Source organism: Vicugna pacos, chromosome 35 (genome assembly GCF_048564905.1).
Source record: "Vicugna pacos chromosome 35, VicPac4, whole genome shotgun sequence".
Taxonomy (NCBI): domain Eukaryota; kingdom Metazoa; phylum Chordata; class Mammalia; order Artiodactyla; family Camelidae; genus Vicugna; species Vicugna pacos.
Genome location: NC_133021.1, coordinates 3669435 through 3813613, shown reverse-complemented (window position 1 = coordinate 3813613; position 144179 = coordinate 3669435). Strand labels below are relative to the sequence as shown.

The 144179-nt window shown below is 36.7% G+C and overlaps 1 protein-coding gene and 1 pseudogene across 1 annotated transcript; both read left to right on the top strand.

Annotated features, from left to right (window-relative positions):
• The first annotated feature begins 24692 nt into the window (after positions 1–24692).
• On the top strand, positions 24693–26944 carry LOC102543619 (kinesin-like protein KIF2B). The gene has a single exon (XM_072955067.1). The coding sequence runs from the start codon at positions 24777–24779 to the stop codon at positions 26013–26015; it is 1239 nt and encodes a 412-aa protein (XP_072811168.1). The 5' UTR covers positions 24693–24776; the 3' UTR covers positions 26016–26944.
• Positions 26945–88508: 61564 nt separating this feature from the next.
• Positions 88509–121974, top strand: LOC140691393 (ATP synthase subunit ATP5MJ, mitochondrial pseudogene; annotated as a pseudogene).
• Positions 121975–144179: the final 22205 nt, after the last annotated feature.

Here is a 144179-nt window from a genome sequence, read left to right as displayed (position 1 = left end):
TAATCAAGCACATTAATATTACATTCCAGGAACTTAACATGCATTAACTCATTTAACCCTCATAGCAACTTAACAAGATATTGACTAAGCTCATTTTATGTATGAAGAAATAGAAGCCCATAAATGTAAAGAAACAGCTGAAGCCCAGACAAGCAAAACAGAGGAACTCAGATCCATCTTATTCCAGCTTCTATGATCCTCTCAGTCTCTTCAAAGGCCTAATTCTGAAAAATAGCTTTGAAAAACCCTTTCTTTCTCCCTAGATTAAGCTTCTTCAGAAGAAAGAAAGTGTCATGTTCATATTTGGCATCTTAGAGCCAGGCACATATATCCATGCTCCTGAAATACTAAAGACTTGCTATGTGAAACTTCCAAGCATTCAAAGAAAAAAATGTTTCCACTAAATGGAACCAACGAGACATTTCCCCACTACCCAGGTTGCAGGAATAGGAGGACAATTTTCCAATTTTTTCCTTTATTCATCCTCTCATCTAAGCTAGTAAGAGCACACGTGGAAACTGCCATAGAGTATTGTTATATCCTGAAATCTGATGAACAGGCACCCCTTTATCTGGACACACATACACACACACTCAACAGAAAGACCTATTCCTCTACACATTCTGATATTTACTGGGGGACCCTACCCTGAGAGGCAAAACCTGCAGACCCTAAACAAAGGGATAATTCAAAAATACACAGCTCCTGAGAGGAATCCCCAACCCAGCAAAGCAAAATGAACTCAGGTAAGAAATACTCCAAAGGCAGTGTCTCATTTCAGCCAAGTGATAAATGCATGGTGAGACTTTAAGTCTTATCTACCTACCTCTTTTCTAGGTAGAATTGAGTGGTGAGGTAGTTGTCAAAAGGATATGCATAGAGATAAATTTATCTGCTTTGAAAAATTAACTCAGATATGGTCAGTCAGAAAATAACTCTGATTTGGCTGACTGGTTGGCCAAGGAGGTTTGGCTTTTTTTTTTTCCCTCCCTTTGGATTAATACAGTAAATATTTTCCATAAATGGAATGAGGGAATTCTACAGCTCAAAGTTTTAAGAAAGTTGTAATTAACCAATATAAACAGCATGCTGGGAATTAAACACCACAATTTATAATACAGAGAGCTAGGAAGCTATGCCATGGTTTTGTTGCCTCCGCAACCACTTGCTTGGCCAAGTGGCCTTTGAGGGCCTTGAACTGACATTAGCCCCTCATGCAAGCACATGCCTTAGATGACAGCCTGCAGTAAATGCAAGTTCTCAATATGACTTCCCCAGTGACTCTTGTGATAAACAGTGCCTCCAATTCCCAGGGTCTTCCCTTTGTGTACTCCTTAGGTAAGACCCCCAAGGAGCTTACAAAAACCCCACTCCTTTTGGTGTGAATTGGCCAATCCAGTGTTAGCCTGGAAACTCTAATGTACTGTATCCATAGACATTAATAAAGTCATGTGCCCCAGCTTTTGCCCCTCTCTCTGCCTATACGCTGCTTTGATCTCCCTGTGAGGTCCCTAGAGGCATGTCATGTGCTTCCTCTAGGACCTGTGAGTAATACACTTCTCTATTTCAATTCTCTGTGGGCCTTGGTTGAACTCTGACTCACCATCAGACACCCTGGGATGCTACTTAAGAATGTTAATTTAGTAGTCACAATGACCAAGATAAAATTAGGTGTCAACTTAAATGTGTGAAGGGACAAACAGTTATTGTAAATAACATTTTATGAGGCATATAAACAAAAAGATGTGTGGACAACTTGCCTGGACCAACTCTGACACTGCATTTAGATCTGAGAGCCGCAATTTTAAAATGATGCTCATAGATGCATTTTTTTATTGAGTTATATTCAGTTTATAATGTGTCAATTTCTGGTGTACAGCAGAATTTTTCAGTCGTACATGAATATACCTATATTCATTTTCATATTCTTTTTTACTGTGAGCTACTAAAAGATCTTGTATATATTTCCCTGTGCTATAAAGTATAAACTTGTTTATCTATTCCATAATACCTGCCAGTATCTACAAATCTCTAACTCCTAGTCTGTCCCTTCCAATCCCCCTCTCCCCTGGCAACCACACATTTGTATTCTGTCTGTGAGTCTGTTTCTGTTTTATATTTAAGCTCATTTGTCTTCTTCCCTTTTCTTTAGATTCCACATATGAGTGATATCATATGATATTTTTCTTTCTCTTTCTGGCTTACTTCATGTAGAATGACATTCTCCAGGGACATCCATGTTGCTGCAAATGGCGTTATGTTGTCATTTTTACAGCTGAATAGTATTCCATTGTGTAAATATGCTACAACTTCTTCCAGTCATCTGTTGATGGACATTTAGGCTGTTTCCATGTCTTCGCTATTGTAAATAGTGCTGCTATGAATATTGGGGTGCAGGGATATTTTTGGAGTAGGTTTCCTTCTGAATATATGCCCAGGAGTGGGATTGCTGGGTCATATGGTAAATCTATTTTTAGTCTTTTAAAGAATCTCCATACTGTTTCCCATAATGGCTGCACCAAACTGCATTCCCACCAGCAGTGTAGGAGGCTTCCCTTTTCTCCACAGCCTCTCCAGCATTTAATAGATGCCTTTTCTTCAGAATAGAGCAGTTCTTACTATTCTTGGAATGGTTGAAGCAACTGAAGAATATTAAGCTATTTAGCCTAAAAAAGAACTGACCCTGATTACTTTAAAGACTATTTTTGGAAATGGAATAAATTTTCTAGAAGACAGAATTAGAATTAGGAAGTTAACTGCTTTCAACAAAGCAGATTTCTACCTATTATTAGGTAACCCCTCCTCAACCCACTGAGCTGTCCAAAGCTGCAGTTAATTTCCAACTTTGAGCAGGTCTGAGCACTGGCTAGAGAAATGCTTGGAGGGAGTGGTGTGGTAAGCTATCTCCAGCTCCCAGGCATGAGAAGACTTAGTAGGTACAATGACTAGCTAGTTATTGAACTTGTTCTAAACCCTAAAGAAGAAAAGTTAATCAAACTCTTTCTTAGTAATGGTCCATTTTCTGTTCTTTCTGATGATCTGGTAGTGAGAATCAGTGGCATCAGTTTTGTTAACTGTATGGCAATGGCTGCAGGCAAATTAATCCGGCATTTATGAGGTCTTTGTAGATGCACCAAAGTGGAGGACCTTGGGATTCAATTACTTTCCCACTGCAAAGAAACCTCACGACAGCAAAGTGCCAGGCAGCATAATTTCACAGCTCCTTCTTTTCTTTCATCAAAGAGATTTTCTAAGTTCTGTTCTCTCCTGTTTAGGGTATGTATTATTTATTTCATCTGCTTAAAACAAAAATTCACAGCCAGCATCTTCACATGGGGCCTTTTCCTCACACTGCTTTAACTGTAAATTCTTTGCTGGCTGCTACCCGTTGGCTACCACCCCTGGAAATGTTACCACAACCGGTCCTCACTCTCCCCTTCAGTTTCAGAGTCTCTGTCTCTGATTCCTTTGCTGTTTTATTCTCTCAGAAGTTATTTCCACTGCATTTTTCATAAATGTGATAAAGGGAGTAAGAGAAAAGATGAGAGAGCAGAGAAAGACAGAAAGAAACTGAGAGTTTACCTCCTATTTTTAAAAGTGTTCCTTACATAGGAAAAAACCTAAGTCATAAGTGTGTGACCTTGGATGATGCTACAACTCCACAATTTTCTGAAAATGGAGAAACTCCTGAGTTATTTTCTATGTTTGTACAAATAAATACCATATTTCACATCTATTGCTAACTGATTGGCTTAATCAACTGCATATGAGTTAATATTTCAGCTCCACAGAACTGTGAACACTGATAAGTGCACTTATTCAATCAGCAAATATTTTTTTGAGCTGCCTGGATTCAGACTTCAGGTGCTGGGGATTGGGAAGTGACTGACGTCCCTGTCATCATGGGGTCTATTTGGTAGTGGGTGGATGTACTACATATGTTTTATAACACACAAAATCAGGGGGAAAAGACATGATGTAAGTTAACTCCTGGTTCTTTAAAGTTAATTTATGCACATCTGGTTGCAGGTAAGGGAAGATGCTCACGTGTTCTACTCCTACATTTAGGCTCTTTTTCTCCCATCTTATGGAGAGAATGTGTGTTATGGCTGGAAGAATAATGAACTGAAATTAGATGAACATACAAGTGTTTTATTTGTAATACCTATGAACTGTCAATCCATAGTATGGTTGTCCTTTTCCTTCAAGTAGTGATAACAATAAATCCTTCACAACATAGGAGACACATGATACCTAGAGTGCCTTAGACATAGTAGGTGGGCAACAAACACTGTTTCTCATTTTCTTCCCTGTACCATCTTTTTCTTCCATTCTTCTTTGCCACCGTGAAAAGCAGATGTGGAGGTATATTCAGCATGGAAAGTAGGGCAATTTGATTAGATTTCTTTCTTTTTCCTCCATCATAAGCCCAAAGAGTACACTGTGAAGTCCCCAAGGAAACAGAAGAGCATGGCATTCATTACAAAACAGTTGTTTAATTTTATCTATTTCTTTCAATAGTTTTTTTCTTAGCTTAATTTAAAGTTTTTATTTGTTTGTTTGTTACATAAGTCAGAAGAGCTCTAATATTTCCTAAATCTTCTATCTTCATATTTATTTGCATTACCAAAGTCCTGACACTAGGGAGGACATGAAGGGCTCTTGGTTAGAACTATTTCTTTGACAAGGACTATAGAGGGCACCGTGCTGCAGTGGCCGCTTGGCCCAAGGCCTAGGCCATGAGCATCTAAGTTCTAGTAGATGTGGGGCCACAAAGGCCTCTTGAGAGCAATCAAGGCCACTCTACAGGGCCATCCTAGGTGGGGCTGGCTGAGGTCTCTTGCTGCTTCCTTCCTCTCTCACATGGGTGTTGCTTGAGAGAACACACTCCAGCAAGCTTCCTAAACACTAATCACCTCTGAGGCCATTTTCCTGGAAAGCTGACCTGCAGCGAAGTGTGGTATATTTTCGGTCCCATTTACTTTCATCAGTGTCCTGCTCAGATTCATAATCTAGTGTCAATTTCATTATTTGAAATCATGTGATAGTATATTTATACAATGAAATACTATATTGTGATCAGAATAAACAAATGATGTCTACATGAAATGACTAGTGTGAGTCTCATGAATCTATTATTGAGAGACAGAGGCCAGACACAAAAGAGTATACCTAAATGGTGCAAAGTAAAAAGTGCATCCTTATATGAAGTTAAAAAACAGGAAAAATGAATTTAAAAGTGTGAAGAACACAGAAGGAGGGAGGAGCAATCACAATGTTCTGTTTCTTGATCTGGGTGCTTGGCTACACAAGAGTGTTCACTTTGCAAATATTGATCAGACTCATGGTTATGAAATTTTTATCAAGCAAATTTTATCATGTAAAATGTATTGAAAACAGAATAAAACTTGATAACATAGACTTTAGGAAAATAAAGTGTCTCCAGAATGTAAGGCTGTAGAAAAATTTAAGATGTACAGAAATAGAATACCCTTGCTGAATAGAACAGGATTTTGTAAGCCAAGTGGTCATCACACCAAATGTGAACAAAAGGCAAGTATTGTGTGGTGGGTGGTACACTTCTGTGGATCTGCACAAGGCAGGGTCATTTAAATCATTTAAAAATATGTCTTCCTTCTTCATGATGACAAACTGCCATGGCCTGACAGCTGATCACCACTGGAATGCTTAGAAAGCTCTAAAGATGGGGGAAAATCCAACCAACAACATTTGGAATCCATTCAAAGAAATTTTCTCTCTGAAGAGCTCAAAAGCAAAGAGGGCAATTGATGGCAATTTATGACAGCACAAAATCAATTCGCTTATTATTGGATTAGCTTGCTTTTAGAACAAATGGGTTGAAGACAATAATACACTCAGTTAACTCCTTGTTGTCTTCCCAGTGTGACAAGTAGCAGTCACGTGAGGCTGTTGCTCTGCAAGAATGAAAGCTGTAGCTGAGAGCTGTCTTCATAAAGATGCTTACTTGGGTTGGGAAAATAACCCACTATAAGCTAGCTTAAGCAAAACTGTAAAGTTACTAAATTAGACTGGTATTCCCAAAATGTAAAAAATATATATATGGATGAACAACCAGAAACATAACATGGAAACGTGGGAACCAGGAGCTGGAACCAAGTTCCCCCCCGCCTCATCTATAGAAGTCATTTCTATTTTGTACAACACTATAAATTAGCACAGTGAATATTCATTAGTGAGTAAATAAATAAATACATACATACATAAATGAGATCCGTGACATTCTAAAGTACAGTTAAAATGTAGAACCTTAATCTCGCATATTCCCAAGAAATTAATAAATAAGTATATAAAACCCATTATGGCTTCTATACATACCCCAAATTATTTAGATCAAGACTTCTAATAATATTTTTGTTTCTTTGAATTTATTCCTGTTAGGTAGTTAGATAGGGGCACTGGGGAAAGGGAGTAGGAAAAGGAGGGAATAATTCAGAAGATAATGATATACCGGCACTCAGAATAAGGGGCTTCAAAGAGCTTTACTCTCTCTAAATATGTGGCAACAAATAAGATGCTTAGAATCCAGAAGGCTGGGACTGTGCGGTAAAGAGAAAGACCCAACCTGACATGACCCAACATTAAGTAGAATGTAATTAGCATTGTGGTTTAGGCCCCCGGGGGTTTTTCTGTACACCTTGTGGGGAAGGGCACGTGCAACAAGGAAAGGTAATATAACCTACACATGCCACTTAGATGATGTCAACCATCAAATTAGCTTAAGACAGTCCCTGGGCAACCACACACAAGACAGGGACTGGGGGAGGCAGGTCACTGCTAGCCTCTCTTGGACCAGTTGTCACCTTCAACTCTCAAAAGTGTACTTTCACTTTGCTGATAAACGCTGGTTACACAACACCTTCACCTCCCATCTGAATTCTTCTCTTCCCGGTAAGGCAAGAACCAAGGCTCTTTCCCTCCGTGGGGGAACGTTCCCATGCACAGAACCGCAGTCAGTGAAATTGTCTTTAACATTGTGAGATGGATTCAGGACTTAGGTGAGGCAAACCAGATGTCTTTGCACTTAGTAGGGAGTATTAAACTACATGACAAGAGATTTGGGAAATGTTTCTACCCCAGCAAACATCCACTTTGAACTTAAACGTACATCAGAGAAGATCACTCCTCTCTCCATATAACTCACAGTAAAATTCAAGACCTCATCGTGGCCTAGAAACCCAACATTTCTCAACTAGAATTCCCTGAACAAACTGAGCTATTGTAAGGCATCCACTGTATATAGTAAATTTTACTAATTTTTTTAATGTATCTGGAGATATATTAACTCTGTGCCATCCTAGAAGTAACTGATCAAAAAGGTCACTCAAATCACTTTTACGTGGTATAAGTCTTGTACAGAAAAGAAAGGCTGCCAGACTTTCTACCCTCCAACCATGCTCTTCTTTACCTCTCCTAATTCTTCATGCTCAAATTTCTCCTCTTTGCTGATCCTAGCCCAGCCTTAAGAGCTGTCTCATGATTCCAAAAACAAGCTGGATGTGCTCTGCCTTACGGTCTTTGCATGTGTTGTTCCCCCGACCTGCAATGCTCTCCCCTTGGATATCTGCACAGTTTGCTTCCCTCCCTCGTGCACATTCTCAGCAAGGCACCGTCTGCTGACCCCACTGTTACTCTCCCACACACATACACTGTAACTTTTTTCCTCCTTTATTTCTCTTAATATCACACACACTACATATATTTAGTTTTTGTATCATCTATCTCCTTTGTTACATTAGAATAAAAATCTGATGAAAATAGGACTTTGGTGAACTGTTTGCACTGCTGTGTCTCCTAAAATAGTGCCTAAGTTCTACATGGATGTTTGTTGAATGAGTAAATGAATTTTGAGAAAACACATTCTTAATGGTTCCATTTTTCAGCATATTGAAGTAGCAAAAAATTATGTTGTCTGAAATTTGTGATTAACCTTATAGATCAAGTTAAAGAACAAGTTAAATTTGAGAGCAATTGTGTGTCTAGAGAGAGACAGAACACATGGTTTTCATGGGCATTCATAATCTATGAGTTTTCTACAAAGATGTAAGGAACCCTTTATAAATCTTTATTTTTCAGATGCAGCATCCAGCATCCCTTCACCAGGGTTGTAAGCCTCTTCTAGTTCACTGACTCCCTTGAGGTTCCTCATTTCCCTCCCTTTTAGGGCCATCTGTCCAGTAAGCCCATAATTCTATGTCATACATTCCCATTCTGTGAAATTGCTGGGAGGAATGTGGGGACTGCCACATCCAAGGGCAGTCAGGAAAAAGCATGCAGCATCATTTTGATTCTCAGAGTCATACATTTAAAGGTGGATTCCATTCTCATGATAGTTGCTCTTCAAAGCTGACTGTCAGTGCATTGCACTGCATTCACACCCTTGTAAAAATCACCTTCAATGTTGAATCCGCATATGGACACAGAAGTGTCACTGTGAAAGTTCTGGGCCTCGGCTTTAAGAAGGACTAGAAATTTCTAGTTTTCACCTCTTGGCAGCCTTCTACCATTGTAGAAGCCCAGCTAAGTTGCTGGGAAAAAAACAGGCATCAAGAAAGCATGAAGAGGAAGAGGCCCTGGGAAACTACCTGGAGAGAGAGAAAGGGAGAGATAGAGATAGATAGATGGACAGACAGACAGACAGACAGATAGACAGACAGATAGGTAGACAGACCGACCTAGCCATCCTACTGTCCTAGTCCCGCTCAGCTTTGTCTTTTGGCTGTCCATCAGCACACCAGTGATGTGAATAAATCACCTTGGGTATTTCAGCCAAGTTGAAACCCCAGATAATGTCAGCCCCAATCAATACCATGTGGAACATAAAAACTATCCAGTTGAACCCACTCATTGTGCAGAATAATGAGACATTGTAATAGATGATAAATTGATCATTGTGGTAGACCGCTCATTTTGGGGGTGGTCTGCTATGCAGCAATAGGGAATTAAAACTATTACAACTACTAAAACCTCATACACTTAGCTGGGTGAAGAAGGTGAGGTGGAGGGCTCTCTTTAAGGAACGCATAGGATTTTAGGACTTCTGTCCCTATCTCATGTCCTGCCTCTCAACATAGAAGTGGTGAAGGTCGCAGAGGAAAGATTGGGATGCTATCTCAATTATTTTTTCCAAGTAGTTCTGTCTTTCATGAGGATGAAGGTTTCGGAAAATTTTAACACATTATTTCTTCTCCAAATATGTGGTTGCCACTTTGGCTGGCCATGGAGAAGTGCAGGCTTCTTATATCATATCTCAGATGGGGGTGGAAGGCAGTACGAGCTCTTAAGTCTGGTGTGGCAGGACAGCATCACTGACACTGCACCTGCTACCCTGCCACATCTCTTCAGACCAGACACATGGCAAAGCAAATCCTCATGGGCTGACATCTATCCTGGCACATAAAGCCACCCTCAACTCCAACTTACACAGTGGAGTTGACCCAGTACTTAGATTATTATGTCATATAGCCATCAGATGTTATTACCAGCACAGACAGTGTGTATCCTGAAGGCATAAAATAAAACATAAAGAATAACCTAAAAACTAGCATCTGTCTTGATTTTCAATCAAAGAACTGAAAGACTTCAGGATTAGAGGCTTCACTCAGTAAGATCCTTAAGCCAGCTTCATTAAAGTTGAGCCCAAGTAAGCAATCAGGGAGTCAGAAGTGGAATTCTTACTCTTCTCCTCAAATGTGTATTTATTTTCCTTTATATCATATTTATTCTATAGGTTCTGAAATAGCTCTTCCATTTGACTTTGTCTTCAAGTAAATAAATGTAACAATCTAATCTGCTCACATTCAGACTGGAATGCAAAAAGGTGTGTTAAATAATTCAATGAGCAGATTGTTATTACAGAGAATTAAATAAATGGACGTGGTATATCTCTAACATCCTTGTGTAAAGCTCATTTTCATTCTATAATCCCAACTGGATGTAACATACTTGAATGAGCACGATTAACTTGCATTTTTTCTATTCTGTTTAGAAACATAATAACAGTTGAGAGATATTTATTAAGAAAACATCAACTCTATTTGCACATTCTTAAAGAGAATATTAGAAAAACAGAATTTCAATTTTCATGTGTATAATTTGTTAATATAACTAGAACGGAATACAATTAAGTACTTTCAGATCTTTCAGTGTTAATTAAAAAGCTAATAACTTGAATGGCTATAAATACTGAATTAGTGGGACTAATGCTCCAGGCAGTTAATCCTTTATTTGTCATTTACTGAAGATCACTTAACTGAGATGCCATCTTTATGTCAGGGATCCTCCACCAATAGAACTTCATGAATTGTAGTAAGATTCCCAAATTTTAGGCAATGTGTCTCTGAACTATTTGCCAATACCTTGCACCCCACCCTGGCAGTTTCTTAACCATCAGCATCCGCTGCCTTTGACTCAGTCCTTTAAGGAATTTTACTGTCAGCAATTTTCCTGCTTCCCTCAACCCTAGGAATGACTTCTAGGTTTTTGAGAAGGGAAAGTAAGTCCACCAGAAAAATAAAAGGGAAAGGTTCCAGTTCTATGGTTTAAGAAATTTACCAACATTAGATTTAAATAGAAATGATATTTTGAGAGTAGACAATATGAACAACAAGGAGATTTGTATCAGCAATTGGTGGAAACCCATCAAAGAGTTTAATGATTTCATTAGGGCTGAAATTCATGAGTACATAATACTTAAAACAAAATAAAACCTCATTAGTCACCTTTGGAAGATACTAGGGAACCAGTCCATTATTCTTTAAACTAGCAAATAAAGTGAAGAATTAAAAAAAATTATTCTAACTTTCCTTTATAAGCTATCTCAGAGTACCTCCCAGGAACTCTTCTGGGAGTAATACATGAATAACACATGATAGACTTAGAACATTGCCTCTTTGCAAACTGCACTACAATAAAAGATCTAAGCAATAACCATCAATGGTTGCCAAAGCTGTTAAATTAAAAGATGATGTAACAATCTGGCAACAGCTCAATCCACAGTTCAATATTATGTCTGTGTCTTTAAGCTTTGCTGCAATAATGTTTTAAACATCATCACAAAACTCAGTAGCATACAACAACAATTTCTTTCTTGGTTATGAAACAATTGGGTCTGTAAATCAGCTGATGTTAGGCTGAGGTTCATACTCCAAAATGTGAGTAGGTTTCAGGTCTACTACTTCTGTCTTCACCATCTGTAACCCAAGATTACAGAAGCAGCCACAATTTGGAACACACGATGCACTGGGCAGAAGGCGGGGACTCTGGAAGGCTAAGCCAGAAGTTGCAAATACATCTGAAGCCTTGGCACAGATGTGGTGAATGTCATATCCACTCACATTTCTGTATGCTAAAGCAAGTCAAGTGGAGTGGAGAGGCATGCTCTTCTTATGGAAGTTGGGGAGAAGGAAGCCTGAGGAGAGAGACTGTCTGTTGAACAATAATAGGATCCACTACAACAGCACAAAAAAAGAGACAACCAGATATGTGACTACTGATGGGATTGAATAAAAAGTACATAATACATCCTCTGAAATAGTCTAACCAAGCCTCTATATCAAGCTATCATTCTACAGTAAAGGGGCAAAGGAAAATATTAAATGATATCACAAGGAAGCAATCAGCAAAATCTAGAATGTGGAAAGCAAGCACTTCAGAGCAATGAAATGTTTGGTGCTACAAACAAATTGAAAAAATAAAAGATTAGAGGAGCAACATCTAAACAAGAAAATACTAACTAAAATCTCAGAGAAATGCTGAGTATTTGAACAAAGCAAATGGAAAGAAGCCATTGGGGAGTCTGAACAATAATGATCTGGTGATATCAAGGAGAGTTAATTTTGTTAGATGTGAAAATGTTATGGTTATGGTTTTCAACATATCATTATTAGTTTGTTTAAATATACACTGAAATATCTGAGGCAAATGAGACACACTTCAAAATAATCTAAGGATGGTCAAGGGGAGTTAGGAAGAATAAAGAAAGGAAGAAAGGGAGGAGGGAATAAAGAGAAGGAAGGAGGGAGAGAGGGAAAGAAGGAAGGAGAAAGGAAAGAAGGAGAAAGAGGTATGGGGAGGGAGGGGAAATTCTTCTCACTAAACAGAAGTTAATGTGGTTAAGAGTCGTGTAGTTTTGAGATGATGTCCTATTGTAGTCCTTTGCTTGAATCTCCCTAATTACGCCCTGTACACAGGTCTTTTTTGCTTTTTAATCTCACTGTGATAAGAGTGGCAAAAATTAAGTTCTCTCAGCGCATTTCACAGATAAAAATGTGTCAATCATAAAGCCTTTTCTTCTAAGAAATAAACAATAGATCCTAAGAACTTCTTCCCCTCTAAACCAAGGAGAGAAGACTTTAAAAGCAGTTGTGTGTCTCTTTTTTTTAAATTGAAATATAGTCAGTTAGAGTGTGCCAATTACAATGTTACAGTGTGTCACTTTCTGGTGTACAGCATGTTTCAGTCATACATATATCTACACATATTGGTTTTCATATTCTTTTTTATTATAGGGGTGGGAAGGGATAAATGGGTTCTTTGAGATTTGCAAATATTAACTACTGTATATAAAACAGATAAACAACAAGTTGAGGACCTCTTAATGAGCTTAAAACAAGTCTGTGTGAGCAGGGTACTTAGGTGAGATGTTCCTTGGTAAAGGAAACCTCAAATCCTTTGGCAGCTACACACTGTTCTGTTTGATACCCAAGGAAACAGAGCCATGAGCAGTTACAGTTCATGTTTTCATAAGTGAATGAGAATGTGCTTATTTTTTATAGAAATTACCAATTTTACTTGAAATTATAATCAAATGGCAGCATAGTTTTAGGAGTCAAAAAGAAAATGGAATTTCAAGAGAACTAGCATTAAAAAAAAAAAAGCTTGTGTAGAAGAAACCCACAGTATATCTTCCCCAAGAAAATGTGCGATGCTTACTCCTGTGTGTCATTTCAGTCCTCTGTGATTTACCTGAAGGAAATCATTAAATCTTCCCAGTATTTTAGAATAATAGCATGATGATGAGACACCTAAAAAGCACTCAGAGGAAACATTGGTTGCAAGTGCCTGCCCAAATTGTTTAATGTTTGTCAAACTTGAATTGCATTTGAAAGATGCGTTTCTGGTAATGGATTTCCAGTTCTACTTCCACATGGGCAAGGCTTTGTAGCCATTACAAGCTGTAGTTTATTATGCTGCATTATGCATGAGATGATTTTTGTGAGCAGCTACACAAACACAAAGGGGAAAAGTACAGGAAAGAAATTTATTTTATTGCTCAAAACACAGCAGTTAGAAATAATTTGGAAATTTTTCAAATAGCTCATTTGGGGAAATTCTTAGTTCTGCTTAGGAGTGATTATATTTTGCAGTGTTACTAAATAATTTAGCTCTAGCTAAGCTAATCTTAGCTTGGCATAAATTCATAAGAGAGCCATGTCTAGTTGTAGAATAGAGGTAAAATGTCACCAAACAGTATCAAATCTTGAATAAAGGTATCTTCAAGCCTTGTTTGCAACAAAGATTAGCTGTATGTGACTTTGGTTGTGGAAATGAGCTTCTCTGGACTCCATTTCCTCTTCACAGAACAAGAAATAATACATCCTGTGTCACATAACTGTAGTGATTACATGAGCCCATTTCAGTAATTACTAAAAAGTAGATGCTCAAAATAGTTGACCTAATCCAAATTGTTAAACTACAGCTGATAAAGGTAACTGGATTTTGTAAGTTGAAAGAACTATACAAGTGAAACACACACACACAGAAAACAACAGGGCTATTTTGTTTGTTTTGTAAAATTTGTTTGCAGATGTCTTGATAGTGGTTTGCTATCTCGGGGTTGTTCTTTAATAGTGAAAAGATCATGCATCCAAACTGAAATCATTCTGTCTTTTTTACCTTGATGTGTGATCAACCAGTTCATGGAATCTTATTAAATAAGAGCTTGAACTTCTGATGTAAGAAACCAAGAACTATTATTAGTGGTGATATGCAATGGCTTCAAAATGATGGTGTACTTTGATGTGTAAAATGCTGCAGATCAGTTGCAAGACGTGAAGAGAAATTCTTATGTATAGAATCCAGCCACTGTAAAGCGAGCAACTATCCTCTCACACAAAGTGCCAGAGAAGCTGTGCCTTGTTTCTGTTTATACAACAGATCCACAGCCACACAATCTGTAATTTCTGTACAAATGAATATACGCATGGGAGACGTGTTTGTTCTTTATGATTCTTGCATGCAGCTGCCACTTTTAATCCAAAATACTCTCAAACCTGGCCAATTTTTTCCACACTTTGGAAGAATTTTTTTTTTTTTGGCCCTAAACTCACTGTAAGAATTTTTCAGGCATAGAGACAAGGTTTTGTTTACAAATTCAGAAAGATCAAAATGTGGGCAAGAACAGAGGAGGTCTTGCAAACTTCGCTCCATATGGAGTCACACTTCAAATTTCAGGATGAGAGCTGGCTGCCCTGAGCAAAAAGATGAATTTTTCTTTCACGTGAGTGAAACAGTTCCCCAGTTACAGAACATACTTCCAGCACCAGTGTAACTCATTTTGCTCAGAGACGCCAGTACACTCTGTGTTCCTCAGCTACAAGCAAGGGAGGGACAGCCAAAATCCATGGGGTCCACAGGGGTACGTGAAGAGGATGGTCAAGCAGGGATGGCCACCCTGCCAGATCCCACCTCGGAACCACAAGACCCAAAGCAAAGCATCACAAGTCCCACCTATTTATTATTTTTAATTTCTATGAATTAAAAATACCAGTTGCTGACAGTTTTGGACAATATTGAGACCGTAGTAAATATCATTCTGTGGTCTTCTCTTAAACTTGTCAGGGTACACTATATTTTCTTCCATTCCTTTCCATAACAGAGGTGACTTTGACTACAACACTTAGGCCATAAACTGGAGACAGTGTGGGGTGGCAAAAGCACATTGATTTCAGAGCTTTATGTAAGCTGAAACCCAGCCACTACTAGCAGTGAAGAATTATTGTCTTTGAGCCTTAAATTTCTCATCAGTTAAATTAAGATAACAATGCCTCAGGGAGTTATAAAGTCATTTTAAGAATTAAATATACATAATATATGGTATATATGCAATTTTCTACAAAATACATATATATTTTACACAATATATTTGTGTATATATGTAAATAATAATTTACATAGATATGTAAATATATATATGCTAATAGATGTGTATATGTATGTGTGTGACTGTATACATACATTATATGTGTATGTGTGTGTATATATATAGAGAGAGAGAGAGTGAGAGAAAGAGAGAGTCCTAGAGAGACGAAGAAAATGAGAAAGATACTGAAGAACTTAGCCCAGGATCTGGCACACAATAAAATCTCAATTAATAGTATTTATCACTATTAGTTCTAGCATGCATTTATTTACTCATTGTCCATTCACAAATATTTTTGAGTGGCACCTATATGATACACTGCAGATAATATTATAAACAATGTCACTGTACACGAGAAGCTTATTGTGTATTTTAGAAAACAGGCACATGGCAAATTTAGAATAGTGCTTCAAAGAGAAGAACAATGGTGCATATATGAGAATTATCTAATGCAATCTTAAAAGCTAGGGGAAACCTTATATGAGATGACATGCAAGTTATGAAACACCCCCTGAAGCACACAAAGGGGGTAAATGGGAGGAATAGGGAAAATGAAGAGACAAGGTACAGAATTCTGTGTGGGAGGGACATTGAGGCAAAGAAAATGACAATCAGCTTTTTTATAGAGCTTTTAGTGGGTCACACACCATGCTAAGCAATTGACATATCTCATTTAAACCTGAGCCAATCATTGAATTGATACTCTGTCTACTTGACTCTAGCACGTAGGCTGCCCACCATGATGCCATCGTGTATTTGGTGCAGCACATCATGGGGTGGTAGCATAGAGTTGGACAAGGGGTAAGAATGCTGTGACGGGAAGGATGGAGGCAACAGTGTCTTGAATGGCACTGCCAATGGGACTTCATGGAAGGGGGAAAAGTGCCTTAGATGTGTGGTTTGGAAAAGACATAAGGTGGCCTTGATGCATGGAATTAGCTAGACTGAAGACAAACCTGGAAGAAGAGAGAACAATTAGATGGCTGTTGCTGTAAATTATGTGAGACAATGCTGGCCGAAACTAAGACAGTGACAGAAATAAGAGTAATCTGTGAATCAAGAGGTTTCAACAGAAGCAGAATTGACAGAACATAAATAATGATTAAATGAGTGGAACAAGAAGTAAAAGAGGTTGGTGCAGAGCCCGAGCAACTGGGTAGAGTTACTGAGACAGGGAAAACAGGAGAAGCATCTTCAAAAGGCAAAACTGTGTAACATGTAAAGTGCTTAGTTCATTAGAGTCATCCAATACATAATAGATTAATTTTTTCTCTCACTCTATGTTTCTGATTCTTTTTGCCTATCATGTATATCCTGGCTCCAGTTTCACCATTCAACATTTTATCAAATACAGATGTGAATTACCTTCTCCCAGCCAAGAAAAATCTTGTAGGAATCTTTTAAACAAAATCACTAAAGTAACAGATCTCTAATCATTTTTATATGCAGTAATTTTTATAAGCACTTTTTATATGCACTAATGGTCCTTACACAAAAGAAAATGTCCCTCATGTTTAAAATATAGCTATATTAGTTTTAATGTTTCATATAAACACTTTTTCCAGCCACATGCAAGATTATAACATTAATGGTATATATACTTTGTGTGTTCCTGGTACATAATCTGTGCTCAATGAATGCACGTTGAATAAATGATAGCTCTCAGTTCTGTTGACCAGGCAAGCTCCCCAAATCTATCTGTTTCCAACCAGAAAAGTTTACTTTTGGCTACTTGTCTGCAGAGTATTGAAAAACAAGACAAAGCGAAAGACAATATGAATTATTAAGTGCTCTCACATCTAAAATTCTGTGATTCTACTATGAGAAACATCAAGAATCATGTTTTCCTCTGGACATACAACACCACAGAATCATTTTTTTACACAAGTGAGCCTAGGAAAAAGAAACTAAAAGACAGTCTGTAAATAAAGCCTTCAGATGGCTATAGATAAATCACAAGTCTTGGGTCATAAAAGGCAGAAAGATTCAATATCCTCTTCAGCTATTTCAAATTTTCTCAGTCCTGAGCATCTTCAATGACTGTTTTTTCTTGAAAATATGGCTTATTGAATTCTTGCTATTAGAGAGGTCGTATATATGAGTGTGACATACATTATCACACACTGTCCACACGGCACCCTACTGACATCAGTTACCCACATTTTACATACCGAAAAAGCAAAACAAAACATCCGAAAGTTAGGGATCATAATTTTGCCAGTATTCACATTTGAGAACTATGATTCTTGTAGGTTTATTTTTTTTGATGGGCTCTGTGATATGCTGCAAAAACCCCTAAACTTACTGTAAAATATCTGTGTCCTTGTTCCCATTCAAGTCTTTTTTTTTAATAAAAGTCAATTTGTAGAGGTTTTATGTGAGTTCCAACTTTCTTACCAGTAGGACGTGACAAATAACATCTACTCTGTTTACTTTAAAAGCTTACTAGGGAATCAAAAGTGATATGGTATTTGTAAGTACTTTGTTAATAGTAAAGAAATACACATGCATTGAACAGTGACAGTGTTATTAGCTCACAGATTGAAGTTAACACTAAACTGTAATCTGAATTAATGGGATCTCTGCATGATTAAGAATTAGAAATGTTAAGTACAAGTTTTCTCCTAGTAATATTTTAAAACTTTCCTTACATATAAAATTAATAAAAATTGATTGTGCCTCATTAAAGCATCAAGCAGATAATATAGTCCTTTCAGTCTATGGTAAATCATTGTAATGGCAAATTTTTATTGGTTTGATAACAGTTATCTATTTAATTAATGAGACTAGTAATTATAATGCAAAATAAAACCTGATAAAATTGAGAATGTTTTCTCCTATCTTATTTGAGACAGCTCTTTCATATAATATTATGTTCCAATGAAGTAGGAAAAAAAGCATAGCTCAAAGATTCTATTTACAATTTAGAAATATTCTAGGACAACTTCTTGCCATTCAATGTACTTTTTTTTACTTTCAAATATTCTCTTTCTCAGAGGTAAATTTTCAGGGAAATGAAATCAGAATTTGCTGGAAATATTTAATGAACCGTTTATTATGTTTCTCTAACAGTTGGGACCATATATCATGCTACTTACAGTTAAAAACAGAAAGCTATGAGAATAATTCTATTACCCACAGTCACATACATTTATACTCAATATATAAGCCTCTTATTCTGATTGAAAACATAATCCCTTTTAGAAAAGTCCAACACATTCACCTTGGTGAAATAAAAATGGACAAATGGGCCCAAATCCAGATTGAGACCAAACCCTTTAATCTGTTTTTGTTTGTTTGTTTGTTTGTTTGTTTGTTTTCTTTTAACAAGGTTTTTCTTACCACACCATAAATTCTTTCTCGGGTACCCTTTAAAAGCATGGGTGGGCATCTGTACGTATCCATTAAACCCACACACTTTCTCAAGTAAACTTTAGTCATTGTTTCTGTATCATAATTAAGCAAAGACTTTTCATTATTTACCAGATAAAGCAAAATGCATTTTCAAGAATATTTTACAGAGTAGAAATTATTTTATCACCTTTGGAATGAGGCTTAACTGTAAATTAGAAACATTTTTACTTAAGTACCAGAGAAGGATTAAGAGACTGGGTCTGACCTCTTTCTTTCTTTCTTTTTTTGCAGATGAGGAGTTGGAACTTCAGAGAAGTGATGTTTCTTGCACAAGATCGAATAAGTGTCAATACCTGAGCTGACAAATGAAGGTCTTTACTCCAGGTCTGGGGCTCTTCCTGTTAAAGCTCTGTAGCTTGTTGGTCGTCTCCTCCCACACAGTGACTGTCTAATAGGAGAAACAGAAAATAAACAATAAAGTAAGCAAATGAATAGAGTAATCACAAAATACGGTAATAAAAAGCACCATTTACCAAGTTCTTAGTGTGTGCCAGCCATTGCTCTAAGCACTTTTTTCATTAATTTGTATGTATTCCTCATATACTCCTATGAGGTGGAGACTACTGGTAACTTTTATAGATGGAAAAACCTGAGGCAGAGAGAAGTGGAGTAACTTGTTCAAGGTCACAGACTAGGAAGCAAAGGAGTCAGGATTCAAACCCAAGAAGAGACAAAGGCACACAGCTACTACGTGGAAGACCAGATTAAGAAGGAGCCAGACCCCAGTAAAGCAGGGTATGCAAAGTTCTTGAGTTACAAAAAAGCTGGATGCCTCAGAAAACTGAGAGAAGGCAGATGTGCCTGGAATATCATTTCTAAAAGGAAGGAAAGGTGACAGTAGATAACAAGGGCAAAGGGCAATTTATGCAGGACCTTGAATGTCATGCATAGAATGTTGAGTTTTTAAGCTGTGAAATGGAAAGCCATTGAATAATTTTTAAAAGCATATTTATCTCATGATCTGAACTTTGCTTGTAAATTTCACTCTGGCTAAAAAATCCATATCAAGATTTGACAATCATTTCTTTCTTCATTTATCCATAAATTCATTTACTTAACAAAAAATTACTAAATGCTGATTTTAGCTCAGGATCTCACCCAAAATTTGCTATACCAGCACTATTCCTTCTTTACCAAACTAAATATATATTCACAAAAAACAGATGGTTATATTTGGAGATTTCCCAATAATTCCTGAATCTTAGCAGCTTGCACAACACTAGATACACATACTTGAAATACAAACTTATCAACTGGTTATCTCTGTTAAGTCAACCAATTGTTTAAAAAAAATATTTTTTTTTCCGCAGAATCAGCTGGTTATTTTGACATCATGTCCTCTTCCCTTAGAATTTTAGTCTTACAACTTTGTAGTTCCAGGTAAGTATATATATAAATCTGCAAAAAGGTAAATATACATTACTCTGACAAGCAGATACTAGGCTCCAGCATAAGTAGTGCTTATAATGTCATCTACAGAGATCACACTGAGACTTAGCATAAAATCATTTTCACCTTGTATACTTAGCAAATAGGCAAAAGCAATCAAAAAGCATGAGTACTCTGAAATATCATATATTTACCTTGTGATATCCAACAGTTCAATTTAACAAACATTTATTAAATATCTACTCCATGTAAGGTGCTATTTTAAAGCTCTGTGGGAGTTACAAAAGTAAATGGTGTGCCGTCATGCTTATAAATTTCCTTTAATGATGGAGGTCTTGATATCATGCAATTTGACTTCACGTTGTTAGACAGTAGTATCAAAGATTCGATTTTGCAGCAAACCTTTTGCAGAAAGCTAACAGCAGCTTTCAGGGTAAAACTGCATTGTGTTCCATTTGTGGAAGCAGGAGCATCTTCAAACATTCAAAAGACTGAAAAAGAAATTTCAATGGCTGCAGAGGTATCAAAGGATCATTCATCTTTTTTAGTCACAGAACCATAGGTTCATAAAATCTCTGAAGAGAAAGGGACCTGCAGGGCATTCAGTCTGATGCTTTCTGAATTTACAGTAACATAAGAATTACCTGGGGTGCTTTTTCGTACTATAGATTCCCTGGCTCTGGCCACTAGAGATTGATTCAGTAGGTCTGGGTGGGGCTAGGCAATCTTACTTTGTGTAAGATTCCCAGATGATTCTGATACACAGCCAGGCTTGAGAACACAAATCTAGCCCAATGCCTGAATCTGTTACATAAATATGGTCTGTGCTATCTTTCCTCATAAGCTGTCATTTACCATTTAGTCTCTGCTTTAATATGTGTTAGAATAGGACCGTGACTCTTACATGGCTGTAGTTATTACAATGTCATCCATAGACTTGGTAATAATATATCTATTATTATATTATATATATATTGTACACATGCATAGCTGTTCATTAATATATCTCTAAAAACCATGCCACAAGCTGTATGAGGGCAGAGCCTAGGGCTGTTTTCCTTGTTATTTCTTATCTAGCATTTAGCTCAGACCATGATGTTTAGGAGACAGCCATTAAGGTTTTTTGAATGCATATCTGATTGAATGAGGTCCTTCATTAGTTTGACCTGAAGTCTCTCTGTGAAAAATCCTTCTACGGTGCTACTTTTCACAGTTCCAGGAAACTTGATAAATTCATACTCCAGAACCATGTATATAAATGTGAATAAAGTGCACTCTTCCCTTCTCTCAAGGCCCTTAATTATTTACCTAGAAAAACAAATGCAGATGCTTTTAATCAAAAGTGGTAAGTGCAGTGTCAAAAATAAGTGTGAAATAAAGGTGGGAATTAAGAGGAAGACAGTCAATTTAGTTGTGATCGAGGTAGTGGAAAGGCAGCATAGATGTGAAGGAATGTTTTTCAAGAGAAGAGATGCTGAGTTGAGTTCTGATTGCCCAGCACTGGAGTTACTACACATTCACATATCTTAAATCGAGTAGAATAAATTATGCTCCTCTTCTATAGGGTAGCCCTCTATAGAAAGATCTGTCTTGCAAATCTTTTCTAGGACAAATATCCAAGTTCCTACAATTATTTCTTATAAAACTATAACATTTTGTTGTCTTTTATTCCATAGCAAATGAATTTAAATATACCCTGAATCGGAGAATCTAAGGAAGACTCTGAGGGCAAGGAACATGGCTTTCAAGTTAGAGGACTACAGCTGAACTCCAAAGGCACCTGCTTTATTCACGAGTTAACATGATTTCTGTAGTTTCAGTGTGAGTTACAACCAGCATTGATATGTAGATCATCAGCAGAGCCCAATCCTCCTCCTCCGGTATCCTAAATAAAACTGAAAGCTGCAAGATGATCAACACAAATAGGTTTAAAGTTAGACAATGACAATTATTAGTCTTACCATCTTGGCTAACTTCATAGATTAACTTCCAAAATCAACAGATATATAGGAATCATATAAATATCTCCAGGTATGCAGTACTGCTTAATAAGCTGGGGAAAGATAGCCCAGAGGTGATGTTGTTGTCATAGAAACAATTCTTGCCTATTAAATCAGTGAGAGGGCTAGAGAAATGTGGACTTATCAGTTCTGGTTAAGCGCAGTGCATGGGGAAAATGTTGAAATGTCAGAAGGCAGAGATAATAGGTGCCATAGTAAAATGCTATCCTCATCTTAAGTTAATTTTCCCTTGCTTTCTAAAGGCATACACTTGGTAAGGTATCGCTCTGCTCTTCAAAGGAAAAACAAAACAAAACAAAAACTTTTAAATTGAAAATGATGAATTCCATTTCTTCAGAGATATTTGGGAAAATCTACCGAGCTCCTCTGAAGAACTAAATCAACCTCAGATTGCATCCATGTAGTGAAAAAGTGCAGACCCCCAAGGTGATCAAACGAACAGAACAGCTGCTAGATGTCCATTAAAACCATGCAAGGAAGGTACTTATTTGATGCATTTCTCCCAGGAGATTTGCATCCAAAATGAGGCTAGAAATCACATTCTCTCCTATAAAGTAACTCTGGCAGGCCACAACCTGGGGATATACTTGTAATTAATAAATGAAAATACTAAACTAATTTCCTGTGCTTACTTCCTCCCACACTACCTGATACTTATGACTTTAGATTAAATGAGATTTGAAATGAAGCCATGATACGTCAGTTGTTTGCTAAGGCAGAGGCTTCATAGTAGGTACATAGAACAAAATGTGAAAACGCTAAGTTCCTTGAGGATAGGCTCCCTTTGGCACAGGACATAGCACACGGCAAGCATTTCCTATATATATACTGCTTGGTTATAGTCAGTCAAAAAACATCATAGTGGCTTCTGACTCCAGTGTGGAGGGACTGCTCATCCACCAGATAAAGGATCATCCAGGCCATGGCCAAGAATGATACCATCACTTGTACCTAGGTTTTCACACTGTGATAAATGCTGGATTTGTCTTATTACTAAAGATTCACCATGTTTTCTTAGGTGGACTGTTCTGTTAGAATAAACCCCATAAAATGAGTGGGTTACATACATGGTATCTGAATTCTGAATTTTTACTTGTAGATAAACAAAAGATATTGCTGCAAGTGAAGTTCCAGACTATCAAAACTGTAAAAGTACTGGATGACTCTCTACAGATTATTGTTATGTTAACCTATGAGGACTTTTTTTTTATATATAGTTGCTGCTGAAAATGAATCTTCTCAGTTCCCTTGATCAAACAAACCCAACAAGTAATAGATACTGTCTCTTGGGATGATGTCTCAGTTTAATGCTATTTTGCCTGATTATTATCATCAGGGTCTGAAAAACTTTTCCAGATACTCAGATTCAAGATGGGTACTGAAGCATTTTTTCAAGGGGATGAGGAAGTAGAGAGAAGCCATTCTATTCAGAGGGCTGAAAAAGTAATTCTCCAAGTGTGATCCCAGAACGGTTAACATCAACTTCACTTGGGAATTTGTCAGACATGCACATTCTCAGCCCCACACCTCACACTCACTGAACCAGAATCTCTGGGGTAGGGCCCAGCAATCTGTGTTCTAACAAGCTCTGTAGGTGAATTTCACATACTGTAACATTGAAAACCACTGGGCTAGGCAGTAATAATTTGAAAGAAAATGCTTTGTTTCCAGAACCTCAAAAACTTATTTCCACATGTTACTTCATCCTAGAAGAGTCGTGAGGACACCATGATACTTCATGCTACTATGGCTCTGAGCAGTTACCCCTAGACTCATAGCCCAAAAGATAATGTGGTCCTTGGGGGAAAAGAAAGTTCAACACAAAGTGTCACCTTAATCCTCATGCAGCCAATGTAATTGTTGATTTTTGCAGATAATCCTACAGAAAAAAAAAGTGCAATCTTACCAGAATATATTGCCTCTGACCATCTTAGTTGCCTTCCCATCTCCCATCCCCTATGCCCACAACAACTTCTGAAGGACATGTACACACATTTTAGGGTATAAGATGAATTATCTCTCTGCATCAAACGTCTTTCCTCTCCAAATTATGGATAATGAGGCCAGAAGTGTAATTACTGAAGGAGTTTGGAACCGTAATTACTGAAATAATCTCAAAAATAGTGAGGACTGCAGTGAGTACAACAACTCACTTTATAGCTGTCAGAGCCACTTGGAATGTGATAAACATCTTACGTTTGCAAACCCAGATGCCGCACCAAAGGAATTCCATATTAGCAAATTACCACAAGAACCTGTTAGAGTTAACTCATTTTGATTTTATAATGAGAAATCCCATTAAACAGGAAAAACTTTAAGTTGTGACTTAAAGTTTAAGGGAACATTCACTGGTTCTCAAACTAAAGCACTTAGCTTTGAGATTGCAGGTCAAAACTGCAAGGGAGAACAGATGATTCTAAAACGTAAGCACAAATGTCATGGAACATACACCCCACTGCCAACTCTGCTCCCTAAACTCTCAGTGGCTGAGAGCAATCGCTCTATTCCAGCTTCCTTTGCACCTAAGACCACAAACAAAGTGATTTTTCCCCGCCGCCTCTCACCTAGGCCCCGCCCTAGGCTCTGCGCCCCTCCTCCCCATCCCTTTGTGACGCGAGCGGCCCCAGGCCAACCCCTACTGCTTACAAAGGTAGATGCAAACCGGGAGCGCACTCAGTGCTCTGAGCGCTTCAGGCTGGCTTGGGCTCAGGTCCTTCTGCTCCAACCCCAAGGGACCCCGGAGGCGAGCCCTGACACCTCCATCAATCACCATGGCCGGCCAGTTAAGCTTCCCAGTCTCCCCGCGCCTCTCGTCCACGAAGCCATTGAAATCACACTTCGGAAACGTCCGAGTAGGTATCTGTGTGGCGATCCAGCGCCGCGACAGGCGGATATACCTCACCGTGGTCACCGAGATCAAAAGAGAACACAAGTGGGTCACGGTAGAGTGGGTCGGAAAAGGAGTCAAAAAAGGCAAGAAGATTGATCTAGAGACCATATTCCTGCTGAATCCAGCCCTGGCCTCTGCCGAGCACCCTACTACGGGAAGGTCATTGTCACCCTTGTCTCTAGCGCGCTCTTCGGCCATCGGGGACCAGAGCAGGGCTACACGGTGGATTGCCATGACTCCCCAGAAAAATGAAACACCCTCAGGGGACAGCCTGGCCTTGAGGGTTCCCAGCAATCCTTGCCTGATGAAGCTGAAAAAGTCTCCCTGCCTGTGGGAAATAGAGAAACTGCAAAAGCAGCGGGAGAAGCGCAGATGGCTGCAGCTGGAAATCAGAGCCCAGCGCGCCCTGAACGTCAACGCGGGGAACCCCAACCACGAGATCCGGCGCATGATCGAGGAGTACCGCAGGCGCCTGTACAGCAGCCGGATGTCGGGCCCGGAGCCGCGGGAGGACCACCGGATCTGTGTCTGCGTGAGGAAGCGCCCTCTCAACCAGCGGGAGACCACCATGAAGGACCTGGACATCATCACCATCCCCTCGGACAACGTGGTCATGGTGCACGAGTCCAAGCAAAAGGTGGACCTCACTCACTACTTGGACAACCAGACCTTCTGCTTTGACCACGCCTTCGATGACACAGCCTCCAGCGAGCTGGTGTACCAGTTCACCGCCCAGCCGCTGGTCGAGTCCATCTTTCGTAAGGGTATGGCCACCTGCTTTGCCTATGGGCAGACAGGCAGCGGGAAGATGCACACCATGGGCGGGGCCTTTTCCAGAGAGGGCCAAGACTGTTCTAAAGGCATTTATGCAATGGTGGCCCTGGATGTCTTCCTCCTGCTCAAAACCTCCGCTTACGAGAAGCTGGACCTCAAAGTCTATGGGACATTTTTTGAGATTTACGGAGGCAAGGTGTACGATCTGTTGAACTGGAAGAGGAAGCTGCAAGTGCTTGAGGATAGCAATCAGCAAATCCAGGTGGTCGGGCTTCAGGAGCAGGAAGTGTGCTGTGTGGAGGACATGCTGACCCTCGTGGAACAAGGCAACAGCTGCCGGACTTAAGGACAGACATCAGTCAACACCCACTCTTCCAGGAGCCACGCGGTGTTCCAGATCATCCTAAGGTCTAGAGGAAAGCTGAATGGCAAGTTTTCCCTGGTTGACTTAGCTGGGAACAAAAGGGGAGCGGATACTGCCAAGGCCAACCGGAGACGGCAGCTGCAAGGAGCAGAGATTAATAAGAGCCTCCTGGCACTCAAAGAATGCATCCGCGCTTTGGGTCAGAACAAGTCTCACACCCCGTTCAGAGGCAGCAAACTCACACAGGTGCTCCGCGACTCCTTTATAGGCCGGAACTCGTCCACTTGCATGATTGCCACTATCTCTCCAGGGATGGCCTCTTGTGAAAACACCCTCAACACTTTAAGATATGCAAATAGAGTAAAAGAATTAACTCTAAATTTAAAGCCCCACCATCGTTGTCTTTATCCTGCAGAACGTGAGATGCCAAGGATGCTGGAAAATCACATTAGAAATTCAGAAATGTCCCTTCAGAGGGATGCATTTATTTAGATACCTTGTACACAGAGTGAGGAGGAGGAGGAGCCTAAAAAAATGGAAGCATTTTCCTCTCCATTAATGGAGGATGTAATAATTTCCTGGAAGGAATCAAGCCAAATGCCGGGCAGTAGCATCCAGGAGACAGTTGACAGGGTAAACTGCAATGTCGAGTTTTGCATTGCCCAGTTATTGTCCATTTTGGAGCAGAAAATAGGTATTCTGACTGGGATTCAAAAGCAACTAAAATTATTACAAGCTAATCTTCAAAAGAAGAGTAAGTATAGTGAAGCCAATGGCAGATCAGATCTGAAATGATGGATGCAGTGCTGCAATTCCCACCTCTCTTATAAAGGAAAATTGTCTGAATTGTCTAGATGGAAAGGTCCTCCTGGAAAGCTTAAAACCTGTTAAAATATACTTGTCAAAAATGTCCTCTTTCTTCCTCCATGTTTCTGTGGTTTGTTTTTATTCTGAAGGACAGTAGTTTTCAACTTGTAACCATTTTGCTTCCGGGGCATTTGGTAATGACTGGAAACATTTTCGTTTCTCAAAGCTGGGTGCAAGGGGAGTGGTGATTCTGGTTTATAGTGGGTAGAGGGCTGGAGAATGCTGCTGCTAAGCGTCCTACAGTACACAAGACAGCTTCCCACAACAAATAATCATCTGATTGAAAATGTCAATAGCATAGTTGAGAAACCCTGTTGTAGAAGAACCTAGCTGTGATGAAACCCTTTCCCTAAATGTGTGGCTAGAAAGGAAAAGCTCTGCAGATTAAAATGACCAGATTTGGTACACATCAAGGGGTGCACAGCTGAGTAAATCTAATGGTAGCCACTCATTAGTCTTTTTCTGCTGCATTGATGTGTAGATTCAAATGGTTTCTAAGCCCTTAGACCTACTGGGGGTTGGGGGTGGGGGTGCTGGGAGAAGTTTTCTGTGTGAGAGCTTAGAGTTGAGAAGGATTTTATTTTTAATTTTTGGGTTGAAATTGTCAAATACTGTGAGTCCTGAGAGTGATAAAATAAAGTGTGTATGTGTTGCATAAGCATTGGCTTTGTTAACTATGGTGTGTTTAAGCTTTTTTCTTCTCACTCTCTTTCCCAAATTTTGTGCTAACATGATGCACATAAAAAGCCTTCCTGCAGACAAATTAGGAAATTAGAGTGAGGAATAAGTCAGCAAAGTAGTAGAAAAGTTCTGTCCTGAGGAGAGGGCATATCCCATAAAGACCTCATAGGTAATGTGGTGAATATCATTGCCTGAGATAAATTGTGTAAGAAGAAAATTTCCCTGACTCAGGGGTCACCAAGCCTATTCCTCCATAAGAAGCAGCAGATAATCTAAATATAATCTAATACACGTCTACTTTCAGCAAAACTATTTATGAAATGCTGTAACAAAATCATTAAGGATTTTTTGGTTCCAAGTCTAGCAGCTCGAAACTCTTTACTGAAGAATAAAGCAGACTGATTTGCAAAGAAAGTAAATGGAAGATTGACAACCTTTGAGGACACAAAAAAATTGTGCCCAAACTCTGTTATTACTTATTTTTTCAATTTTTTTTTCCTCTTAAATTGCAAAGGTCTCACTGGCAGAAAGAAAAACTAACAGATAACTAACCAGAGAGCAGAACAGTAAAGTCCTAGCAAAAACTTTCAGATTTCCTTCTGGTTTCATCAGGATCATCAGAAACATATTGTCTTTAGTAATTAGCCAATATTGTGGCCTTTAAACATACTTTTCCTCTACTGCTTTATCTATGCAGGTGAAGCTATATATTATTATTAAACAAAGCAGAACTTTGGAATTCTGCCCTCCTTTAGTGTCTGATGATCTTCCCTTCAAATTGAGGTGTTTTTAATCATTAATGTGTAAGCAACAAAAAAGTATGGAGTTAAGACTCTTATCCCAGTTAAGAATAAGAGTTTAAGACTTGTCTGAAGAATCCAGTCCCAGTTTTATTATATAGATTTCTTTAATTTCAGGCCAGTAATTTAGCCCCACTGTGCTACTTCCTTCTATGGGAATCAGGGTAATTACAGCTCCTTCAAAAGATTGGAGGATGGTTTTGTTTTCTTCCTTTTCTCTCATCTTTTATGTCAAGGACTAGTGCTTAGCTATTATTCTTAGACTGTCCTTGTCCTGGTTCTCCTGCCACCCTCACACTCTGTCTGCCCTTCTGTCACATACAAAAGTTTAAGGAACCTACTAGGAGTTTCAACATTCTGAGTATCAATAATATCATTTTGTTTTACATTTTATTTTTAAAGAGGTACAACATTCATTGAAGTGCCCAAATCTTAATTCTACAGTTCCATGAGTGTTTACAAAGTGAATATTTCTATATAACCACCACACATATGCACACATAGAACTTGGCCAGGGTCCCAGAAGCCTCACCCCTTCCCTGCATCAAAGGTAAGAACTATGCTGACTAAAATTTTCATAGGTGTTTGGCTCTTTAGGTAGAAGGTGTTCCTTTTTCATATGAATGGGATCATATACTAGATACTCTTGCATCTTTATTCTGTTTCTTTTAATCAGAATCATCTGTGACCAGTCAAAGGGCAGGTGCATTGTTCTACAGTGTTTCACTGCACAAATACTTCATAATTTATAAAATTTACCCAGGATGGAAAATTGAGTTATTTCTGTTTTAAACAATTACTAATGATGCTATGAACATTTTTACACATGTCCTTTGATTCACATTTATATGTTAAGCATACTTAGGAATGGAATTCTTGGATCCATAATATGTGTATATTCAGCATAATAGGTCATGCGAAGGAGTTTTCCAAAGGATTTATACCCATTTTACACAACCACCAGCTTTTTACAAGAAATACAGGTCCTCCATAGGTTTGCCTATACTTAGCATTGTTATTTTTAGAACACTAATTGTAAACCTTCTGAAGTGTATGCAAAGGTATCTCATCATTCTTTTAATTTTTTTTTTCTCCTGGTGACTAATGCTGAACATCTTTACATACACTTACTAGTCATTTAGCCATTGTCTTCTATGCAGTATATGTATTCTGCATGTGAATTCTTCTTTAGATATATGTGTTGCAAATATTTTCTGCCAATCTGTGGAATGCACTCTCTCAATGGTGTCTTTTGATGATCAGAAGCTTATAGATTTAGTAAGTTCAACTTACCAATTTTTTTATTTAATAGTTAAACCCTAGTTAATACATTTCTATTAACAACAAATCACAAAGTTATTCTCTGTTGATATCCTCTAAAAAGCATTGTTTGGGATCTGATTGGATCCAGGGGCTCCTCACCTGCAGTTCTCCAGGGTCAGAGGCAGAAGGGGCTAATTGTAAGACCAGGGGGCGTGGGGCTAAGGCCATAGGGATATGGGACTTCTATCAGTCTGCAACTGGGGCCATGTTTGGCAAACCTGCCTCTAGCTCATTGTCCTGACTTCTCAAAGTGGCTCTCTTTAGTTTTGGGCTTCACTGGAGTTTTACAGTCTCCTATCTGAATCTCAAAGCTCCTATAAAAAAAGACATTTTTGTCTGTAGATGGCTGTCGTATCATTTTTTATTGGGAGGGACATCTTTCTTACCCCATGAGTCCTTCTTACCCAGAGTTGTTCTTATGGGGAAATTTTACAGATTCAGTGTATTTAATGGACACAGGATTATTCAGATTTAGATTTAGTATATTTTGTTATACCAGCTTTAATAAGTGGTATTAATTCATTGTTATAAATTAAGTGTACTTATATTTAATGCCCATATTATTGGTTTCAAATTTTTCATTCCTGATACTAAGTTGCACCTTTCCTTTTTTTCCTTAATCAGATTTGTAGTATGTTTATAAATTATAATGGTCTCTCTTGGCCACTTTATTTTCTCTATTGTATATTTACTTTTTATTTTATTAATTTCATTTTTCCTTCTTTATTTTAATTTCTACTTTCTCCAGCTTTTTGAACTCAATACTTAGATCATCAATTTTTCAGCTTTTCCCAATGCTTTTAAAATTATAAATTCTCTTCTAAACACTGATTCATCTACATTCTAATGTCACATTTTATTGATCAAAAAATTGAATACTCAAATATTCAAAACGTTCTTTTTTCTTATTTTTATTTATTTTACCAGTGGGTTTTTAACTTTTTTTATTTTATATTTTTTTTAACCAATGTGTTATTTTAAAGATTGCTATATGCCTGTGATTTTTAGGTCAAGTTTGTAAATCTTGTAGTTCAAATCTTCTTTAACACTTAGTGAGTTTTATTACTAAGAAAGATATGAAATTTTTCAACTTTGATTGTAGTCTTATTTATTTTTCCTTGTAGTTCTGATGACAGTCTTCAGTTTATATATTTTGAGACTATGTTATTAGTTGCATTTAAATTTAAGATTGCTGTATACTCTTGTTGAATTCAGAGTTTTAAAATTATGAACTTTCCATCTCTTTACAAATTTTCTTCACCTCAAATTCTTCATTATCTAATATTAGCATAAGTATAATAGTTTTTTTTAAGTTTATATTTCCATGGTATGTATTTTACCATTTTTTTTCTTTTGAATCTTTTTGTTCTTAATAATTAATGTTTATTTTTCATAAGTAATATAAAGTTGGTTCTAATTCATTTTGTTTTCCTTTATCCTGATTATAATATGTGTCTTCTAATTAGAGCATCTCCACCATTCACAATTAACGTGATGCCTGATATCTTCAGGTTTATGGCTATGAGAGTATTATTTGTTTCCTGTTTATCCACTCTATATTTAATTATTTTTCCCATTTATTTCCTTTCCTTTGTATTAATCAAGTTATTTTTATATTACTATTTATTATTTTCCCTCTAATTGCTTGCCATTTATCTATTCTGAGGCTCTTTATTTATGATCACTTTGGAAATTGTAGTATACATTCTTCCTATTAAGTTGTATTTTTATTTCCTTCTAGAAATGAAACTTTTAAAATGTGTTAACTCATTATTTTTTCTCAGTTTTAATTTCTGTCATTTGATTGTACATATATTTCTATGTTTTTAATACATCATTATAGACAGTGAATATTCATTTCAATTACTCATTTGTTTGTTTTTCTGGTGTTTTTAATTCTTTCTTACTTTATCATCCATCCATTTGAGATCATTTTTCTTCTAAAATAATTCAAATATATGAACATAAGAGCAGATTTATTGGTGAAACATGCTCTTAGCATAAACATTTAGTCACTATTTCATCTTCATTTCTGAAATGTATTTTTGTTGTTTGTAGAATTTTTAATTGGCTATTATTCTATTTTTTTAATTGAAAAGACTTCATTATTTTGTTTTATTCATTCTACCATTTTTATTAAAAATTAACTGTCCTTTGAAGGAACCCGTAAGTTTTTCTACTTGCCTTGATTATCAGCACTGTTTTTTCTATGAAGTGATAAGATGTGGCTTCCTTTTTTATTTATCTTTCTTGTGTTTAGTGGAAATTTTTAATCTTGTCACTTAGGTTTTTCATTTTTGTCCAGTCTTGGAAAATCATCAGCCTTTATCCCTCCAAATACTATTTCTGGTTCTTTCTATTTCTTTCCTCTTAGGGCTCTAATTACAAATATGTTAGTAGTTTTCATTGTGCTCTACATATCTCATATGTTTTTATTTAGTTTTGATTCATTTGTCTCCAAATCCTTCAATCTGAATATTATTTAATTGACCTATCTTTCATTTTACTAAACCTCTATTTTCAATTATTAAACATATGCATTAAATTTTAAAATTTCAGCTTTATTCACAGTTCTAGGATTTCCATTTGACTCTTTAAAAATTAGATCTCTGTTCTTTGGTGACATCTGGCTTACTTGTGGCCTTTTAATTGTCTTTTTTACTTGTTAACTTCAGTTATTTGGTCCTTTTTCGTAGCACCTCTAGGAAGTTTTGATTAAATGCTAAACATTATTTATGTGATAATGTAGACTCTCTGGATGATATTATGTTCCTTCAAAGAGGAATTATTTTTCTTTCTGAAGACTCATAAAGTAAAGGCATATCAGATTGATCCATAGTTCTGGTTTACCCTTAATTTTAGAGTGTAGCATGTCTGACATCTTAACTGAAATTCTCTACCTTTCTGAAAACTGTCTTCTCATAACAGTGACTTTACAAAATTATCTGCTAAGTTTTTGTCTCTTTTTAATTCCTTTATTTTTTTTCTCTTTTGAATATTGTTCTGTACACACACAACTTTAGCATTAGCAAATATCTGAAGGAAAATTTGCACACAGAATGCATATCACTTCTCTATGGTCCCATTTTCTCCAGAATCAGTCCTGGCATATTAAGTAGGCCTGAACTTCAATCCTGGACTATGATCCCATGTCCTTGTGAGGCTGTACCAATGTTTATGTGGCTATTGCTTTCTTTGAGCTTACTTATCACATTCAGAATTAAATGCCCCAAGGGGGAAAAACAGCAATGAATGTAATTACCATCTAGATGTAGTTCCCTTTTCCCTGTGATCTTATTTTTTTTTAATAGCTTAGGTTTTTAATATATTCAAAGTTCTGCATCCATCACCACAATTAATTTTAAGACATTTCACTACCCCTCAAAAAACTCTGTACCCCTTAGTCATCATCTCCTAATCTCCCTAACCCTCAGCCCTAGGTAATCACTAATTTACCACTATCTCTACAGCTCTCTGCAGTTTTGACCCTTTATGCCCTGACTTCTTTTTTGTTCTTTGACCCTCTTCCTAAACTGTTGTATTTTGGTATTTTATTCAAATTTTTGTCCCCTTAGTAAGACAGTTTGTTACTCTAATTTGATGATTTGTTGATATAAATAACATAACTAAGATTGATGTATTTTATATATGACTTTGTAGATAAACTGCATATCAATAGCATTTCTTATAATAAGTTCTAATCAAGCTCAACCAAATGAATGAGATTTTTGTTCTTTGTTGAAACTTAGGAAGTAAAGGAGAACAGCACATCAGCATCGGTACCTAAGGGTACTTGTTGGAAAGTGGATAAGAACTACAGGATAATGTTCACTGTATCATTTGCCATATATATAGTCACTAGTGGGGTTTTATCTAGTTTTTGCTTATCTTTTGCAGGGCACAAATGATGCAAAGTCCTGAGAGCAATTCACCTATGGATTTTCTTAACTCTTCTGCTAGAAAGGCTGTGTAAGCAAACTTATTTATGTTTGTGTGTATGTGTACACTTATACACACACAGTTTTACATGTATAGTTACATATTTTTCCTATGGATTCTGAAGAACACAACTTAATACGTCTCTTTCAGTCAAAAAGTCACTTGCTTGCTAACTAGTCTTAGTATGATTTTTTGGTTGAGTCACCATTCTTCCTTAACAAGTATATATTTATATTTCCACTGATGATACCTTTTTTTTTTGAGATTATGCGTGGTACTTGAATTGAATTCAAAACACACAGCATAAAATTTAATATGAGCACTAGAAAATAAGATATGATGTAAATGAAAAAACTCAGAAAATAAATCAATTTGCTCCATGAAAAGAGAATATCTGACAGTTCACACAGATGCCCTGAAGTTAAAAGGGAGGATTGTAAAGTAAATTAATGCTTTAACAAGATTGTTCAGAAAATGTCAGCACTCTTAAAGTGAGAAAAATAATTTCAGTACTCGGAAACATTCATTTGCACACAAAAAGTTGACATAATAATTACAAGCTATGCTTATCTATTAATTAAAGTAGCTTTTCTCCATTTTTGTAGTGGAAAAAATTGCTGCATGAACTTGCAATTGATAAAACTGCTTTTAAAATATTGAACTTAAGGTTTCATAATTTCAAATTCTCCTTCCCACATTTAATCTGTGATAGTAAGCTTTTACACTATTATTCTGTTGTTTTATCAGTAGTTATTTTTAACAATCTACATAAGAAAACAGTATGAGAGCCATAGAAAAATATTTATGTACTGGTTAACTGAATGAATGAATGAATTTTTTTCTTTACAATTTGATTATTGATTTAAAATGTCATTTTAATAGCAGAAACACATTTTCTAGCATGTGTTCTAGCTTAACAAACAAGTCAAAATTGTTATTCCAAGTGTAAAATATTATCTTCAAAGCAAACATATCATTTATGAAGTTTTTGTGCAATCCTTTCTGTTCTCCAAAAGAGCAACGGCTGATAGAAAATCTTAACATGACTTTTTTTTTAAATGTGATTTTCCCCCTATTTAAGACATATCCTTTCTAGTCTTAAATAAGAATAACCTCAGAAATTAAAAGGAAAAGAAAAACACAAAGGATTTTAGTGGCTTACAGAAGATATTGAACCAAACCAATAACTGAAGGTAAAAATTGGACAGACTCAGGCGACCTTCCTTGCCTGTGTGTTTGAGGTGGTCCTGAACATGAATGCAGCAGCCACCCAATCAGAGCTAGAATACAAGGGCTTAGATGGTAACAGAGGAAATTAATGGAATGATTAGGAGGGGAAAAATGGGAGAAATCATCGAAGCAGCAAGTACAGAGGGTTTTACCCTGAAATAACTGAAAATAAAAGTCACAACACGGTACCATTTAATACACCACGTTGAGGCTTAAGTTTGTTGTGAGGTCTCTGAGGACAGGAAATGGAAGGCTGCTCTGGGCCACAAAAGCAAATCTAAGTTGTTTATCTTACGCTGACTATCTGGACACGGTTCTAAGTGCTGACACTGGAACTAACTGGGCTCAGTGATCAACAGTGCAGATTCAGAGTCAGCTCTTTCGTGTTCGTTTAAAGCTTTGTCACCTCGTAGCTTTGTGCCTTTAAACAGGTAATTTGACCATCTGCATTTTTCACTCTTTCCAAATCTGTTAAAAAAAAAAGCCTAAAAAATACAATACTAATCATACAAAGTGGTTTTGTAAAATCAGCATAAAACATTGTAATAAAATACAATTTTACTGATAATCTTCTATGTACTAGACGCTGAAGACAGAAACATGGCTGTATAATTGTCCCTGCCTTTAAAGGGTTTATCATTTAAGCAGGAAGACAAAGCCTTGTATAACTGAGAAATATATTTTAAAATGTGCTATCCTATATTAAAAAAATGCAATGGGAACATAAAAGTTGATGGTTAATTTAGCCAAAAGGGCAGGGGAAAACTTCACAAAATGATTCATCCCTAAGTGTGGAATAAGGAGGGAGAAATGTGGTAGACCTAAAATAAAAGGATGGATATTCAAAGCAGTAAATACACCGAACACTTTGGTGTTAAGTAAATAAAAATCAGCCAGAACATGGTTCAACACTGTCTTTCTTCCTTTCTTCCTTTCTTTCTTCCTTCCCTTCTTTCTTTCTTTCCTTCGTTCTTTCTTTCTTTCTTTCTCTTTTATTTAAATTGAAGTATAGTTGATGTCTAATATTATATAAGTTACAGGTATACAGTATAGTGATTCATAATTTTTGAAGGTTATACTCCATCTATAGTTATATTTACTGTTCTCTCCATGCTGTAAAATATATCCTTTTAGCTTATTTTATGCCTAATGATTTATACATCTTATCTCCTACCCCTATATTGCCCTTTCCCCTTGCCTTTCATAATAAAATTGGGCTCCTTGAGGGCAAGGACCGTTTCTTATTCAGTTTGTATCATTAGCATCTCCCAGGATCCCCGACACTTTATATGCACTTTATATGTATTCAACACTCATGTGGGGGAAATATTTCTATTTTTCCATCAATTTAACCTAACTAGAATAGGATAGAAAGTATAGCTGTCTTTGTTTTTTTTTTTTTAAATCTAATCTGATAATTCATTCTGCCCAATGGCAAAAGGTAAAAATTTTGTGTGTACGGTTGTCACAAGTGAATGCCTAGGCTTCAGCATTTGCTTCTGCTAGCAAACAGGTGATCTAGGGAAAGGGACATCTCTTCACTCTGGCACCTACCTGGCCTCAGCTTTCCAACCTGACATCTCACAAGAAACTCCATGGCGCACCTGCTAGTACCATTCATTTGTCTTAGCCTCAGGGCTCCTCCACGTCCTTTGGCATCTGCGGTCACATCTCTGCCACAGTCAGCCCTAAAGGAAAACACTTGGCTGTTAGCTGCCACCTACCAGAGACCTGCCCTGAGGCTCTGTAGGTTTGAATTTGGCCACTACTCAGCCACAAGCAGTTCTCTCCACACTTGTAGAGGAGTTGTCAGAAACTAGGAACACAGCCAGGATTCTGAACATAGGTTACCTTGCTCCTTGGGTCCTTAAATCATTGTAGGATTTTACCACCACCCTTTAGGATATGGCTCAAAGGGAAGAGGACAAGGATCACACCTGCCCCTCTCTTGTTTCCTCCCATTCAATAGCCCTTGGGATCTTATTCCAGCAGGCAGGCAGGAAAAACTCTGTTATTAGAGAATTTACTTTATGCCATGAATCCCAAAGGTATATATTTTAAAAAACCAAAAACTTGCCTTCTTTCACTTGTAAAAGTCTTTTCTTGCAAGATCATAGTCATTATTGCCAGTTCCAAAAGTCTACATAATACTCAAAAATGAATATTGCCCCATTTCTTTTTCCTTGATTTTCTGTGTTAATAAACCTCTCCTAAAAAAGTATAATTCCATAATTTCCTAGCTGCTAAGATAGGGACTGGGGGCACCAGAAAATGTGTTTGAAAGGTGAGGACAATGAAGGAGAAGGTGTCGATACAGCAGCCAGTAACTCAGTATATTCCTGCATGTTCCCTTGTTCTCATAAGAACTCAAGGACTGAGGGAAGAGATGCTATGACTCCCAATGATTCCTGTGTTCTGAGTACCCGAAACAGAACGTAGTACACAGGGGGAAATTAGTATTTGTCAGTTAATGAATTGTACATAAGGAGGCTCCAGTGTTTCCATACATTTGCATACAACATTACCATTCAGAAAAGCATTCAGAGGCAGAAAAGGGTCAGAGGCAGAAATCTGAGCACATAAATATTTATGGACAGGATAGTGGAAAATTCTCAGTGAAGGAAAATAAGAAGAAGAGGTCAGAAAAATAAAAGGAAAACCAGAATAGGAGGGGGAACAAGTAGTACAGAAAACATGGGAAGAGAGAAATTAAAGAGGAAAGAGTAATTTACTATTTTTTTAATCAGTGATTGAATAGAATAAGGACTTAAGAGCAGGTTGGTGGTTTTTGACAATTTGAAGGTCATAAATAACATTTGAGAGATCAGCTTGAGTAAAATGGTTGGTCCAGAGTCATTTTGCAACAGGTTAAGGAGTCACAGAGCAGCCTAGATAATTAGTGTGAAAGCACTTCATAAATCCTGAACCACTTTACAAACACAATCAGGATATACAGCTGGTTAGATTCAGGGCCTGGGCTGTTGCTCATTCACCAAACTTTCTAAATTCTCTGTTGTTTCTGTTGTTTTTTCATCAGGCACGCACTTCCTAGTATTTTTGCAGGGTATGTTATAAACAGCGGAGAACTCAGGGAAACAGATGTTAAGTTTTAATAGCCTTTTTGTACCTTTACCTAATTTTCTTCCATGATATGCCCCAGATATTATAAAAAAATAACACTATCGTTAAACAATCTCCAAACACTCTCTACTCTTTCTCCCATAGCTTCTTTCTGTCGCTGACAGTTTAGCAACTTCACCTGAACTTCTTGAAAACTTCTGACTTGTTTAGGCAAAACTGAAAAATTTGAATATGACCATATTCCATCCATGAAACTTGGAACACAGGCCATCACTTCACTTTCCTCAGAACTGGATCCAATTGCATTACTTCCAATACCTCTTTTTTCTTGGCTTCTCTATCCCTAATTTCCATTTGTATAGGTCCCGTGTCAATCAAACCAGCTTACTAGCCATTATATGGATTTAAAGTATAATTAATCCTACTCTGAGAGGTTTCTTTCTCTGACCTGAGCCCACAATCCTCAAAAACCTTATTGTGACTCTCCTTGTAATGACACCTAATTGTCAAAACATTAATATAAAGGCATAAAATAAGCAGCTTTAAATGAGTTATATTTAAAATGATTCAGAAAGAAGTGGATAGAGTATATTAATGTTTTTTAGAGAAAAACATTACTAGATATTAATATTTTAAAAATGCTGCTACCGTTTGAGATTTTTCTACCAGAACCTTGCAACTTATCTGTCCAGCAGAGATTATTTATGAAAAAAAAAAATCAAACGAAATGTTATAGTTATTTTTCCTGGAGAAACAGTGACATCTATTGTTCAATATATAAAATGAAGTTTAAAATTCGAAAGTACTGCCAGCCTTTTTTTATGGTGAGTTTTAGAACAGTGATAACTTTCCTAAATTTACTGTTTTAAAAAAACTAAGAAGTGATATCTAGAAATTCATTTTTCGTATAAAATCAAGTCCAGCAGATTATTTAGGATTGTGAGCACTTGGTAACTATTCAAAAGGCCTAGGATCTGTCTAGTTGCTAAAAATAGGGAGAGAGAAAAATAAGCCAATAGAAATATGGAATACAGTTCTTAAATTTGGCTGCACATTACAATACATGCATTTTTCTCTTCACAAATCATTCAGATACTATTGAAATCTGTAAAAGCTCAAACTGAATTCTGAATTTAAGGCAAGTTTCTGTTCTCATTTTGCCTCTGTTGTTAACTAAATCTACGTATTTGTAAAGTTGTTTACCATCTTAGCTACAGTTTATTCTTTATAAAGGTGTGAGGCTTGAACTGAAGATGATCAATTTCCTTCTGGCTCTTACTTTCCATTAAGATGTTATTCACAACCATTCGATGAAGCAAAAATTTTAACAGTGAGTCTCTATCTAAAGAGTCTCTTTCTAAAGAGAGTAAAAAAAAAAGAAAAATACTTGAGATGGTTTAGGGGAAAGGGAGTTTAACTTTGTAAGATAACATTTATTAGATATAATTTTAAAAAAATGATTGGCCAATTCAATGAAAATGATAATACTTCTGGTCATGTGTGAATACATTAATATTAATATCAACTATCATCAATCAGCAATAAAAGAAAAATCCAAAATATGACCCTTTAAAGGAAACCAAACATGACACTATAAGCATTTTCCAGTATATGACATGGTCAATAATGTTCCAAAGGACTAGAAACCAAAATCCTATTGTGACCTCAAAATGCTTCTGAGCAGTGGTTTAATCTGGATTGTGAGATGCTCAATTTTCTGGAAGCTCTAGGGATTGCTAAATCCTGGTCCCTGAAGCAGTATTTTCTTCTACCATCAAAATATTGTACTTTTAATAAACTTCTAAAATAATGAAAAATGATCAAACTGATAAACATTTTGGGGAAAAAAATTAGCCTTTGAAAATATAAGGCTTAAAAAGTGTAATACTGGAGAATAACCAAAAACAAAAAATCAAAAAAAGAAAAAAAGAAAGAAAATTAACAACTTTTGTTTAGTTTCCTTGCCCTCTTAAAGTTCTCTTCTTTAAGTTAAAATACATGCACCCTACACATTCATTTTTTTTCAGTAAACATTTTTGAGCTTGTATTACATGATAGCTCTCAGTTGAGTGTTTACTGGCCTCTCAAAGCCTTTTTCAAAAAACATCATAGAAGTCTTTGATGTTTATTTATGTGCAGGGAGGTGGAAGGTGTCAAGAGAGAGCATGCAATCTGAGACAGGCCCAGATAGAACAAGGGTGCAGACCCAGATAGGACAAGGGGTGCAGACCCAGAGTTCTACTCCCAGCTCACCTTTCCCCTCATGTCAACTCCTTGACTGTCGTGTCCCTCTCTCTGGCCCTGTACTCAGGTTGAAAGGCTCGCTGTTGCTTTCTACTCACAGACAAATGTGAAAGCACCCACCAAGGCTACCATTTCCTGGTCTGGGAGCGTGTGGAGACATCTAATGATCTCATGACATCTCCTCAACCTCTGCTGAGGCAGAAAGTCAGTAAGATAAATACCTGCAAAACAGGAGTGGGTGGCTCAGCGGTCACCTGGTCAAGTCCTCAAGGACATGCACATGCGGGCAAAGAGCATCTGAGGTCAGAAGCTGGGCAACTCAGCTCTATCTGAAGCACAGGGTGTATGGAGTCTGGTTTCTTATCCTGCTGTCTCCAAATATCTCCTTGTCCCTTATTTAACTAATTTACTATTCACTTCTATTTATATGAAACTTGTTAATTGTATCAATATTAGCCAAAATAATATAGACAAAATTTCTATTGCTGTCATACAGAGTTACTATAAACTTAGTGGCTTAAAAAATGCACACATTTATTATCTCCAGATTCTGTAGTTTGCAAGTCCACTGTCACTGGACTAAAATCAAAGTGTTGGCAGTTTTACGTTTCTTTCTGAAGGCTCTAAGGGAAAAAATCTATTCCACTGTCTTTTTCAACTTCTAGAGTCCATCTGCATTCCTTGGCTTATGGCCCCCTTCCTCCATCTTCAAACATCGCATCTCATCTCTCTGAAGTTTCTTTATCATCACATCTTTCTCTCTCTCTCTGTCTCTCTCTGGAAAGGTCTCTTGATTTAAAGAATTTATGTGGTTACATTAGATCCACCCAGATAATCCAGGGTAATTTTCCCATTTCAGAGTCCCTAGCCTTAATCACATCTGCAAAGTCCCTTGCACTATATAATGTAGGGCAACCACAGGTCTGAGGGATCAAGTTGTGGAAATCTTTGGGGAGTATTTAAAACGGTAAAAACATCAACATAGAGTAGGAGTAATCCTTACTTGCTTACTTCTCTGGGACTCTACATACATTATCTTACTGAATTTTCAAAAAACTCAGCAAGTTAGATGATATTATTCAAAGCAAACTTTTTTTTTAAAAAATGGGATCTCAGGGAAGTTAAGTAATTTACCCCAAGTCATATAGTTTATATATGTTCATTCCATGATTTGAACACAGTCTACATTCTCTTACAAAGGCAATAAACCAATCTAAATTAAGAGCTATATTTTACAGGAAGACATGTCACTAACAGGAAAAAGTTAAAAATCACAACTTTTCAGATTTAATAATTTGCTTAAAGTCTGAATATTAATCTATACCTGGCATGTTCATGTCTGCTTCTCCTAGAATCACTCTCTCAGTAAAAGGCACTGTGGTGTCATATTCTGATCGCCCAACCAGGAAACTCACTGCATTTGTGGTGCTCCCTCCCTTTTTCATGACTGTCATTTATAGTCACGATGTCACCAGATCCTCCTGTCTCTTCATCTTACCTGTCTTTCAAACTCATCCATTTCCACTGCCATTGCTTTGGTACATGTGGAATCATCTCTCTCATGGCTGTCTTCTAACTGGCTCTTCTTTCTCCAATCTTGCCTGCCTCACACTCATGATCCATTCTCCCTCTGTGTTTTAAGGAGCTCCCTCACTAAAGAGTGGGCTCTTTAATATGTACAGCTTAGCCTGAAAGTCACTTGCTTAAAGATTTTAAAGGGCTCTCCATTTCCCTCACCTCTTTTAAGACAAAGGACAAACTTTTGACCTAAGAGGCCTGCCTCAATAGATGTTCCCACTTCCCTCTTCAGTCTGATTTCTCAGAATTGCCCCATATTTCCTTCCCTTTTTTACACAATTTTTATGTTCTACTATTTTTTTCCATTCCTAAAGCATTCCCTTTTTCTTTCATTGTCTCTCTACCTCCCTCTCTCCCCATCCCCACTTCTCTCCAGCATGCAACCACACACACCTCACTTGGACTTGCCCACATTCTGTCCTCGGAAAACTCTCACATCAGATCTTCTTGTAGATGACTTTTGCATGTCCTCTGAAAAGCCTTCTCTGAGTTTCCTACTCTTGAGTTACTTACCCTTATGTGTTCTTACAACTGAACACACATCAAAATGCTTATTATTCTCTAATTTTCTTCTCTGCTTCTGATTGTACCTCACTTCAGAACTAGATCTTACAACAGGAGAAAGGAACCATATCTTTAAATATCTGCACCTTATTATATATTTGTCTTTTTTTCAATGGTATGAATACTTATATATGTAACTTATATAATTAGAATTTCTCTATATAGTCTAATTTAAAGCTACTAAGATATAAATATCATTTAAAGTTGCCATGGCTGTTGGCAATAACAGAAATTATTCTGTTTTTGTAAGAAAGTTATGTTTCAGGTTATGGTAAATTTTAGATTGAACATAAATGTTATAGATTATGCCACAAATTTTCAAGTTTTATCCATGTCCATTTCATCACCTAGATGACTCCCAAATCATTGTATACACTATCATTTCCATAAATAATTGTGAAGATATGTATATTTGTCTTCCAAAATGGTAGATAATTAGCAGTGCTTTTTATACATAAGTACATTATGTTTGAGGCTAAAATCATTAAAAAAATAAGCATTTAAGTTTAAGTCATTCACTTTCTGGAACTAATGTAAAAAAGATGCTCAACTTGATGACCATATTTTTTTCTTTCCAGGCTGTTTATTATTGTGTATAAGACAGACGAAGGGAAACTTAATCAAATCATTCTTCTATGCTAAAATTATGTTTCTAAAACAAGTAGTTATTTAATAGATTTTTAAAAATCATTTAGTGTGAAAACAAATGATTTTCAACTGAGTGCTTTGTATTTTGTTTTTTTTGAGTCATTAAATACATGCTGATTGACCATCATAACAAATTAGCAGAACAGTTGCGACATTAGTTTAGGCTTAATGTGTCTTTTTTTAGTCCACTTAAATTCACACCTACCGGAGAACTGAAAGTTTGGTTCTCAGATTTTGTCAATGAAACTAGATTCTAACTTTGAGGACAGTTAAATATTGCAATGAAACACAATGATTGCCATAGGATAGTAGCAAGGTTATCATAAGAAGACAATATTGGGTATGTAGAATACATGATCCAAATTATAGAATTCATCTATTTGGCAGACCTAATTCAGTTATGCGTGCTGCCTAGTTTTCCACTATAGATCTAAAGACAAAATGTCCTCACATTTTCTGTCTGTCTGATTGTGGCAGCCAAGATTGGATGGGAGAAAACAGAGAAAAATGTGGTAATACAGGGGAAAATATGGAGAGATAATTTTTGCACCTCAGAAATAAACTTGTAAACAGTGAAGAGCATGTTTTACTCCAAAAAAGAATCTAAAATTTGAGTTAAAAATTAGGGCAGGGAGAACATTATAATGCCATGTTACTCCTCATTGTCAACAGAACTGGTTACAGAAGCAATGTAGCTGTCATCAAAACACTACTTCTTGACTTAGCTACCGTGTTTCTGACTTCCTCATTGTGTAAAATGTATGGTTAGATTGTTCTCATATTTTCTATTAAGTGAATTATTTCACCAAGTTTTGGACATGGGAAGCAATTGTGATTTTTAAGAAAAGTACTTTATAACATTGTTTTTTAAATTTCATTTTGGTAGAGGTGATTAGACAGGCTTTCCTACCCTGGTTGATTGCTAACAATCAAAAGAAAGTGCCAAACTGTTGAACAACAGGATGTTTCTCCCGCAGCTGGCTCTTTGATTCCAAGGACGTAGCCATGACTGTTGACACCTTGATTCCAAGGATGCAACCCAACATCTCTTCTGTTATTCTCTTTCCTGTTGAAGTTTCTCTTCTAGGGCTGGGTTCCACGGGAGGAAAGAGATCATAATAAGAAGCAAGTAATTGGCTTTTGCACCACTGGAAGGAAGCTAATGATGACAGAGCCCTCCAGTAAAAGACCCTGCAGCCTGGTCAGGAGGTGGAGCTCCCTCTTCAGGACATCTGGGCTGACAGCTCCCCACTTCAGTGCTCCCCTCTCCTTTCTTCCTCCTGCTGGAGTGCTTTCTTTCCCTTCTCTCTTTTGAGAAATAATGCCTTGTCTTCCTGCCTCTGCTGAGAATTCCTTCTCAAGCAGCAGGTAAGACCCCACATTTCTGGTGGGCTTTTTGATTTGGGAACCTCTCTACCCACTAACAATTTCATGCATCACTTTATAACTCACACAAGTACTATGAAGCTGTTTAGGAGGTGTTTTAGCTGGGATTCCCCAGAATCAGAGCCTGAGATGAGATTTTTTATACAAAAGGTAAGGTAAGGAAAAGATCCCAAGAAAGTCAAAGAAACTGAGCAAGCAAGGGTGCAATATCAGGAAAAACGGATAGAATGTAGCTTTAACCTCATCTGCACAGACCTTTTAGAGTATAAATTATGCCTCAGAATTCTACTGAATTGAGATAAGGGATCCTAAATTCCATTTGCCCACTAACTCCAGACAATGGCTTGGCATCTTCAAGGGGAGTGTAGTTTTCCAGGTAACTGTCTCCTCACCATCCATAGGCAAATTAGGTTTCAGTAGCCAAGGACAGTCCTTTACTTGCCACTGCAAGCAAAAGCACACAGACCTGGGAGTAGGGAGGGGACCATTCAAACAGTATTGAAAAAAGTGATCCATGCACTTGGTACACTACAGCCAGGTTTTACTAGCTCATACTCAAAGATGTGAAAACTGACGTTCAGAAAGAAAATATGATTTATACACAAATATCCACAGGTAAAAGTGTAAAACATTATACAAGACACTTGATATAAATCCTATGTTTTTCTTGCTGTTTTTCCCCCATTCCATCATACTAGATAATAGTGTTACTTATTTTCATTATTAACATATAACCTCATAATAAAGTATGACCTGAAATTTTATAGCATTCTACACATTTCTGATTACTTTGAATATTTTATTTTTTTTGTTCATGTAGTTTTACATCCAATTAAACTAGAGGGCACAAAATATAGGGTTCTGGAACAGATAATATGAATCAGAGCAGATGAGAGAGACAATAAAGAACTGAACCCCCCTGGAGAGTTGCTGCCTGTCTGAAGGAGGAAGCCACTTTTAAGACCCAGGTGCTTCCGTGAGCTGTAAATGTTATTCAGCTCAATCACAAGAAAGTTTCTTTTCAAAGCTAATTTTGTAATTTTGTTTGGTTTGGTTTGGTTTTGGTTTTGTTTTCTTCTTGCTTTTGAGTCTTGGCATGAACTACAAATGAAAGTGAGAGGAGATCTCGAAATCCTCTAACATTGTTCTAAATTCTGTCAAAGTGAGTCCATTCAGACAAAAGCAGTGCTACTCAGCCTCATGATGTGCAATGTCCCCTTTAACAACAGGTGTCTCTAACATGGCCTCTGCTATCCTAGAATGAAATTTATAGGAAACTATTGCATGTAAATTCTAATATAATCAATGTAAATCCTTAACCCCAATGTAAAGGAGAGAGAAGGAGGGAAAACTAACTTACAACTAAATAATATTTATTTCTTTTTTATTGGACTATAGTTTGATTTAGAATATTATGTTAGTTTCTGGTCTACAGCATAGTGATTCAGTGTTTTTGCAGATTATACTTCGTTATAAGTTATTACAAGATAATGGGTATAATTCCCTGTGCTATATAGTATATACTTGTTGCTTATCTATTTTACATATGGTAGTCTGTATCTGTTATTCCCACACTGCTAATTTGTCCTTTATCCTTCCTTCTTCCCTTCAGTAACCATAAGTTTGTTTTCTCTACCCATGAGTCTGTTTCTGTTTTGCATATACATTTATTTGTATTATTTTTTAGATTTCACATATAAGTAATATTATACAATATTTGTCTTTGACTTATTTCACCAAGCATGATATTCTCTAAGTCCATCCACGTTGCTGCAAATGGTAGCATTTTGTTTTTTTTTATAGCTGAGTAAAATTCCATTTATACATATCGCTCATCTTTTTAAGTCAATCATGTCTTGATGGGCACTTGGGTTGTTGCCATGGCTTGGCTATAATAAATAGTGCTGCTGTGAATGTTGCCGTTCATCTATCTTTTCAAATCAGTGCTTTTGTTTTCTTCAGATATATGTCCTGGAGTGGAATTGCTGCATTACATGGTAGTTTTATTTTTAGTGTTTTGAGGAACCTCCCTACTGTTCTCTGTAGCGACTACAGCAACTAACATTCCCATCAATGGTGTACCAGTGTTCCCTTTTCTCCACATACTCTCCAACATTTGTTATTTGTAGACTTTTTGATGATAGCCATTCTGACAGGTGTGAGGTAATATTTCATTTAACTTTCTCTAATAATGAGCAATGTTGAGCATCTTTTCATGAGCCTGTTAGCCATCTGTATGTCTTCTTTGGAGAAAGGCCTGTTCAGGTCTTCTGCCCACCCAATTTTGATTGGGTTGTTTTCTTTTTGTTATTGAATTGTATGAATCGTTTATATATTTTGGATATTAAACCCTTGTGAGTAGCATCATTTGAATTATTTTCTCCCATTCTATAGGTTATCTTTTCATTTTATCAATGATTTCCTATGCTGTGCCAAAGTTTTACATTTAATCAGTTTCAATTTTTTTTCTTTCTTTTGCCTTAGGAGACTGATCCAATGCTAAGATTTATGTCAAAGAGCATTCCACCTATGTCCTCTTTTAGGGATTTTTATGGTTTCAGGTCCTACATTTGGGTCTTTAAACCATTTTCAGTTTATTGTTGTATACAGTATAAGGGAACGTTCTGATTCCATTGTCCTACGTGTGGCAGTCCAGTCTTCCTGAAGCCACTTGCTGGAGAAATTGTCTCTTCTCCATCATATATTCTTACCTCCTTTGTCACAGACTAATGGACCATAAGTGTGTGGGTTTACTTCTGGGCTCTCTATTTTGTTCCAGTGATCTGTGTGTCTGTTTTTGTGCCAAAGCCATGCTGTTTTGATGCAGTACCTTGTAGATTTGCAGTATAATCTGAAGTCTGGAAGGGTTATACTTTCTTTTTTCACAAGATTACTTTCACAGTTTGGGATCTTTTGTGATTCCACATGAATTTTAGGATTATTGGATTAGTTCTGTGAAAATTGTCATGGGTATTTTGATAGAAATTGCATTGAATCCATAGATTACTTTAGGTAGTACAGCCATTTAAAAATTATTAATTCTTCCAAGCAAAAAGCACAGCTTATCTTTCCGATTCTTCATATTATCTTCAGTTTCCTTCATCAATGCCTTATAGTTTTCAGAGTATAGTTTTCACCTCCTTGCTTAAGTTTATTTCTAAGCATTTTTATACCATTTAAAATAAGATTAAAAGAGTTTTCTCTTTCTGATATTTCATTATTAGTGTATAGAAATGTAACAGATTTTTGTATGTTAATTTTGTATCCTGCAACCTTGATGAATTCATTTATTAGTTCTAATAGTTTTGGGGTGGAGACTTTAGAGTTTCCTATAATAATACCTTATAATCTGCAAAGAGGTTACCGCTTCCCTTCCAGTTTAGATAACTTTCATTTCTTTTACTTATCTGATTGCTATGGCTAAGATTTTCACTACTATATTAAATAGATGCATCGAGAGTGATCATCCTTTTATTGTTGCTGAATTTAGCAGGAAGTTATTTTAAAGTCTTCACCATTGAATATTATGTTGGTTGTGGGTTTGTCATAAATTGTCTTTATTAGTCAAGATATGTTTCCTCTATACCCACCCTGGTGATAGTTTTCATGATGAATAAGTGTTAAAATGTATGAAATGCTTTTTCTGTGTCTATTCATATGATCATATGACTTTTGTTTCTTTTTGTTAATGTGTTGTATCACATTGATTGATTTGCATGTATTGAAACATCCTTGTGACTCTGAAATAAATCCAACTTGATTATGGTGTATGATTCTTTTTATGTGTTGTTACAGTCAGTTTGCTAATATTTTACAGAGAATCTTCGCATTTGTATTTATCAAAGATTTTAGTCTGTAATTTTCTTTTTTGTAGTGTCTTTGTTTTTGGTATCAAAGTGATAGTGACCTCATAAAATGAATTTGGGAGTGTTCCCTTCTTTTCAAGTTTTTGGAATAGTTTAAGAAGGATAGGTATTAATTCCTCTTTATATGTTTGCTAGAATTACCCTATGAAGTCATTGGCCCTGGACTTCTGTTTGCTGGGATTTTTTTTTAATTATTATTAAAAATTCAATTTCATTTCTAGAGGTTGGTGTGTTCAAATTTTCTCTTTCTCCTTAACTCGGTCTTAGCAGGCTGTATGTTTTTAATTCTTTTTTAGATTGTTTGAGATTTTTCTCACTTTTGAGAAAAGCCTGTATTGCTATGATCTCCCTCTTAGAATTTCTTTTGCTGCCTCCCATATATTTTGGAAACATATTTCCATTTTTATTTGTCTCAAGTTATTTGCTGATTTCCTTTTTGATTTTATCACTGATTTTTTTTGATAGGATATTGTCTAGTCTCCATATGTCTTTTTTTCTTTTCACATTCTTCTTTTTTAAAATTTTTATTGAAGTATAGTTATTTTACAATGTTATGTCAGGTTCTGGTGTACAGCAAAATACTACAGTCATATGGGAACATACATATATTTGTTTTCATATTCTTTTGTTTTTGAACTTTTTTTATTGAGTAATAGTCATTTTACAATGTTGTGTCAAATTCCAGTGTAGAGCACAATTTTTCAGTTATATATGAACATACATATATTCATTGTCACATTTTTTTTTGTCTGTGAGCTACCACAAGATCTTGTATATATTTCCCTGTGCTACACAGTATAATCTTCTTTATCTAGTCTACATTTTAGAATCTCAGTCTATCCCTTCCCATGCCCCCACCTCCTTGGCAACCCCAAGTCTGTATTCTATGTATATGAGTCTATTTCTGTTCTGTATTTATGCTTTGTTTTTTTTTTGGTTTTTTTGGGTTTTTTTTAGGTTCCACACAGGTGATATCATATGATATTTTTCTTTCTCTTTCTGGCTTACTTCACTTAGAATGACATTCTCCATGAGCATCCATGTTGCTGCAAATGGCATTATTGTATTAGTTTTTATGTCTGAGTAGTATTTCATTGTATAACTATATACCACAATGTCTTTATCCAGTCATCTGTCAATGGATATTTAGGTTATTTCCATGTCTTCGTTATTGTAAATAGTGCTGCTATGAACATTGAGGTGCATGTGTCTTTTTGAATTAAGGTTCTTTCTGGATATATGCCCAGGAGTTGGACTGCTGGATCATATGGTAAGTCTATTTCTAATTTTTTGAGAAATCTCCATACTGTTTTCCATAATGGCTGCACAAAACTACATTCCCACCCACAGTGTAGGAGGATTCCCTTTTCACCACAACCTCTCCAGCATTTGTTTGTGGACTTTTGAATGATGTCCATTTTGAATGGTGTGAAGTGATATCTCATTGTAGTTTTGATTTGCATTTCTCTGATGATTAACGATATTGAGCATTTTTGGATGTGCCTACTTGTCATTCGTATGTCTTCATTGGAGAATTGCTTCTTTAGGTCTTCTGCCCATTTTTGGATTGGGTTGATTACTTTTTTCTTATTAAGTCTTATTATCACATTCTTCTTTCTGTAGTTGATTTCTTGTTTCATACTGTTGTGGTCAGAAAAAAAATGCTTGATATAATGTCTTTCCTCTTAAATTTGTAGAGGCTTATTCTGTGATCTTGTATGATAAATCCTAGAAGACATTCCATGTGACTTGGAAAGAATATATATTCTTTTTTTTTTAGATGTAATTTCCTGTAGATACTCATTCAGTCTAACCAGTCTATTGTGTCATTTAAGATCACTTTTGCCTTAGCAGCATGGACAGACTGATTTGGAATCCAATGTTAGTGTGGCCAGAAAAAATGTATAAGAGCACCTTGTATCTATTTCAAGTGTGATTTAAACTGTTAAGTGACTTTCTGTGTGCTATTGTGGGAAGTGAGTAGCTATTCATGGATCTTGGATAATACTAACAGAATTTTACTTGTATTTATTTTAACATTTTTAACTCGTATGTATATGTCACATTTTTATTGTTCAAGCTTGCCACCAAATTTGTGCTTATCTATTTCTTATCAAGATAAAAATATTACCATGTACACAGTAGATAAAAAAACATGTTAAATGGATTAAGAAGACAGTAGATGCAAGTGTCCAGTTGGTGGTAAGATATTAAGTTGTAAAAAATTAAAGTCTTTTAACACCACAAAAATTTTTTAAAAAGACCACTGTTGCCTTACTGATTTTTTCTCTGGATGACCTGTTCATTGATGTCAATGGGGTGTTAAATTGTCCTAATATCATGTGTTACTGTCAATATCTCCCTTTATGTCTGTTAGTATTTGCCTACATATTTATTTGCTCCCATATCTGTTAATGAGTGTAATATCTTCCTCTTGTGTTGATCCCTTTATCATTATATAACACCCTTCCTTATTCTTTGTTATAGCCTTTGTTTTAAAGTCTATTTTGTCTAACATGAGTATTGCCACTCCTGCTTTCTTGTCCTTTCCATTTGCATGAAATGTCTTTTTCATCCCCTCACTTCCAGTCCCTGTGTGCCTTTAATCCTGAAGTGGGTCTCTAGTAGGCAGCATATGAAAGGGTCTTGGTTTTTGGCCAATTAGCCACCATATGTCTTTTGATTGAAGGATTTAGCTCAATGACATTTAAAGTAACTATTGACAGGTATGTACTTATTGTCATTCAATTGCTTGTTTTTCAGCTATTTTTGTAGTTCTTCTCTGTTTATTTTTCTTCTTTTCATTTCTCCCATTGTGGTTTGATGATTTTCATTTATGTATGCTTGAGTTCCTCTCTTTGTTTTTGGTATATCTGTTGCAGGTTTTTGATTTGTGGTCACAATAGAGTTCATATATGTTGACAATTTTATCTGCTTGATTTAAACTATTAGTCATGTAAGTTCAAACATATTCTAAAAGATCTACATTTTTACTCCCCTCCTCCACATCTTATGTTTTTTTTTATGTCATATTTATTCATGCCTATCCCTTCACTGTTTATTGCAGTTATAGTTGCTTTTACAATTTATTTCTTGGTCTTTTAATCTATGTACTGGTGTGTTTTAAGTGATCTTCAATTCTTACTTTATATTTGTCTTTCCTATTTGAATTTTCCCTTCCCTATAGATTCCTGATTCCTTTCCATCTAGACAAGACCCTTTAATATTTCTTTTAGGATAGGTTTAGTGTTGCTGAATTCTTTTAGTTTTTGCTTGTCTGAGAGATTCTGTATCTCTCCCTCAATTCTAAGTGATAGTCTTTCTGAACAGAGAATCCTAGTTTGCAAATTTTTCCCCTTCAGCACTTTAAATAATTATACCACTCCCTTCTTGCCTGTAAAATTTTTGCAGAGAAATCAGCTAGTAGCCATATGGGGATTCCCTTGTATATGACTCTTTGTTTTTCTCTTGCTGCCTTTAGAGTTCTCTATCTTTAATTTTGAAATTTTAATTATGCTATGTCTTGGTGGGGTTCTGTTTGTGTTCATATTTGGGATCTTCTGTGCTTCCTGTATTGTAGTATCTGTTTCTTTCTTTAGGTTTAGGAAGTTTTGAGCCATAATTTCTTCAAATGCATTTTTGATACCCTTCTTGCTTTCTTCTTCTAGGACCTCTATAATGCAAATGTTGGCACATTTAATGCTGTCCCAGAGATCCTGTATGTTGTACTGGTCTTTCTTCTTTTTTTTTTTCAATTTGTCTTTCTGTCTGCTATTCTGACTGAGTGATTTCCATTACTCAATCTTCCAGATCAGTTATGCATTCTAACAGGACAGAGTACAATTTTGAAATCAGCCAAAGCTGGCCAGTCTTAAGCAAAGGGCAAAATAGTAATTTATTATTGAGGAAGTGCTCTGTCAATCACCTCAGGCTGACAAAGCAGTAAGCTAAAACAATCTTTGTGGCCATGGCTACTACACATATTGTATGTAAGAAAAGGCCCATATGAATTAGGTCAAAGTTTTTCTCCTATTCAAACATTTTAATTCATAGCTTTGATATGTGCCCCTTTCTTCAATCCAGAGGTCACCAAATATCCTTGTTAGTTGAGAATGGAATGATTTATGGTATAAATAAATTTTAAAGACAAGAATCTTTGCTTTTAAAAAAGTTTTGAAGATATTAGACAATGATAAGGACATTATCAATTTTTGTGTGAACATAGGACTAGAAATCAAAACAGAGCTCAGATTTTTCAATTTCAAAATCACAGGCTCTGATACATTGTCTTTTAGGTTAAATGTTAACTAAATATTTATTTTTAGTCATTTTTCTATCAAAGAATTTTGGACAAACAGCAAAAATTATCTTTCTAAAATACAATAACTCCATGGTAGGTTCTGGAAAATCTGAAGCAGAAACAGGAATCTGGTTTTAAAATATTGATAGAATTATTTCCATTAAAAGTCAATAGAAGTACAAGAAAATATTGAAAAACAAAATAAAAAACTATCTTCTTACAGTTTACTAAATGTCATAGGGAAAGACTTGAATGTATTTTTATATTGCTAACAAAAACAAACATTGTTGAACCAAAAAAAACATAAGAAAATTATTAATAGCTAAGGGAGGGGGAAAGATCTGACCTTATTGTTGAACTAATAAAGCTCAATACTCATAGAATATAAAAAAGATGAATTTACTGAAAGAGTTGTGTAGCCATTTGAAATGAAGTTGGAATGTTCACATTATGAGTTTACTGAAATACAATGAGTGAAGTGTTTGTTGTCAAAATGTAAATTTTAGTTCATGAACAAATGTTTTCCCATATATCCAACATATAGATACTCTATTTTATTTCTCATCTCTCAGATTAGCAATCAAAATATATTTCTTTGATGAGATAGTTGGCTGACAGTTGATACAAATTAAATGAGAAGCTAACAGGTCATGGTTCTAATCCTTGCTCTGATCCTGATACAGTCTTGGGCAAGTTATTTAAAAATTCTAGTCAGCAAAATGGATTTAATTATTTTAACCAAACATAACATTTTACATTATTTCACTAGAAATTCAATAAGCAATAACCTTATTTCCTTTTATTCATCAGCAGAGTATTATTTTTATTTATATGTATTATTTAAAGAAGATTTCTTGAATAAAATTTATGTAAAATGTTAAAGAACTAACTCTTAGATATATAAAATTCTTACTGCTTTTCTCGAAAGCTTCCTTCTAACATAGGTAGAGATGCCCTTAATCATTGAACTAAACACATCTAATGTGACATAATTTGCTAACCACTGAGGAAACATCCTCCAGCCCTTAAAAAAGCTTTTAAGAAAATACTTTTTAGATAAATACTGTATAGGTTGTATATGCATAAAAGTTTATAAATCAGTGTAATGTAAGTTACATACCATGAGAAATCTATGTATGGGGTAAAAGGGAACACCTCTGACTGAAGGGATTATATAAACATTTCTTGAAGACCTAGACCCTGAAGAATGGATACTATTTTACCAGACAGGGAGATGTTTATGGAGGGAGGAAAATAGAGAAAAATTATTATGTGATAGAAGTAATTTCTGTCAGAGGGAATAGCCTTAGGAAAGGGAATAAGTTTGTGAATAGCAGGAATTCACATATTTTCTTAAAGACAGAATATGTAAAGGGAGATAGTATGGAATAAGACTGGAAAAGTGAGGTATGATAAAATCATTCATTGGCAATAGAAGACCTCTGAGTACTTGAATGCATGAGAGTGATATATACAGAGCTTTATGTTTTCAACCCTACTCTGAGAATTGGATATTGTTAAGAGATCATGCAGTCATAATGGTGAAGAAGATAGGCATTTCTGTAGTGTCGTGAAAAATGGCAAAGGATTTAGTGACATGTACCTTTTATAGTCCCTTGATGGAGGGTAACATCTTGGAAATATGAAATAATGTGATTTAAATTTCAACACCAACTCTGAACTTTAAAGTTTACAAATCCTAAAGGCTAGGTGCTCTCCTGCACATACAAAACAGGAAAGTACTTCCCATAACACTGTCTGTCTCCAATCTCTAGAAATCTGCTTGGCTTCCTTCAGCAGCAGAAAGTCTCAATATTTGTGCTTCATGCAGAAGATAGATGGTTTTTTTCATTTGTTTATCCAATTATCCATGAGCTTAATATGAATAACTATCTAATTTATTCTCTGAGGATAGAGTAAAACAGCTTGTCTCTTTTCAGAAATATGTGGACTGAATTATTTATTTCTAGCTTCTTAAGAAACTTAGAAAATGCAGGATGAAAGGTCAGGATTAATTAAGAAAAATGGTATGAATTCCAACAGGAGAAATGCATATTAATTGGCAAAAAAACTGCTATAGCCATTACCCTATTGATATTCAGCAAAACTTGACTGGACTGAAAAAAGAATGTCTTAGTTTTAACAAGTTGTGTGTTGTCATAATGTTGATTTCAGTGTGGAAGTGCATACCCTCTGCGAATAATAATATTTCTCAGGAATGACTCTACTGACAGTTGTGTTTCCCTTCATTAGCAAAGGCAATGGAAAGCTACTTTAGATGTTGACAATAAACCACTAAGGCCAGTAGACTGGGTTTTAAGGACAGAAGCAGCATTAGGGGTGGTGTAGCCACTACCTTGTAATTCCCATGTTCTCTGAATAATGCAACAGTAATGATTCTACCTTTCAGGCTAATGAGAATTTAGGTCAGCTTCCCATATCTAAGACTCTCCCATCCTTTAACCCTGTGATAATTAATAACGGGAAACCTCACCAAAGTGGAGTCAGGAAGCCAGAAAAGGGGAGCTCTCAGGCAGTATCAGGGGAGGTCAATGACAGGGAACATTGTCAATTACAAACTCCAACAGATGAATCATCAGTCACAAGCCCTAACGGGAAAAGATGTACATTGCATCTCTCACAAGAGACTGGCTACCCCAGCAACTCAGCCACTGAGAAACCATCACCACCCTGAACTCTCCCTTTTCTCCAATGGGTTTTCACCCAAAACAACTGCTTCCAATTTCCTCCTTTTTCTCTATAAAATAACACTCCTCTCCTTTGTTTGTTGGACTTGCCTGTGATTTTTTTAACTTGGGTTGCTTGTCCAGAATTGCAATTCTTGGCCATGACCAAATAAACCCATTTTTTGCTAGTAAAATGACTGACTTTTTAAAATTAACAGCCCCTACACCCCAATCAGTCACCAAATTTAGGTAATTTTCCCTTCAAGTATCAGTTCTCCTTCACTTAATGAACATAACCTCTAAGAGAGCAGATGTACTATTTGAACAACTAAGTCAATAAACATTATTGGATAAACTTGTTGAATGCTGAGAATAGTAATATAAGGATTGTAGCTACTGAATAAATCTGTCAAATAAATAAAAATACATTCCTTTTTATTTAGCTCCAATGGAAGTAAGTTATTATTACCTTTCACTTGGACTATTGTACACAATTCTTAGTTTCAGTTTTTACCTTTCCTAGCATCCACAAATTAAACTACCAAATGTATTGCTCCTAAGCAATTATCATCTAATACAAGGGTGGACAAACTTTTTCTATAGTGAGCCACATAGTAAACATTTTCAGCTTTGTGCTCCACAGCACCTCTTTTGCTGCTAATCAACTCTGCGACTGTAAAGCAAAAGCAGCCATCAACAATACGTAAATGGACAAGCAAGTTAGTCTGAGTTCTCATAAAACTGTTTGCAAAAGCAGGCACTGGGTCTGATTCGGCTTTAGCCTGTAGGTATCTGATGTTCACAAAGCATTTCTACCAACGTTTTTTAGTAGATTTCTATGACAATGTTATAGTGGTTTTTCCCACTTTCTCACCAAATAGTCATTGATTTCCCATGTGTAAGGCATTGAGTTATGGACTAGAAATAGGAGAGGAATGAGGAGAAATTTCTGTCCTACTAGAAGAACTCATAGTCAAAACTAAAGAGAGAAGCCTGTAATAGGTAGAAACTACACACTGAGATGAGTGTTGTATTAACAGCACACATAGAATGCTAAGAGAACAGAGTATGTCTTTATTACATTCTCCTTGTTTTGTGCTACAGTACTACTTAGGTATTCAACAAACAGTTTGCAGAACTTATTAGAACTGTTTCAGAGAAAATACATCCAACCTCCAATTTCACTTCTCCCAAGATGCGAGGTGCTGATTTATAATCTCAATTACAGTTTTCAACTTTATTTATTTATGTATTTATTTTATAATATCATATTTTTAAATTGAAGTAGAGGAGTTGATGTACAATGTTATGTTACAGGCATACAGTATAGTGATTCACAACTTTAAGGTTATACTCTATTTGTAGTTATTATAAAATATTGGCTATATTCCCCATGTTGTACAATACATCCTCGTGGCTTATTTTATACTTGATAGTTTGTACTCTTAATCCTCCACCTTCATTTTACCCCTCCCCCTTCCCTCTCCCCACTGGTAGCCACTAGTTCCTTCTTTACATCTGTGAATCTATTTCTTTTCTGTCATATTCACTAGTTTGTTGTGACCAGATGTAAGTGATATCTTACAGTATTTGTCTCTCTCTGCCTGACTTATTTCACTCAGCATGCCCTCCAAGTCCATCCATAATTTATGCCAGAAATTAATACATTTTAAATCAATTGCACTTCAATTAAAAAGCAAACAAACAAACAACCCATTTAAAATATGGCCAGAAGAACTAAACAGACATTTTTCCAAAAGAGGAAATGCAGATGGCCAACAGAGACATGAAAAGCTGCTCAACATCACCAATATCAAGGAAATGCACATCAAAATCACAATGGACACCATCTCACCGCTGTCAGAATGGCCATTAATGAAAAGAACAGAAATAACAAATGTTGGCAAGCATGTAGAGAAAAGGGGACCTACCATGGGTGGGAATGCAAATTGGTGCAGCCACCATGGAAAACAATATGGAGGATTCTCAAAAACCCCAAAACAGAACCATCACATGGCCTAGTAATGCCAATCCCAGGCACACACCCAAGAAAAACAAAAACATTAATTCAAAAAGACACATATATCCTGCTGTTAACAGCAGCACCATTTGAAGTCACCAATACATGGAAGCCTCCCAAGCACACATCAGTGGCTGAATGGATAAAGAAGACGAAGCACATTTATGCAATGGAACACAACTCACCCATAAAAGAGGCTATTTTGCCATTTGTGGCCCTTCATTCACATTTTTTTTTTTTGCACTTCGAGAACCAGAATTTTATAATGGACATAAACATTTTCATTGCATCAACAACAACAAAATATCTAGAAATAAACCTAACCAAGGAGATTACCTATACTCTGAAAACTGTAAAATGTTGATGAAGGAAATTGAAGATAATACAAAGAAATGGAAAGATACTCTTTGACTGAAAGAATCAACATTATCATAATGACTGTACTATTGAAATCAATCTACAGATTCAATACAACCCCTGTCAAAATACCCACAATATTTTTCACAGAACTAGAAAAAACAATTCCAAAATTTATATGGAATCATAAAAGACCCCTAATTGCCAAAGCAATTCTTCATAGGTATTTTAAAAAATTTTTAATATATATTTTTATTGAATTATATTCAATTTACAAGGTTGTGTCAATTTCTAGTGTACAGCACAATACTTCAGTCATAGAGGAACATACATATATTCATTTTCATATTCATTTTCACCATAAGTTACTACAAGATATTGAATAGGGTTCCCTATTCTATACAGTATATACTTATTATTTATCTATTTTTTATATGTTAGCTAGTATCTGCAATTCTCAAACTACCAATTTATCCTTTCCCATGCCCTTTCCCCTCTGGTAACCATAAGTTTGTTTTCTATGTCTGTGAGTCTGTTTCTGTTTTGTAAAAAAGTTCATTTGTCTTTTTTCTTTCTTTTTAGATTTAACATAGAAGTGATATCATATGGTATTTTTCTTTCTCTTTCTGGCTTATTTCATTTAGAGTGACATTCTACAGGTCCATCCATGTTCCTACAAATGGCATTATTTTATTATTTTTTGTGGTTAAGTAATATTCCATTATATAAATATATCACAAATTCTTTATCTAGTCATTTGTTGATGGATATTTAGTTTGTTTCCATGTCTTGGCTATTGTAAATAGTGCTGCTGTTAACATTGGAGTGCATGTGTCTTTTTGAATTAAGATTCCCTCTGGATATATACCTAGGAGTGGGATTGCTGGATTATATAGTAAAGCTATTTGTTATCTTTTGAGGAATCTCCATACTGTTTTCCACAATGGTTGCACCAACCTACATTTCCACTAGCAGTGTAGGAAGGTTTCTTTTTCTCAACAGCCTCTCCAGCATTTATTGTTTGTGCACTTCTGAGTTACAGCCATTCTGACTTGTGTGAGGTGATAACTTAACGTAGTTTTGATTTGCAATTTTCTGGTAATTAGTGATATTGAACATTTTTTCATATGCCTATTGGCCGTTTGTATGTCTTCACTGGAGAATTGCTTGTTTAGGTCTTCTGCCCATTTTTGGATTATTTTTTCTCATTAAGTGGTATGAGCTGTTTATACATTCTAGAGATTAAGCTGTTGTCAGTTTCATCTTCTGCAAATATTTTCTCCCATTCTTAGGTTGCCCTTTTGTTTTGTTTATGATTTCCTTCACTGTGCAAAAGCTTGTAAGTTTAATTAGGTCCTATTTGTTTATTTTTGCTTTTCTTGCTATTGCTTGGGTGGACTGCCCTAGGAGAGTATTGTGAAGATTTATGTCAGATAATGTTTTGCTTATGTTTTCTTCTAAGAGGTTTATAGTGTTTTGTCATATGTTTAAGTCTTTAAGCCATTTTGAGATTATTTTTGTATATGGTGTAACGGAGTGTTCTAACTTCATTGATGTACATGCAGCTGTCCAGTTTTCCCAACACCATTTGCTGAAGAGACTGTCTTTACTCCATTGTATGTTCTTGCCTCCTTTGTCAAAACTGATTGACTGAAAGTTTGTGGATTTATTTCTGAGCTCTCTATTCTGTTCCATTGATCCATATGTCAATCTTTACTTTAGCTGTGTCTTTTTTTATCTGTTACTCAATGTAAATTGCTTACTTTCTTCATCTCAGTTTTTCCTATGATCTTTTCAAGACTTCATACCATTTAACTTCTCTCTGCTTCAGACACATCCCTGTATATTTAGCATTGATACTGAGTCTAGGACTCTGTGCACTGTCTTTCTCCTTTGGCAGCTGATTCCGTACTTGGCTCTTTCAAAAAGAGACACTAGAAGGAGACTCTAAAATTGGACAAACTGAAGGGACCACTCCATCCTCTTTTTCTCCCTTTCTTGGCAGCAGTAACTCATCTCCTCTTCTTCACTCCCCAGTGACAGTTCTCTGCAGAAGCAATAATTGAAACAATGTTACAATGTTTCTAAATCTCACAGAACCAGACCTCATGGTGCCCCCTTCACATGCACCAGCTGCATTCTAGGTCCCTCTCTCCCAAAGATATGTATCCCAAGTCCACAGGACCCTTCTTCAGCTCAAAGATTTCAACACCAGCTCTGCCAGACCCTGTTCTCAAAGATCTGAGTCTGAATTGTGGGACCCCCTCTCCTCCATGCTTTTAAGTTTTAACAATTTCAGCCTCTTTCTTTTGCTTCTGCAGCCTTAGGAATGGTAGCTGCTTCCTGGCAATGCTGTCACTGTGATACATTCCTATTCTCTTTTTATCTTTTCCAATACCTGGTTAACAATTTTATACATGTTCAAATAATCAGTGTGGTTTCTGTCTCCCAACAGGACTCTGATTAATACAATGTGCAATCTAGAAAACATTTGTGATCCAATTTTCTCTTTGGATTCTTCCCCCAAAACATATATTTTTTCCAAAAAGAAAATATTTATGCTATTCATGTTGACAGCTTATTTATTCTACACCCATTTGGTACCTATAATGTGTCAGGAATTATGTTAAAGCTGGAGATGACAAAGAAGAGTAAGACCCAGTTTCTCTCCCAAGGAACTCACAATGCCATGGAGAGATAGAAATGTAAGCATAAAATTGTCATTACAGGGTTGCAAATGTTATGATAAAAGATACAGAAATAACACCATGTAGGCAGTGGTAAATATTCAAGGGGCTGAAGAGAAGTTGTCCTGTCTGAGTATAAAGAATACACAGATGGTTAGCAGACAACTGGAAGGGATAAGGGTTACTCGAGGAAACACAAAACTGCCGGGAACTGTCTGGCATCAACCAATGACACTGGTCAACTGAAGAGTAAGGCGTGAGAATGACACTGAAAAAGGAACTTTGAATAGTTCTACCAGATCATAGAGGTCCTCCTTAACATGCTGGAGAGCTTTAATTTCATCTTTTAGGCCAGACACACTTAAAAAATTAAATCACTCTAATCATTTAAAATTTGGGATACTTCATACAGATTTCTGGTTTTTCTTGGTATATCAGACCATCTGGCTATACTGAGTCCACAATTGCTAGATATGAGTAATTATTCCCCTCTTTAGGTGGAACCCTCCTTTCCAGGTGGCCAAAGTCTACTTGCTGCTTTTTTTCATTAAATTATTAACCTGGTTGACCTATGTAGGTACTTGCCATCCTGTTTTACTAAATGAGAAATGCTTAAGCAAGGAGATCTCATGACTAAATGTATGGTTTGAAAAAAATCAATAGAGGTAATATAATAGATGATGAATAATAGGATAGAGTAGGTCAGAAGGCTTCATGGTAATGCAATCAAAGAAATGATGCCTAAAACCTTTCAGGAGACAATGGTAATTGGGAGGTGAAAATAGATGGGCAAGGTACTTTTTTCTTTAGATGAAAAAGTAGGATTGATACAATTTAGAAAAGGGCCAGATAAGAGGTGTAGGGGGAGTAAAGATAAGTGTATCCATTATTTCTAGAGTTTCTGGCTTAAGATACTCCACACAAATCTTTCTTGCTTGTAAACTGTAACTTTGTGGGTTATATATCAGCCAAATTACACAAACTACCCATTTTTGAGAAGGGAAATAATACTAAGTTACTTGAGAAATTTAATCAGGTTACATTTTTGAAGATACTAGTAAACTCAGCATGTTTAAACATTGGATTTACAGTACAAGGCCAGAAAAATGCCAAAATGAATTGGAACACATAAATACCATGTTTTTGTGCATTAAATGAAGAGATTTCAAGTTTTAAATCCTCAATAAAAGTCTGGCCAAGTCTCAATTATGAATTTAACTGATGAAATCTGACACGTCTAGATAAGTATTGTTACTAGATATTATAAAATTTGTTTCAGAATATGAGATTAGTCAAAACCAGAGTTATCCTAAACTAAGATAGGTGGTTTTGAAGAATTTAAAAAATAATCCATTTACTGAACCATCCTGCCCCTTTCAGGGCTTGGGAAGGAATTTGTGGATGTCCTCACCAAGTGGGACTGGCTAGAATTTGGGACCCAGGTGTGAAAGCTAAGTCAGTAGCTAATCCTATTTTGGGTGGCTGGAGCAGAAACAGCAAAGGAGTTTTAGAGATAATCTCAGAAATCAAGATAAGTAGATAAATCAATTGACTCAATAATTCTGCATAACAACCAACATCAAAACTTGGTGAATTAAATTGATTAGCATTTATTTAGCACCAAAGGTTGTGGGTTGGCTGTGTGATTCTGCTGATTTGGGCGTGAATGATCTCTGCTGAACTCTCTTATGACTTTGCAGTCAGCAGGCAGTCAGCTCAAGGCAGTATGGTCTCAGATGCCCTCTGCTTGGATGGCATGTTCCTGCTGCCTGTGGGCTCTCGCATTCCTTCGGCATGGAAGTCCAGATGTGTTCACATGGCAGGCTCAAGGGTTCAAGTGAAAGCAGGACAGGTAGAGAAGAAGTAATGCAAGGAGGCATCTTGAGGCCTAGACTCAGAATCAACACACTATTCATTCTGCCACGTTCCATAGGCAAAACAAGTCAACAATCTTATGTTTAAGTCTTTGATCTACTTTGAGTTGATTTTTGTGTATGGTATAGGGGAGTGTTCTAGCTTCATTGCTTTACATGCTGCTGTCCCATTTTCCCAACACCATTTGCTGAAGAGACTGTCTTTATTCCATTGTATATTCTTGCCTCCCTTGTGAAAGATTAGTTGACCAAAAGTTTGTGGGTTCTTTTCTGGGCTCTTTATTCTGTTTCATTGTTCTATATGTCTGTTTTTGTACCAATACCATGCTGTCTTGATGACTGTAGCTCTATAGTATTGTCTGAAGTCTGGGAGGGTTACTCCTCCAGCCTCTTTCTTTCTCTTCAATAATGCTTTGGCAATTCTCGGTCTTTTATGGTTCCATATAAATTTTATTATGATTTGTTCTAGTTCTGTGAAAAATGTCCTGGGTAATTGGATAGGGATTGCATTAAATCTGTAGATTGCCTTGGGCAGTTGTGACCATTTTAACAATATTGATTCTTCCAATCCAGGAGCATAGGATATCTTTCAATTTTTTTAAGTCTTCTTTAATTTTCTTCATCAATGTTGTATAGTTCTCCATGTATAATTCTTTCACCTCCTTGGTTAGATTTATTCCTAGGTATTTTATTACTTTGGGTGCTATTTTAAAGGGGATTGTTTCTTTACTTTCTTTTCCTGTTGATTCATCATTAGTGTAAAGAAATGCAACAGATTTTTGTACATTAATCTTGCAACCTGCTACCTTTCTGAAAGCTTCGATCGGCTCTAGCAGTTTTTATGTGGACCTTTTATGGTTTTCTATACATAGTATCATGTCATCTGCATATAGTGGCACTTTTACCAATCCAGATTCAAGTGAAGAGAATATAGCCACTGTGTCTTGTTAAGGGAAGCTGTAAACTCAGATTGCAAACAGCATGGATTTTAAGGAGGTCATCAATTGATGCCATCAATAGAATAAATCAATACATACTCTTAGAGAATCTTGGCAAACATTTGGTTAGAAGGATTGAAAATAGTAAACAAAGCCAAATGCCAAGAGCTGGGTTGAAATGTAATGAACACAGCAACTTTAATGATAAGGAGAGTTCTGGATAATTAATAACAGTTTACATGACTATGACTCGCATGTATTGATGTTTGATTCACAAAAGTGAACGTAGCTCACTTTTAAAGGTACAAGGCTCAGGCAATCAACTAATCATAAAATGTTTGTTTGTTCCAGGATTTTCAGTGGTTCTCAACTGAGGGTGATTTTCCTGCCAAGGCATATTCAGCCGTATTGAAGACAGTTTTATTTGCCACAGTTAGGGAGCGATTGCTACTGGGATCTAGCGAGTAGAAGTGAAGGGTGCTGTGGTTCCACAATGCTCAGGATCGCACCTTACCACAGTGGGAAAAGCCTCCAAGTGTCGACCACACCAAGGTTGGAAGACCTGGTATGGACTGATCCTCTGGCACCATGGGGGAGCATGGGTAGCGCAGAGTGATCCAGATTTCTTGTGAAGATTTAGAGATAAAGTGTATTAAAGGTGTATTCATATTCACATTGAGAGTTTATGTGTAAGTCTGAACTTAACCAACACAAACATTTAATAACATGGCTGTAAACTTAGGTGAACAGGAACGGTTACTGAGGAGCAAATGGTCGTCCAATCCATGAATTTTGCTGTGCAGAACTTCTATGGAAACATACCCAGTTCTTCACTTAAGCAAATGAGAAAATCATAATAGAATGGATGAATTTGGATCATCCAATGGCTGCAAAGGAATTGATGGTTGAGGAAATGCCCTAAAAGTACAAAACCCTTGGATATTTTGGTTGAAAGACAAATACAATACTTAATCTTTCAATAGGCCCTGCAGACATTATTATATTACAGGACAGTGGAAGTAACATCACATAAACCACATGAGGTTTTCAAATAGATGATTTCTCTCTCTTTGAGGGCTATTTTAAAAATGTAACCATTTTGCTTGAGGCCATTCTGAAAGTTTTTAAGCTCTTCTGTGTTTTCCTAAATGAAATGTAGAGAATTTAATTTAACTTACTTCTTTTTATACAAAAACTATAACACACACATATACTGACACACATACATATGACACATACATAAATGACAGGGTTGTTTCTTTTATAATTGTGTTAACTCTCAGTAGAGTCTTATATACTTACTGGCTAAAATTTTACAAGACATGCATTTACTATTCTAACAGTTTAATCCATTTACTAATTTACCATGAATGTGCTACTACTTAATCAACTAGTTGTAATGCCTTCTGACAGCCCAGGAAAGGAGTATGAGGAGTTTTCCAAGATTGAATTACACAGCCATTTCCGCTGGTCCCTGACAGGTGATAATTCTTGACTTTAGCCCTTAAATATTGGCATTTGCTTTTCTCTGGTAACTTCTAGGTACCATATAAAAGAAAAACATTCATCATAAATTTACACAATGCCAATTAATCTTTGGGGGTAGACAATAGTACAGTTCAATCTTCTTTGCTTATTAATTTATTAACACAATTACTAGTTTTTCTCAAATTACTAAAGTTTGTTCCTAGAGATTTCTTCCAATTGTCTTGAAGAAAACTTTATAAATGATAGTTTGGTTATTCCCTCCTATAACCTGTACCCTTTTTCTAAAGTGATTTAAAAAAGAGGTTTAGTGAGGAGGGGGTAAATGAATATGAATTATTTAGCAAATACAGATGACCGTTATATTCTTGAAAGACTCATAAAATATTACAACATATTATTTTGAAAGTTATTTATAAAATATGCAGAAGAATGAAAAAAGAATGAAACGCCCTGAAGTTCTCATGCGAGCCCTTAAACTCATCCTCAGGTAGGTAGGCAGACACGTGTGTGCACACACGCAGTTCCCACCAAGCAGGACTTCGGGAGGTTTCCTACAATCAGGAGACTCCTCGTTCTGCTGCCTGCCAAGAACTCAAGCTAAGCCCATCAGGCTGTAATGACGAAGCTGTTCATTAGCCAGCAGGTGGCTGTGCTAATTGATTTGGGAGGCAGTGTGGTGTAGTCAGAGGAGATCAAGTTTTGGAGCCAGACAGCCCTTCATCTGTAAGCAGCCTAAATATGAAACTCACTGTGGCTTATATCTTGGAACCTCAGTTTCACCTTCAGACACGCGTTTAAAAGCACCCCTTCTCAATGTTATCATCAGTTTCTTCAAGAGTCATTTTTAAGTTTCCATTTTCCATCCTTGTGGATAGTGTTAGAAGGTTTGCTTGAGGTGCTGCAGCTTCCCTCAGCATCCCTGAAAGTCTCCCTTGGCCATGGCTTATCAGCAATGGAGAGGGGCTGAGAAGAGTGCCCAGACGTGCTGGCCCTGTGGGCTCTGGTGACACGCATGAGTGTCCATGCAGGATTACTGGAGGACCTGTCTCAGGGGACCACAGGCATCTTCTTCCTGGGAGTCCTCTTCTCGGCCATCTCCATCGCCACCTTCTGCACCTTCCTTGTGCTGGCCACCACTGGACACCACAGCCTCACACACCTCAACAGCCACAGCTGCCCCTCCTGTGCCTGGAGCTTCATTTCCTTCAAATGGGCCTTCCTGTGGGGCCTCTATGCCCAGCCGCTACTGGGATGACTTTGCTGACATCAGTATCCTCTGCTGTTTCTGACCAAGGGATGAGGTCTTTGCACCCTGCTGGTCCTCAGGACCTGGACTCAGCCTCTGAGATATTGTCCAGGCCTGCCCCACCCCCTGGGAGCCCCAGAACTGCAGAAAAGATACAGTGGGAGGATGGCAGCCTTCTAGGGATTTGTCCCTTCCCCTTTGCGGGTGCCCTGTGTGCTGTGGAAAGGGGTCCTGCCATGTTGCTTACCAGCCTGGCTAGAGGGCAGCTTTAGACCTTTACGAATGGATCTATCTTCTTAGCACTCTGGGCAATCTTTGTAAGCAGGACCAGGGCAGCAGGCAAGAACCGTGAGTCCTTGACCTGCTCCTGGGGGGAGGGGGCAGGGAGCAGGTGGTTTGGTACCTGCTGCCCCAGGCATTCTCCCTCAGGCCCGGGTGAGATCCCAGGGAGGTCAAGTCAAGTTAGGATCTCAAGCAGAAACTTCTCAACCCCTACGCCAGCCCCACTAACCTGTTGTCCCCCACAGGTCAGGCAGCTGAACTTCTTGGTGCCAGGGACGGTGATATTGGCTCTCTTTTCCCAAGGCCTGGGGACTTGAGGGGGGAGTTCAGTGACCCTCTTCCCACACTGTTCCACTCAGAACCAGTCTCCGTGTCACCACACAACCCAGAGCAGGATGCCCCAAATGAGGCCAAATTAAGGGTCTTGGGGAAGGTGCTTCTGCCCCCAGAAGGGCTTTGGGAAGAGGCAGCAAGAGGTGGGCTGGAAGGAACCCTCAAACCTGCACCTGGTGTCTCCAACCCTACTTTTCCACTCAGCCTTCTCATGTCCATCCCTCCTCATACCCAGATCACCTCTGACCAGGAGAAACCCCCTCCTCCTGCCTCCGTCCTTCAGCTAGAGCATTTACCTTTTTAAATCTCTTTTCCCAAGGACAAAACCTGCTTTACTCCCTATGCACTGGCCCAAGGGCTTACTTAACTCGAGAGAGAAGGGGCTACATATGTCTTTTTTTTGTAGGTTACCATTATGCTTGGTGTACCTCCTTCCCACCAGATGTGTCCTGCCCCTCAGCTCTTTGCCTAATCTGTGTCACTGTCACTGTAGCAGAAATACAGTGGCCATTTGTATCAAACACACACAAACACACACATAGCTCTCTCCTTGTAACTGTTTAGTAAAGTCACTCACCAGAAAAGAAACAAGAAGCTTCTTATTAGCCTAAGCAAGTCTGGTAAGAAAGACTGAATAACCATTGGCCTCAACCCAGAAAGAATTGCATTTGAGTGAAGACCCAGGGTGGGTCTCCTGACAGGAAGAAGTGTTTCTCAGGCTTTCACAACACAGCTGGAAAAATCTTGGATGATAACATTGGGCATCTTCAGGATCTGGGAAGCTGCCATTGAGATCAACATTGTTTTTTCAAGGACGGTGCTCTGGAGTTAGTAGTTAGCTCTGCCCTAAAAAAAAAAAAAAGCTGATAGGTGTACCGGAAAACAGATACTGACAAACTCAGTACAACACAGATGAAACTGCAGCACCAAGAAGGGCAAAGACTAGCCTGTGGTGTCAGGGAAAGCTTCCTGTAGGACAACATAGTTGGAAGATGATAAAAAAGATCAGACAGACAGCACAGGAAAGCATCTCAGCCAAGCATATAACAAAAGCAAAGTTCTTTCCAATGTATATATTCAAACTGTAAAATATTCAGAAGAAAATCACATAATAAATTTGGTTCTGTTAACAGATTTCTCAGCACTGACTAGGAAGGAAAGTTTTGTATTTCTCACTCTCTCCCTGGAAATCTCACCCATCACTCTTATCTTTCCCTAGTTTTTCCCTTTCTCATCTTTAGATCTCAGGTTAAAAGGCCAAATAGTCAAACAACCTTCATCTGAAAAGATTTCCTGACCACTCGGATCTGAAGTCTGAGCCATGCATTTCCATGGCAACCTCTCTTGTCTTCATCAGTGTTTATTATAGTATACATTTGCCTCTTTCCTTTTCCTGCCATTCTCCAGAAGTTTAAATTACATGTGGGCAGGGCCTGTCTCTGTCTTGTTTATTTTCACATTTTTTACTTTTATGATACATATCATGTAGTCCATAAATATATCAAATGAACTAGTGAATAGATGTATGGGTATAAAATTGCATGAATATGAGTGTACACTTCTGTCCCTCATTACACACACACACATATCTACAGTGAATTTATTATTCTTTTTATTTTTAGCATCCCTTGTGTTTCTGGCATTTTCCTAATGTTCCAAGTAGGAAATTAAGTTACACAAAGTGGGAGCAGCAAACCAAAGTCAATTATTGGAACGTCTTATTAGACAGGTTCTTCATTATAGGGAACAATTATTGAAATGGTCTAAGAGCACTGTACTAGTTTAAGGATTAAACTGGTGCAAAATTGGGGCTTTAAAAATGTGCTAATTGAGCTCTACATTGACTGTGTAGCTGAAATCATGGGTTTTAAATGGCCCTGACTGCATCAATTAGAGTGATGAATTCAGACTTAGGGACTTGAGTACAGGAGATGTCTTCTTTCCCTCTCTCCCAGCGTCATAGCATCAATGAACTAAAGCTCTGTTCACTGGAAAGTTCATTATATTCTTATATTCTATTTTCCATTTCACTGCTTTGGTCTTGTCTGAAGATATGGGTCTAGTTTCAAGAAGCCCCACTACCTGAAACATCTAAGAAAGAAGTAGCCACTTTGATGTAACACTTTAAAAAAAAAAAAAGAGTGCCTTGCTTAATAAGCTTTTCTTTCCCAGGAAGCAGACAGACACCCTGGTTACCAGACAACAGACCATTTCTCATAACCAATGATTACCATGTCACACATCGTAAACTGCAGAAGTATCAATATACTGCTCTTCCTGAGGATGAATGAAGACTTAGAAGTGACAGTGATAAAAGCTTGTCAGCAAGAGTGGGTGAGGGCACTCAGATGAAGGATAATAAATAGACCATCTGGCATATGAGTGGAAGGAACGGTTGGGAATCTTTCCTCACTCTAGCTGAGGATCTGTAAACAGCATTTTGTCAGCACGCCCTGGAGCTTGGCTCTTCACTTGTTGGCAAGGACCGTTGCCAGCGAGCAAACCACCAGACATCTGAACAGCTGTGAGGAGTTGTCCTGTTAGTCTTGAATATGTGATGGGCATTGGATGACAAGATTGCGAAGTATTAAGACCCACTTTGCATCTCCCCTGGGTACTATGGTCTGACAATTAAGCAAAGTGGGGTGCAGGTCTTGTAACCTGGCTAATTTGTCTAGGTGCTATGCTCTGTGCACTGTGTTAATAGATAGTGGAAAGGAAGCACATTCCCCTCCCCCAATACTCAACACCCCTTCAGCTCAGAAATAATTTGTTTTCTCACCCTGATGCTTTGCAGAGAGTGTGTGAAACTGTGTTCTGTGTACTTTTGAGCAGGACTTGGTGAGCGTCTGGAAATAGGTCTCTGGAAGTGATGGGGGAGGTCCATCCAAGCAGTATTTATGTGGAATACATTTTTCCCTGCTATTTACAAAGGATGGAAATTTACTAGAAAAGAGGCAGCACGACCATAGCAATAGTTCTGAAACTTGAAGTCAGAGTAACTAGTTTGGGGTCTTTTCCCTGCTGTGTTCTGACATAAGCTGATGTTTGTGGGCAACAAACATAAATTCTCTCAGTCCCAGTTGCCCTGTTTGTCAAGTTCTGATAATGATGCCAAATTTTAATAGTGTTTTCAGCCAGATTAGGAGAAATATAAAGGTCCCCCCACATAAGATGTAGGGATCTAGTGAAAATGTAGGATAATAAAATGGCATTATTAATAATAAAAATAGTGGATTTATTGCATTCATTATTATCAGCACTATGGTATGCTTTAAATACATGATTTTATTTAGTCTTATAACAGCTGTGAAGGGAAAAGTCCTGTTTTTTCTCTCCCTACACACAACACACACACACACACACACACACTTCATTTCTGGCCACTAAATGGGTGGGTATTTTCCACCCATATCAAGCAATTCTCTGATACCAGCTGAATGTCCTCCAATTTTACTCATTTCTGAAACTATTTACATGGAGTTAGTGTTAGATCCCATGATTAAGGTCTCAGTTCACAACACTTTCCCCACTTTAGACACCAATCACAAGTCCAGAATGTTATTTGCAATTCTCACTGACCATCTGTAAATAGGAGGTCCGCACGATTCCCTCCTTGTGTTTAATCACTTGCTAGAAAAGTTTACAGAACTCAAGAAAGTGGTTCATTGGCTAGATTAACAGTTTGTCACAAAGAATATAATTCAGGAATATCCAGAGGGGGAAGAAAGGCACAGAGCAAGGGAAGAGGGAAGATTTCTCTAGCCATACCACCCTCCCAGTCCTGCCAAGAGTTTAGCAACTGGATGATCTCCAGAACTTGTGGTTTTTGGATTATTATGGAGACTTCATTCTGCAAGCATCTGATTGATTAAGTCTTAGTGATATTTGCAGATATCAACTACTATATATAGAATAGATAGACAAGAAGTTTCTCCTGTCAGCACAGAGAATTATATTCAATATCTTGTAGTCACCTACACTGAAAAATAATATGAAAAGGAATATATGTATGTGTAGGTATGACTGAAACATTGTGCTGTGCACCAGAAATTGACAAAGCTTTGTAAACTAATTATACTTCAATTAGAAAATAAAAAAGTTTTAGCAATTAACTCAGCATCTATATCTGGCTCCTCTACTCACGTCTGCAGAGGTTGGGGGTTGAGGTGAAGAGTCCAACACTCTAATGATGTGGTTAGTTTTCCTGGCAACCAGCTTCAATCAGGAGGCTACCCAGGAACCCCAAGTCACCAGTCATCTCATTAGCATAAAAAAGAAATACCACTTCATAGATTCCAGTGGTTTTAGGAGCTGTGTGTCAGAAAATGGGGACAAAGACCAAATATATTTATATATTTCTAATTACAAATCGCACAATACTTAAGAAGTATGTACTAATAGTATTGCCAGTTTATAGATGAGGAACAGAGGCATAGTAACTTTCCCATAAAGCCCCATTAAGTAACGTTCCCAAGGTCTACATATCAGTGGATAGCAGATATTTGAACCCAAGCAGTCTGACTCCAGGACCTACACATTCTACCACCTTTTTTGGGAGGGGCATTATTTTTGCTTTCCTAATATTTTATAATACTTTTTGAAGCTACATTTCTTTATAAGCAGGCAGAAGAATTAGTTACATTTTTTTTTTGCCAGAGTGTTTCACATACAATATCTGTAGACACACCTCACTTTATTGCACTTTGCTTTGTGTCCTTTCAGATAATGCATATTCTATATGTTGAAGTTTCTGGCAACCCAGCATCAAGCAAGTCTATTCGCACCATGCTTCCAAAGGCATTTGCTCACTTCAAGACTTTGTGTCCCATTTTGGTAATTCCCACAAGATTGCAAAACTTTACACTGTTATTGCATTTCTCACAGAGATCTGTGACCAGTGATCTTTAATGTTGTGATTGTAATTGTCTGGGGTCACCATAAGCTACATCCAAATAAGGCAGTAAACTTAATAGACAGAGATTGCGTGTTCTGACTACTCCACGGACCACTGTTCCCCACCTCTCCCCTTCTCCTCTGGCCCCCCTAATCCCCAAGACACAATAATATTGAAATTAGGCCAATTCATAACTCTGCAATGTCTTCTAAGTGTTCAAGTAAAAGGCAGACTAACACATTTCTCACTTTAAATCAATCACTAGAAGTGATTGAACTTGGTGAAGAAGGCATTTTGAAAGCTGAGACAGACCAAAAACTAGGACTCTTGTGCCAGACAGCCAAGTCATGAATACAAAGGAAACACTGTTGAAGGAAATTAAAAGTTCTGCTCCAGTGGACACACAAATGATAAGAAAATGAAACAGCCTTATTGCTGGTATGGAGAATGTTTGAATGGTCTGGATAAAAGATCAAACCAGCCACAACATTCTTTCAAGTCAAAGCCTAATGCAGAGCAAAGCCCTAACTCTCTTCAATTTTAAAAGGTTGAGAGAGGTGAGGAAGCCGCAGAAGGAAAGTTTGAAGCTAGCAGGGGTTGGTTCATGAGGTTGAAGGAAAGAAGACATCTCCATAACATAAAAGTGCAAGGTAAAGCAGTAGGTGCTAATATAGAAGCTGCAGCAAGTTATCCAGAAGATCTAGCTAAGATAATACATGAAGGTGGCTACACTAAACAACAGAATTTTCAATGCAGACAAAACAACCTTCTATTGGAAGAAGATGCCATCTAGGACTCTCATAGCTACAGAGGAGAAGTCAATGCCCAGCTTTAAAGCTTCAAAGAACAGGCTCACTCTCTTGTTAGGGGCTAAAGCAGCTGTTGACTAGACATTGAAGCCAATGTTCATCTATTATTTTGAAAATCCAAATCCTAGGGCCTTTAAATATGCTAAATCTACTCTACTTGTGTTCTATAAATGAACAACAGAGCCTGGATGGCAGCACATCTGTTTACAACATGACTTACTGAATATTTTAAGCCTACTGTTGTGACCTGCTGCTCAGAAAAAAGATTTATCTCAAAATATTCCTGCTCATTGTCAGTGTACCCGGTCACTCAAGAGGTCTTAGGGAGACATACAATGAGATTTATGTTATTTTTTATGCCTGGTAGTACAACATCCATTCTGCAGCCACAGACCAAGGAGGAATTTCAACTTTCAAGTCTTATTATTTAAGAAATACATTTTGTAAGGTTACAGCTGCCATAGACAGAGATTCCTCTGATGAATCTGGGCAAAGTAAGTTGAAAACCTTCAGGCAAGGATTCATCATTCTGGATACCATTAAGACCATCATGATTCATTGGAAGAGGCCAAAATTTCAACAGAAACAAGAATTTGAAAGACATTGATTCCAAAGCTCATGGATGTCTTTGAGGAGTTCAAGACTTCAGGGGAGAATGGAGACTTGCCTTATTGTGACATTCTCTTTAATGAATTGGTCTGGAACCGAGTCTTCAATATCTTCGAGGTGTGCTTGTATAGAATTTTTAAAATTTTACCTTGAAATAATTTTAACTTTACAGAAAAGTACAAAGATACTACAATGTTTCCATATTTTATTCACCAATAGTTTCCTTAATAATGTATTATATAACCATGCACATTTGTCAAAACCAATAAATTAACAGTTGTACAACAATGTTAACTATGTATACACACACACACACACATCACACACACACACATACTTTTTATGATTTTTCATCTATTGACAGAGAAGAACTCAAGCAACTCCACTGGTGCAAAAATATGAACTTAGACAAATCTATCTGGAAATTTCTCTCTGAGAAACAAATGGAGTGCACTTGAGGAGCTTGGCTTCTCCCATCTCATCTAATACAATCACTGCTGATTGTCTTTAAATGTGGGCTATTAATTATGGTGAGAGAAAGTTGGGTGTAGCCCTGTGGCTCCTGTAAGACTTATTCTAGTTGTACTCCCTTGGTCTGGGAATGTGTTCCTTCAAGCTTTGCTCTCAGGGCAGAGTGAGCAGCTCTTCCATTAAACAAGTTGGAGAACCAGGGCAAGGCCTGGGTGCTGTGTGTTATCTGTATGGCCCCATCACCATAAAGGAATGTAGCCCCTAGAAAGGAGACCTTGCACCTGTGGCAAGACCCCCCCCCCTATTTTATAGGATTGTTACATGGATCACATGTGATGATTTATGCAAATGCACATTTTACTGCACCTGATTTTTGGTAATTGCTCAGAAAATTACTGAAATCTATGTTTAAAATGACTAGGAGGAAAGTATGTTGATAATATTATGTTTTTACTTCTTAAAATGTAGTCCATGGACTAGCAACCTGGGAAATTATTCAACTTGCTGAATCTCAGGCCTGCTGCAGATTTACTGAATCAGAATCTGCACATGAACAAAATTCTCAGATGATTTCTATGTACATTAAGGTTTAAACAGCATTGATATAAGTGTACTTTCTTACTTTTCTACATGTGCTGTTATTTTTATTAGTACTCACCCCTACCCCCTGACATACACCACCACTACCCACTCTTTTTTGATTCTTCTTTGCCCCAATCCAGGATGAAGGCTGCTCAGAGAGAATATCAATTACACTCCAGTATTTGGATGGATTCCACCAGTATAAGAGACCATCAAGAAATAGGAGGGCAAGAGAAAGACATCAAGATATACTCCCATATCTTCTTTCCAATCCCATCTGTTGAGCTGCAGTTTTAACGTAAGCAGCATCCTTAGACATCAGTTTCTCTCTAGCAGCCACCACTCTGAGTTGGGTTCACATAATATAACTTCTTTCCCATGAATCTTCCCGTCCTGAGTTACAATGTGTCCCATTCTTGCTAGCACTTGAGAGCCTTCTGAGCCCTTGTTGGTTCTCTTACCTCTGCGCAAGCACTGGAAATAGTTACTTCACTGAACTTTACTTTGATAATTTCTTCCAAATGTGTCATATGTTTATTGTCATAATCAAGATTAATGCACTATGTATTCAGAATTGATAACTTTGAACTCTCTTAACTTTGCTGTAAAAATTTTATGCACTTTTTGCTTATTTGTACATCCAGACAATAAACATAAATTTTCTATTGCCTTGAAGTGTCAATTAGAAACATATACCTGTTTAGGAAGCAGGGCTTCTGGACTGCAGCACGTTCAAGATTACAGTTATCTTAAAAGGAAGGGAAGCATGTAAAAATCCTCTCTTCCATTCTTACAGGACCAAATGTTGCTCCCAATGTTGATAAGGTCCTTCCTGCCTGACCCTACTTGTCTTAACCAAACTAAATTGTTGCCTTTTCCCATGATGCCACCTGCTTCTATCCTTTCTTTGTACTATATGATAATTTGTATAGAAAACAAAAGGCTGTTGTATCAAGAGCCTTAAAAGAGTTCATCTCAAAATACACACTTCCAGGAAATTTAGGTTAGGGAGCTAAAACTCTGTTTCCATGTAAAAGGATATTTTTCCAACACTTTAAAAATAATTAACACAGGAAAGAATGCCTGACAGAAGGAAATGATTGATTAAAGTTTGGTAGATCTACATAATAAAATATTAAGCAGCCACTAAAAATTAACTTTTCAGACCATACTAAGTAGGTTACATATATATCTCAACATATATACGTCAATATAGATCACAGTCCCTCTATTTACATGCATGTATGTATATATAGATATCTCATATACACATTAAGAAGACTAGAAAAACAGATCCAGAAATAAACATACAAACACAAATGTTGATGATAATCATCCCCATACTCTTGGCAGTGTTTTCTCTTTACCTCCAAGTGTATTTTTTATATTTCATAGTTTGATATTTAATGTATTTAAACCTAAGCTGTGATGCACTAAGTAAAAATACGTATACCTGCTTTAAATCCATAACTCTTAACAGCCCACGTGCTACCAGCACTTCTGAAGATGAGTTCACTTAGTTGGACCATGTGAAATTGGATTGTGAAAAATTTCTTATTGTAGAAATTGCAAAAATGAAAAACTTGCAAGTGGGAACATTAATAATCTGTTCCCAATTTACATTTCTCCTTTTCATGTGCTGGCTGGACCATTTGTGAAGCAGTTGTCTGCTTTGTGATACAGCTGTTTCGTTCCAGGTTGGTGCAGTATTCAGGTCAGATATGCATCAAACACTCTATTTGTAGATTTCATGTTTTATTTATGGTTATTGTTTTAGACATCATTTCTCCTATCTTTCGGCAGAATCCCTGTCAGAATGGCTCTTTAAAATAACAAAATAGTGTGAACGATAACAACTGTAGTTGGAATATTTTCCTCTGGGTAGCTGACACTGCTGACAGGCAGTGAGAATTTTAGTTTGGCCTGAAGGCTAAATGTAAATAAAAATCTAAATGACTCGGTTTATTATTATTATTATTATTATTATTATTATTATTATTATTATTATTATGCTCTGCCTGTGATAGAATTCTTTGTCACTTTAGCTTCTATAGGAAGAAGCTGACATAGGTGCCAGCCTGTGCTAGAATATTCAATTAACTAAGTATAAAGGTGACCCCTTTTTTGTCCAGTGGGTGCTAAAGCTGAAAAAAAAAGAATCCATTATTCTTTTTCAGGTGAATGTATTAGATAACCTTGTCTGCCAACAAGTCCTTCCTGATTTATAACTGTTGATTTGTGATTTTGCAAGCCCCTCAGCCCATGGAATAAAGCTGTGAAATGCAGTAACACTGCATTTGTCGAGGGCTTTAGAGTTTACAGAAGTAATTTTATGTATCTTGTTTCTCCTGACACTTTAGGAGAATAAGCAAAATTATTGTCTCCATTCTACAGATTAAAGAAACTGAGATTTAATTTAGTTGAAGGGCTTGCCTAAGCTTACCAGGCAATTGATGGAGCTGGTATTCAAACTAGTCAGTCAGCTCTTTAGTTATAGATTTTTTACAACTGTGTGTTGCTACATAGCTTCCCATTTGTAAAGTCCTGCAGCTCAGATCATTTTATAGTTGCTAATTACTGAAAATCAATAAATCACAGTTTTCTCCCATAGCTGGAAATTTGAGAGCCCTATCCATTCAGAGAGGAATAGAGAAAAATAAGCTAAGTGAAGGGTCATAGTCACTAAACCACTCAAATTTTATAATCCTAAACTGTTTTGGAACTCTAAAAAATTCAGATTGTGCCATATTTTTATGCTCATCTCTGCAGAAGTGTTTCTGTTACAATAATTTTTTTTTAAACCTTAAAGATACTCATTCACATGACATTCTATCAGGAAGCTTAAGTTTGCTAAGAAAATACTGTGTGGTTGTTTGTTATTGTTGTTGGTATTTTTTTGTGTGTGAGATATGGATATGGGTAACAGTATCCTGATTTATATGTTTTGTAAGTTTTAATGTTCTTACAGCAAGTGTTCTTCAAATCTGGATGTTTCCTTTTTCTAAAGCTGAGAAGAGAACTTTGGATCGTGAGTGGCTGACACTGAAAGACACATTTTTGCTTACTGGCATCCTGCTTCATCTGAGCCAGACTGAAAGATCATCAAAGAGACAGTGATTAGTTTGTGCCAAAGCTGAGGGCTGTGCTGGCTTAATGTCAGTTTGAAGAGCTATGATGCCTTATATGGGAGAGAATGTTTTCTTTCTTTTCTGTGTGTGCTTTTCTCATTCTCAGACTTAATGTAAAACTTTTGGTTTTTATATTCCCCCAGTACCATAGTCCATTTTCTGTCCAGTTTAGATCATAAGACAAGATGATGCAGGATGTGAGGCATGAGAAGGGCCGTGTCCCAGGTCTCAGTTGAGCCGCTGGGATGTGCCCCACCAAGTGTGGATCCTTGGCTTTCTGCAGGAAAGAATTCAAGTGCAAGCCACAGTTGAGTAAAGGTATATTTATTTAGAGAGATACATAACACATATAAGGCAAGAGAAAGGCAAGGAAAGAGGTGTGGGAGTTGAGTGCTCAGATTAAAGTAAAAGTAGGTACACACCCCACAGACAGAGTGTGGACCATCTTCTAGGCGGAGGGAGCCATAAAGGGCTCTAGGCGTGGTGTTGTCAGTTTTTACAGGCTCAGTAGCTTCACACACCTACAAGTGGAACCATTTCATCTACTCTGGGGAAGGGGCTGGGATTCCCAAGAATTGGGCAACGGCCCATTCTTGGCCTTTTGCAGTTAGACTTGGGGCTGTCATAGCGCCTGCAGGCATGTTATTTGATCACACTGTTACAATGAGCATATAGTGAAGCTCAAGGTCTATTAGAAGTCAAACCTCTTAATCCTCAAGGCCAGCTAGGAGTTGAATCTTCCACCATTTTGGTGAATCTTCCACCATTATGATATTAAATTGCTGTCATTCCTTGAGTGGCTGTGCCCTGCCCCCTTACATCCTGTCTCAATATGCCCTTCAAAATTTTAAATCATCACTACTCTTTTCCAGTTGCTTGTCTATTATCACCACCATCCCTACCATACCCCGTCCTTTCTCTTCACTGCCTGCATAACTGAGAAAAGTGACAAACTTCCTCAGTTTACTTTACTTCATCTCCCACCCCTGCTCCCTTAACTCAACAGCACTTCCATATCTCCTTCCTTTCTAGCTCCACAAAATAGTATTGACTGGAAAGAAATATGCAACCTAAAAGTTTACAGGTATGTTTTATTTGCAAATGATATATCTGATAAGGGGTTAAAATCCAAAATATGCAAAGAACACGTACAACTCAACATCAAAAAAACAAACAACCCAATTAAAAATGGGCAGATGACCTGAATAGACATTTTTTTCAAAGAAGACATAGAGGTGGCCAAAAGGCACATGAAAAGATGTTCTCCGTCACTAATCATAAGAGAAATGCCAATCAAAACTGCAATGAGGTAGCACCTCACATCTGTCAGAAACGTTATCAACAAAAAGACAATAAAAATTATTGGCATAGTTGTAGAAAAAAGGGGATCCTCATTCATCTTTGGTGGGATAGTAAATTGATACAGCTACTTTGGAAAACAGTATTGAGGTTTCTCAAAAAATTAAAAATAGAACTGCCATAGGATCCAGCAATTTTACTTCTAGGTATTTATCTGAAGCAAAAACACTAATTCCAAAAGATTCATTCTCTCATACGTTCATTGCAGTGTCATTCACAACAGTAAGACAGGGAAGCATCCAAAGTGCTCATTGATAAATGATCAGGTAGAGAAGGTGCGGTAAATATATACAATGGAACAAAGAAAAATGGAATGAAAAATGGAATCTTGTCATTCATGAAAATGTGGATGGCTCTAGAAGATATTATACTAAGTGAAATAAGTCAGACAGAGAAATACAAATACTGCATGATCACCTATATGTGGAATCTGAAAAACAAAAGAAACAAACAAAACAAAATGAAAACAAACTCACAGATACAGAGAACAAATGGGGTAGCTGCCAGAAGGTGGTGGAGGAGGTGGTTAAAATAGATGTAGAGGATTAAGAGATAGAAACTTCCAGTCATAGAATAAATAAGTCATGGAGATATAAATATATGGCATAAGGTATATGATAAATAATATGAAAACTTTGCACGAGGAGAGACGGTTGCTGAACTATTGTGGTGATCATTTTTTAATGCATCTAAATATCAAATAATCATGTAGTAACACCTGAAATGAACATATTGTATATGTCAGGAATGAGGAAAAGTAGTTAATAAAAAGGTATATATTTCTTTTTTAGGAGACAATATTTAATACCTAACTTTTGTTTCATCTTTACTCATTATATTATTCAAATACTTTAACGGTCTTTTAAAATTTTTATTCACGTGTCATGGAACAGTAGTGGTATGTTCAATACTCCTGAAACAATTGTGTTCCTGTCAAAATTTTGAGAAGGGCTCAATACGTATATTGATGGCACACCATTAGAAGCCTAACTATACTTCGATTACTTGAATTGCAGTTGACTTTATCTGATGTCAGTTTCACTCACCTGTTGCTTCTTTTAATCATTTAAACATTATATTATTTTTAGTTCTCTGAATCTTATTTTATTGATGTCCATACTCCTTAGCCTATGGTTGTGGCCTTTGGGGATTCAGTGATAACTTTGACAAGGTTCTGTGTTGTTCTGACCAACCGTTGGACATGTTATTGATTTTTTTTATTATTCATCTGATCTATATATTACTTGGTCAGTGGCTATTTCCATCCTAATTGCAAGTAATATCTGAATCACTCTAATACACAGGCAAATTGAATTATTTCCCAACATAACTGTGGACAGCTTTATAATAAAAATACAGATTTTTGGCTTTGTTTGAAAAAACAAAAGGCCTGAGAAATCGGACCTGTTTGGCAGTTACATAGGAATGGGCACCAGGCAAGGTGAGTGGAAAAGGGAGGGAATAATCCAGAAGATAACGGTATACTTGTGCTCAGGATAAGGGGCTTCAAAGAGTTCCACTTTCTCTAAATGAGTGCCAGCAAGAAACCAGATAGAACCAGACAGCTGTAACTGCCCGGTAGAGAGGACTCAACCTGACATGACCCAGGGCTCATTATAATGTAATTAGCATCGCAGTTTAGGCCCCCTGTGGGTTTTCAGTGTGCATCATGCGGAAGGGCATTCACAATAAGGAAAAGGTTATAAAACCGACACATGCCACTCAAATGATGTCAACTATCAAATTCACTTAAGACAGCCCCTAGGCAACCGTAAAAAAGAAACAGGAACTAGGTGAGTGTCTGCTTTTCACTCTCTTAGATCAGCCTGCCTTTAGTTCTCAAATGCCTACTTTTGCTTTGCAAAGAAATCCTTAATTACACAGTTCTCTCATCTCCCATTTGAAGTCATCTTTCGGCTAAGACAAGAATTGAAGCTGTTCCCTTCCCCTTTCTGTGGTAACAGACTCACCTTCCTTTCAGCATTAAGATGAGGAAATGTGTTCAGAGGTACTCCCTTTAAGATGATCTCTTTGCTTTCTTGAACTTGTATCATCACCTTTTCTTAATTCACACTGACAACCTGGGTTTTGGTCTCTATTCAGAAATCTATCTCTTCTCCCTCCACCTATCAACAAAAACTTTATAAACTTTAAACTTGACTTATGACTGACCTGGACCCACTGCTTTTCATTAAGGTTTATTTTGCCTGAAGTCTCTTTTAAAACTTGGCTCTCTTCTGGTTCTGCTTCTGACCTGGTGAGACACCGACTCATAAAGGGGGAATATTTATTTCATCTTGTGCATGAAGAAGAAAGCATTACTGTCATTCAGTAAATGTGTTCTACTTTCTACTGAAGTCCCCAAATGGAAAGCAAGCCACCCAAAAGAAAGCCTATAACAAAACAATTACCTGGAAAGTGAGTACCTTCTTTCTCATGCATTTAGAGGGAGTTCTCAATAAAGAATCATTTGTAAAACCAAGACTCCTGAAAATTTCAGGCCCAGGGTGCTTAAATGATGTAAAGGGAATTCAAGGAGAGCTGCTGGATGCAGTGTTAGTCCTTGTAACACTGTCATAGATGCTCATGTTTTTGTGGCTTGTTTTTATAAGGCTGTCATGTCTGAATTTATTTTGCCAAGCAGACATTCTCTTTTCCACTCTACTGCTGTTCTAAATGCCCAACTACATATCCGTATCTTCATCTCTCTTCTTTCCTTGTCATCCTTGAACTATTTCTTTATCTTTCCCAAGTGACATACATTTTTCTTGCTCTCTTTATATTTCTATTGTTAGTTTGAGTTAGACTTGGGTCTGACACATTCTTTTCAAAGCCTTGAGGTGTCATTAGAAAGAGCACCAGTTACATCTCCTGATCATCACCTCCTTCTTCTTATTCAAGCTCTTTTCATTTTGACATTGTAAATTATAATGAAGTTAAAAAGCACATTTCTCTCTAACGACAGCAAACTATAGGCTTCAGAGGGATTTACAAAAAGATGGATGTGCTTGAAAATAAACGGGTAGATAATAAATTGGCAATTATTTTTACCTATACATGTTATAAATATAGTGGCACATGCATTGTGTATGAATAGGCATTTTTGTATCTGTTGTTAATTAAACAATTTAGAGGTTTTTTTTTTTTCAGTAGTGCACTGTGCATTTTGAATAATTCATTGGATCCTTTTCTTGGCCTTCATTCACCCTGTCCCTGTCTGTCTCTCAGAAGCTGCTTCTGCTGCTACTGCCTGTGAACCATGTGGAGGCTGTCACTTCTTATCAGATCAATCATTGCTAAACAGTGTTAAGCTGAAATAGTAATAGGATATTAGCCCCTATTGGTATTTTATCCAGAAAACTAAAAGATTATAGAAAAAAGCAGAGCATTGTTGAGAAATGTGAAAGCCTCTGAGACCAAATACTTGCTGATGTAGACTACAGATTTCTTTGCTTCTTTGCCTGTTAAACCTCATGGCATGTTTGTTACTCGGTGAACTACATTTTGCTTAGTCAGCTAATATTTCAAAAGAGTAATTTGATTTGAATTTAAGAGCATGAACTGTCTTGGTAGATAGGAAATGTTTATGTTAGGCATTTTACAGCTGATGCAGAGCTTATAGGCAGTAGAAGACCAGGGTACAATATTTGATGGTTTTTAACCACCTAGCATCCATGTTCCTTTTCTAATAATACTCTGGTTTACTTTTGAAAAATTACCTCACCAAGTGTGTATATATATGGCCTATACAGGGCCTTAGTGGGTGAAAACTGAGGTACTTGACTCTGTCAATGGAAGATCCTTCTTCTCTCTGCCTTTCAAGAGCAGGCATCTGATCCAAACTTGGCCAAATGCTGCTTTTTGCTAGGACACTGCATCCTGAGCAAATGAAGAGGAAAGGAAGAGATTAGGAATTACCACTGGAATAAATGGACACTTTTATACTAGTAGGTAACCCCTAAACTGGAGAGTCTATTTAAAGGACTATTGTTGTTGCTTCTGCATTCAAACTCTTTGAACTGAATTTCTAGTCTGCAGTCTTTCTGCTGTAAAACACAGCCTCTTAGAAATCAGCTCAGTGTGGAGCTGAACATCCTAACACAGAGCTTAAGGGTGTCAGCACTAAAATCAGGCTGTCTCAGTTCAGCCCTGGCTTTACAGCTCATCAGATGACTTTGGTCCCTTTAGTCCTTCACCTCTTCCCCTGTGAAGCAAGTTTAAGATTAATGGTACAAGATAGGATGTTCTTACTCTGTCTATCCCATGCAGCCCTATGTTTGTAAAGCACTTAGAATAGAGCCGGAGATAGTGCACATTCTCAAGATTTAATTATGATATCTATTGTCCCAAAACTATCTCCAAATTTTTAGTTTAGTCTCTTGTCATCACACACACACGTACACACAAACACACATACACACCATTATCTCAGCTAATCCCTTCACAAAGTCCTTCATCATCCAGCATGCAAACATTTAACAAAAGAAAACAGAACAACAACAACAAATAACCTAAGTCAGTTGCCATTAAACTAAAAGAAACTCAAAATTACCAAGTTCCAGTTTCAGTGCGCAAGATAGCTCCATTAGCCTCCAAAGCACATGGAATATCATTCTGCCAAAAAAATTGTGTTGTGGCGAATTTGAATGTAAGTTATGTTCGTTCCAGGCAGCATTTCAAAGAAGTTTCTGTTGGCAAAACTGCAGTGTCACTTTATCAGGAATGTATTCCTTTTAGAGTCTCATAGAACTCACCATGATGAATTGAGAAACATTGGGCTAAGAGTTAGGCCATAGACACAGAGAACAATGGAAATATTCTGAGGCTTTTGACATATTGGATCTCCCAATGTTCAATTAAGATTGACTTTTATTGCTCAAAAGCAGGGTAAAGGGAGAAAAATTGCAAAGATCTGGGAACCTGTATCAACTTTTTACCAGTCACAATACTTAAAAGGGGTATCTGGTCATCCCCACTGTTTTTATCTTATTTCTCACCTGACTTTCAGTAAAAATAAGTTGTGTATTCTGAAACACTCTGGGAGAGCAAAGAGAAATGCCTGAGAATGATAACTAGCTGGAAGCAATTTAGGTAGCTGGCCAGCTCTGATAACTGTCAGCAAATAACACTAATAGCATGCTATTCACTCAGAGCCTATTTGTAAGATTAACGGTGCAAGATAGGATATTTCATATCCTTACTCTGTTTACCAGCATGAGATAAAATGTAAATGGCTTTTAAAATATGGAAATTCCATTGTGTGTTTTACTGAGAACATACATTTCTCAAGGTATTTTTGCAACATTAGCACAGATCTGACACATTTTACTATTTTAAAAAGATTTCAATGCTGCAAAATATGTAAGTGGTCCCAAGGATAAAATGCACGGTTTAGAGAGGGAGGGGGTTTGAAGTGTTTAGCTGTAAGTTCTTTTGATCCAGAGGGAAGATGGAAATGCCCTTTTTTTGTGTGAAATGTAGACCATGGATTTCATAGGCATTTTTTTCTTTTTACTTAGAACACATTTTCATTTAGCATAGGCAATTTAGGGGAATAAAAATATTCAAAAATAAAAATACGATGTTTTTAATGACTAAAACCAAAATAAATCAGATTTAAAATAGTTTTCATGATTCCTTTTAAAAATACACTTTAAGTTATTGTATTTTGATGCCAGAAATAGATTCTTTTCATTCAATATTCTCATTTTCCATTTCTTGGGAAAAAAATGAAGAACCAAATTTTCTAAATTATTAGGTGATTTAGAGCTAGGCCCACTTTAGCATTAATATAACAGCAAAGACATTTTTTCTAAAAATTAATATCTAATACAAATGGCATTTCTAATAGGTCCTTTAATTACATTGTTTTAGTAAAAAATAAATTTAAAAAATCCTGAATTAATACCAGAGTTTGACAAATACTTTTTTGAGAAAGTTATTATAAATACAGGACTAGGAAATACAGGGCAAGGGGCATGCTATTAAATTGACATCTTAGCAAATCTTCAATTACTTTCAGAGAGATCTTGAACTAAAGTGGACATACTGGGAAGCTGTTCTGTAATACAGAGAAATTTCTTAATGAAGATTTTGCAAGAATGTAAAGATGTTCTAGGTGAAAGCTCAAAATATGTGCATTTATTACCTTTTTAATTAAGTCAGTGCATACTTAATACTACTGTATTCTGCAAGTTCTCCTTTTGTGGACCTTTTTACATTTAATTACTTTCCTCTTCAATTCATCTGCAGGTCTGTTACCAAAATCTTATCTTCTGAATTTTCTTAAGTTCATTCCACTCCATCCTCACTTCAAACCCTGTTACATTGGTCTTTATCACATCACTATTGTGGACAGGGAATGTGTGTTAGGGGTTGGAATCTCTTAGAATACCCACATATTTGGTTGGTAAAGTGTTTGAAAAGCTATTACTCCATCAGCAGCTGACCAAGGAGAAGCAAGGGGCAAGAAGAAGAAAAGCATTGTCCAGGCCAGTGTGACAAGTCCCAGCTGTACAGGGCGTGTGGCATGTATATGTGTATGTGTATACATGTTGCAGAAAATGAGAGTTCAAATAGGTAAGTAGGCAATGAGTAATTTTGAAAGTTTTTTTTTCTACTTTGTATACTCTATAGATATTTATTGGATATTTATGATGTACTAGGCTATGAGGAAATATAAGGTGTATAGTATGGTGTCCACAGAAGACAATAGAAGAATGCAATCTCATAGTTTGGAAGTATAATTGTTGCTGGTGGTGCTAGGTTCTTTTCCCATCACAGAAAGAATTCAGAGGTGGGATTCAGAGGTTAAGGAAGTAAAGTGAGGATTCATTAAGGGATGGACAGCACACTCCCAAGGGGAGAGAGGGCAGGCTCAGGTGAACAGCTGCCCTTTCTTTGGCAAGTTGGTTACATAGTGTGTAAAAGTGAATGGGCAGAATATTGATTGGGGAGGGAAGGGTTTATGGCTGTAATCCTGACTTTCATCCCAACTCCACCTTCCTGAAGGTAAGGAAAATTTTTTGTCCTTATTTAGTCTGGATCAGAAGTGTCATGGCGTCAGTGCAAGGCTTCTCATCTGCAAGGCTAATTTTATTGAAATGAGAGCATAATGAGCAAAAGGTTACATTAGGACACTGGGGATTCCTTTCTTTTCCCATCTTTCTTTGTCGGCCTTCAGGCCACTTGCCACACCAAAATGTGTGAACACTTATCCACCCAGAGGTTCCTGCTTTTCTTTCTCTGCCCAGGGATCCCTATTGTTTACACAATGCAGGGTTTCCCGCATCTGGCCCATGCCCCTCCTTTTTGCCCAATTCCTGACGTCTGGCCTGCATCCCCCCTTTCTCTTCTCATTGCTAGCTATCTGCCTGTTCTAACATAATAACTGGGGTAATGACAAGGGACTATATGAACACATAGAAGGACACCTAACATACTTTCTGCTACAGACCAAAAAATCTTCCTGGAGGAGGTAATGCCTGATCTGAGACTCAAGTCATAATAGAAAAGTGAAAGGAGAGAAGTGGGTGAGAGATGACTCATGGGAAGGTCTTTTCAAACAGAAGATGCAAAATGTGCTGGTGCCTAGAAGGCTGAGATCATCTGGCATGTTCTGAAAGTTGTGTTTAGCTCTTTTGGGTTGGAGAGTTGGGTATCAGAGGGCTGAGGATGCAAAACTCTTCTTGTCTCCACTGGAATGAGTTTGAGTTTTTACAGACAGCAGCAGGTGGAGATATTCCAGAAAAGGGCTGGAAAATCAAGTGAAAGCAGGGTCTGAGGGACCAGAAAGAATACGGAGAAGGGCCAAAGTCCTCCAAGCAGCTCTTAAAGATCTCTCAGTTTCCTGCTAGGAACTGTAACACCTAAGTTGCTTCTTTGGTTACAAGCAATAAAAACCATTTCTAACTAATTTAAAAAAAATAATTTATTGGAAGGATGTTGATGGCCTATAAAAGTAAAATAGAAAATGAATCCTGGAAGTAAGCAGAAAAGAAGTCAGTTTTATGTTCAGTCTGAGCTCTCTTTCAATTCACAGAAAAATACTGCAGCTAATCACTGGCTGTGTGTCAAACACCCTATAAGGCTGGTCACTGTGGAACCAGAGTTGAAGGAAATAGTTATGTGCCTGCCTTTATTGCTCTCAGAGTCTCGCAGGGTTGGAGGTACAGGGGACATACATGAAGTAATCCCCAAAGACACTTTCATAGTTATGAAATGTGATAAGCAGGGTGCGATGAGAGAGAAATAACAGAATTTTAAATCAGCACATCAGCGAAAGAGGTGACATTTAAACTTTACTCTTAGATGTGAAGCATGCGTAGTTATCCAGGTGAAAAGCATGTGTGAATTCCCTGAATTGTGAAAGGAGTTAGTGTACTAGAACATCATAAAGGCACATGGGTTACAGCAGAGCCAGTAAGGAGGAGTGTGGGATAAAATAAAACTGAAGGCAGGCTGGAGCAAAGCCCTGCTGAGTTCAATAAATCAGGCAAAGATTTGCTATGATATTTTAACTGTGCTGAGAAGCTGGTGAGTGGTTCCCAGCTGAAACATAGGAGCAGCATTTGAAAGACTGATCTGGATGCTACAGAGTGAGGAGGGTGTAGGAGGCAGGAATAGAAGTGATGATGTCCGGACAGAGGTTTTATGGAAATCTGGATGCATTAAACAGTTGGGTTTCAGGTTGCCTGCCTACGGTGCCTCTGCACTTCTCTTCTCCCAGTTCTTTTGGGGACTTTCTTTGCCTCGTCCACACATCCTGGATGAGATGCTTAGTTTTGGTGCTCAAAGGTGGTTACTCAAAGTATCCCCATCTCTCTAGCCAAAATGCTTGTCTCAGGAACAATCAATGACTCAGTCAGCATATTCTGTGGGATTCAGGGATAGATGTCAGAGAATAGAAGTTCCTTTTCACTGTAGTGGCTAAGTTGGTGAGATGTAAGCAGAGTACTTCTGGCAGCCATTAAAAAAATATATGTATAGTGATTTAGGGTAGTTCAGACTGGAATGAGAGGCCAAAAGGGCTTAAGGTGGGATCAGCATTACCAACTTTCCTTTTCCTTCCAGGTCCAATGGGGCTCCTACAGCACAGATATTAATCCTTTATTTAAAATTTTGACATTTAGTTCATTATGTTTTTTTGCATTCTTTTTTTTTTCAAAATGTGAGATTAAAATATGATTGATCTTGATACACTGAGTTGTCTGTTACTCCCTACAATCTTGCACCAAAGAAGATGCCTCACTCACCTGTCCTGGGTCAAAACTGATCGGTTTGGATCTGTCCTGCATTTGAATCTTGCTCTTATGTTCAGGAAACACTGTACCTCTCATGGCTTGATGGGAAGCAGAGCCCACCTTTCAAGACCAACTTCAAAATGCCAGCTATGGCGCAGGTGGATACGGTGGGTTAGTTCCGTCCACATCCATTCCAATGGGCTTACATATTGTTGCCCTCTGTTTTAGAACCTAGGGGAAAAAAAGAAAGAAAGAAAGAAAAGAAAAATCACATTACCCTATACTTCCTTGCAACTACTGAGTGAGTTCATAACCTAGGTTCTGCTAGTCATGTGGCTTCATGGAAGACTTGGATCCACCTGAAGTAATGGCCAGGTGTGTAGTGATGAGATATCTGCATACATCTGGTGGCAGGAGCAGATATCTGTAGACTTCCAGGGGCAGCTGGGCCTCTGGTTTCCAGTCCTTATGGAGAGAAGGGCTAAGTAGCAGTCTGTCACAGTGCATTTCACTAGCTAATGCATAGATTTTATTTTCTGACCATGTAGAACTCACACCTGGTTCTTTTGGCCCTCCTAAAGATTCTGAGAGTAACGTAATATTATTTAATTCATTTTTCATTTAAACAAGCTCTTGGTGGGGAGGGTATAGCTCAAATGGCAGAGTACATGCTTATTAGCATGCCTGAGGTCCTGGGTTCAATCCTCAGTACCTCCATTAAAAAGAAATTAAATAAATAAACCTAATTTCCTCCCCCCAAACAATAACAACAACAACAAAACAAAAAAATAAACAAGCTGAAGGGGCTCTGTTGTGTGTAACAAAGAGCTCAGTCCATGTGCTAACTTTTCCAGTCTTCCTTGCAGCAAAGGCAGAGACACACAAATGAGAGTCAGCAATCAGATGCATCTATTTTGTACCTTGAATTAGGAGTGAATGACACAAAGCAGAAAAGGGACATGGAAGTGTGGGAGGAAATGGCAGCAGAAACAATCTCTAGTTTTGTGAAAGTGGCCATGGCAGGTACCAGAGGCAGTACCTGGATGCCTGGCTGGCTTTCAGCCTGGTGAGACTTTGAGCAGGTGATTTTGCTAACCTGTGTCTAGACTTCTGACCCATGGATTCAGTGAGATAATAATTTCCTGCTGTTTTATGCCTCGACATCTGTGAATTTATTACACAGTGAGGGAAAATTAAAACAATGTGCAGTGTTTAATCAAACTTTTTTAGCAGCACACAAAACAATGGAGTGTCTTCGCACATGGCTTCAAGAAAATATCTACAGTGACTTAAAATTTCCCTCTTTCATTCAGAAGTTCATCTTTTTAAATTCAGGATTAAATAAATCAAGATATTGGGTTATCCAGTTGGAGTGGCACTGAAGGGAAAATAAAAAAGTTGGGAGCACTTGCAAGATACCATTTATGATAATAGGCCAGGTTATTTAAGCAAAGATCAAAAATACTGAGAAAAGAGGGATAATAGATAGCAAGCAGTTGTACTGCCACTTAACATCTTTAAAATTTTAGAAAAGTTAATGTATCTTCAATCTTTTCTCATTTATAAAATGGAGCTAACTATGCTATTTCACAGGGCAGTAGTGATGGATGTATAAAATGACATATGTATACTATGTATTCTGATGTCCTGTATATGGTAAGCAACTATATGCTGCCATCAAAAGCTATTTAAGAGAATATTGCTCTAATTTATTTATCTAGAAGTGATTTCAGTGAGAACATTTTCTTTGGTCCCTATTCCCATGAACTACTCTGTCATGTCTTGAAACATTTCTAGGATCATGGCCCAGAAATGAAAATTATTTTTTAAGTTAACTTCTACAGACCAGAATAAAATAAAACTTTAACTAAATACATAACATTAGGAAAACTGCAACTCGTTATTCAGGATCAAGGAAAACTTACAAATCACACCAAAAAGAAAAGTTTAGCTTATTCCAACAAGCTTGTAACCATTTGTGAAATCTAAAATATTTTAAATATCTTTAAGCTATTGAAATATATCACTAGGGCAATTGAACAAATCTTTATTAAGGTAAGTTTTTACATTCTCCACACACTCAAGCTATGTCTGTACTGACATTTCAAACCAGAAGCTTGAAGCCTTTCTTTCCTTGAAGTGATGAAGGTTATTCTCTCTTAGTATTTCATTTATCTTGCATTTCAATCACATGCCCTGTAAACATTGTAGAGAAATCTCAATGAAATCTTAGCTCTGGTATGTTTTGTATTGACAGGGTTAAACAACTGTAACAGCTACTTAAAGATATATATATTTTTTAATATAACTGGCTGAAAATAGAATTACTGCTACTTAAATATGACTCCAAAATAAAGATATAGCTATTGTTATATAAGTTAATATCAACTTTATTTTCATACAGAAATTTGCATTCACCAAACACACACACACAATTGTTGGTACAGATCTTTGCAAATTATAAGTGGTCCCATATACCTCATTTATTTTTGTGGTTAACTCTAAATCCGGTGGAATTCTGACCACTACCAAAATAGTTTTTTAGAATCTCTGAATGCAGCTAATTTAATTTATAGTACTCTAAACTGTAAGAATTTTGAAACATTTATATTGAAGAAGAGCAACATTCAAACACCTCGAAGTGAATGTTTGTAAATACAGCCAGAAAAAGAACCCTAGAAGAAGACTGATATTAAAAGCATTTAACCGGTCTGTATGGTTGGCACACTCACCAGTTAGAATGGGCTGGAGAAAACAGTAATGCATGGTGTCCAACAGCATTGATCTATAATCATTTTAAAAATTTTCTAATGCTTTCTGATTATTCTACTGAATGATATGATAGTAAATAATACTTTTGTAGGACATCACCTTTTAAATAGTGTTTTTACATGCATAACTTTTGTAACAGTTCCATCATTATCAACCATTTTACAGACAAGAGAACGGAGAATCAGTAGAGAAACAATATACGCATAAGAAACTACAAAACCAGTTGACAGAGGGTTTTGGATTCAAACTTGAGACTTCTGATTTTAAGTGTGGGCTCATTTCCTGGTAACATATTTGATATCTACAATTAAGGCTATAGATATAGATGTAGACACATTTTATATATATCTTACATAAACATATACACATACATATACATTTTCCTTATTGTCAGAAAAACTACTAAATTTCTCTAACTCTTTTCAATATTTGAGATGTATCTGTGAAAAGATTTTCAGATTTGATTATTGCTTAGTTTTTGAACAAACAAGACTTCTACTGTGAGAAGTGAACATCTCTCTATTACATAATCGAAAACCCTCATGCTATCATTTGTGTCAATGAGAGTCCAACACTGACTCTGATTCCAGGAAAATACATTACAGATATAAGGCAGAAAACTCTCATGAATCTACCGAATCACGCTTTGAGAACCTAGAAGTTGGCTGAGACCACTGCAAATTGGAATCCATTTCTATTTAACCTGAAAGTTTTTCCTGTTTTTGTGTGTGTGTGTGTTTTAATTAAAAATAATAAATTCCTTCTTACAAAGGAAAAAAAGAATTATATTTTGTAAAGGAAGTTTATTCAGTGATGCATCTAAATGATTCAGGAATACAGTTCCTAGGCAATTGCAACACTATGATATGAGAAAGAGCACAAACTAAACAGAGGGATACAGAGAATGAAAGGATGTGAGAGATGTTTAAGAGGATTGGGTGATTAATTAGATATGGAGGTGATTAGACATGGAGGTGAGAAGGAAATGGAGAGTAGTGATGACTCTCATGTTTCTTACTTGGGTAGTGGTAAATATGTTAGAACCTTTAACAAATGTTGGAAATGTAGATTATAGTTCAGAAATGTTCAGGTTTGCATGATGTTTTAAACCAAATCAACAAACATTCAGTTTAATATTGTGATTCTGAATCAGGTATTTGGCATCAGAAAAATGTATTTTATGTTAGAAATTGACAAGCCAGCAATTTCTGCAGTGCCTACAATTATACTATGTAATTTACAGACCATGGAGCATTTGGTTTGGCTACAGAGTCAGAATAATAGTTTCAGTTGATGTAGCTTTATAATACGGAATATTACATGAATTAAAGTTAGGCAATTCATTCTATTGCTCCTGGCATAGAGCCAGAAGCACATGCCTCAAACTGGGTAATCAACACTGCTACATGTTATCAGTTGAATTTAGACTGTAGATAAACATAGGGCTAAAGTAAGTAAACTCAATTACAAATATTCAGATGTGATTAAATAACCCTCTATAGGGATGTGTAAAAATATTTGAATAAAAATATTCATTGCTTCCAGGATAAACTAATCTTACCTGAAGACACTATTTACTTATTCAACCTGTGATTCCTGAGCAGCTATTTTAATCCAGACACTGTGCTAGTAAGCCATGGGGATAAAATTGTAAAAATTGTGGCTTCTGTAATTTGTAGTGTGGAGGAGGAGAAAAAATGTTCTATATCACAAAAACCTATAATTTAAAAAGCTGATAAACCCTATGCAGAAAGATGCGGTAGGCAGAAAAATAAATGCCCCCTGCCTCAAAAGGTGTCCACATACTAACTTCTAGAACCAATGAACTTTGTTACCTTATATGGCTTGGTAGATGTGATGAGGTTAAGAATCATGAGATGGTATTATCCATATAAGCCCAGGGTGATCACAAGGGTCCTTAAAAGAGGGAAGCAGAATGGTTAAAGTTGGAGAAGGAGATGTGGCAATAAAAGCAGACAGAATCAAAGAGAGATTTGAAGATGCTATGTTGCTGGCGGTTAAAGATGGAGAAAGGGGCCATGAGCTAAGGAACTTCAAAAGCTTGAAAAGACAAGAAAACAGACTCCCCCAAGAACCTTCAGAGAATGTGCAGCCCTGTTGATACTTTAACTTCAGTGCAGTAAAATCTGTTTTGGATCTTCAATTTCCAGAAATGTACAATAATAAATATGTGTTGTTTTAAGCCACAAAATGTGTGATACGTTGTTATAGTAGTAATAGGAGGCTAATTCAACAGGTTCAAGGAACTCTACAGAGAATATACAGTCAAGGGATCTGGTTTAGAAGCTCTCATTTTAAACATGAATTTGAAAATCCTGTATGGTCACACCAAACTCCTTAAAATAAATAGTTCCTTTTTTTTTTTTTTTTTTGCTTTAGATCAAACAGCAAAATCCATAACACGATCAACATGGCCCTGATGCTCCAGTCTGTGTATGTTTCTCCAGTTCTGTGGAATGCAGCTTCCCCGTGGATCTCACCATTGCTCCCACACAACTCTGCTCTTGGTTCTTTGAAATGAGCAACATTTCTTCCCTCTGTGAGACTTTTTACACAAGGTCTGAGATGATTCCCTACTGCAGCTTTTGCCTTTCCTCCAGTTCATTCCGTCTTATCTTCAGATCTGTGTTCAGTTGCAACTTCTCCAGTTCTCTGCATGGTATTTAACTAAAGGTTGGGGAAAATTTAACCTTATTTATATACTGAGAAAAAAACACTAACTTAGAGCCAAAGAGGTGGTTAACACAAGAAAGCATAACCGATACTGTGATTTTCTTGAAAAGGTAGAAAACCATGAGACTGAGGGCAAAAAAATGAAAGGATTAGTCTTAAGAGAAGATAATGCTTCTTTAGTTATTACCCCCCCCACCTTATTCATTCTCATCTTGCTCATCTTCCTCACTTTAAATTTGGGATGCCACAAATTTTAGTCTGAAGTCCTTTTATATTGTCATTTTATATACATTTTTCTATTGAGTTCCTCTTATTCATAGTTAAATCGGTGGGAGGGAAACTATAGAGGAACCTGGGAGGAACTAGTTATCAAACTGGGTAAGCTATGGGCTTTGCCTTCAGTGGCCACAGGAAAGAGGAAAATGAAGGGATTCCTGAGGTAGGATATTGAAGTTGAAGTGAGAGTCCTAACTAAGCCAGTAGAAATACAAATTTGTCTAAGTAAAACTGAATGCCAAATACATTCCTGAGAAATAAAGAATTCTGTCCATTGGAAATGAGAAATCAGCAAGCATGAAAAATATCAAAAATATAATAAAATAGAAACATAGGACAGAGAATCAGAGTTCCATTTAAGTGGAGAATAGAATTCAGAAAGAGACTACTATACTTAATATATATACATTGATTAAAGAATAATGAAACAGAGAATAGAAATAAAATGAGCTGAATTGAAGGCAAAAACAAATGCAAATTCTAGAAATTATGTCTTTTTTTAATAAATTGACTCATTTTCCTTATAAAATATTACACTTTATTTTTGACAACATGCCTTGTAGTGAACTATGCTTAGTATGCCATCTTCCATTTGCTGAACATTTGCATGGAATATCTTTTTCCAATCATTTGCTTTTAAATTTCTGTATCTATATACTCAATATGTGCATTTAGAAACATCATAATAACTAAGTCCTGTGTTTTTTTAACAAGACTACCAGTATCTGCATTTAATTAGAGCTTAATTTACATTTAGTACAAATATTGATGTGTTTAAGTCTCCCATCTAGTGACTTGTTCTCTATATGTTCCATCAGTTTTTGGTTCTCTTATTCCTCCTTTCCACCTAAGTCTCCTCTTAGATGATTTGTACTTTTTAAAATTTGCTGTAGAGATTGATAAACACTTTTCATTTATTCATTTATGACAAGGCTCCCAGAGTTGTATCAATTATTTCATAATGAAAGGAATCTCATATGCATGAATTGGGATGGAAATGGCAGAGTTAGAAAAACACTGAGGGACACTGAAGGGGCCCCAAACTGCATAGAAAACCAGAGGGGCTTAGAAAAGCTTTAGATGTTGAGCAAGGGTTTTGATGACTATCTCCAGAATCTTTCTGATGAAAAGAGATTGACTTTAATCAAATCCTGCAAGCTAGGAAAGGATAAATCCACTGGAGACATTAAGGATAAGCTCTTTAACAACTTCAGATAATGCTCAGGAGTATATCCTGAAGCTAATGTGAATACATCTTTCTCCTCACTTTTTTTTTAATGAAAAGCCTTAACCAGAAATAGAAGATTTAGGATGAAAACAAAACTCAAATGGAAAAAGAGTCTCTTTGTCAAATTTTCTGCTCACTGAATATTTTTATGGGGTCATAGAACACAAATAGAATAATACCTAGAATAAATAGATGGACTTACCAATAAAACAACTGAATGTTCCCATCCCAGGCATTAAAGATCATAAAAACAAATCTCTTCTTAGGATACCAATACATATAACATAAAAAAAAGACATTGGGGAAAAATAAATTTGGCCATGTTAACTAAGAAAGTAGAAGAAAAGAAAAGAAAGTAGGCAATCAATAAAGGTGATCTAAGGGAGAGCCAGATGCTCAGTTTTCCTTTTTATTTTTAAATTAACAAGAAGAAATGTCTCTAAATATTAAAGGACAAACTTGCAAAGTTTTGACTGACACAGATACTAAAATAGCTAAGCATAAAGTTTTGCATTATAATTGAACCTCTGCTTCAAAGCCAACAAACTCCTCAGGTGGTAAGTTTCTCTAAGGGCCCTCAGACACTCACTCACCTGCGTTTCATGGATAATGTCGTCTCCTCCTTTGTGACAGCACAGCTGCTCATCTGATAGAGATATACTTCTAATTGCCAGACTCAGCGTTTTACTAATAGCCTCTTACTTCAACATCTTCAAGACCTTCCTACCCACAATACAATCATAGATAATCTGGAGATTAACTTACCAGTATTCTTGGGTCTAAATCCAACCCAAATTGAAGATCTTCACAAGGAACTGGAATCTCTGTGCATTAAAATATCCACAGATAGCAGAATTATTGAGGCTGAACCCAAGAAGGTTCAGACAGATCCATTCAAATCCCCACCAAAGTTTTTACCACAGTCTTGGAAACAAGAACTATAGAAAGACTAACTCAGTAGATGAAAACCTAATAAACAAGTGGCACTTACAGCTGTACCACTTACTGTGATATTCTTATCCTCCAGGTCAAGAAGCTCAATGGGCAAGGATATAGACTTATTTATTTCAGGATCATAAGGCTATAAATAAAAGTTACTCTCAATTTCCTTGGGGTACCAAAAATAAAGAGTTTTATATTTGATGTCACATGAAGACAGTTTACAGCCATAGATTGATACTTTGCTTACTTTATTGTCCCTTTAGATCAAGATAATCCATGCCTCTTGGCCTCCCCCTGGCAAGGTCAACAACATATCTAGGTGTGTATGCTTCAAGATTTACTAAAGCACCTTCTTATTTTTCACAAGGTCTCTACCAGGGCCTCCATGAACTCACATATTGTTTTGATTGTCTTGCTGTTCAACATGTGGACTATCTTTGGCCACAAAGTAAACATGGCTTGAACTCAAAGATGAATACCTTCTTCTTACATGCCATTTTAGTTCAAAAAAAGACATAAATATTCCCTAAAATAAAATACAGTTTAATCAATAAGTGTTCACTATGTAGAACATGAATAGAAATGAAGTGATTACTCTTGGCAGTTTAAAAGTCATGTAAAACTTTCAGAAGCCAGTCATAGGAAAGATTGAACTGAATTCCTCAGTCCCATTAGCTACTGTAGACAGTGAGTTCCCCACTTTTCTGACACTGGCATGCCTTTTTACAGTTTAAGCAAGTCTTAAGTAACCAAACTTCTTTGGGAATATAAACATGAGTACACAGTTATGATTTAAAAATTAGTTTTTATATAGTTCTCAATCAGGGGTTCAGGGAGCTGGAAAGAATATTGTTCCCAAACATACAAAAACAATAACAAGAAAGTGGACCAACAACAAGTTCACGCGTTTTTGAACTCATCAGAGAGTGAGGTAGTAGGGCAAGGAGCTGGACTAAAACCGAAGAAGAAACAAGCACCTGAAAGAGAGAGGACCCACAAGTTCTGGCTAAATTGGGAAAGACACAAACAGCTGTAAGGATAGTTTATTAAGAGATTGGTTCATCAATGAGTCTGGGGTGTCACATCTAGAAGTGGCAAACATAGGAGGAATCCACGTGCTCCTAAAGGCTTTTCTCCATGAATCCAACTCTTTAAATAATTAGAAGATCCCCAAGAAAATATTTTAATGTTGCATACATTAGGGAGGGAAATAAAAACAGCCACTGCAGGGAGGCATAAAATTCTTCCACTTGGATCTTTTTTCTCAAAATCCCCTATGAAGCATAGTCTTAAATTGTGAAGGGAGAGGAAAGGCAACAAACATGGCAATGATTAGGGTACCGGTGAAAACCTGTTGTGACCAAGAGAAAGGAATGAAGTGGGGAAAGTGCTCTGTACACTTGCAGAGGGCCAAGTACAAATACTGGTGTCAGAGATATATCAGGAAAGGGGTAGGAGTACTGAGAAGGCCACATCCCTCAAATTTAGGACAGGGTGACTGTCTAAAGCAGAAGCTTAGTCAGATACATAGAAATGTCTCCCATTCCCAACCACAAGACTAACAGGCATCGAATAACAAGTCAATGTCAAGAGCTATACCTATCTGAATGTGTGTTAAAGGGGAGATCTAAATCTGAGAATGAAGCAGCCATTGAAACAAAACCCTCTAGTAGACTAACCTCCACCAGAAACACAAAATACCTCAAGGGGTTTGAGCCATTTGGTAAACTGAAAGCAACCATAGAAACCAGTCAGACCCAACCCAACTCCTAATTACATTAACTGAAAGGCCTAACACAAAGAAAGGTGTGTGTATTTACAGGGGTAAACATATTTACCCCAGTCTCTACTTTCTTACACAATATAACTGGTTTCCAATGATAGGCAAGAAAAAACACACAACCAAGAGATAAAAGAATTATTAAAACCATATCCACGTATGACAAATGTCGGTACTACTCATTTAAGATTATTATGATTAAAATATTAAAAGTTCTAGTAAGAAAATTGGGAAACCCGCTAGATGAGAAGGAAATTTCAGTGGAGATTGAAGTTATAAAAAAAATGGGAAAACACTATAATTAAATAACATAGTATAGAACAATTCTGATAGGCTTGCCAGCAGACTCAGTACAGCCCAGAAAAGAATTACTTGAAGATAAGTAAATAAGAATTATCCAAACTTTGACACAAAGAGGAAGACAGAGTAGAAGAAGAAGAAGGAATAAAAGTACAAAGAGTCCAAGAAGGTAGGACAATATCAAAATCTCTAACATACCCATAATTATAATCCCTGAAGAAGAGGACTGGGATAATGGGACAGGAGGGAAGTGGGTAGGAAACCACAATTAAAAGAATAACAGCCTCTGAGGATACAACATAAACTGATAAAATGGTTAGAACCAACTAGGCCCAAGATGGCTGAAGATTTGACTTCCAGTAGAACTTGAGCCTCATTATAGGCTCACTGTAATACACTGGCATGCTAAATGGCACACCACTACCAAGGTGGGTGGAAGCCCAATTCCTAGAAACCCCTACTCTTTCTCCAAAACAGTTAGAGTAATCCTCCCATTTGTTAGCATATGAAATTGCCCTGCCCATAAAAACTAACCACCCTGCACCCCAGGGCCACTCTCCCTTCTGAGACAGATCACATTCTGTCTATGGAGTGTGTATCTCTCTAAATTAACTTGCTTTCCCCTTACCATGGCTCCCTCTTGAAATCTTTCTTGCACAAGACTACTCTCCAGTAACATCTTTTCTTTCCTGTGTGAGACAGGAAACAATAACACAGAATAAGTTTGAAGAAATCAGTTTGTTTCCAAAATTAATGACAGACAATAAACTTGCCCAATATAAATGAATTCCATTCTTTGACAAACTCACTGTTTTTCAGATGCTAAGTCCAGATCTCAGGTGTTCCATACTGTGCTCTTTGTTTTTAGCATTTTCATTTGATTCTTTCACAGAGGTGACACTTCACTTCTGGAAACATCCTCCCTAGAGTACCTCTTTCAGAGACACCTTTAGACTCTGTTGAAATGGCTTTTCCCCTTATTACAATAGGAATAATAAAGTTAGCTTTACTTGACTAAGAAGTCTAATGATGGACTTATTTGATTTGAAAGTAAATTCAACGAGCAAACACTAAAAAGTGTTAGCATAAAAAAGGGGAATATGTTTATGACCTTCGGTAAGGCAGAGCTTCCTTAACAAGGCAGTGAGCACAGATCACCAGAAAATGACTAATGCGTTGAACTGCTTATATTATAGCTTTTTGCATGAATAAAAAGACATCATAAGCATTGTGTACAAGTGAGTCTTAGTCTGTTAAAATTAGTTGAAGTGCATGCAACCAAAAAAGAATTAACATACAGAAGAAATAAAAATCCTCCCACCAATTAGTGGCAAAAATTACTTAAGCCAATAAAATAAGTGAGTTGTAGGACAACAGCATATTCAAAGAGGAGAAAACTGAAATGGAAAAGAAATTTATAAAAATATACTCCACTTCACTAGTAATTGGGGAAATGCAAATTCATACAAAAGTGAGATCTAATTCAGAGCTATTTGGTTTGCAAAATAAATAAGCCTCTTGTTTTTGAGGATGTGAAGTTATGAATACAATTTTAATAAGAATATATATTGGTTCAACCACTGTGGCAAATGATTTGGTCTTTCCTAGTGCAGGGAAAGACGTGCATACCATTCAACCTAAGAATTCTACTTTTAGGTTGTACTTTATATGAGCTAATTCATGATAAAGAAGCATATGCAGTTGCGTCCTTTACTACACTGTTTTTAATGGTGGAAATGTGTGTGTTTTAATGGTGAAAATGTGGAAGCAACAAAGTGAACAGAGGAAGCCTAAATAAATTGCTCTAGGATGACAGAATAGAATCCTGCCAAGCAGTGAACATTAATAATGCAGATCTGATAATAATCTTCAAAATAATTATGGGTTTGTATATACATGTACAAATGAAACCATCATATAGTAGTTTGAATAATACAAACTTATTTTTTGTAGATCAAATAAGATCAACTATCATCAGTTTCATGGAGCTCAACTTTATCTAACTTAAAACAATTTAAAGAATGTTGTATACATTTTGTGGACATTGTAGTATTACTTTTGTTGTTAGCTAACAACCTACTAACTAACTAAATTTCTTGACAATATAGTATGTATCAGGTATTTTTATAAGCATTTTTCATGTATTAACTTATTTAATCCTCATAATAGTCCTATGAGGTAGACACATTGTTACACTCATTTTTACAGAAGAGGACACTGAGTTCAGGAAAATTGTCTAACTATTTAACAAAAGAAAAAAAATAACAGGTCTCTTGGAAGGAAGAACACCAACCCTATGATACAGTTTACACTTGGGGAAGAATGTAGGGGAGAATGAATATTATGGGGAAGTGGAGAAGGACTTATGTATTATTAAAAATAAAGAAGAAAACAAAGAAGATGAGAGATCTGAAGTTAAGATGGTAAAATGTTATAATCTGTTTTATTTCTTGGCAGTTCATAATTGTCCATTATTTTACTTTTTATAATCTTCTTAGTGTTTGAAATTTCTCTTTTTTATTTCAAAAGAAAGACAACCCAAACTGTGAATTCCCTCCCCCTCCCCCTTAATTTCCTAGCCCCTCTCTCCTCTAGCAGATATTGGTCTTTAAGTTATCTTCAAGGTTCTTCAGAACAGCCATTGATAATAACAGCTGACATTAATTTGCCAGAAAATTATCTGTAAGAAGTAAAAAGAAAAAGAAGACTTAACAAATGAAAAAGGAACTTTTCTCCCATATATATATATTTTATATTTATATTTCATCTCTGCAAATACTTGGAAGTTGCTCAGTAAATATTTAAAAGTTGCAAAAATCATATAAGTATTTAGCTTCCTTCACATAAAAGGTAACTGCTCTTTGAAATTATTCAACTGGAAAGCAGTAAAAGCAACAGAAAGCTCAGAGAAACTAAACTAACCACGGAGAAGGAATCAACTTGCCAAACCTGAACAAGGACAATATTATGGCACAGAAAACTTCCAAATTAGGGTAAGATCATAGGTGGTGCTATTCTCCTAATTAAATGTTTAAGTGTGAATATGCTTAAGGGTCAAAAAATAATAAAAAAATAAAAACAGGGAAAATAAGGCTGATTCTCCTAGTTTTTTGTTTTCTTTTGTTCTGTTTTTTTAAGTGTGGATTAGCACAAGCATCATCGACAAAGGTATTTTTCAGCCACTGTGATTGTGGTTGGAATTTTAACTGTGTGAGGTCAGAGTGAAATGTCCGGGTCCCTCTGAGGTGCACTGCCCCTCAGGATATTTCTTCTTCAATGAGACTGCAATGAGGAGAACCCAGAGGAGAGGCCCCCTGCCTGCGAGCAACCCCAACTCTGAAACTGAAAATGTGTGGTGTCCACGGATTTTACACTTAGTCCTCACTCTTCACTTTCTTCCTTACTAACCTTTCCCCTGATAAGGTGCGTTAGGGCCTGGGGCTGCTTCTCTGACTTGGAAAGGTCTGGGGAAGATGCTTTCAACCTCTGGAAAATGGTTGTGCTCTTGTTCCTCATCTTTATCATTATGGGACCTTTTTGCTTTTATGTCTCCCTTTGCTCTTCTCTCTGGCCACCTTTTCCTTAGCATTAGACATAGAAATATTTGGATTGTTTTAATCCTGTTATCACCTGATTTTCCCTGGTGGGCATGGTTAAGGGAGCATTGCCTAGGACTAAAACCCATCTGTGTTTGTGGTAAAACCAAACAAACTCATCCATGTTGGGTCAGGATGTGAATTTGGTGTAATTAGTGCTGTACGTTGACTAGAGAAACAATCCTTTATTAGAAACTCTGAATCTGATTCTTAATTTATCATTATGAGTACAGATACATTTCCTACAAATCAATGACTCTGAGGGAAAGAATCAACACCAAAAGCATTTTAGAACTTAATCTCAGAATAAGATTCAGCACCACTTATAATCTCCTTTCTTTTCTTCCTGTTATTTCAGTAGAACAGATGTTTTGGGTCTTTAATCAGTTTATACATCCTTGTATTATGTAACTCAAATCTTCCAAAATTTCACCTGTCACTCACAATAAGAAATACATTTTAATTATATTCATATACATATTATGTTTGTTTATGCAAATGTATACGTGCTTCTGTATGAAACAAAGATGTTAAGAAGTAATATTTACCTTTCTGTGTGTGCTGCACACTTAAATTTCTACTTCATTGTTTTTCAATTAAAAAAATGTTGATGCCAATGAAACCAAGTAAGACCCTGTGCTCTGTCCACTGCAACTTCCTGCCTCTTGTTTATAGAAATGCAGGCCTCCCTAAATCACAAAGAGCAGGCTCAAGCATTTAATGATTAAGACAACAGAGTTCCAAACTTATTGTCTGATGCATATTTCTGAGTTGTTTTTATAGGTACTATGACTGCCACCAAAGGGAAAAAGCTAAGTGCATGGTGACCAGACTGCAACCATGACATAAGCTGCTCTGTCTTGAGCAGTACTGAGTCTCTGGCCAGCACAGTTCCAAGAACTGGCCTTAAGAAAATGGTATTAACACTTCTGCTCATAATAATCTATCTCTTTGTGGGCATCAAAAAAAGTGTAGCTTGTATACTAGAAATTGACACAATATTGTAAACTGACTATAACTCATTTTAAATTAACTCAATTTAAAAATGTCAAAAAAAAAAATAGTAAGTGTAGCTTGTTCTGCCCACATATGTAAGTGGGCAACTAAGACCATCAGCAAAGAGATGCTTCAACCCCATGTTGCTATCTCTTACCCTAAGATCTCAGCACCCTTTCTCAGTGTGAAGCAGTTACAGAACACAGGCCCTCACCACAATCCCATGGATATCAGATGGTATTTACCAGAGGAGGGGAGGGAGGTCTTTGTAGGCACCTCTTTGCAGGTAACTCCCTTCAACAGGAAACCCCTTTAGCCTCATCACTTTAGCAAAGCTACACTGTAACTAACTTCTAATGCTTTTCAAATCTTTTGATCACACAGTACCTTTGCCTAACTTGCTGATTTTCTCCATAGATCAAAGAAGTAGAAATGGAAAATACATAATTAACAAATGACCAGATCTCTTCCTTAGCTTCCCCTTCAGTGATTTCACAAACAAACTGTGTGAACAAGATAGCATCTATGGGAAATTCATGAGGAGTTGACAAGCCTGCAAGCAGTGGGGCATAGTGAGGACCCTGACCTACTATCTCAACCATCAACTGAGGTTACATCCTGCTTCCCCTTTAAAACTTTCATGACTGAGCAGAATGCCTGAAGCTGGTTTCAGGGACCGTGAGTCAACTATCTCCTCAGATTGCTGGCATTCTGATTAAAGACAACTTTCCTTTTTATCAACATTTGCCTCTCTCAAGTATGGATTTTTTTATAGCCTGAGTTTGGTGACACTATCTCATTAATTTCATGACCTACCACCAGATTACAGACTATAGTTTGCAAAACACTGATTGGTTGATATTAATATAGATGTATCTTATTAAAGCAAATTGTATATCTATGTATACAGTTACCCCTTGAATAATATGGGGGTTAGGGGAGCCAACCCTCTGGTGCAGTTGAAATCTGCATGTAACCTTACAGTGGGACCTCTGCATTCACAGTTCCACATCTGCAGATTTAACCAACTGCAGATTAATTAAAAGAAAAAAAAAGCCTGCATATTAGTGGATCCTTGCAGTTCAAACCTATGTCCTTCAAGAGTCCACTGTGTATGTATGTGTATATATAAGCATATATATACATACACATATAAATATATACAATTACTATGTAGCATTTACTTATTGGACTGGTCTACACGCATCTCTAAAATTTTAAGTATAGTGGTAAGATAAATACATCCAATTTAGATAACCATTCAAAACAGTGTTACCCCATAAGGAGAAAGGAAAAGACCCCAATTCTTGTGATATCTGAGAGATGAAATTAGAGACGGGAGATGCTGCATTGTAGAGCAAAAGATTTTAAAGGATTTATTTAGAAAAAGAAAAGTACATCTCCAAGAGTGGGAGGTGGGCTGATTCAAGGGGGAAAAAGCCAGTGACCTTGTCTGCCATTTCTCTAATACCCTCTCATAGAGGCGGTGTTTTGACTGATGGCTCGTGCCCCTGGACAGCTTGGTCATGTTTGTCCCCTCTGTGCATGTCCTTGCTCATGGTGTACACAGAAAAACCCATGGTGGGGGGATGCCTAAACTGCAAGGCTAATTATAGTACAGTGAGCACTGGGTCCTGTCTAGTCAAGTCCTTCTCGCTACCATGCAGTTGTGCTTGTCAGGTTCTAACTGTTTTTTTGCTGGCACTCACTTAGAAGAAGTAACGTCCTTTTATGCTGGAGGTGGGCATAATGCCATTTTCCAGATCATCCTCCGTCTCTTCCACCTGTTTGTCTAGTGTCCCCACTTATCTAACTACCTAACAACAATATTTCTGTTTGTTTTGTTTTAAATAGAATTTCATGCAAACAATGAAACAATTAGATAAGAGTGGATGAGCTCACAGTTAAGATGAAAATTAAGGTACAGTTGACACCAAAATGGGCATTCCTATAAGTATACGAAGCAACCTATATGTAAGGTACCTTCTCTATTCTTCCTCAGTGATAAACTGATTAAACAAACAAAAAACCCTTCGTCTGTTAATGATTAAAAAATAGTCTTTCCAAGTAGCAGATTTTCAATAAATGCTCCTTTCTATTCACTATCTTAAGTCTCATTTTTGTGGACACCTGAAGAAAATGACATCAGCTGAGATAAGGCACTGCATTTTTGTTTTCATGGAATCACTCTGGTTATGCCTAAAGAATAATGGAAACTTTTGCTAATTTTTTTTGTTGAGTTATATAAATTTTTAAGTTATCTTGGATTTTTAATGTTTGTGTGTGTGTGTGTGATAAATTCAGACAATAAGCTCAGATATTTGTCTTACCCCTGCCTTTTTTACATTTCTTTACCACCATTGTGTTTGCAGCTAAAGCAGAAAAGTACTATTTTTGGTTTATGGTTTTACCTATTATCAGAAAATGCTGCTTATCATTGATGACAGATGTGCAGCAAGAACTGAAGGGGGTTTCCTGTTCTGGAAGAAGAATGTTAGACAGTTTACCCAGCTGCCACTGAATCTATGCATCGTATTCTTGCAATAAATAACTTTTTACTTAAATGTAATAAAATGCTTTGTTCTAAAATTAGATGTCTCAATTCTCACTTTTGTGTATGTCACATCTACAAAGAAGAAAATTAAACTCACATAGTTTGAAGATAAAGGAATAGGTCAAATCCTAAAACCAGAACCTAATCCCCTAGCAGCCTATAAAGAGTTCTGAGAAGACACTCAGGGTTTGAATAGAACTCTTTATTGGTCTTTGGAGAAATACTCAAATGACATTAGTGGAATTGCATTTTAGAAAGATTACTCCAATTGCAGTCATGAGAGCCAAGGTCAAAACCAAGGGGAGAAACCAACTCCATCACTTTTTAGATCCATACTTAACTTCTAAAGCAGAGTGAGGGTAAGAGGACTGGATGCCATGCAGAGCAAACATAGGGACCAAGTATTTATCTGTGAACAGAGCTGGTTAAGGAGTACTCAGTTTCATTGAGCACTTACCATTTGGTGCATGGTTGAGGTATCCATAGTTAAAGGTTTTGGGTTAGAGGAAGGATGGGGGCTGAATCTTGGAATCTCAGATAAAAGCATGAGCAAACTTTTTCACTTTATTCTGCTTTTGCTAATACCCCTCTCTGAAAGTATGTATATTAAGTATTAGCATATATTAAAAAAATTTTTAGTGAAGTACAGTCAGTTACAATATATCAGTTTCTGGTATACAGCACAATGTCCCAGTCATGCAGATACATACATGTATTCATTTTCATATTCTTTCTCTTTAAAGGTTATTACAAAATATTGAATTTAGTTCCTTTTGCATACATGTTTAAATTAAGCAAAATAACTTAGTAGGAGAATTGGAAAAATAATTATCTAGGTATAACTAGACTCTATACTCATACATAAAAGCTGTAATAAGCATTTGAATGCTAGGCTATTTGTTTAAAGGTTTTATACTCATCATCTTTCTCTGCTACACTTAAAGATTTTTTAAAAATCAGATTCTTTGAAAGATACTGCAGGGGCCACATATATATTTAACTGAAAACCTCTAGATGAAACAACTGACCTGGAGTCTTTTCAAAGGGAATGTTTTCAAAGTTGAAGAAAAATCCAATTAAACCTGGTTGATTTGTTCACTGGGGAGCCACAGGTCTAAGCAACTTACCACAGAATCACAAGAACCTCCAAACATCCTTTACTGTTCAGGGCAGGATATAACACCCACAGGACATCACTGGAACGTCTGCTCAAGTGGAGATATTTGCAAGAAATCCACTAACCTTTGAAGCTGTTCCCTTTCTACCATTTCTTTGGCAGTCTTTTTCAATAGGTAAGTTTTTATACACTCTGAATATGTGAGCTGATATTCTAGCTTTTATCTGAAAAAAAAAAAAACCTCACTTGGAAAAGTTAACCTTTCTTTTCTCACCAAAGATATTTTCTATTTATTCATTCAACATACATTCATTGTGCTTTATTCATATGATTCACTAATTCAATAAGCATTTTTCTGCTCATCTTCCTGCCTGTCACCCCTAAGCTAACCCCTGAGAATTCAGAAAGAAAAAGTGGAATCCCACCCTGGTTGTTCCTATTATATGGATTAAACAGAACAGTAATCTGATGGAGTGCCTTTACTTCTGTGATGCTGGCATCAAGGGTTTGGGCTGAAGCCTGAGGCCTGATTACAGTCCCCATATGAGAGAGCCCCTGACACCAGATGACCTGATTTGAAGTTCAGTCAAGCAGACTGCTGAAAGGCTAAGACAATGGCAGACCCTGGCTCAGGAGTTTTATGTTGGATCCTAAAAGGGTTTAGCAGTTCACCATTGCTGTGGATGCATTTTCATTGAAAGTTTTAGACCATCTGCCCACTTATTTCTCAACAAACAGTTCACTTCATGGAAACAACCTTTTTATTTATTTTTTTAAAATTATACTTTACCTATTAAATGGCACACATATCAAATTCGATAATGGAAATAAATTCAGAAATGTACAAAATAGGGCATCACAGAGATATTTTGACAGCTAACTCAAAGATGATTTTCTTATAAGAATAATAAGAAATTTTTATGTATTTCAAAAAATAGGCAGTGTAAAATCCTCTTAGAGATTGAAATAAAGCTGACAAGCTGGAAGTCAAATAACACATTTGAGTCATAGGCACTTGTCTTTGGAGTAGTGGCCACTGATGAGTGACTGACAAGCAGAGAGGAAGAAATAAATATGTATGTGAAGGATTTCAATTATGCATGTTTCTTGGGAGGAAGCTTGGTTTTGGTTTAACCTAATGGCATCTCATTTACTGTCTGTTACTCTTGGACCAGGTAGTCTACAAGGCCTAGAGGAGCGAGAGTCTTTTTCAAGAAAACCCCATTGCGATACAGAATCCTGGGAAAGGACAGCCTCACAACTCTTCCTAGGAGGGAAGGAAAGGCTGAAAATTCCATGTTGCATTGAATATAACATTTTCAAGTGCATTAAAATCACTTATCTAAATTTATTATGATACAATCATGAATTATGTTTGCTCCACATTTGCAACTAGATGGTACAACAGATGGTGACGATTTACAGAAACATTAAATTTCTGGATAAGATACATTTAATAAATTTGTCAGTGGGAATCTCTAGGGTTATGGGAAGTATTTATATGCCAAATAAAATGGTAGTTAGGTTTGCAAGAAGGCACCGACCCAGAGAAGGGGGTATTCACATCTCAGTGATCAAATTATGAATGCTGAAGGTTTTTTTACAAAGGTTTTTTTTGTTGTGAGAACTCTAGATGGTTTCACTGAAGCCTATGTTTTATGCCAAGAGAAGATCTACCAGGAGAAAGAAAAAAAGTCTATGAACAAAACTGCAAAACATCTGTCTTTGAACAGTTCCTAAACTCAGAAGCATCAGGTTATCTGAGATTTAGCTTCTCTCTGAAACAGAAGTAATAGACAGTTAATCAAATTATAACCAGGCCCAGTTCCAACTGTCACAGATTTTTCAGGCCACACAAACCATAAACCTTAGCAAGTCATCTGTTTGTTCACTTATTCAAACAAACAAACATTTATTCAATCACTCCTATCCCAATAGTATAACAGTAAATTTTATGTTCTTTATATTGGGAAAAAAGTCCATTCTCTTAACATTGGATTAACACAGTAAGAATCCAGAATCTTCTTTAAAATGGATTTGGCTTCATCAGCAAAATTCTTTCTTGAATTACCTTTGATGATTTTTTTTCCTCATTTACAGTGAAAAGCATAGTCATCAGATCACTATAAATGTATTTTTAACAGTCACTAAAATTTCATTAAGCTCAGCAAACAAATAAAAACATTACAGTTTTAAGAAAAATGTTCAGTGAGTCTTAGTTGCAACAGTAGTGTCAGTGATGTACATCCAATCCAAAAATTCTACAGGAAACATTTTATAAAAATATACATCAAACCAGGGGTTCATGATGCCTTTGTAAAGGGAATTTTGTGGATCAAAATTCTAACCTTCTAACTTTCTAATTTAAATGGTTTGGTAATGCTCAGGGTCACCCAGCTAGCAAAGGATGGGGGTTAGACTGACAACCAGCTCTGTCTGACTCAGATGTTTCTCTCTAAACACGTCTGCTGTACTTTGCTCACAGTACTGGCTCTTTTTCCTTGGATTCTAATGGGTGAGCAACACATCATACTAGGTTATTTCATTTCAACAATAGCACCATCAAAGCTGCAGCTCCTGTTAAGTCACTGGAATATGTTCTGTTGTGCCCCACACCCCACTTTTGAATATTATTATACTACTTCTCTTAACCCCAGCGCTATGGCTGAGACACAAATTTGAAATTCTATTTCCCTCAGCATTGATCTGACAGCAAGATTGGCACCACCACACGACTGACACTAGTATTTGGTCTCTGATGCTCTCACTAATAGATTTTCCATCTGTTATTCTGCCATTTTATGGTGTATAATTACATTACTTTATGTGGCAGTGGACTGCATCGCCAGCTACACACTGACAGGGTAATTTAGTTACAAACCTGTCTCATTCAGTATCTTGGATGTTGTGTGTTTACCTCAGAAATAGGCAAAAATGATAAGGTTCCTAATATTAAGACTGCATAAAGCACAAACTTCAAAACAATTTTTAATGTGGAAAGTATTCCAAATATTACACTGTACCACTGTTCTTTGAGTTTTATAAACTGTTCTTAATAAGGAAGACAAAAAATGGAATGGAAGATTCATCTTGGTAACTAACCCAAAGATATATGCTTTTTAAAAAAAGAAGAGAGAAAAGTAAAAATGTGTATAGCAAAAATTGATTAAATCCAAACTTGGTGATATTTTCAGAAAAATAATTAGCTGAGAGGGAGTTCTATTTTGAGAGCACAAGATAAGAAAAATTAGGTCATCCTGTTGGTGTGGTAACAAGTTAACAACCAATCCATAACTTACTTTTAAAAGACAAATAAATGTATTTGTATATATCATAGCTAAATATAAAACACATTTGAAATAAATAATAAATAGAAGAAGAGATGTATACATTGGCTACATAAAAATCTGTTCTGAATAGAGAAAAAAAATCCCAAGAACTAGGAAATTTTAAAAAATATTATCATTTAATCAAATGGAAAAAATACCTTTAATAAAGGCACAAGGAGGAAGCTATTGTATACACACTTTCTTTCACATTTTTGAGGGACATAAAATTCCTATGCTGCTTAAACTGTTCCAGAACACTGAAAAACAAAAATCTAATTAATTTTGCTGAGATCATATAGCCCTAATATAAAAAAGAGAATTACAAAGTTACTATGAAATAAAGAAAACTATGTAACTATCTACTTTACAAATATAGATGCAAAAATGTTTGCATCCAAATTTCAGAAAATCAAAACCCAGCAAAATAAACCTGGAAATAAAACAGTATGGCCAAGTGAGGTTAATTCCAAGAATATAGCTATAACTTAAAATCTGAAAACATCACATTGTATCAATATGGATGGTAGAAAGTTATTTTGCAAAGACTGTAGGAGTATTATGTAAAAGTAATGCAACTTTTTCTGATAATAACTCTTAGAATGAGGAAAGCAAAGATATCTTTATAACCAAGGAAACATCTATCTTAAGATATCCAATATTTAAATGCGAAAAGGGGGAAACAAAACCAGTCTTCTTGTTAGTTATTTTCTCATTTAGAAAATATAGTTTGTTTGCATAAAAATGGTGTTATTTGTGTTTACATGCAATGGGTTTCTCATTCTTTTTAAATTAACTAGTACGTATTTTAAAAATCTCAGCTTTAATTACTATTATGATAAATATTGGTGGATATAGCTTACTACTGTATCTTGGATATATGCCTAGAGGTTGAACTTTTGAATTATAGGAGAGGCATCTATTTCACTGTGTAAGAAACTCCTAAACAATTCTCCAAAGTGGTTTACCATTTTATAGCAACAGTGCATAAAAATTCCTTTTGCTTCACATTCTTAGCAGCATTCTGGTGATTTTATAGTATCATACTTGGTTGTCATTTGCATGTCCCAAATACATTAAATAACATTAGGCACTTTTTCATATACTTACTGACAATTTGGATATATTCTCTGGTGAAGTCTAGCCAAGATTTTTGAACTTCAGAAAAAAATTATTTTGGTGGATGGATGGAGCTTGTCTTTTTCTTACTGACTTGCAGATGTTGTTTTGTTCTGGATTCAAAACCAGAGATAAATCCTTATGATCAACAAGAAAACATCAATCATAATATTAGAAACATGGTATGGTACATGGGCTGCAAAAATAGCCCCAATTTTTCCTTTTCCCTCATATGCATGTCCTGTGTTATGTAATTTTGTTGTGCTCTCCCATTCTGAGTAGGCCTCTGCACCCACACTCCTGGCCTCCTGCCCTTATTTTTAGGCACAGTCATATAATTTGCTGTGGTCAATGGTATGTTAGCAAACATGACATAACTGACTAGAGGCTTGAAAACGTGCTTATAAACTTCCACTCTTTCTCTTGTCTTTCTGCTTTCTCCATGAACACATGCCCAGAGAAGCCTTCTGGGGGATGAGACATAAGGAGAAGAGCTGAGTCAATCTTGTTATTACAGCCCATGACCCATCCTTGAGCGTGACAGTCAACCAACCTTCCAACACGTGAGGCAGCCCTGGCAAGAACTGCAAAGCCTCTTCACAGGTGCGGCTGACTGTAGATGCATGAGCAAACTTAGACTGAAAAGACTGCCAGCCAACCAAGTGCTGTGAGCTAAAGGAATGATTATTCTTTTCAGCCACTGGTTTTCGTGGTTGTTTTCTATGCAGCACAATTGTTACAACAGATAACTGATACACATGTGCAAATGATTACACAAAAAGAATTAACACAAATAATACAAAAGGCATTTAAATTCATTAGAAATCAGAATAATTCAAATTCAGTAAACAAGGAGATATTTCTCACTCATCAGGTTGGAAATCATTTTGTTTGACAATATGCAAAGTAGTTAGGAGAAGTGACTATAACAGTGGAACCAAAACATGCTATTTCCTTCCTGAAGGAGGCATGTAGTTTATATCAAAATTTAAAGTGTGGCCACTTGATAAAGCAATTCCAATTGTTTAATAGTCTGAATTAAATACTTGCAGATGTTTTGCAAATACATGTGCAAAAATGTTTTCAAAACAGTGTTCATTACAAAAAAATTTTTAAGAAAACCAAATGCAAGTGATAAAAATGTCCTTCAATGTGGGAATAGTTGAATAATTTATATTACATCTTAGAATGCTATGCAGCTGTTAAAAATAATGGAAGTTATTTCTTGATAAAGAAATACATCTCAGACTGCTATCAAATCAAAAAGAAAGGCAAGAAAGAATGCATATAATATAACTCACATAAATGTGTATTTGTGTATATATGTGTGGACATGTGTATTTACAGATACTTAAAAAGACACTTATGATATACATCACATATTAACTTTGTTTGAAATTTTGGGAAAGGAAATAAAATGGATGGGGAAGAAAGGTGAAACTCGTATTTTCTTGAGATTGTTGTTTCTTAAAACTTTTTAAATAAGAGTGTATTCACTTAAAACTTGTGTAATGAATACATTGATAAGAAGTATTAACTGTTGAAATAATTAAAACCCAAAAAAGATCTAGAAGAGCAAATTGTGAAGATTTAGTAGATTTTATACTATAATAAGCTGTCCAAAGGGGGTTAAAAAAATAGAAGTCATGAAAGAAAAACAGTAAATCTAAATATGTAAACATTAAACACTTCTCCCTGTAATAAAACACTAAAAGTGAATTAAAAGTTAATCAACAAAAAATGTTTGAAAAGCATTGCCACAGGCATAGAGTTAATACACTTCATACACTAACAGATGTTACAAAACAGGAGAAAAAGCTTAAAAAGTGCCAGAGAAGGCACGTTTTATTCTTCTCCAAAAATTCTCCAAAGGATATTCTCCAAAGGAGAAATGCAGACAATAAGCATCAGAAAAAAAGAAAGACTTCAACTTGAATAACCATCAATACAATGAACATTAAAACATTAACAAGATGCCATTTTACCTTTCAAACTGAGGAAGAATAAATAATGTTCATGAAGATAATACAGCTGGTCAACTGTTGTTGTGCACTGCTCTGGATGTAGCTGAAATCCATCAGGGTATAACTTTTCAGTTTGGCTCTCCATGTCTGGGGTTGCCCATCCTTGGATTCAACCAAACACAGATCATGCCATACTGTCATTTCTTTAAAAAAAAGCTGCACAGAAGTGGAGTTGTGCAGTTTAAGCTTATTGTCCAAGGGTCCACTCTACTCCTAATGCTGCTGTAGCAAAAACACACCCTCTATCCTATCGACAGTAATCTAAGTTGGTAGACATTTCTAGAGAAAAATTTAGCTATGATTTAGAAAGATGATCAAAAGAAAATATTTAGGCACATTAACAGTGATTATATTTGGATATTAGTATAAGGAGTAATTTATTTTTTATTACTTCTATTTGTTAAAAAATATTAAAAATTATTAATGGCCCGACTGCCTCACAAGAGAGGTTCTTAATAAGCAGATGGCTGTGCAAACACTGTGAAACTTCAGTTTCCTGTTTGCCAGGTGTTTGTGATTACTGGGAGGGTTATTGGTACTGAAAGTGAATGCAGAATATCAAATTGAGGATGGGACACAATCTTAACAACTCAAAATTTGAGAAAGGACTGGGGGAAGAATATAGACTGTTAGCAGTTCTGTCCTTAGGTGTGGAAATGTTCAGAAAGTTTATATTCTTTCTAACTTTTTGAAAATACTGGAGTTACCAAAAATGAGTATATGTTACATTTATAATGAAACAAAAAAATGTTTACGAAACAATGATTGGGTATTTCTTTAGGGGAAAGGATTGTTCTCAAACTATAGAATATCTTATATGATTCTGTTTCAGTCTAGTTTCAATGTCTCAAATGAGAACTGTCATTGTTTAATCTCCAAGGGTTTCTAGTGTTTTGCTTTATTTTGTTTACATTGTAGTATCAAGAAACAATTCCAACTCTTCATCCTATATTTTTGCCTTTATATAATAATGTCTTCTCCTGATGTTTGAAAGGTAATTTCAAAAGCTCAAAGAAATCAACTTCTCTATATGTAATAAAGGTTTGTGCCTCTTAAATAATTTTAATCCTAATACCTCTTGCTGTTTTTTTAAGTTACTCCCTTTCATATCAGATAACTTGTTCCTCTTCTCCTGCCAGCTGCCTACAGAAATCCTACTTTATATCACTGTTGAAACTTCAAAAGAAATCCTCAGCACAATGGATTTATTCTTTTTGAGCTTAAGTCTCTTTGTTAAAATTTTTTTCATTACCTACAGTAAAGAAACCAAAATAGAATTGAATTTTATTGAACTTTGTCCTATAGTGAAGTTTCAGCTCAGGTTTTTTGAGTCAGATTTGATATGATGAAGGTCAGTCACCACATTATTTTAGATAATAATGCACACATGGACTCATTCTCCTGATTTTTACTCTCATTCTTTTATTGAACGTATTTCTGTGAAGGGAAATATGCTCCCTTTTCCCATGTAGTATACAATATTTTTCTAACATCCCTTAAATTAAACTGAATGAAACAAATATAGTAGCTTTATAAAAATCGGCCTGGACAGAGAATCTAATTAATCATGGACCGACAGTTAAAATTCAGAAAATAAAGGGAAATATACACAATCTTAAAAGTCTTATTAAGGACAAGAAAAAAATCTGAGCTCTATACCACTGAATATTTTTATATATATTTTCTGCTGTAACTTTTGATTTAATTCACTAATCACCCTGCTAACATTCATTGGCTTCCTACTGCACATTGAATAAAATCCAAACTTCTGGCCATAACCTACAGAGCCATGACCTGTCTCATGCTTATCTTTCTGGCTTCATCTCTTGCCACATTATACTCCCGCCATTCTGGCTGTTTTCTAGTTCTGAGAACACATGTCATTCCCACTTCAAAGCCTTTAAATTTGAAATTCCCTATATCAGGGTTGTTTTTGTCCCCACTTCATATTGCCAATTCCTTATCATCTTTCAAGGATGGAAATACTCCACTTTCATAGGTTGTCCTTTATTATTTACTTTTAAATTTCTGTACCCAGTCTGTTTCTTTCAAAATATGCATCACAGTTTGGAATTGCATATTTATTTATTGGGCTTCTTAATGTCTATCTTCCTCTGTGGATGCTGAGAACCAAGAAGGAGGGATAACGTGAACATGCCACTTAGCATCTAGCAGAAAGTGACCATATAATGCCTGGTCAATAACATCTGGTAAATGAATGATCAAATATAAATAAATAAGTAACGCTACACATACATACAATGTACACTAATAAGACCACACTTCAAAGACCAGGTAAAAAGCCATGGTGTGAATATTATAGAAAATATATTTTTTAACCTCTCTTGCTGCTGTGTATCCAAAGTTCAAAGCAGTATGTAATAATGAATAGACAAAAAAAAAAAAAACTTCAGAAAGACACAGAATATTAATGTCAAAAGGGACTTGAAATGCTTTGCTTTAACCTTTCAGTTTTTTCTAGAACTTAGTAAAATGTAGATCCAGGCAACCTTCAGAAGACAAACACAGGGACCTCTAAACAGCAGTCCTAAAAAGTAAATCCAGAGGAGAAAGACCAGAAGTTGTCTCCCAGGAGAACCATCCAAAGCTAAAAGTGATGTTAAAAGTAAAACAATCTGCACACACACACTCCCCACCCTGCCACACTGCTTTCCCTCTCAAGTCAGCAAATTCCAACCACATTGGCATTTCTCAGTCATTTTGGAAGGACAAACTCTGCCTCAAGCAGATTGCCCATGTTGCCTTCACTTCTTGGAAGGATCTTCCTTTCATGTAACTTACTGGCTCACCTTAAAATATTACCTCCATGTTCCTGAAAAATAAACCAAGTAGCTCTGTTTTGTTCTGTTGCAGCACTTGTAAATTTTACAGAATCCGTGTTAATTTTTGCCTATGCAGTGTCTTTGTCTCTGCTCCTCCTTACTTGATTCATTTATAGGGCACATATTTGTGTTTATTTTCTGTGCATTTTGTATTAGTTTCCCAGGGCTACCATAACACTGTATCAGAGACTGAGTGGCTGAAACAACAGAACTTTATTTTTGTGCAATTGTGGAACCTAGAAGTCTGAGATCAAGATGTCCACAGGATTGGTTTCTTCTTTTTTCTTTTTTTTTTAATTGAAATATTGTCAATATACAATGTGTCAATTTCTGGTGTACAGCATAATGTTTCAGTCATACATATATATATACACACATATTTGTTTTCACATTTTTTTCATTATAGGTCACTGTAGGATATTGAATACAGTTCCCTGTGCTATGCAGAAGAAACTTGTTTATCTGCTTTATATATAGCAGTTAGTAGTTGCAAATCTCGAACTCCCCGTCTTCTAAGGGCTCTCTGCTTGGCTTGTAGAGGGCTGCTTTCTCCCTGTAACTGCACATGGTCTCCTCCATGTGTGTGTTTTTGTCCTAATCTCCTCTTTTTATAAGGACATCAGTCACATTGGATTAGGACCCATCTTAAAGATTACCTTTTAACTTCATTACTACTTTAAAGACCATATCTCCAAAATACAGTCACATTCTAAGGTACTGGGGATTCGGATTTCTTGAAAGGAGGGACATAATTTGGACCTTAACACCATTATATTACCAGTGTATTTCTCAGAACCTGGCACATATAGGTGCTTTTATTAAAAAAAATATATTTAAACTGACTATACTTCTGTTAAAGAAATTATATTTATAAAAGGCATGAATAATTGAGTGCAATATTTCTTCAATTGAAATAAATGAGGCAGAAACTACTCTGAATGAAATCCTGTAAAACAACTCCTCAAAACCGTACTTTGAAGAAAAATACAGTGATTTTTGGCTTTTAAATATCAAGCAACCAAGTGTTCTTGGAGACATTCAGATAGGTTTCTTTTAAATGAACACCTCAAAAAGGGACAATCCAATCAAATTTTCAGCCAGAGAAGCAAAAGAGATGAATCTTGAAGCTAAAATCTATGCATGATCTTAAAGAATCAAATGTTTTTAAGTACAGCCTTTACTCTTATTTGTATCAGGCATATGAAGAGTTTGTAAATTGTACATTTCTTGTAAATGAAGTCACTGCTCTTAAATTTGTGAAGTAAATACACTTGGAGTTGGTTCTTGTTACATCAATAATTAGATAATATCTTCATAGAGTCCTCATGTTTTAGAAAAATTATGGGAATGAACATAAATATTCATTCCTGTTCAATATGTATGCTCTCTGGAATCCCGAGATGTGAATAGCAATATCTTATTATGCGAATCAGACTGTTCATTAAATGCTTCTGGATAATCTTTAGAGAGTACATTAAAATTCAAGTATTATTATGCATATGGGTATCCTGTAAAACTCAAAGAAAGATTTTAAAAGTAACTGGTGAATAACTTCCTAGAATAAAAACTTTTTAATCAAAGAATCAGCCTAGAGGAAAAGAAGGTCAAGTGGTTACATGGAGCAAAGCTCCTTAACAGTAAACCCAAGAGAAGGCTATTTTGATAAAAGATCGATATTATGTGTCATAATCACAGAATCCCAACAATACATTGTTTGTTTCAGTGCAATTCACTTGTAAATGCTTTGTTGTTGCTGTTTTGCTGCTCTTTGCTATTCTGTTCTATTTTGTTTTGTTTTGTTTTGTTTTTATACTGGTAGGATGTTTGCATATATTTGTGAAACACCAGAAAAGAGACATTTTAGAAATATTACTATGAATTTTAATGAGTTCAATATTTTAAATTTTTATTTTTTAAATATCACAAACAATTCTCTTTTGATGTACAATTCTATGAATTTTAACCCACATATAGATACATGTAATCATGTCCATAATAGGACAGAAAGCAGTTCCACCATCCCCAAAACTCTCTTGTGCTATCTCCTTATAGTAAAACTCTTCCCTTAAACCCAACCCCTGGGACCCAGTGATGGTCTCCCTCTCCAGAATTTTGTGTATGAGAATGTCATATAAATGGAAGCACCTCTTGGCTTTTTGAGACTAGTTTCATTCATTCAGCATAATACCTTTAAGTCTTGTTCAACTTGCATGTATCAATAATTCATTCCTTTTCATTGCTGAATGCTATTCCATTTTATGGATTCATCACACACATTTATTCATTCATTGAAGGACATTGGGTTTTTCTTTTATTTTTTCATTTTATTATAATTTTTTTCTTAATTCCTATGTTTTAGGATTTGTCAGAATTAGGAACTATCTCCCCAACTGGTTGAGTTCTAATTTAGGTTTTTTGTTTTTGAGTGTGTTTTTTTTTTTAAACCAATACCATTAAGATATAATTAGCACCCAATTAAATTTGCTGTTAGATGGATTTGGAAAAGTGTATACATCTGTGTAACCACCACCATAATGAAGATACAGAACATTTTTATCACCCCCCAAAATTCTCTCCTATCCCTTTGCAGTTAATCCCCTCCATCCCCTGCAGTCTCATCAACCACTTATCTGTCACTATACATTATTTTATATTTTCTAACATTTTATATAAATAGATTCATGCAGTACGTATTCTTGTAAGGCACTTATCCCATTCCTGAGGGCTCCACCCTTATGCTTAAGCACTTTGACCTTGGGTTTTTCTTGTTTGGGCAATATAAATAGAGCTGCTATAAACATTAATATGCAGTTTTTTATGTGAATGTAAATTTTCATTTCTCTAAGGTAAATGCCTAGGAGTCAGACTGCTGGGCTATGTAAATGGTGTATGTTTAAATGAATAAGAAACCATCTAATTATTTTTCAGAGTGGCTGTGAAATGCTGAGTTCTCACTAGCAGTGTCTCTCAATCCAGTTTTTTCACATCTCACTAGAATTTATTGTCAGCATTTTTTCCATCATAGCCATTCTAACAGGAAGTACAGTGGTTTCCCATCCTGGCTGTAATTTGTGATTTCCTAAAGGTGAATAATGCTGAACATCTTTTCATGTGTGTATTTGCTGTTCTTATATTCTCTGTGGTGAAATTTTTGTTCAAATCCCTTGCCTAGTTTTTCAGATAGTTAATTATTTTCTTACTGTAGCATTTTACTTATTTTTACATTATTTCCATAGAAGTATTTTAGTGAATAAGTGACTTGCCAATACTTTCTGTAACTTGGTGGCTTGTCTTCACTCTTTAAAAGTGTTTTCTGCAAAGAAAAAAAATTAATTTTGGTGAAATCCAATTTGTCATTTTTAATGGGTTATACTTTTGGTTATCTAAGAACTTTATGCCTTAGCCTAGGTCACTAAAATTTTTCTCCTAAATCTTTTTCTGGGAGATTTATATTCTTATGTTTTGTATTTATAAACCATTTCAAGTTATTTTTTTTTTGTATAAGTGCAAGGTGTAGTTTGAGGTTTAAATTTTTACATATGCATAATCAATAGTTTCAGTGTCATCTGTTAAAAAGTCCAACCTTTCTTCATTGATTTGCTTTTGCACCTTTGTCAAAAGCCAGTTGTCCATGTTTGTTTGGGTCTATTTCTAAACTATTCTTCTTCCATTAAGCTATGCCTTCATACTTTTGGCAAATCCACAGCCCTTTATAATTAGCCTTGAAATTGGTAGCGTAATTCTTCCCACTTAATTCTTCTCTTTCTAAATTATTAAAGCTGTTTCAGTTCTTTCACCCTTTCATATAAATTTTACAGTCACCTGGGGAATAACCACAAAACCATCTCTTGGAATTTTGATTAGTATTGTGTTAAATTTATGGATCAGCCTGAAGAGAATTGACACATTTATTATATTGAATATTCAAATCTATGAACATTGTATATGTCTCTATTTAAGTCTCTGATTTCTTTCACCAGTATTTTTTTAATCCAGTTTTTAGCATGCAAATTCTGTGTATGTTTTGTGAGATAGATAAGTATTTCATTTTTTAAAGTTGTAATTGGTTTCATTCTTTCTTTTAAATTTTGGTTTCTAGTACTGCATTAGTATATAGAAATACAATTGACTTTTGTGTGTTGATTTGGTATCTGATGACCTTGCTAAACTCACTTATTTGTTCTAAATGTGTGTGTGTGGTTGTGCATATATATATACATATATATATATATATATTCCCTGGGATTTCTTACACACATAATTATGGTGACTTTAAGTGGAAATAGTTTTATTTCTTCCTTTGTAATTTGCATGTCTTTAACTTCTTTTCTTTGCCTCATTGCACTGGCTAAAAACACTAGTACAATGTTGAAGAGGAATAGCAAACACAAATATCCTTTCCTTCTTCTCAACCTTCAAGGGAAAACATTCAGACACTTTGGATAAGCCTGCCATTTTTGATGCCCTAGGGTGTGTGAGAAGCCAGTAACCAAGTCTTCAACTTTATCTTGCCAACTTAGGCTGTTTCTATCTTGTTCAGGTGACACCTTGAGACCCAACCCTATCTCTCTCCAGCACTCTCTGGGGAAAGAAAGAAGAGAATCTTCTCAAGTGATCAAAAATCCAAAAGTGACTGTTGACTGCTGCAAACCACATCCATCTTGATGACAAGCTTGTCCACATTCAAAAGAGCCTTCTAACCTGGGGTCAGTATTTCTTTTAACCTATGATTTAAGTTTGTATTCTCTTTCTTAAACTAAAATAAACTAAAATTATCCATGTTTTCTCTTTTCAAATGTGCTTGCATTAAGCATTCCTTAATTCCTTTGAATCTCCTGATGATCTTGAAGTGATGTAATATAATGTCCAAGGAAACTACAGAAAATAATTCTTCAACAAATATTAACACACATGCATAGAATACATGGGATGCATGTTTACAAGTACATGCTATTATACTTGTGTTCCTATTAAATATAAGATATGTGTGAATGTAATATATGATTGTGTACAATTAAATAAACTCCTCTGAAAACCTAGAAACAATTAATAGTGTTTAGCACTAATAAGTCTTTCAGTTGGGCCTCAAAAATAATGTCCTTTGAATGAGCAAATAAAGCATATATTACTGACTCTTCCCCGTATATCAGGATTGTGTTAAAGACTCAGTGAAAAATAGGCATAAAGGCTTTTTAAATCCTTAGAGAAAGTTTTGTGTAAACTCTTTTTGTATTTGCATACCTCATATGTATGCTAATAACAAAGTTTCTTTGGAGATGATTTTCTGCTCAGGGCACTATATATTGAAGGTGATATCAGTTTTGTTTATCTTGTGAGAAAATAAGGCAACATTCGTATATCAAGAAGAATAACACACAAGCTCAAAAACAGTCACAAAAAAATGATGTATTATTTTAATAACATTTTGCATTCTTATTGCACATTTTATCATAAAGATCAATAAAATGTCCCAACTGATAATAAATGCAGGAATTATTCAACCTCCTGTCTTAACAAATTGTCTCAGGAATGGAAGACAATAACTGTATTTTTACCCACCCAGCCACACAGCTCAATAATTTATGCTAGAAAATCCAAATCTCAAGAAGAATTGTAGACTTTTCAGGAGCGATGTCAGTCAGAGCTTGAGTCAGGGAGAGGCTGACCCAAGAAAGTAATCAAAATCCACATAGTAGGGTGTTGCACCTTGAAATATGAATCTAGCTTTTAACAAATAGAAATACAATCTATGACAATTGCTCATTGTTGTTTTCTTAAACTTTCAAAATAGGAATTTATCACATATGTTTCAAAGTTACTGACACAAAGTAAAAGGGAGCGAATTAAGGACTTTCCCACAGTTAGCCTAACTTCTAGGGGGTGGGGGTGATGAGATGTCTCCCTGAGAGTTCCTAGCACACTGAAAATGTGCTATGTGATTCTTACACAGTCTATCCATTGCAAAGGTCTCCATCTTCAGTGAAATAACAACCTCCTTCCGGCGTGTTGTTGCTAGGTTACTAGTAAATAGAACTCCCATAGTGCAATATATACAGGAAGAGTCAGGATATAAGTAAGAAAATAACTACAATAACTCTGTCATGCTTATGCACCTGGATGCATTAATATACATCCAGAGGCATTTTTCTAGGCGGAAGGAAGAAATTTATTTTCCATTTTGAATCTTCTTTGTAATTCATTGAGTGTCTCTCCTATGTCCCAAACACCTTGAAAGCATTTCAATTAAAGAGGCTGCTTAATCCAAAAGTCTAGATTCCTGGATTTCTCAATCAATATTGCAGCTGATTGGCTTGAGTGCTGGCATTTGACAGAGAAAAATTACAAATGTCATTTTTGGAGGGGACCTTGAGTTTACATATTCTAGCCCACAAACTTAAAAAGAAGTTCAAACTAACTCAGTTTGAAGGATTATGTGGTTTATTATGGAAGGGGTCCACCCGACAATACTGCTTCTACTAAGGGCCCAGTGTAGTTACTACATTTACTTGACTTTGTTATACAAACTCATGGTCATTTATGTACTATAATCACTGGACAAAACTTTAAACATGAGATGCCCATGCCAGGAACTTGTAGATGGGGCCTGGCATCAATGTTTTAAAAGCTCCATTGGATAGTGGGCTGGGGCTGCTTGAGCCACTGGTCCTGCACAGAGATACTTCAAGGCCTTGTTAAGAATGTTTGGATCCCATGAAGCCCTACTATGCCCAAGTTTACCAAGAGATTTGGGTAGGTATGGGGTTGATGGGCTTCGTCATTTATAAAATCAGGAGTGCTGATAAAAGAAGTAAAGCCTTGAAAGATCCCAGTCCTGTGCCTGCTCATGGCCACCATTAGCCAGCTGTAAATGGAAAGAACATTGGTCTGGCTGTATTGGTTGGGGTTGAGGGGCATCGTGTTTCCTGGAAGACATTCTGCTGCCCTCATGCATGAATAAACATACTTCTGAGATCCTCCCCCCCAAAGAAATTCCATCGGTCAATATGATGAGCAATTTGATTTGCAAAGTAGAGACTTGTCAGCCTGCAGATCATCAAATAGCACATTCTTCCTTCAGAAGGTTTTAAGATGAAAGGGCAGAGGAACATATACATTTAGAATTGTGCATGATTCTGTTAATATTAGTAGAATATCAAAATCACAATATGTCAAGAGGGAAAATCTTAAATGAATTTATTTCTTTCACCAGGCCTCTCCTATCTTTTTCATTCACACTCAAGAAATTATATTGCTTTAGAGAAAATAAAAGGACAGAATGAGCAACTAACTCCATCTGTAAATTTTTTTAAATAAAGCTAGATTCCAAAATTGCACCTCTAAAGTGTGAATTCAGGATTTGAACATTTTTGCAAATGAAGGGTAAAAAATAAAACCTACCAGAAAATGGAAAATAAAATCTTTTCCACTTACCACTTTATAAAAGTGACTGTAAAAATGTGCAAAATCACCAGTGATATTCATGCAATCCCTGAAAAATAGGTTTGAGTAGGCTAGAGGATTAAATACGAGTGGAACTGTGTGAATTATGCATAACCAAAAAAAAATCCAAAAGGGTATAGAATGTACTGAATTTTTTAAATTCCATTTTTCTATATTGATGGTTCAGAAAGCAGGGACATATTTTTTCCTTTTTTTTTTTCTCCACTTTACAAAAAGAGATCTTATTCCCTAGTCCCTCATCATAGACACTCAGGCTAAGTAGTAAAAACTATTGATAATTTTCCCTTCAGGAAAACTCAGAAAAGTGTGGATCTAGTAGGAATCTCAACATTTGAAAGAGAAATCTTTTTGAATTTATATTTTTCCCTTTCAGTTTTCTTTTTTTTAACCTCTGGGTGGGAAACCCTGCAAGATAAAGACCAAGTTTTTCCTCTAATTCTTAGATGGGAATCACCAGCTTGTTGACTCTCAGTTTTTGTTTGTTTGTTTATTTGCTTTAACCTCTGGGCTGGAAACCCTGCAAGACAAAGACCAAGGTTTTCCTCTGATTCTTAGATGGGAACAACCAGCTTGTTGACTCTCATTGCCTTTCCTCTGCAGTGTCAGCCTCAGGCTGACCAGTCAGCTGTCTCTGGGAAGAGGGCTGAATTGCCTTCAGGGCTGTCAGAGTGGCCTTTGATTCCTCCAACTCTCAGGCAAAGGCTTCAAAGTCTATCCTCGAGCTCTGGCCTTGCCCCCACCTTGTTCTTGAATGTTTCCCAAAATCCAAGATAGAATTTTAGCACAAATCAAACAGTGAGGAGCTTGTGGAAAATGAATATTCTTGACTGGCAACAGTTCCTAACAAGGAGCCATCTATGTTTCAGAGCTTGTCACTAGCACTGAATGTCCACATCTGTGTACGTGCATAGAAAACTCTGGAAAAGTAATGTACTTCACTGATAACAGTGGTTATCTCTGGGACAGGGAGTGGGATTGAGGTTGGTGGTTGAAGTAATTTTCATTTGTTTTATACTATTTTAATTTTGTATAATTAATTTATAATTTAAAATGTGTAATGTTTAATTTTATATCAATAGTTAATGTGAATTTAAAATATACTTAACATTAAATAGAACAAAAAGTTCTATGGAATATTCTGTAAAATAGGGCTTTATCTTTATCTTGCAGGGTTTACCGCCCAGAAGTTAAAAAAAAAAAAGAAAACTGAAAAATGTCATAAGCAGAAATTCAAAAAGATTTCTCTTTCGAATGTTGAGAATCCTACTAGATCCTCAGTTTTCTGAGTTTTCCTGAAAGGAAAGTTATCAATAGTTTTTACTACTTAACCTGAGTGTCTATGATGAGGGACTAAGGAATAAAACCTCTTTTTGTAAAGTGGAGGAAAAAACTAAAAACATTTGTCCCTGCTTTCTGAACCATCAATACAGAAAAATAGAATTTAAAAAAAATCAGTACATTCTATACCCTTTTGGATTATTTTTTTGGTCATGCATAATTCACACAGTTCCACTCATATTTAATCCTCAAACCTATTTTTCCGGGATTGCAATGTCAATGGTGATTTTGCACATTTTTTACAGTCACTTTCATAAAGTGGTAAGTGTTGCCTACTGACCCAAATGAGTAGGTTGATTACAGATTTTATAATATTGTTAATCAGCATAAGGTAGGCGGGAGGGAGGATATGTGTGTGATCCCCAGTTCTCCATTTCCATTCCATGACATCAATGAGATGGCACATAACTTCAAAATCCTCTCAAAACAGTGCTCCAAAAGGCCACTACTAATCTGTAAGTGTTGGCCCATACTACCATATAAAGTCTTCTCTGGTGGCCTGTTTCTTAATGAAGCAGACACTAAACCTCTGTACCGGGTCTTCTTTCCGTGAGGGTGTATCTGAATAGCTCAGGGAGCTTTCCCAAGTTCCAAAACTAGAAAGTCTGATTTTGTGCAAGTATGATTAGACCTTGGGTGAACCTGTTGCAGACAAAACCCCCAACTGATTCTGATAAACTGGCTATGAATTGTCATTATGAATGCAGCTCTTTTGCCCCTTTCCCTGTCTGCCCATTCCTGTCTCCCTCTAATCCTAGAGAAAACTAATTATAGGAATGAGATCACAGTGCAGTTTAACCGAACTCTTGACTTATGCTCTACTGAATGCACACAATACCTCGTCTAACCTGTTAATTATTTTCCAAGATTAAAAAAATAAATAAGAACAAAGAATTAAGTAAAGAATGACTAGCTTTCTATCCCCAATTCTGCAGACAGATTGCTAGGGCAAGATAACATCTTTCTCCAGATGAGGAGCCAGCCAGTCTACACGCTGTGGAGAATGATGCAGACAGAATCTATCCCCCTGCCTTGATGTTCCACTTTCCCCCTTTTCCACTTGGAAATTGTTGTGGCCAAGTAGACTCTTCAGGACACAAGTCTACCTTCTATAAATTTATAAATATTGATGATAGTGTAGGTCTAGTACATATAAATTCAGATGACTTGGTTGCAGGTCTGAGTCTAGAATTAATTAGCCTTCTGACCTCAGGCAGGCATATAGCTGCCCCAAGGTTTAGGATTTTCACTGACAAATGGGATTAATAAAATGTTCCCTCTATTTCTTATGATTAAACTCAAAATGATCCCTGGCTTGGCCGTACACTATCTGTGGGATTCTGGATGGATCACTTTACCTCTGGGACCTCAATATCTTCATCTCCAAAATTGGGATTGTGTTACTAGATCAGTGGTTCTCAATCTCTATTCTGAATCAGAACCCTTGAGGGCAAAGTAGGCTCGGGATGGTGGGGTGGGATGGAGGGAAGTGTAGTTAACATGCAGCAAGGTCCTGAACCCTCTTCCTTGCTTCACCCACATCTTATGTTTGTGTATTGGATCTTTGTTTGAGATTCTTTCACAGCCAAATATATTTTTAAAGCACAACTCTGAATTCAGAGCTAGCTCATAATTCTCTAAATCTAATTCACAGGATTGTCAGTCTCAAATTAGATAATGGTTGTTAGTATGTTTTGTAAAATGAAAAACTAACAAGCTGAGTGGCCTTGGAAGGATTATAATAGGGGCTTAAATTTTCTCAGCTGGCAGAACTTCATTGGTCTTGCCTTGCTTTCTCTTGCCCTTGCACCCTTATGCTGCTCACAAAAGAACCCACAGTTTCCTGATCATATCATTTCACCAGACTCTTTGGTCCCAACCAAATGCTGGCCTCAGCCAATTTCAACAAAAGTAGAACATACATTCATAGTATCCCTGCTTCTTACCCTTTTCCATCTGGCAGGTCTTAGAAAATAACCACCTGCCTCCACTGGGAATATGAGTATTCAGGGAAGATCGCTGGGTCCCCATAGTAATTATCCTAACCTCTGCATGAAATTGAGTCTGTGGCAGTTAGTCCTTCCTTGAACAATACATCAAAGTGAGCAGCTTTGTCAGTGTCCTGTTCAACTCACCCTTCTCACACCCACAATGCCTCTCCCCTGAAGATCCTCAATATGAAAAAGCCCAGCTTTGAATCTAGCCATCCTATACTGGCAGTAGAGAAGAACTTGTTCCACATGTGTGAATTGGAATGACATGTGAAGGCTGAGTTCAACAAGCATACAGTTTATAATGGGCCTACTAGGCATCAGGTTTACAGGTTACATAGATGAATAGGTAGTGACTGGTCTTGATGAGCAGGGAAACTCAAGAAAGAGCCATACTTGTAGTTACTGTACATACACTGCAGTAAATAGAGGTGAGAGTCTACGCAGTGTGTCATGGAGTGTGTTATATCCTTAGCTTTTGGATGCTTTCAGTAAGTTTTGTGGAAACACACAAGTTGGGTCATGAAAACTAAGTAAAAGCTAGCTGAATAAGGAAAGTTGGAATGAATTTTTTCAATTGAGGCAATAGCATTGACTATAAATTGGGCAAAAACTACAATCAGGCTGTTATTCATGAAGTCTATGCAGAATGACTGGGAACTTAGCTCATTGCATCTTGGAGGGAGTTTATGCTAATGTTAAAGCATTTGAACTTTATTCTCCAAGTTATAAGAGGGCCCTTGAAGCATTTTAAGCTGAGAAGTAATCTACCTTCACAAATTCTGCGTATTTTTACATATGTCTTGAAATTGTTGTTTGGGTAAACCTCTGCTTCGAATTTGCTATTTACATTTGCACATCAAGAAATTTTCTATTGAAAAGCACATGCAAATTATACAATACCACTGCTATAAACGCAACTGCTCTGGAAACATTTTGCAAAAACTGCTGTGGAATATTTTAAAGCATATACGTTTATTTTGAAATCCAGATTCCTGAATGCTAACCTCTTTCTGAATGTTTGCAGTGACCCTGTTCTTGGCAAACACATAGCTCACTTACTAAGGCTTGCATTTTACTGACACTAGCTTAACAAAGCACTTGAGGCTTTCGTTTACATTTCTCACTACAACGCCATTAGAATTATGCAGATCTGTTCTGTCACTGACATTGCTCTACCTAATTATTTTTATTTTATTTTGCATATTCATTTGAGCATTTGATTCATTTTCTTCAGCCTATTCTCTGACTTTGAAGTGTTTGGCAGTCCCTTCACACATTTTTGATATTTCTTCCCTGACTAGATTCTAAAATATAGCAGTTGGCTATCTTTAATAGAGTGGTTTGGAAGATTTTTATCCTCTGCCTTTGTAGGTTGAAGTGATGGCATCTCAATATCTTCTCAGGTGTGTTAACAGGAAGAGGATTATAAAAGTCTAGTTCTTCCTCCCCAGTTCATTTCACTGTTTTTTTTTAAATCCCTGCCAGCCCCTTTCCCATGTCCTTTTGAATAGTGTAAAAAGAAGACTGAGCTAAATTCTTTCCTCCATTCCATCTCCACACACATTCTGCAGCTTGTCCCCACGCCACTTAGGGTAATCCCATCCGAGGAAAGAGCTATTTTGACTGACCTCCAACACTGAAAGAATGGCAAGCCACAAATATTTCACTCTTGTAAGCCACAGCTTCAGAACAAGATCTGAATAATATAATAATAATGATGATGATAATGAAAATAACAGTAACACCTACCAGAGATTGAGCAGATGGTTATGACTTGCATAAACGATCTCTTAATTTTTGCAACAATCTTACAAAGATGTCATTAAGGTTATATCAAATATGCAGAAGGGTAAACTATGTTTATTCACATTAAATAATGTTTCCCACATCAGAAAACTAGTAAGTAGAAGTGCTAGTATTCACCCCAGTCTCTCTGACTTCAAAGCCTGTTTGGTTAGCCCCAACCTAGGTCTGCTCTGCAATCCGTACCTTCAGACGTTCATTGATTCTTTCAGCAGGTAGCAGATAGCCTACCGCTCAGGGGAGTTAGAAACTGCAAAGGATGCAAAGAAAGTAACACCTGCGTTCTGCTCTCAGGAGTCATACAGTTCAGCAAATAAGCACCATACAAGACAGAAAAAGAAGCACTAAGTCAGCAAATGTAGAATATCTGTTGCCAGAGGTCCAAGGAAGAGATTCCCCAGCTGGGTGCCTAGAAGGGCTTTTAGCTATGCTGCTTCATTAATACTCAGAGAAATCTGGACTGAAACTACAAGTAAATGTCCCTACACATCGATCAGATTGGCAAAGATTTTAAAGTCTACTACTATGAAGTGCCAAAGATGTGGTGTAAAATGAGTTTTGTAGAATCAATTTTCCATAATCTAGAAAAATTGAAGAGGCATATACCTTAGGATGCAACAATTCTTCTCCTAGGATATCCCAGAGATACTCTTGCAAAACTCTATTAAGAGAAACATACAAGTATGTTCACAGAAGTGTTAGGTGGTTAGATAAGTGGGCTCACCAGGCAGACAAGTGGAGGAAAGGGAGGATGGTCTGGAAGATGGCAGTATGCACACCTTCAGCATGAGGGGCTTTACTTCCTCTAACTGAGTGCTAGCAAAATACTGGTTAGAACCCATTAGTCATGACAGCACAGTAGCAACAGGGACCTAACTGGACATGGCCCAATGCTCATTGTAATATAATTAGCATTGCAGTTTAGCCCCGTCCTCGCCAACCATGGCATTTTCTGTGTGTATCATAGGTAAGGCCATGCACAAATGGGGGTTGGCATGACTAAGTGCTCAAGGGGCAAGAGCCATCAATCAATCAGGAGACCACCTCAAAGCAAGGGTATAAGAGAAAGGGACAAACAAAGACCATTGCTACCCTCCCTAGGATCAGCCCTCCTTCCACCCCTGGAGCTGTACTTTCACTTTGCTAATAAAATCTTTAAAATCTTTCACTAGACAATACTTTCATCTCCTGTCTGACTTCTTCTCTTTTGGGGAAGACAAGAACTGAGGCTTTTGCCTTTCCCCTTTTGGGATAACAGAAGTATTATTTGCAATAAGCCAAAAATTGGACAACATAAATATTCACCAGGAACAGACTTGATAAAGACAAAAAAGTGTGATACATTTCTGCAATGGATTTAACTTTAGTAATTAAAATAAATGCACCTTAACTAGTGCCTTGTCATCAGTGCATTTCACAAACAATAGTAAATGAAAGAAGCAGATCACAAAGTAACCCAGGCAAAATCAAGCTATTTTTTTAAGGATGCATGCGTATGTGGTAAAACTGGTTCTCATAAAGGTCAAGCCGTTGAAGATCTCTATTACAAAGGCAGAATGAAGTGCACAGAAACTTTGTGTACAATGGATGGTATACAATCTCTTAAGATAGATGGTAGATGCACAAGTGATTTCCAATTAGTCTTTATGCTTCATAATTGTCTTTTAAATTATCTTCATGTGACAAATGTCATTCTATGTGCAAAGGATTTTTCAAATATACCCGATTTTTTTTTTAAAGACAGCTAAGAGTTTGTAGTGGGACTACTATTTATGTAAGCACCAGAAAACAAGACTTTGGCATTACAGAGAAGGGTAAAAAGGTGCCCTAGGCAAAAGTTCTGTGCAACTACTGCTACTACTAATTTAGGTTGTGGTTGTTATAAAATATGGGATGAATAATCAGAATCATTGTGGAAATGAAGCCCCTGAATAATTAATATGGGTGTGAATGGGACTTAGTGGAGAGGTAACATAGGCCAGAACATAACCCGATGTGAATAATAGTTCCAGGAGATGATTGTGGGCAGGCTGAGGAAGAAACTAAAATCAACAACATCAAATGTTTTTGCAATAATATCTGCCCAGTGGAAGAAGTTCTAAGAATGTGCCTGTGATAAAGTAACATCCATTTTACAAAGAGAGCAGTGGGCGATGTGGTAGACGTGAGTCCATTTGAGGATTGTAGCCTTGAAAATGTGTCAACAATCTCAAAGCATATGTCATGTCAATATTTAGTAAATGAAAGCAGAGGTGGTTACGTAGCATCATGAGAACAAATGAGGTCAATATTATGATACAGAGAGTATAGGCCTTCTGAGAAAAAAATCCCCAATAAAGCCAAAAAAGGAGAACAAAGGGTGTTTTCAGACATTTAAAGTTTAAATATAGAAATGATGGGAAGTAGATGTTGTTCTAGCAGGGACCAAAATTCATGAAGTTCCCATGGCAGCAAAGAAACAGCACAGGCAGCAGCCTGGAGCTCACGAATCTTAAATGTTTCCAAGGGTCAGAGAAAAAGCAGTGGTAGGAAGTGTAATTAAAAAGGATATAGGTACTCAGAATCACATTTTGTGAATGAGTAGCTCAGATATGCCTCCTGAAGTCAGCCTTCAGGATGTGACTCAGACCACCAGACTGGGACTCCTGATGGCCAACTGCTTTGGGTGAGGCAAAGGGAACTGCTGGCTGTCCTCTGGCCAAGAGATGGCCTCGCATGACGTTAAAAGCCTTGGTCTTCATCCTTACTGCTCAGCATCCTTTCAGTTTTGGTATCACATTAGCCCTTTCTCAGTGTGATGCCATGAACCGGGAGTGGTAGGGCATGGAGCACACGGTGATTTCTCCTGTCTGTCCCTGAATGTAGTGGAATTTAGGCTTTCATTTTGAAAGTAGTATCATTTCATTTCAAAGGCACACAAACCTGAATTAACACACAGGTGTGGATTTTAAAATCTGATGAAATAAGTGAAGTCATTGTATTCAGTGAGTTCTCAATGTTTTCATGAAGCATATTAACAAAAATTATGTTTCAAAATCATCACACTGAGCTATTACTCTATGTTACACTGCAGTATCACTGGATCTGAAGGAAAAGCTCCTAATAAAATTATGTTATGTTAATATTATCAATAATGACATAATTACTGTGACAGTCATGACAATATGAGGGAATTCATTCTAAAATGTCACTACTCAGTCGAACAAGTTGAGTGTAAATAAAAAGCCATAATTTGTAGCCTATGAGCAGTTCTCTGCTTAATTTTTCATACTGCAATTTGCAGTAAAAATGACAATACTGAGACTCATATTTTACTTGACAAGAGGAAAGCTGAACTTTCTCTATTATCTGTCACTGAATCTACCCATTCGCTTAGCATCTGCTATTTAAGTGGAGAGTTGCACTATGTGGTGATCAAAACTTACCACGGATTTGTTCATCTTTTTGCCTCCAAATGGCATCCAGAAGCCTAGTAAGATGTTGTGTCCTCTATTTATGCAGGCTCAAGCAGAACACCATCTCTCCTTTGATGGACATCTGGCTACACAAAGACTGAACCAAAGCTTTGTGACGACTGCTATTCTATACTTAGTCAACCTCAGTGCTGAGAGTGTCCCAGTCATATCCTTAAATAAATCATTATTGCCTCCTTTTTAAATATATGAGCCACTTAAAAAATAAGCAAATTTGGGAGAATGGTAATAATGAATCCTATTCATTCAGTGTGTACCTATCGCTGAGCATAAACAATTAGCAGCATGTATCTGACCTCCCTCCTCTATAATCCTCTCCACCCTGTTCTCTCACTTAATAGCTGCAACAAACCTGTGGGCTAGAGTCCATCATTACCTCAGTTTTACAAAGTAATTGATGCTTTCAAAGGTTAAATAATTTGGTTGAGGTCACACCTAGTGAGTGTTAGACTGGGGATCAAAGACAGTTTTGTCTGTTCCAGAGTCTTTCCTCTGGCCTGCTTTTTATTGAGTTCCATGAAAATTAGTGATATCTGGAGCCTTATGAATTGCCATATCAGTCACAGCACTGTCATAATATAGATGGTGCACTTAAATTGGGTGATTTGAGGAAAGGTTAATAAAGTGACTATTTTCAAAGGACTAATGAAGTTCCAGGAGTTAGTAAAATCAGGAGGCAGTGCCACTAACTCTAGGCCCAGGCAGGAAGGAGAGTGAGTGGTTACAAGAACCCAGGTTCACAAATGGCTGTGTTTTAAGTCACTTGATAGGAGCCCCTTCATTCAGTTAAGGGACATGGTCACCGTGGATGAGTCCAGAGAGAGTGGCCTGGGCTATCTCACACTCCCTTCCTTTACTTCCTTACTTATGAAGTGGAAACCCAATCAATCACCAGAGGTCAAGGAAGCCCACTGATAGAGCCCACATACATCAGCCTCACAGGGCACAGGGCACAGAGTTCGAAGGGCAAAAGAGGATGCCCAGCCCAATTGTTTACCTATAGTCAGGGAAGATGTGGTGGGTTAATGTGACCATCTCCTTACCAGAAATTTAGGAATCTTGGTAAAGAAAAAAATGATGGTTATCCTTCATTTAAAAAAAACTGTATTATTTATTACATTGATAAAGCAGACAAATTTTTCAATAATTTCTACTAATCATTAAATCAAAATCCAAGTCAGCTAGTGACACATGACACTTGACACTTCAAGCAGCAGTAAGTACCTACAGAGTATACAACACATTATACATCCTTAGTAAATGTTTGTTGAATACATGTTGATATAGAATAGTCCAGCTGGATTTGAAAGACCATGCTCACGACATCAGGAAAGAATGGAAACAGAATGCAACAGCCCCGTTCATTTTGGATTCCATCAGTGAGCCCTTGGCAGACGTTTATTACAGGGGCTTCATCCCAGCTGCCTTTCAGAATTCCTGGGGCGGATGTAAACACATGAAGATGTTTAAATCCACCCAGCCACACCCACTCAGTCAGAATCTACAGACAGAGGGCGTGGTATCTATACTTATTAAAGCCCGAGAGGGGATTATCAAGCTTAACTAGAGTGAAGAAGCCCTGATTTTGCCTTGAACCTCTTGATAATGAACACATGATTATCTAAGGGTCTGAATATAGTGAGAAAGAGGAACTCCCAGATGACTTTTCCGGAGTGTCGTCTCTCTGAAGGTAGAGCCCTGTGCCTCTTTCGTTCACTTATATATTCCAAATACCTAGAACAGCGCCCACAATGGATATCCGATAATACTCCTTAGAGTGAATGCAATGGTTTAATTCCAACATGAGCTAACACAAACAAGTAACTTAGCACAATCACCACCAATTTATGGCTTAACAGCAATTTAATCTCTTTTATTATTCTAATTAATTGATTACACATCAATCTGTCATTACTAATAAATCATCCACACTCTCCCTTTTGGCATTTCTTAGTCCAGTGACATATCCAAACACGAGGCATGGAGAGAGGAATGAAGAATCGTGTAACTACCACTGATTCTCACAGCTGTCTGTCATTTGTATAGTCCTTTACAGTCAGTGGAATGGATACTGCTTGTCCATCCCCAGGTAACGTGCTTGCTGGTCCAAGTTTGTGCACTATGCACAAAAATTCCTCTTTATCTGTTTCCTATATTGCATATTCTTAAGCCTGTCAAAGCTTTACTTATACCTGCACAGCCAGGTCATAAGGAGCATCAATGCTTCACTTAAAAGAGCCCTTCCTCATGAAAGGCTGGCACCCTGTGTGGCTCCTATGGCACCAGCTCAGATGCTTCTTTCCCATCTTTTTACCACTTGCTTAGTAATTTCTTCAGAAAAGTTCATTTAGATCCCTGTTTCCTCTCATCTTTCCCCTCCTACAAAGAGCTGTCTTTCATATGATCCAGAGGCAAAAATAATTTGAAATATCTGCTGCTGGCTATTACCTAACAATTTAAGTCTCTAATATACGCTGGAAAGTATTATTTAGTGAATGCTGACTACACATCATATGTTAGGCACCCTAAGGTAGTGTTTATAAAAATGTATTTTGTCTGTCACTATTTTGAAAGGCTTTAGCTTGTGCTCAGATTCCCTGATCCACACACTGTATGATTCTATTTGTATGATCGGTCCAGAAGAAGCAAATCGATAAAGACAGAAGGTAGATTAGTGGTTGCCAGAGGAGATGAGGACACTGGCTGGGGAGGGAGGGGGTTGGCGGGTAGGGGGATGGTAGGTGATGGCTAATTGTTGTGGGGTTTCTTTTTGGGATAATGAAAATTCTCTAGCATCTAATTGTGGTGATGGGTGCACATCTTGTAAATATGCTAAAAGCTGGTGAATTTAAATCAGCTAATTGTATGGTATGTGAATTATATCTCAAAAATGATGCTATAAAAAAAAAAGAATTCCCTAATAAGCTTGGAGGCACTCATGACTAAAACACGTTGCCATAATAAAAGTTCTGAGAAACCCAACAGTGAAATATAAACAACCATGGTTAAACTTACCTGCACATGGCCCGACTTCTTGTTTATTTTGCTTTACTATAGCCACTAAAATCCTTGACAGTTCCCAACTAGCATTTTCCTAAACACCAGTTTGGGAAGTACTACACGTATTTGACAAGAACTCATTTAATCTTTACAACAGTTCTTCATGAAAGAAGTTATTCCTATCTTAACAGGCATAGTAACAGAAACTCAGAGAGGCTAATCAATTTGCCCAAGACATCAGAGAGTATCAAATGAAGATAAGATGTGACCCCAGGTTCCCACACACATCTATGTGATTGAATGTGAAGCAGACATTAAAAATATGATGCAATGCTATGTATTAGTGTGGAAAGAGATCTACAATAAATCTTAGGGAGGCAGTAGGCAATCATATTGCTTATATATTATATACTTTTCAAAAAGTATATATTTGAATGTGTAAATGTCTATGGGTATTTGTGTGTGTGTATGAATATGTACTAAAGAGGTGGTGGTGTTACAGACTATTTTCAATTTAGGAGTATATTCTAGTTTTTCAACAAAATGCATGCATTAGTTGTAAACAAAGAATGAGACTAAACAACCCTCCCCTCCTACCTCCCACCCCCGTCTTCTATTTCCTATAAGGACAAAAAGCATCTTGAAAATGTTTTACATGTTAGAGATGCAGCTAGGAATCCAGAATGTTCTTTTTCAGGAATATGAGAATTTTAAGTTCTCCATCTGATATCTCAGATTGACCCTGATTTTGATATTTTTGTTTTTAACTAAAATTCTGCTTCCTCCTCCACAGAGATAATGAAATGTACAATCTTTATTTTCTTCTTATAGTTGATAAGTTGCAGCAATATAAAAAGCACAAAGAAAATCAGAGTCAGAGAGACCGTAAGTGAGAAGCAAGTCAAGCCTTTTCATTTTAGAGATGAGGACGATAGAAGTCCAGAGAGGTTAAATAATTTGTCCAATCTCACACAGCTTGCTCAGATAATGAAAGCTAATCTTCACGTCTCTCAGTTCCCAGCCCAGCCCTTTCTCCTAAGTAACATTACGGCCCAAGAAAACTTGATTTGCTGCAGAGTCCCACACTAATTAAAGGCATTCACACTTCCTCTTTACGTGGGCAAAACCTTGTCAGATGGTACCCAGCAGGGACCTCAAGACTAAGGCTTCCAGAGTGGCAGGAATGGATGCTTTTAGTTGTCCCTCTATCCCAGTAAACAACAGAACAAGTGTTTTCAATATTGGTTTTGTGGTGGAACATTCCATGCTAATGTAGCGTCGCATTGTGTCTGCCAAGGAGAGATTTCTGGACCCCTGTTCCAATCCTGGACAGTGGGTGATGTGCTTTAGAGCCGGGTTGCAAAACCTCCCTCCTATAAGTTGTTGCCTCCTTAAGACTTTCCTTCATATAATTCTGTGATTGGTTTTGTTCTTCATCAGAGAAATGCAGGGAGCTCAGGAAATCTGAAAACTATAATGCCTGTGAGTTAAGGGATTTTACTTTTTGCATTATAGCCATCAAGTTTTGATTCAAGATCCAGAACCACTGGACAGCTAGATAGATAGATGACAGATACATAGAATGCAGCTTGATTTTTTGGAACTGATCTGACAGTCACAGATGGCTAAGCCTCAGTCTTATTACAAACTGACCTGATGTTTATAAAAAAATTCATATCAGTTCCCTATTAGGCATAATCTCACAGAACACCTACTTCAAACAAGGTCATTGTGCAACACAAAATATCAAACATTTCCCTCATTAAATGAGTTACTACTGCTTAAGTTTAATTTCTGCTTTTTTATTCCATCCTTATAGATAAGATTTATTAAAAATTTCCAATCATAGAATTGCCTTTCCTTTCCAATAACTCAATTTATATCTAACCTCTACTTCCTGAGGCTCTCCCCAAAATTATTCAACCAAAGCCCAAATCCTTTCACAGATCTTTCTAATATCCTCTCACTGAGATACCCCACATTTCTCCATGGTATACTCTCTCAGTGCCGTGAATAAAAACACAACTTCTTCAACTTCAGGTGTTCCTGTGGGCTTGGCTGAAGAGCACAGATTTTGCGTATACTGTCTCTCTACGTAGATGTATAATTGACTCTTGAACAATGCAGGTTTGAGCTGCACAAGTCTACTCACAGGTGGGTTGTTTTCAATAAATACATGCTACAGTACTGCGTGATCCAAGGTCGATTGGATCTGCAGATGCAGAACCATGGATACAGGGAGAGGATTTTCAGCTGCACTGAGGGTCGATGCCCCGAGCTCCTGCATTGTTCAAGGGTCAACTGTGTATGTTTCCATATATGAAGATTATAGATAGATAGATATAAAGATAGACAGATAGATTTATTTTTGTTACAGAGATTTGACCTTGCACAATCATGAAAAGCTGGTTTAATAGTCTCTGTAACGTGGTTCTCTACCCACCTGATGCTGGATCTTGAAGGGCATAGGACAGGCAGTTGGGAAAGAAAGGGGGATACAAAGTGGGTGACAGCAAGAACAAGCTGGATCTTTGGGGACAGCGATACAAACTCATGCTTAGCTTAATATAGATACAGATGGTCTCCTACAGAAATATGCATATATGTACCTCTATCCACTGGTTAGTATACACACAAATATCTTCTGGCCCATCAGCTGTGAGAGCCAAGAAGCAAAAATACCTCAGTAGCAAAGAGGACACTTAGTGTCCAGGTCTTGGTTTGTAATGCCACTCTCTAGCACAAGGAACCAGAAGTCCTTGGAGAAGCGGTTTGTTCTAGGACTGGGGCAGAAATATACAGTATGAGCCTGGGGCTTCTTTTCACTCTAAAAAAACAAGAAAGTGCTCCAGAAATCACTCTGATGGGGATATGTCAGTGACACAGTAGCCACTGAAAGAACTCCTAACAGCCAACGCTGGCAACAAAATCAAGTAGTATTGAATTATAACACAAAGAATGAAGTAAATATGTATGAGTCCATACTAATACAAGTTAAATGAACAAAAAACATGGGGAAGAACAGATAAATCTCTCATGCAGAAGGATTCTGAATAAAGGATGTTACTATTTTGACTTTTAGGAGGTAGAGCTTAGCTCTCACTCCCAAGTGTGAGCTGAGCATGGTGGCTTCCTTTCAAAGCATCCAGTATAGATGGCAGAGGAAAAAAAAGTACTTTCACAGTGATTAAGCCTGCCAAATATGACCTCAACCCAGGTAATAAAAGCTAACAGCTGTGATAAGTCATATTGATAGTGTATACACTTGAAATTATGTGATGAGAATGCTAATTTACCTCGATGTTCTTCCTCCCACAAACCCATGGCTCTAGAATAATTATGGAAAAGAAAAATTAGAAAACCCCAAGAGAAGAAACAGTCTACAAAATGCTTGACCAGTACTCCCCAAAACTGTCACAGTTACCAAAAACAAGAAAAAATGAGGAACTGTTCTAACCCAGAGGAGCCTGTGGAGTTATTATTACCAAGTGTATTGATTATGGTATTCTGGATGGGGCCAGGAAGCAAAAAGAGAACGTTAGGGAAAAAAGTGAGGAAATCTGAATAAAGTATGAAATTCAATTAATATAATGTATCCACATTAGTTTATTAACTCTAATTAATGTACCGTACTAATGTAAGATGTTAACACGAGGGAAAATTGGGTGTGTGGTATATAGAAATCCTATCTTCACAATGATTTTGTAAATCTGAAACTGTCCTAAAATTAGAAATGTATGAAAGAAAGAAAGAAAGGGAAAGAAAAGAAAGAAAGAAAGAAAGAAAGAAAGAAAGAAAGAAAGAAAGAAAGAAAGAGAGAGAGAAGAAAGAAAGAAAGAAAGAAAGAAAGAAAGAAAGAAAGAAAGAAAGAAAGAAAGAAAGAAAGAAAGAAAGAAAGAAAGAAAGAAAGAAAGAAAGAAAGAAATGAAGGAAGGAAGGAAGGAAGGAAGGAAGGAAGGAAGGAAGGAAGAAAGAAAGGAAGGAAGAAAGGAAGGAAGAAAGGAAGGAAGAAAGAAAGGCATGAGGTGGAACCCACAGCCTGAGCTGTGGCCCACAGAGACGGACTGGGATTTGTGTCAGTTCTTCTTACCATTGACCTTGATGGTATGTGTGTCCAGGCCATGTGTGTTCAGGTCTTCACCGTGGAGCTACACACACACTCAAGGGTTGGAGAGGCTGGGGGCAGATCTGAGGAAGGTGGGGCAGTGGCAGGACCTTCTGCCACTGTGTTATTGAGGTGAGCCTGTAGGAAAGTGACAACAGAGGTGAGCTACCATATGGTCGCTGCTCCACTCCTGCCCCGCAGACCTCGGACAAGAATCTCCCCTGCCTGTGGTCTGCCCTAAACAAGAGCATACATGGAAGGAAATTCTGGAAAGCATAGCCAGGTTAACACACTTCAGAGCTACAATACTCAAGATTATTACATCCTGACACTAGTTCAGTGGGGGCAGAGATGCCACAGTGCAAACTAAATATAACCCCAAGGAAGGCAGAGCTGACTTAATGCACGTGAAGGTATTTATTATAAATGTTCATCAGTTCTTTGGAAAAGATTTTGATAGAAAGAAGGCAGCCAGAGACAGTGTGAATTTAAGGGCCCCTGAGAGTGTGGGGGAAGAAGGAACAGAACGAGAAAGCGGACCTGAGAGAAGACAGTCTTCCGCCAGCAGCCAGGGCCCTGCACTAATCCACAGACAAAGAGAATTCTCCTCTCATGGATGAAACTGTTTACTTTAATCTAATAAATATTGATATTCTTATTTGTTAAGGCTCTCACTCAAGTGTGACCATTATGTTTTAAGAGTTAACATAAAATTTAATGATAATTTGGCTCTTTTCCAAAAGCAACTCACAAGTAGGAATTCATCTATTTGATTCAATCAAAGCAAGTATTAAATTTTAATTCTGCATCTTGACCTAAAAAACATAAAAGGTGTCCTGAAGTTGCCTCCTTGCAGTCTTCTTCATCATTGAGACCTTAGGAGCTTACTGACTCTTTTAAGTGGTGAATTTCTCAGATTGTCTGGGACTGGTCTCTGTACAATTTTTGAGAAGAGGAATCATACACAGCTTTTTGGTGCTTTGTGTGTGTGTGTGTGTGGAGAGAAAGGTAATTAGGTTTAATTACTTATTTATTTAAAAATTTTTGTTTATAAGTAGAAGTGCTGGGGATTGAACCCAAGATCTCTTGCATGCTAAGCACACACTCTACTGCTGAGCTGTACCCTCCCACGACACACACTTTGTTTTAATCACTTCATCCTCAGCAACTTGCAGACTGCCCAGCATGCAGGAGGCCCTAGTAAATGCTTGAATGAATGATATAACAGAGTGAGTGAATTTGCAAATAAAAATATTAAGACTACTGTAGTAATAGTGTGATTTCATGGAAAGACCATGAGATTCAGGGTCAGACAACTTCATTACTTGGGGCCAGAACAAGTCATTTAACTTCTAAACTGAAAGCACAAATGCATTGGTGACTCTACTTTTATACATTTAACCCAAACTGCTTCTCTGAACTACAACACTTTGCAAATCACTCTTTGGCTGGGTGAACACTCAGTTCATCTTGTTAAGTTCCAATATTTATTTTTTAAAAATCAGCTATTCCTTCAATCATGCTTTATACAACAGATGGCAAAATATATTTGATTCATATCTGAATAATATCATGACCAGCTAGCAATAAAGAAGATAGATTTAAGTAATGCCTTTGTTTTCTTCCTGAGAAGTTTTTCAAAGATGCAAGTGAGTGGAAGTTTTTGTTGCTACCATTGCTTTTGAAGCTTATCTGTTTGTTTGTTTTTAAATTCCCCTTTGTGTTCAGGCTTCAGAGCTGGAAAATAAATCTGACACCAGCTTTATTCTGTTGTATAAATAGTGAGCTTGAGAAATGAAATCTCTTTATACTTTTACCATAGATTTACTTAAAACAAGGGTAAGAAGGATAAGAATTTATGTCCCTATGTCTTAGGGTTCTATTTTGGGAGATGTTGGGATATTTCAATTAATATGATTTGAAGAAAGCTCCCTGATCATTTGACTCACCAGTGGTGGACCACCATCCTGTCTCACCAAACAGAAGTCCTTTAGATCACTTTCCTGGCCTGATGGCTTCCTGGGCAGGCCAGTGTTCCCTCTCATGCAGTGATACAAACTTCTCAGGCTTTTTTCAGTGGCCTCCAAAGACCCAGAGGCTTGAATTGGAAGGGATTTTTCCCATATCCTCTTTCTCCTCTTGTATTATTTCACCAAGCTTCCCACATTCAGAAACCTTAAGTCAAAACTAGCTGTGAGTGTGCCGGTAAGCCCCTTAGTGCAGAGTCCGCACATCAAAACATTTCATGTTTATGAACCATGTCTCTCTCTCTCTCCATAGACTATAAGTTTCAGGAGTGCACAAATTTTTCTTTTTAAAACCTTTTTCCTTGATGTAGCCATCCTATCTTGAACAGTGAATGCAGATTGAATGAGTGAATCATTTCCCATATTTAACATGTGGGATCCATGCAATGTTAATACCTATCATTTTGCTCATGCTGAACATGCGACAAGTCCAAGAAATGCTCTTGACTTGAAGATCTGAAAAACCTTGCCATGGTCATGTGTGTGGGTACTGGATGATACACAATGCCAAAGCCTTGCAAGAGAAAAAATAAAGAAAACTAGAAAGGATAATGATCACCATGGGCTTACATGAAATATCTTGTAGTTACAGTATCCTAGTTTAAAACCGATAGCAGTTTAATTCCACTTGCATACAAAACTCTGCACTTTTCCTTCTCCCCTGTCAGTATACCACAGTTTATATCTAGTTATTTTGCATATTCATGAAAACTAACTATAATTTTTAGTTATAGCTATTTTTAAAACTTTTATCTTTTAACTTTGATACTAGAATTAAAAGTTATATACCTAGTACCATTATAGTAGCATCCTATTCTGTATTTGTCCATATATTTACCTTGATCAGTGAGCTTTATGTTTTCTTATGCTGTCACAGCAGGAGATCATGGCTCTGGGCTGCTGAAGTTTGACCATAACACTAGTGAGCAAACACAACACTGCTACCTTTTTCTCACAATAGGAAATAGGAAAGTAGCCAGAAAGGTGTATTTGATAATGAAAAGCACAAAAATACAGTTCCAGGAACATGAATGGAGAGAGATGTGGTACTTAGACATGCACTGATGACATAATTACAACAATGTAACAACCTCTCTTCTCCCCATTAGTCTAAATTCTCACCAATGAATCACTATACATCACATGGCCAGATGAATTTTATAGTACATTTCCTCTTCTTTTTTTTTAATTGAGGTATACTTGATGTACAATATTATATGTTTCGGGTGTCCCACACTGTGATTCACAATTTTAAAGGTTACCATTTACAGTTATTACATTGAAAAACAAAATTATTTATATAGACAAGAACCCACAGAAATATTTGTTCAAGGTCAGCACATCCTGGATGGTCCCTGCCTGTATTAGTCACAAATTATAATCATAGTGCACAAATAATTGTGTCTCCTGCTATACCATAAATGTTAATTTTGTCATGCAGAGACTTCATAACATTTTTTTAATGATGGCTTCATACTAGTACAGGAAGTGGATATATCACAATTTGTGTACTAATCCTCATAATATTCAGCATTTTATTTGGTCGTGCACTCATTTTTTGTTTGACCTTTTCATTTTTCCCTCATTAGTTTGGCTGTGCCTTGAAAGTTATTTTCCTCCCCTCATTTATCTTTTGATATTTTTCTACTCTTTTTTTAATTCCTTGTGTAAGTTTTGCTCCTTCATAAATGACTGGTTATTCATAGTTAGTATTTTGTTTCAGTCTTTGTCTATACATATGTAAATTTATCTTCACATCATAAACTGACAGACCGATCCTGCTCTGGCTTCCAGAAGGAAAGCAATCCTTCTCCCCTATAAGATATCCATTGGCTTTTTCTTTCTTTTTCTATTTTTTTTCCTGGTTTTAATACCAGTTTGCACTAGCTCTACCTCTGCCACATTTTGAACTTTTGAGAAATGAATTTTGGTTATCACTATAGTGCAATCTGTATTTTATTCTATGCTGAAATTGTAATTTCTTGCCCTCAACTCACTCAGAGTTAGAAAGCCCTTCTAAGACTTGACTATAGGAAATTCTAACTCATTTTTAAAACTTATGCTTAGATATCACTTCTATGAGGCCTTTCTTGCCCTTAATCTCCTGACTCTCAGGCAAAATTATTTCCTCCAATGCCTATGGTTTATAAAGATCTATTTTACTGTGTGTGTCTCCCTCAAGCTCTAGTTGGAGCTTTGAGTGTAGCAGGCTGGTTCTGCTGGCTGTTGTATCTCTCACACTCAGCACAACACATGGTGCTTCATAGCTGATCAATGGATGACTCGCTGTATAACTGTTTATCATAAGAAACACAAAAATTCAAATCTGTTTTCCATCTCAATTACTTTCTGTTTCATTTTGTTTAATATTTTTATTTTAACTCTAAATTATTTTAATTAGGCATAAAGGTACAGAAAACAATGCCACAATCATTCATGCATCTACCTCTGAGATTAAAGAGATTTTTTTTAGTGTGGAAGGAAGTAATTAGGTTTACTTATTTATTTTTATAAGAGGTACTGGGGATTGAACCCAGGACCTTGTGTATGCTAAGCCAGCACTCTACCACTGGAGCTATACCTCCCCCTGAAATTAAAGAGATTTTAATAGTTTCCACTGTTTGCTTTTCACATCTTCCTATTTTAAAATAAACAAAACATTACAAATATCACTAAAGCCTCAATATCCCTCAGGTCTCCTCTCCTCCTTCCCCCCCTTTCCAGGGCTAGTGCCCTGAAGTTGGTGTATATCATTCTCATGCAGTCTTTTTAACATTTAAATATAGATATTGCTATGTTATGTGTTTAAAAAGAAATCTCAAAATTATATTGAGAAGAAAAAATGTGATAATTTTTTACCACTACCTTCCATTATTAGACCTGCATTTTAGGATGCATGAACAAGAAAAATAAACAAATGAATAAATAAGCTTCCACATCTATAATCTTAATGGCTATATTCAACTCCTGATATCATACTTTTTTAATTTATGTATTTTGTGCATTAAGCCAGAGTTATCCAGAAAAACAGAAGCAGTAGGGAGGGTGTGTGCGTGTGTATACATATATATATATATATGTGTGTGTGTGTATATATATATATATATATATATATATATATATATAGTAAGGAATTGGCTCACTGTTTATGGAAGCTGGCAAGTCCAAAATCCACAGAATGGGCCAGCAGGCTGAAGACCCAGGAAAGCTGATGTTCCAGCCTGTTTCTGAAGGTTGTCTGCTGTAGAACCAAGAAGAACAGATGTTGCAAACCAAATCTGAAGGCAGTCTGCAGGAGAATTCTCTTTTCCTTGGGGAAAGTCAATCTTTTTGTTCTATTGGAGCCTTCAACTGATTGGATGAGGCCCACCCACATTCTGGGGTGGGGCATAGACTTTACTAAACCTACACAAATGTAAATGTTAATCTCACCTAAAATCACTCACAGTAATGTTTGAGCCATATCTAGGTACCCCATGGCCCAGCCAAGTTGACCCACAAATGAACCATCAGATTTCTCGGAATCTATTTTCCCGGTTTCAGGTAAGTCTTTGAACACCACCTGTCTTGTGTTCAGGAGAGACATGCTATGACTGAAACATATTTCTTATCACATGTCTTTTGTAAGATAATCATAGCGTCATATCTCGTCATGACTCTCCCTGAATTGTAGTCATGATCCCTCCCCCTCCTCAGTCTCATGTCTTTCCATGTACGTTATGAGTTATGAACAAGTCCATACCAATATGTCTTTCTTCATTTAACTAATAGGAATGATTAAAATCCAATCTTTTTACATGAAATAATTACCTTTCCTCAAATTGGTCTTTGTTTCTCATGTGAATGTTCCTCCTGGTTCTTT

Excerpts from the sequence above, each read along its gene's own strand:
- LOC102543619 (XM_072955067.1), top strand. The coding sequence starts at position 24,777 with ATGGCCGGCCAGTTAAGCTTCCCAGTCTCCCCGCGCCTCTCGTCCACG.